Raw genomic sequence first — 144,179 nt, forward strand, 5'->3', positions numbered from 1 at the left:
GTTCCACACCCTGTCCAGAAGTTTGGCTACGTCTCCCATATGTACAGCTCCTGCAGCGTTGCTTTATTTGTTAGTTTTCAAAACATGTTGAAGGTTTGAAGCAAAAAGCTTAGGATTGAGAGTTTATGCCTTTGACGAGGAGTTGATCCATTTCTCTTTGTTCAGATCGTTCATCTTCTAGTGTAAAGGAGGTAAGTGAAGATCTTGAACATGTTTTTATGTTTGACAGAGGTTTTGTTGGGTAGAGATGCATGCTTAGGGAAAAAAGGGTGTTTTTGATGGTTTATGCATGTAAGCATGATTATGTGTTCTCTTTGATGTGTTTGTTGGGGTGTTTAGGTAGGTTTGGACCCCTTTGTACATATACATGAGTATATGTGTGTTGAGGAGTTGACGTGTGCATGTTTTGAGAGGTTGAAGGGATGGAGGAGCTTGTTTGCCGTCGGGGCTGAGTTCTGGATGAACTCAGGTTCGGCAGCCGAAGGTTCATTCGGCCGCCGAACCTCTTGCATGGTGGCTTTGGCTGCCACAGCTTGCCCCCGAGAGTTTTGCATGTTCGGCTCTGTTTAGGGGGTTCGGCCGCCGAAGGTGCCGCCGAAGGTTAGAGACTTTCGTCTCTGGAGAGGACTTTCGGCCGCCGAACCTGCCGCTGAAAGTGTCCTATCTAGCTTTTCTTTTGCATGTTTTGCTTGAATTGTAGAGTGAGTTTAAGGAGATTCTTGGGGAGTTTCTAGAGGTATGCTTATGATAGTTTGGTCCCTTTATACAGACCAGAGGAACCAGAGAGAGCAGCAGTGAGTACTGCTCCAGAGTGTACAGAACCTGCAGAGTCAGTCCAGAGCCAGAGGTGGGTGGAACTAAACTGATTACTTGAAATACAGACAATAACTGCTTTTAGCATATTTCATGCATCATATTTATGCCATAGGGTGATTGCATTAGAATGCACAAAGATGTTGCATTGCATAGCTTCATTGTTGGTGTGGGTAAATGCTGAATGATCCAGTAGTTCCAGACAGGAAGACCAGGACCCCATTCTACGGCCTGGCAGGTAAAGGAAGACCAGGACCCCATTCTACGGCCTGGCGGGTATAGGCAAATGGTCTATTCTGGCAAAGGGTAAGTACAGGTGTTATATACACATATACATATATGGTACAGGAAGTCCAGGACCCCAGTCTACGGCCTGGCACGGTTTACTGGGACTATGTGGTGACAGGTTTACTCGTGATGTGGACTGTCTGTGTTATGATGCATTCCATCAGATCATATGTTATTGAAATGTTTTCGTATTCTACTCACTGGGCTATAGAGCTCATCCCACTCCCTTAACCCCAGTCTTGCAGGTTCAGTGTACAGTGTACAGGGGATGGTCAAAGAGTTCAGAAAAAAAGAAGAGACTTGTAATAGCTTAGAGTGGACATGTAATATTAAAGAGATGTGCTTATTGTGTATTTAGTTAGATATGTGCTTGACTTATTGGTTTGTGTTGTAAATCTTTTGTTGTGTACAGGATCTGTATATGTATATGTTTTTCAGAGTATGTGAAAAACCAGGCTTAACAGGTATGATACAACCCATCTAGAGCAAGCTCTAGTCAGGGGTACAGAGTACAGGGTACAGAGATAGTGCATGCACAAGTTAAGCCCTGGTACAGAGAAACGAAGTGTTATTTTCACAGTTTATGTTTGATCATGTATGAGATTTACAGGTACACAGAAAGTCTAGCAGGCTTGCTACGGATTCTGGCGGCCTTAAGCCGACCTGACTCCTAGCGCCGGTGACGGTCCATTTTGGGGTCGTTACAGATTGGTATCAGAGCCCTAGGTTCACATGATCGGACCTATAGAGAGAGTGTCGGGCTCATAGAAAATTCAGTTGGTCAAGCACAATAGGGAATCATGTCCACCAGGATAGGATGTGGAGTCCTGTTTATTTGATGCTATGAAATGCATATGCATGTGTAATATGATTGAGCTATATGTTTATGTGCTGATAAGCTATAGTATGTGTTGTTTTTCAGAGTTAAGATGCGAGGAACTCGTCGATCAGCTCGATTGACTGGAGTCCCATCAGATAGTGAGGGATTAGCTGCTCGTCCTCCTGCATTGCCAAGGGCAAGGTCTCAGAGATCTAGCAGGGAAGGCATGTCAATAGACCCTAGAAGGTCTGTAGACGAGAGCAGAAGAGGGATAGTTAGAGGAGGTAGATCAGAGGAAGAGAGGGAGGCCATGGAGACTGATCCGTCTATGGATGAAGGTATGGGAGAATCTCTGGGAGGTGTTCAGGTCTCAGGTTTTGATTATCCAGCTGTTTCCCAGGTTCCAGAGTATCCGATGGAAGGTATGTCGGAGTACTCTCGATTTGACCCATATCCTACATCTATGCCATATATGCCATATCCATACTATTACCCATCATATCCACCATATCCTATGTATCCACCCTCCCCTATCCATCCAAGTGCAGCACACCCAGAAATAAATGAACCAGTACCTCCACCACCACAAACAGAACCAGCAGTCCCTGTTGTACAAATACCTCCACCTAGTTCATCTGGGAGTAAGGTGCAGATGACTGAGTACCTTAAATTGGATGCTCCTAAGTTTAATACAGGAGATGATCCATTTGAGTATCTGAGATGTGTGAAAATGATTACTGATGAGTTGGGTGCGGATGGTAGTAGAGCCATTGAGATGGCAGGGTTTACACTAAAGTGTAGGAAGGCTCGGGAATGGTTCAGACACTATATCGAGCCTAGAATGAACAGTATGTCGTGGGGAGAGTTTGCTAATGAGTTTGCAGGATGGGCTTTTCCTGATAGCTCCAGGGAGATGAAGCTAATAGAGTTTGAGCAGTTAAGACAAACAGATGAGATGACGGTTGATGAGTTTACGGATAAGTTTCTAGATTTGCTTCAGTACGTGGGTCAGGCCTATGATACTGATCAGAAGAAAGCTAGAAGATATACCATGAGACTTCATCCCAGGTATTCTTCTTTGATCCTTCCAGCAGAAAAGGAGAGTTTCCACTCTATTGTGGATGCAGCTAGAAAGATGGAAGCTAGTGCCAAAATTCAAAAACAGTCTCAGGCACAGGCTTCGGGTTCTAAGACCCCCAGTTCAGGCACCTCAGGCAGCAAAAAGTGGGATAAGGCAAAAGGAACAAAGAATAGGTTCTGGAATAAAGTCAAGTCTGGTTTGGGAATGGGTAGTGGCTCAAGCTCTGGCACAACTATTCCAGCATGTAGGAGATGTGGAAGACCACACAGAGGAGCTTGTCAGTTGGGATCTTCAGCCTGTTTTAGATGTGGACAGGTGGGGCATTTTGCTCGAGAGTGTCCTCAGGTGACTTTTGTGGCACCTTCCCAGCAGATGAGTTCAGGTAGTGTAGCACAGCCAGTAGGGCAGCCAGTGGCTCCAGCCATGCCTCAGAGTAGTGGCAGAGGTAGAGGGAGAGGGGCAGCCTCTACTTCAGCAGCAGGTTCCCGAGGTGGAAATCCTGTAGCCCCAGCACGGATTTTCACTATGACTCAGGAGGAGGCGAATACATCGAACACAGTGGTGTCAGGTAACCTCATCATTGGGTGTTCAGATGTGTATGCTTTGATGGACCCCGGTGCTTCTCATTCCTTTATTGCTTCGAGAGCCATAGAGAGATTGGGTTTGATCAGTTCTGAGTTAGAGTATCCTCTCTGGGTCAGTGGACCCAAATGTGACCCATCAGTGGCAGTGTCAGTCTGTCGTTTCAGTCCAGTGTTCATAGAGGGTAGATACCTTCCAGCTGACCTTGTGGTTCTAGACTTGACAGATTTTGACGTCATTCTAGGGATGGATTGGTTATCTACATATGGTGCTACGTTGGACTGTAGAGACAAGGTAGTTAGTCTCAGAGACCAGGATGGGTCAGAGTGTGTCTTCAGAGGAGATAGGAGAGGTACACCCAGAGGTCTGATTTCAGCCCTTCAGGCTCGTCGTTTGCTTAGGAGAGGTTGTCAGGGGTTTCTAGCTCATGTGAGAGAGCTAGACAGTCAGGTTAGGGAACCAGCTTCGCTACCAGTAGTTCGAGAGTTTCCCGATGTGTTCCCAGACGACTTGTCAGGACTACCGCCTGGTAGGGACATAGAGTTTGAAATTGAATTGTTGCCTGGTACTAGACCTATCTCTATTCCTCCCTACAGGATGGCACCAGCAGAGTTAAAAGAGTTAAAAGAGCAGTTGCAGGACTTGGTAGATAAGGGTTTCATCCGCCCTAGTACCTCACCTTGGGGTGCTCCAGTGCTCTTTGTCAGAAAGAAGGATGGATCCCTCAGACTTTGTATCGACTACAGACAGTTGAACAAGGTCACTATCAAGAATAGGTATCCTCTACCTAGGATTGATGATCTATTTGACCAACTAGCTGGAGCAGGTTGTTTCTCTAAAATAGATCTGAGATCCGGATATCATCAGTTGAGAGTCAGAGAGGCAGATGTGCCTAAAACAGCTTTCAGAACCAGATATGGGCATTATGAGTTCTTAGTGATGCCGTTCGGGTTAACGAACGCCCCTGCAGCATTCATGGATCTCATAAATAGAGTTTTTAGCGAGTATCTGGATCACTTTGTGATTGTCTTTATTGATGACATCTTAGTGTATTCCAGAGATGCAGAGGAGCATGCCCAGCATCTGAGGATAGTTCTGCAGACACTGAGAGAGCATGGGTTGTATGCCAAGTTCTCAAAGTGTGAGTTTTGGTTGAGGAGCATTTCCTTCTTGGGACATGTAGTATCAGCAGATGGGATTGAGGTAGACCCCAAGAAGATAGAGGCTGTAGCTAACTGGCCCAGACCCACTACAGTGACTGAAATTAAAAGCTTTCTGGGACTGGCAGGTTACTACAGGAGGTTCGTACAGAACTTCTCAAAGATAGCAGCTCCTATGACCAAACTGACTCAGAAGAACCAGAAGTTTTTCTGGTCAGACCAGTGTGACGAGAGCTTTGAGGAGCTCAAAAGGAGATTGACGACAGCACCAGTGCTAGCTCTGCCTGTTAGTGATGAGGATTTCACAGTGTTCTGTGATGCATCTCGAGTGGGATTGGGTTGTGTTTTGATGCAGAGAGATAGGGTGATTGCTTATACTTCGAGACAGTTGAAGAAGCACGAGTTGAATTACCCCACCCATGACCTAGAGATGGCAGCAGTTATCTTTGCACTTAAGATGTGGCGGCATTACCTCTATGGGGTTAAATGCGAGATCTTTACTGATCACAAGAGTTTACAGTACATCTTGAGCCAAAGAGACCTGAATTTAAGGCAGAGAAGATGGGTCGAATTGCTTAGTGATTATGATTGTAAGATCCAGTATCATCCGGGTAAGGCAAATGTTGTGGCAGACGCCCTAAGCCGAAAATCACTAGGCAGTTTATCTCATATAGCAGCAGAGCGGAGACCAGGAGTAATGGAGCTTTATCAGCTCATTGAGGAGGGGTTACAGCTAGAGTTATCTGGTACAGGTGTGTTGATTGCACAGATGAGAGTGACACCAGTGTTTCTGGAACAGATGGTTCAGAGACAGCATGAGGACCCTGTATTGATGAAAATTGCCAAGACTGTTCAGTCAGGCAACAGTGCAGAGTTCAGATTTGATAGTAAAGGGATCCTTCGTTTTGGGAGTCGACTTTGTGTACCAGATAGTAGCAAGCTGAAGGAAGACATTATGAGGGAAGCTCATAATGCGAGATATAGTATCCATCCAGGAGCCACCAAGATGTATCGGGATCTGAAGAGAGTGTATTGGTGGCCAGCCATGAAGAAGGAAGTGGCGCAGTTTGTAACAGCCTGTGAGATTTGCCAGCGGGTAAAATTAGAACACCAGAAGCCGGCTGGAATGCTTAACCCACTGCCGATTCCAGAATGGAAATGGGAGAACATAGCTATGGATTTTGTAGTGGGCTTACCAGCAGCATCCAACAGAATAGACTCTATATGGGTGATTGTGGACAGACTCACGAAATCTGCTCATTTCATTCCAGTTAGGAGTAACTATTCTGTGGATAAGTTGGCACAAGTATATCTGGATGAAATAGTGAGATTGCATGGAGTCCCAGTGTCTATAGTGTCAGACAGAGGGCCTCAGTTCACCTCCAGATTTTGGCGAAGTCTGCAGAGTGCAATGGGCACAAGATTAGATTTTAGTACTGCTTTCCACCCACAGACTGATGGGCAGTCAGAGAGGACCATCCAGACCATAGAGGATATGCTCAGAATGTGTGTGTTAGACTTTGGCGGTTCTTGGAGGCAGCATCTACCCTTAGTGGAGTTTGCCTACAATAACAGTCATCATGCTAGCATTGGGATGGCTCCGTATGAGGCGTTATATGGGAGGAAATGCAGATCACCTGTTTGCTGGGAAGAGGTAGGAGAGAAAGCTCTTGCAGGGCCAGAGTTGGTCGAGATTACCAGTAGAACAGTGCCCGTGATCAGAGAGAGGATCAGAACAGCACAAAGTAGACAGAAAAGTTATGCAGACATTCGCAGGAAACAATTAGAATTTCAGGAAGGTAGTTGGGTATTGCTGAAAGTGTCTCCACTAAAAGGAGTGGTTCGGTTTGGAAAGAAGGGTAAGTTAGCTCCACGGTACATTGGACCCTTTGAGATCTTGCAGAGGATCGGGAATGTGTCGTATAAGCTGGCTTTACCTGCTTCTATGGAGAGAATTCACCCGGTATTTCATGTTTCTATGCTACGACAGTTTGTGTCAGATCCGAATCAGGTTCTGAGGGAGCCTGAGGTGGAGATTCTTCCAGATCTCACCTATAGAGAGCAGCCAGTGCGGATTTTGGACACACAGATCAGACAGCTAAGGAACAAGGAGATCCCGATGGTGAAAGTTTTATGGAACCACCATAATATAGAAGAGTGCACCTGGGAAACGCGAGAGTCTATACTCCAGCAGTATCCACATCTGTTTTGAGGTTAGTTTCCTCCTCTTTGTTGTGTTGTTTTGGTTGTTTTAAGAACATCCGAGGATGAATGTTCTTAAGGGGGAAAGAATGTAATACCCGGCTAGAATCCGTCACCGGAATTCCTGTCGTCTGGTGGAATCCGGAGTGTTGGAATTCATAGGAAGGTAGGAGTTAAGGTATCTTACATGTTATATGTTGTTTTAAGGGTTTTCCAAGTTTAAATGATTTGTGGTTTGAAGAGAAAAGTCTATGGGGACTTTTGCCAAGTTCGGCCGCCGAAGGTAAGTTCGGCCGTCGAAAGTGCCCAATGTTTGGCTTCCGAAGGTCAGATTCGGCCCCCGAATGTTGCATGGTTTTGCATGCGATTCGGCTGCCGAAGCTGAGTTGGCCAGCCAGCTCTTGTGCCTTCCTTAGTCAGCATTTTGGACAGGTGTTAGTTCCACACCCTGTCCAGAAGTTTGGCTACGTCTCCCATATGTACAGCTCCTGCAGAGTTGCTTTATTTGTTAGTTTTCAAAACATGTTGAAGGTTTGAAGCAAAAAGCTTAGGATTGAGAGTTTATGCCTTTGACGAGGAGTTGATCCATTTCTCTTTGTTCAGATCGTTCATCTTCTAGTGTACAGGAGGTAAGTGAAGATCTTGAACATGTTTTTATGTTTGACAGAGGTTTTGTTGGGTAGAGATGCATGCTTAGGGAAAAAAGGGTGTTTTTGATGGTTTATGCATGTAAGCATGATTATGTGTTCTCTTTGAAGTGTTTGTTGGGGTGTTTAGGTAGGTTTGGACCCCTTTGTACATATACATGAGTATATGTGTGTTGAGGAGTTGACGTGTGCATGTTTTGAGAGGTTGAAGGGATGGAGGAGCTTGTTTGCCGTCGGGGCTGAGTTCTGGATGAACTCAGGTTCGGCAGCCGAAGGTTCATTCGGCCGCCGAACCTCTTGCATGGTGGCTTTGGCTGCCACAGCTTCCCCCCGAGAGTTTTGCATGTTCGGCTCTGTTTAGGGGGTTCGGCCGCCGAAGGTGCCGCCGAAGGTTAGAGACTTTCGTCTCTGGAGAGGACTTTCGGCCGCCGAACCTGCCGCCGAAAGTGTCCTGTCCAGCTTTTCTTTTGCATGTTTTGCTTGAATTGTAGAGTGAGTTTAAGGAGATTCATGGGGAGTTTCTAGAGGTATGCTTATGATAGTTTGGTCCCTTTATACAGACCAGAGGAACCAGAGAGAGCAGCAGTGAGTACTGCTCCAGAGTGTACAGAACCTGCAGAGTCAGTCCAGAGCCAGAGGTGAGTGGAACTAAACTGATTACTTGAAATACAGACAATAACTGCTTTTAGCATATTTCATGCATCATATTTATGCCATAGGGTGATTGCATTAGAATGCACAAAGATGTTGCATTGCATAGCTTCATTGTTGGTGTGGGTAAATGCTGAATGATCCAGTAGTTCCAGACAGGAAGACCAGGACCCCATTCTACGGCCTGGCAGGTAAAGGAAGACCAGGACCCCATTCTACGGCCTGGCGGGTATAGGCAAATGGTCTATTCTGGCAAAGGGTAAGTACAGGTGTTATATACACATATACATATATGGTACAGGAAGTCCAGGACCCCAGTCTACAGCCTGGCACGGTTTACTGGGACTATGTGGTGACAGGTTTACTCGTGATGTGGACTGTCTGTGTTATGATGCATTCCATCAGATCATATGTTATTGAAATATTTTCGTATTCTACTCACTGGGCTATAGAGCTCATCCCACTCCCTTAACCCCAGTCTTGCAGGTTCAGTGTACAGTGTACAGGGGATGGTCAAAGAGTTCAGAAAAAAAGAAGAGACTTGTAATAGCTTAGAGTGGACATGTAATATTAAAGAGATGTGCTTATTGTGTATTCAGTTAGATATGTGCTTGACTTAGTGGTTTGTGTTGTAAATCTTTTGTTGTGTACAGGATCTGTATATGTATATGTTTTTCAGAGTATGTGAAAAACCAGGCTTAACAAGTATGATACAACCCATCTAGAGCAAGCTCTAGTCAGGGGTACAGAGTACAGGGTACAGAGATAGTGCATGCACAGGTTAAGCCCTGGTACAGAGAAACGAAGTGTTATTTTCACAGTTTATGTTTGATCATGTATGAGATTTACAGGTACACAGAAAGTCTAGCAGGCTTGCTACGGATTCTGGCGGCCTTAAGCCGACCTGACTCCTAGCGCCGGTGACGGTCCATTTTGGGGTCGTTACACTGGCAGCAATTCAATTTCAAACCCTATCTCCCTATCAGGTGGTAGTCCTGGCAAATCGTCTGGGAACACATCGAGAAACTCTCGGACGACTGGTACTGTGGCTGGTTCCCTAACCTGACTCTCTAGCTCTCTCACATGAGCTAGAAACCCCTGACAACCCCTCCTAAGCAAACGACGAGCCTGAAGGGCTGAAATCATACCTCTGGGTGTACCTCTCTTGTCTCCTCTGAAGACACACTCTGACCCATCCTGGTCTCTGAGACTCACTAGCTTCTCTCTACAGTCCAAAGTAGCACTATATGCAGATAACCAATCCATCTCTAGAATGACATCAAAATCCGTCAACTCTAGAACCACAAGGTCAGCTGGAAGGTATCTACCGTCTATAAACACTGGATTGAAACGACAGACTGACACTGCCACTGATGGGTCACATTTAGGTCCACTGACCCAGAGAGGATACTCTAACTCAGAACTGATCAAACCCAATCTCTCTATGGCTCTCGAAGCAATAAAGGAATGAGAAGCATCGGGGTCCATCAAAGCATACACATCTGAACACCCAATGATGAGATTACCTGACACCACTGTGTTCGACATGTTAGCCTCCTCCTGTGTCACAGTGAAAATCCGTGCTGGAGCTACCGGATTTCCACCTCGGGAACCTGCTGCTGAAGTAGAGGCTGCCCCTCTCCCTCTACCTCTGCCACTATTCTGAGGCATGACTGGAGCTGCTGGCCGTACAACTGGCTGTACCACACTACCTGAACTCATTTGCTGGGATGGTGCAAATGTCACCTGCGGACAATCCCGAGCAATATGCCCTTCCTGTCCACATCTAAAACAATCTGTAGATCCCAACCGACAAACTCCTCCATGTGGTTTTCCGCATCTTCTGCAGACTGGAGCTGTGCCAGAGCTTGAGCCACTGCCTATTCCCAGACCTGACTTCACTTTACTCCAGAACTTATTCTTTGTTCCTTTTGCTCTGTCCCATCTCTTGCTGCCTGAAGTGCCTGCACTGGGGGCCTTAGAACCTGAAGCTTGTGCCTTTGACTGTTTCTGAATATTGGCACTAGTTTCCATTTTCCTGGCTGCGTCCACTATGGTGTGGAAACTCTCCTTTTCTGCTGGAAGAATCAAGGAAGAATACCTGGGATGCAATCTCATAGTATATCTCCTTGCCTTCTTCTGATCAGTATCATAGGCTTGACCCACGTACTGAAGCAAATCCAGGAACTTATCTGTGAATTCATCAACACTCATCTCATCTGTCTGTCTCAACTGTTCGAACTCTATGACTTTCATCTCCCTGGAACTGTCAGGAAAAGCCCACCCTGCAAACTCATTGGCGAACTCTCCCCATGACATGTTGTCCATTCTAGGTTCCACATAATTCTTGAACCATTCTCTGGCTTTCTTGCATTTTAATGTGAAACCTGCCATCTCAATGGCTCTCCTATCGTCTGCTCCCAATTCACTGGTTATCATCCTAACTGCTCTGAGGTACTCAAATGGATCATCTCCCGTGTTGTATTTAGGAGCATCCAATTTCAAGTACTCCGTCATTTGCACTTTACCTCCAGATGAGCTAGGTTGATGTCTGTCAACAACAGGGGCTACTGGTTCTGGTGGTGGTACTGGGTCATTTGGCTCTGGGTATGCTGCACTTGGATGGGTAGGGGAGGATGGATACATAGGATATGGTGGGTAATAAGGATAAGGCATATAAGGCATATAAGGAGGATATGGAACAAAACTATAGTACTCCGACATACCTCCCATCGGATACTCTGGATAGCCAAAACCTGAGGTCTGAGCGCCTCCCTGTGACTCTCCCATACCTTCCTCAAATCTGCCTACACCCATGCTATCATCTCTAGACTGGTCAATCTCCATAGCTTCCTCTGATCTTTCTCCCCTAGCTGTACCTCTTCTGCTCTCGTCGACAGACCTTCTAGGGTCTATTGATGTACCTTCCCTGCTAGATCTCTGAGACCTTGCCCTTGGCAATGCAGGAGGACGAGCAGCTGGTCCTTCACTATCTGGTGGAACTCCAGTCAATCGAGCTGATCGACGAGTTCCTCTCATCTTTCCTCTCTGGAAAACAACACATAACATAGCACTTTAGCCCATAAACAACACATAGCAATAAGGCACATGCATAACTCATGGCATATCACAGATAGGACGCAAGACCCTATCCTAGTGGACATAAATTCCTATTGTGCTTGACCACTTCTAACCGTCTATGAGCCCAACACTGTCTCTATAGGTCCGATCATGTAAACCAAGGGCTCTGATACCAATCTGTAACGACCCCAAAATGGACCGTCACCGGCGCTAGGATTCAGGTCGGCTTAAGGCCGCCAGAACCCGTAGCAAGCCTGCTATACTCTCTGTGTACCTATAAAACTCATACATGATCATACATTTTCTGTGAAAATAAAAACTCTTTTCTGACCCAAGGCTTAACCTGTGCATGCACTATCTCTGTACTCTGTACTCTGTCCTATGTACTCTGTACTCTGTACCCCTGACTAGAGCTTGCTCTAGATGGGTTAACTCATACCAGTTAAGCCTGGTTTTTCACATACAGTAAAAACATATATACATATCTAGATCATGTATAAAACATACAGCACTAAGTCAAGCACATTTCTAACTTTATACACAACTATTACATGTCTTAAATATTACATGTCCACTCTAAGCTATTACAAATCCCTTTACTCTTTCTGTACTCTGCTGGACTGTCCCTGTACACTGTACACTGAACCTGCAAAACTGGGGTTAAGGGAGTGGGATGAGCTCTATAGCCCAGTGAGTAGAACAGTAAAACAATCCAGTAAAATATGATCTCATGGAATGCGTCATAACACAGACAAACCACATCAAGAGTAAACCTGTCACCACATAGTCCCAGTAACTCTGTGCCAGGGCGTAGAATCGAGCACCTGGTCTTCCTGTCATATAGATATATGTGTATATAACACCTCTGTACTTACCATTGCCAGGGCGTAGTCAAAGGCTCCTGGACTTCTCTATACCTGCCAGGGCGTAGTCAAAGGCTCCTGGACTTCCTGTCTGAGACTATTGGATCATTCAGCATTCACTCACATCATCAAATAACGATGCAATGCAACATATTCGTGGATACGAATGCAATCAACCTATGGCATAGTCATGATGCATGAGATATGCTAAAACATTCCATTGTGCAAGCAAAAGAGTTAAGTTTAGTTCCACTCACCTCTGGCTAACTGGACTGACTCTGCAGGCTCGGAAAACTCTGGAGCAGTACTCACTGCTGCTCTCTCTGGTTCCTCTGGTCTGTACAGATACAGATAAATGCAAATGAGGGACCAAACTAGCTTCTAACCAACTCTATTAAACTTTCCTAGAATCCCCTTAAACTCACTTTAACATCTATGCAAAGCATGCAAAGGAAAGCTGGACAGAACACTTTCGGCGGCAGGTTCGGCGGTCGAAAGTCCTCTCCAGAGACGAAACTCAAGCACCTTCGGCGGCCGAACTTCCACTTTCGGCTGCCGAACCCTTTCGGGGGCAAGTTTCGGGGGCCAAAAGGCCCTCTAGAGACGAAAGTCTCTACCCTTCGGCGGCACCTTCGGCGGCCGAATCCCCCAAACAGAGCCGAACATCAAAACTCTCGGGGGCAAGCTGTGACGGCCAAAGCCATCATGCAAGAGGTTCGGCGGCCGAATGCACTTTCGGCTGCCGAACCTGAGTTCATCCAGAACTCAGCCCCGATGGCAAACAAGCTCCTCCATCCCTTCAACCTCTCAAAACATGCATACTTCAACTCCTCTCCACACATATACTCAAGTATATGTACAAAGGGATCCAAAACTACCTAAAACCCCAACTAACACATCAAACAGAACACACAATAATGCTGTCATGCATAACCCATCAAAAACGTCCCTTTTTACCCTAAGCATGCATCATCTCTAACCAAACCTCTCTAAAACTTCTATAAACCATTAAAACAAATTCAAGATCTTCACGTACCTTCTGTAAACAAGAAGAGGAATGATCTGAACAAAGCAAATGGATCAACTCTTCTTCAACCTCACTAAACTCAAAACACTTAACTTTTTAACTTCACAACCGTCACAACCTTAGAAAAACAACAAACCTCTGCATGAGCTACTAAAAAGCTTGCAGATGTGTCATGGGGGACGTGGCCAAGCTTCTGGCAACAATTTGGAGATAACACCTGTCCAACATGCTGACTAAGGAATGCACAATAGCTAGCTGAGCAACTCAGCTTCGGCTGCCGAATCACATGCAAAGCCATGCAACATTCGGGGGCCGAACCTGAATTTCGGAAGCCGAACATTGGGCACTTTTGGCGGCCGAACTTACCTTCGGCGGCCGAACGTGGCAAAAGTCCCCATGGACTTTTCTCTTCAAAACGCAAATCCATTTAACTTAAAAACCTGAAAACATATCATAAGACTTAAGAGAAAAAACATAAATCCTACCCTTCTATAGATTTCCAACACCCCGGATTCCACCGGACGACGGGCATTCCGGTGTCGGATTCTAGCCGGGTATTACACTCCCAACCCCCCAAAACAAGCATCCAACCTCTTAAAACATGCATAAACTTCTCAAAACCAAGCATTAACCCTTAACCATGCATAAAGGAGCTTAACAACTAGATCAAACTCCAAAAACAACATTCAAAGCATACATAGATAGCTTATGACCCACATAGGCCAAAACTATCAAAACAACCCATAATCTCACTTACTCTTTCCCAATCATGCATACACTCTCCCACATGCATAAACTAGCTTAAACCTTCAACATAACATCCCATAAACAAACATTGAGCATAAAACCCACATAAACCCTAACATGCATATCTACCCATACTCAACCATCAAAACATCATTAAACTTACTAAAACTTCATTAAAACAGTAGGGAAGCAAGGATCTACACTTACCTCTTGAAGATCGAGGGGTGGTGCGATCCCTAACTCGGAGGTGTGGAGGATCCAAGCTCCAAAAGCCTCCAAACTCCTAAAACTCCCTTTTAAGCTTCAAAACTTCAAAACCAGGGTAGATCTCATGAAAACTTGAAGGATGGGTAGAGAAAAATATGAAAACGACCAAAGGAGGACCAAAACTCACCTGAGCTCGAGAATGGGGAGAAAACTCGCCCATTTCCGATCTGAGGGCTCTTTATAGGTGGCCTGCTGAACCACCTTCGGCAGCCTAACGTGCCCCCTAAACTCATGCATGTTTGGCGGCCGAACCTGGCAAATACCTCCTTGGTCTTTTCTTTTCAAAACTCAATTCTTTTTTTTTTTAAAAAAAAACCATGAAATCAGTAAAAACATTTTAGAAACCACATTTTACCCCTCAAGAAGACTCTGGCATCATCAAAATTCCAGATTCCAACGGAGATTCCGCCGGAAGGTAGGGATTCCGATGTCGGAATCTAGCCGGATATTACATACATGATCTCAAATGTTTAATGATGATTATTGTAAACCAAACTTAATTTATGTTATGTCACCCCATTGGAGTATTGATGAGGACTCCAAGGTGGGGTTAATGTTTATGATTATGTATAGTGCATGTACAGGTTGAGTTTGGTGAATGAATGAAAGAAAAGTTCAAAATTTTTATGTATGTTGTTGATCATGTATGGGATTAAACAGGTTCACAGAATGAATGTTTGGCTTGCTACGGGTCCCGGCGGCCTTAAGCCGATCTGGATCCTAGCGCCGATAGAGGTCCGATTTTCGAGCCGTTACAGTTATATACAAGGGCAGGACTAAATTGTTGTTAAAATGTTAACGATATTAATATCCTCGTGAGCAAATGTTTCCCAAGGCTTATAAAGTTTCCCCCTTTTTCGGTAATTTATCATCCGTCTATGTCTCGCTAGCCCCCTTTTGTTATCACATGTATGACTCCTACGGGTTCCCTATCAGGAATTGTCTCGGGGTTATTTCCTCAAGCTCAGACTTTCGCCATTTTTTTTTCTTTCTCATGAATTTTCGGAGGGTACCGTCGCTTATAAGTCTCTCGATTTCATCCTTCAATTATCAACATTCTTTCGTTGTGTGGCCATGATCTTCGTAGAAGCGACAATACTTGGTCCTGTCCCGTTTTTTCACCTTTTTCGGGATTGAGCTTGGGCAGTTATCTAATTTCTTTATCATTTTTTCTGATCCACATCATAATACGAGTTCGTGAGTCATTTAGCGGGGTGTAATTTTTATACTTACTCTATTCGCCCTTTTTTCGCGAGATGGGGTAGCTCTTGTAATCCCCTTCATGGGTTCGTCTCTCGAGCTTTTGACTTGCCTTTTTGTCTTCTTTTAATAATTGAATCTCATCATCCAACTCGTTATACTTCTAGACCCTGTCTATCAACTGTTGGTATATCGCGGCTGGATTTTTTATTAAGAAATCCATAAACTTGACGTTACGATTTTTTTTTCAACGCCTCACACGCTATCTCATGGTTCAATTTTTTTACCTGTATGGCCTCGACATTGAAACGGAAAATAAAACTCCTTAAAGGCTCACTCTCTCCCTGGCGAATCTTTCGTAGGTCTGAGGAAAACTTTTTAGGAGGTATGCAAGTGATAAAACTGGATTTGAATATCGTGGCAAATTGTATAAAGTTTTAGATTAGACCTGGACTTAGGTGTTGATATCATTTCTGAGCCAAACCCGTAAGTGTGAATGGGAGCACTCCTCAAAATACCAAATCATTTATATCTTGAAGCTGCATAGTCATCCTGAAAATGGCTAGATGACTTCGGAGGTTTGCTGTTCCATTATATTTGTCTAAGCTAGGCAGTTTGAACTTAGCGGGAAAGATTTCTACTAGTATTTCTTCTGAAAGAGGCGAGACACCATTTAAACTGAAGTCCTCTTCTTGTTCTCTTTAGTATCTTTGTACGGCCCGTACTAGTTTTCAATCCACTCCTTTTGGAGCCCATCCGATTCATCTTTAGATTCTGACTTATCTTTATGTCGTAATTTGGCTGCTTCCATCTGGACCCTCGGGGTGTCTATGGAGGCTTCATCTCTTCTTCTCATGTCCATGTTAGACGCCTCTTTCCGAGCTTTATACTGCTTGAGAGTGGTCTACAACCTTTGGATATAGTAGAGTATTTGCTCGTTGTTTAAATTATTAAGGTCTGCTTTATTGGTCACTGGGAGCGTGTTCTCCCGGTTATCTGGGACGGAAGAAACAATGACTCCTTTATTGGTTGTGATATTGTCAGCAGTGGTAGGGCTTCTAGCCATCTTGAGCGAAATAAGATAATAAGAAACCGGTCGTGATCCAAAAAAGGGGTTGAAAGGATTTTCTGGCAGCGAAACCAAATGATGTGGCTAAAAAAAGATTGATGATGTGGCCGGAATAATACTGTGATGTGATTGGCTAGAACCTGTAAGAGAAGAAATGTAAAATGGTAGTGGGTGTTCACGGCAGCTACTCTAACGCTCAAGTCAGTATCGTGAATAATAGGAAGAAAGCAATGAATTTCTGAGAGCTTGAGTGACATTAGAAACAACATACTTTTGCCTTTAGAGTCATTCTCCTTTTATATTATAAAAAGATGGAGATAAATATAATGTTTTTTAAAAATTCGATTATGATATAGCTGACTGCTCAATAATGAATATCGCCAGCTAATAAATTGATAATTCTGTGATCTCTGGCGAAATGGGAATGTGCTTGATAATGATAACTTTGTCAAGATGCGGCCTATCGGACAAGGGTGAACCTTAATGATAGTCCGGGTGTTAAAGCGTCCAAATCTCCCTTTCCTATAGTGAGACTGGGCTTATCATATGTCCAATTATTGCCATATGACCCCTTTATTGTGGTGATAACTCATAATTTATTTTGATTGATTGTTATATAACACTAATACTACTAGTTTTACAATTAAAAAATATATGCTATTTTAAAAAATTAAAGTGAATCATTCGAATATATTTAATCAGTCAAATCAATTTGAATTAATAACAATTATATCTAATTTTGCTTTAAATTTCAGTCTACACTAGTTTATTGTTTAAATTTTAAATGGATAAATACATAAGTTAACTTTTAATTTTACATAAAAAAATTAATACTATTTTTTTATTAACTCTTAATATTTAAATTTTATAAAAAAATTAACTATTTAATCCTAAATTTTATAAAATATAACTATTAAACACTTATAATTTATGAAAAATTAGCTATTTAACTCTTAAATATTAATATTTGAAGTATGTATAACTCACATCCACATTTAAAAATTAAATAAAAGTAAATAATTATATTTTTATAAAATTAAATGTCAAAAATAACAAAAAAAAATTAGAGTGCCATATTCAATTTTATCTTAAATATTATGTTTAAATTTTTTTAGGTTTCTTTTTCTTTTTTAATAATCATACTTATTTTTATTCACATATATAAATAAGAATGATTTTTTATGATAGTTTTTTTATTTATTTTAATCATTCTGTACTTTAGAAACCATTGGCCATTTAAAAGGCTTTGAAGTTTTTAAAAGGAGAAATGTCCATACAAATTTTAAATTTTGTATTTTTATAATTATATTTTTAATTTTGTTTTGATAAAAATAATTTACATCAACAATGTTTTAACTATAAAAAATTTTAGATTAACAAATAAAAACCTTAAATAGAGTTGTCACACTCATTTAAATGTCTGGTACTTGTTTTAGATTGGGTGTTAGAAAAGTTAATCATAAAAAAAATATTTTTTTTTTATTTTTATATTTATTTTTAAGTTTAATATTATAGTAATTAAATCTTTTTTATTAATTAAAGGATTTTTTATTCTAAAAAATTGATTTTTTTAATTAATTTTTAATGAGAATATAGACAAAAAATTTAATTGTGAAAATATTATTAATATAATATATTTTTATAAAAAATATAATTATAAAAAATATATAATTTGAGATTTTTATAAACACTTTTTTTTAAGATTTACTTTTTAATTTTTATATTATAAATAAATTTATTAATTATTTTTTTATTTTAAAAAATATAATAAAATATTTTTAAAAATTTAAAAAATTATTAATTAGTCATTTTATTAATTTTATTTATTAAATATTTACTGTTAAATTTTTATAATATAAAAAACTCATTAATTAATTTTTTAATTTTATATTATTTATTTCATTAATACTGAAAATATTTTAAATTTTTACACAATATTCAACAGTAATAAATAAAATAATTAATAAAATTTTTAAAATATTATATATATTTTTTAAAATTAAAAATAGCTAAAAAAATTTTTATAACATATAAACTATACAGTAATAATTTTTATCTAAATTTTAAATGTATTTTGTATACTATTGAAACTCAAAGTCATTTATTAAGAGATAAAGGTTTTGTTATCCATAAGTTACATGGATGAAAATGACGTATGGGTTAGTAACGGAATGGTCCTGTTTTAATAACGCAACCAAATTCGGTTGGTCAGCAAAGTTGCAGATTACCCAAGGAAATAGTAACTCTGTGTTTGGAGGGAAGCAGAGAGAAGATCCCCTCAGCAAGTTGGCTAAAATGTTCACATGCAATTTGCAGTACGGTTTGGCTTCCACCTACCCCCTCTAAATAATATTTTCAATTGTTGTTATTTAAAATTTTTTTTGAATATATACAAATTAAAAGAAAAAGATAATAATTATTTTTTTAATTTATATTTTCGTAGCTCTATTATTATATACTTATTTTTTTCAATTAAGATAAATATTTAATCAATTCAATTTAAAATTAAATTGAATTAAATAATTAAAATTTTAATATTTATAAAAAAATAGCTTATAATTAAGAAAAGTTAAAAAAAAGAATGAGGAAAGTGGCTTATAAAAAGAAAATATAAAATTTCAATATTTAATAAATAAATTAACATTTAAAAAGGAAAGTGGCTTATAATTGAAACAAGTTAAAAATTAATAATAATAATAAGTCTATCCTTACATGGAGTAAATCTTGATTCCCATAAGAGAATTCAAAAATAAAAGAAAAATAAATAATAAAAGCGGCTCAAGCGGTAGATATCAATCCAGAAATTACCCATTCTTGAAAGCATTTAAAAAATAAATATTTTAATAAAAAAGGTGGTGTCATATGATAGGATCCAATATAATGGGGACACGTGCCTTTTCAGTGCCTTTCACTATTTTTTTGAAAAAGTTTTATGGCATTTCTTGCATGCAAAAAAATTAATATTTTTAAACTTGAAAAATGCTAACAATAATTATTTTTCAAAATAATTATTCAATACTGTTTATCGATTGAAATGTATTTACTATATTGTTTTTTATTTTTTAATTAATAATTAATTATTATATTATTTAAATAATAGAATGGAAAATGTTCTCACTTAAAAAACATTGTTGCTAGTATTTCTTTTAATAATAATTTTTTTAAAAAATTAAACATAAATTCTCTCATTAAAAACATAATTAATAAATTTTTAAAATATTAAATTTTTTAAATTAAAATTTTTTTTATATTATAAAAATTAAATAATAATTTTCTTTTCTAATAATAAATAGTATTTTGTTTTTTTTAATCCCCTTCCTATAAAAGCACTGAAACCTGTATTTGTGTATTTTTTAAATCGGAGCACACAACCGACGTGGAAAAGCTAGCGCAAAACTCAACGTCAAAATAAATCGGAGCTGTCTCTCAAAGACTCAGACCAACGAGAATCTCTTTTTTCTCTCTCTCTCTCTCTCTCTCTGCCCCTCTTCTCCGCGCCCGAGGACTTCCTCCTCGGAATCTGTCGTCCTTTTTGTTTCTGCTCCTCTACAATACAGCGCCCACATCTATCTTCCACGCTGCAATACAGCGCCCATATTAGAATTCTTGCCATCATAATCATCATCATCCTTGTAATAGCTTTGGCTTTCCTTTGAGAGATCCTCTGAAACCTCAGGTGGTGATTTCTTCAAACAATTCTTTTATTATTATTATTATTATTGTTAACATTTTTTTGTCTTGCATATCTTAAGATTTAATCGATTATCTTTTACAATTTTTCATGCCAATAATTGTTCTTTAATGATGATTATTTTGATAAAGCTTTTTCTTTTTCAGTTTTCAGCAAAAAGTATATGATTTTCTTTCTAATTAGGATTGGATTGTGTTATTGTTCCGTATTGAATAAAGTAATTAATGGTTCTATTGAATTTGATGTTTATTTGACTTGTCTCTGTCAAAATTAATCGTATTTAATAGTATAAATTGTATTCTAGTATGATTTTTTTTTAATTATTGTTTTGGATATTCCGGTTCTGTCTAAAGTTATGCTAATTATCAATTATGCGTTCAGTAGTTTTTTAGTTTGAATTATTGTGGATTCTATGATTTTACGCTAATGAAGTTTTATCGATTCCTTTTTTTTCTAATTTCTTCTCCTTATGGGTGAATGTTTAGGACTCTTGGCTTTTTGTGCGAGCCTGAGGAACTCGTAGAAGGCTCTGCTTTTTATGTGGAAAAAGCTGCTTCCGAATTAAAAAATGAGAAGAAGTGTTCCATCTGCACGCAAACTTCTATCGGCTTTTCAATACCATGAAAACAATTGCTCTGTTAATTTGGTGAAAATGCAAGAGACCCTTTTGGTAGATGCCAATTGCACCAGTTCTGTTTGTAAACCTATCAATACTGTTGATACTTATAGATACCTATGCCACAACCTTCTCATCTCAAGAGCTCTGTCGACAGAAGCTGCTAAACTTTTTAAAGGAGGTTGTATTCCTCCCCTTTTTTTCTGGTTGGGCTGGGGGGTGGGGGATGATTTGTGTTGAGGATTGGTGAAATTATAGTGAGAAACACAATCTTTTTAAAGCATTTCTAATTGTTTCTAGTATTGTGTTCAATTGCAGATGTGAACAGAGCAGGGCCACTTGTAGAGTATGACAGAAGAATTGTTGCTGGTGAGCTTGTAGATGGTGATACCTGCCAGGTATGATGGTCTAGATTTAAAACTTTATTCATAATTTTATATAAATTTAGTCTGGAGGATAATATATTCCTTTTATTTTGTGGAAAGTGTGAATAAAATGATTTGTTAAATATACTGAAACGAGACCTTATGTGAACAAATATGTGAACTAATATGGGCACTTGTATTTTGTGAACTAATCAAGTATTTACTTGTGACATGAAACGAAAGTTGCCTATGATTTTGTTGAAGATATTTGGAAACTAGCGTCTTATTTAAGGAGGTTTTCTGTACTTTAGTTTTCAGGGCAATTAGTGTATACTGACCATGATTTCTGCAGGTAGGCACCTTAAGGGAGCTTCAAAGACTTTATGATGAGCTTGTTGAGTCAGCTGATGCCTGTAAGTTGGATCGCTATTCTTCTTCTGACAAATCTGGAAGGTAAATATTTCATTTTTCCACATCGTATTTCCATTTCCAAATTACATTCTCATATGGGAGATCAAACTCTTGTTACTTATCTTTTGAAATTTGTTTTGAATTGTAGAATGTCATTTTAATTCACATTCTATGTCTCCAATTATGACTCATCTTCTTTATTCATCCTCAGGAGTAGATGGTTGTGGTCTCGTTTCATGCCACAATCTTCACATTCACCAGTAAAAGGACTATATCTTTATGGAGGAGTGGGAACTGGGAAGACTATGTTGATGGACTTATTCTTTGATCAATTGTAAGTTTTCAATTGTTACATGACTCTGGCTTTATGGAGAAGCAAAAGGAGCAAATGTAAAATAGAAGCTCAATATGGCAGGAATAATATAAGTTCATATTCTGGTTGTTTTATCAAGTGATTTTTTTATCAGGCCCTGCAATTGGAGGAAAAAGAGGATCCATTTTCATGACTTCATGTTGAATGTCCATAGCCGATTGCAGGTAACATAGCTAGCTCACTGTGAAGAAGTTAAGGTTCATGTTCATGCTAGGCTTTTTTTTGGAAAAGTAATTGTAGTCTTATCCTTTTCACTAGATTGTCAATATTCGTAGGCTTTCTTGACAAATATTCATATACATCAGGCTGCGGATTAATATTCATAGTTTTCTTCTCTGGTTTTCAGCCAGCCCTTTTTTCAGTTAAAGTTGTCACAGGCACAACCACATATATGTTGTGAATTTACATGCAAGGGAAAGAAAAGAAAGAAAATAAAAGCTTTTCTGTTAGGAATAGGCTTTGAATTTCACTCTCATTCTTGCACAATATTCTCCTGTTAATGTTGCTTTTGATTGAAAATTGGTCTTTTGCAGATACTAAACTAAGATAGTGTCAAAAATATTGAATTCTTGCAGAAGCACAAGGGTGTGGCTGATCCTCTTGAAGTTGTTGCGGGAGAAATATCTGATGAGGCAATATTATTGTGTCTAGATGAATTCATGGTATATTAGTTACAGCACTAGATCCTTAGCATCATCATCTCATTATTATTATTAAATGTGTCCTATATTTCTGTTGTAATATGCTCATGTAGGTTGACTGACCTTTTACAGGTGAATGATGTTGCTGATGCATTAATATTGAATCGTTTATTCAGACATCTATTCAACAATGGTGTTGTAAGTCAAATTTGTGTTCTCAACAAGTCATTGCAATATGATTACATATCTATGGTTTCAGATGTAAATTAACTGGGAAAATGGAACTCATTTGTGCATTATGCAACAACTGTAGATTCTTGTGGCTACCTCAAATCGTGCTCCAGATAATCTGTATGAAGGTGGATTGCAGAGAGATCTTTTTCTGCCCTTTATTGCAACTTTGAAGGTATGTGCATGCATATAGTCTTAGGAATTGGATGCTTTTCTGATATTATGGGCAAATAAATTTAATATCTGGATTGTATTGTTGCAGGAAAGATGTGTGGTTCATGAAATTGGTTCATTGGTAGACTATAGGAAAATGACTTCGGTAAATTTTCTGATAATTTGTGTAGATTGGTGAAAAGTTCCCTTCTCACTTGTACCATAATTTCTTTGACATCAATGCGTACACTTGGCCTGCAGGCTGAACAAGGTTTCTACTTTGTTGGTAAAGATTTATCAGGCATTCTCAAGCAAAAGTTTCAAGAATTGATTGGGGATGAAACAGCTGGTCCCCAAGAGGTGGAAGTAGTAATGGGAAGGACATTGCAGGTTTGTGCAGCTTTGTTTCGTGCTTAGGTATATGAAACGGTCTACTAATTTAGTTTTAAAATTCTCTCTAAATTTGTTCAGGTTCCACTGTGTGCTAATGGGTGTGCATATTTTTCCTTTGAGGAATTGTGTGATAAACCTCTTGGAGCTGCCGACTATTTTGGCTTATTCAGTGAGTGTCCAAGTAATACCCATCTAAATGGACTTTTACATGTACATTAGTTTGACTTTGATATTCAGACAAGGAAAATGGATTGAAATGATTTGACTATAGACTTGACATATTCCTTCTAACAAGGAGCAGCAGATCGTGAACAATTCTTCTGTTTCCTCGTGAACATGATTTTGTTTTCTCATGCACTTTGATCTTCTTTCTCTATCTTCTTTTACTTTCTCCCTTTGAAGATCTTATTTCTCTTTATACCATCATAATTAGTATCTGCCCAAATGATGAGCTGCTTTCATCTTTAGTGCCTCATGTCTAAAGTGTTTCATTTGATAGATACCTTAAAAATTGTTATGCAGTGTTTCTAGGGTGGAATTCTTATATTAATGTATTTTCTTTTGTTTTATTCTATTCAGAGAACTTCCATAGCCTGGCACTGGAAGGTGTCCCAATCTTTGGACTTCACAATCGGACAGCTGCCTATCGGTTTGTCACTTTAGTTGATGTGCGTCCATTATTTCCTAATTGGTTTTCCTGCCTTGAATAAAATCACTAAGTCTGGGTTTTGCTTTTGGAGCTAAGATTAACTTGTATCTACATGGTCGTCCTCCTTAAGCTGCATTGAAAATTTCACAATGATTTTTCTTTTAGGAATTGCCCTTTTGTTGCCTCTGGAATAAAAAGATATTCTCCTTTCTTTTGGAACCAGGCAAATATGGTCTCCTTATAGCGTGTAATTTTGTGACTTAATGGTTAGGGTAAAACCCATTATTCTTCTGCTCAGTCCAACCACAAATTAAATGCATCTAAAGTAGAAATTGAACTGGTCAGACAATCAAAGATTGATCTAATTGTTTATGAAGTCATTTACTGAGTTTGTTACAAGAATATCATGATGCATGAATCCAATTGTCCTATGTCTAAACTATCCACAAATTAGAAAAGAATCAAGAGTCTACAGCACATTGATGTGGGTTTACTTGGATCTCAAATATATAATATTTACTTGAAAAGATTATTTATTCTTTAATATGTTATCTTTATTGTTGTTGCTGCTGCTGCCACCACTGCATAATAATTGCTCGTAAAATTTAGGAGATGCTGACTCGTGTCTACCACCAGCATGATAATGTTTTTATGTTTCGGTTTTCTGCATCCTGAGGTCTCAGAGGGATGAAGAAATTGGTATTTCCTGAAGGAAGGCTGTAGAGAACTGTTAAATTCTTCACTAAATTATCTAGCATTTGAAGGCCATAACCTGATAATGAAATATAAAAACTTGTACAGGCTTGGTCTTTGTGCATCCGATGGTGGATGCAGAATTGTTGTTTTCTGTACTTTGTGATTTGAACTTCATAATAATTTCATATAGTTTTTATCCCTAAATGGTTATGCTGTTATGGTTACAGGTGATGTATGAGAACAGGGCCAGGCTATTGTGTACAGCAGAGGGTAGTCCTCTAGAACTTTTTAGAAGGGTAGTTACAGTGTCTGATGCCCAGCATATAGCACCTAGAACCTCAACGAGATCAAGGAGAAATGATGATTTGGATCTCTGTGTAGACAATGAACTGGGATTTGCAAAAGATCGTACCATTAGCAGGTAAATATGCATATTATGCCACAATTTGATTTAGTTTCTTTCCCCTTATGACTGAACATTAATGGTTTTAATCAAGGTATTCCATGTCCAAGACTACTTTCTAGTTTCTACTACTACTGCTTACATTATGCACTATGGATGAGTGCATGCCTAACTTGCACAATCAACTATAATTCTATGGGAAAATAGTTTTTGTGAGTTAGAACATCGAGATTTTATCGCTCTACTTTGGTGTTGGAGGGCATCAAAAAGTGTATGGTTTTGCTGTGGTCCTAAAAAAATTATGAAACAGTATTTCTTGTTTAGAATTTTTTTTTTTTTGCAAATTTCATTTTTTGTGAAGTTGATGAATGTGATTGAAATGCCAGAGTATTTCAGTCTCTAAAATACTGTAATTATGAAAAATAGCTCAGTAAGATTATTCATAAAAAAATGTAACTGTATTCCAATGTCATAATTTATTTTTAGGATTACCTAAACAGGATCTTCAGTCCTCCTTTGTTTGCTGAAATAGTTGAAGGATTTGATAGAATGGATAGAACCCAATTCAAATTAATGGATTATAGAATAGAGCAGAAGAACAGAGCAAAATGTAACTGAAGAATTAAAAAGTTCTCTATTTCCACAATTTGCAGTAGAATCATATTTGAGGTTTATCTCAAATGGCTTTACTACTTTGATGTAGTTTCTCACTGTAATGATTATCTTTGACCAAATGCATATTTACATCCTTCTACTATTTGAGATTAATCCATTAAACAACTGAACTAAATTTATAATCTATTAAACACCTAAACTTAATAATAATAATAATAATAATAATAATAATAATAATAATAATATAGTTAATTTGTGTTAAATTATTTTTATTTTTGTAAGTTCAAGTATCCAAAAGGTTAAGGTTTTAGTTCAGGTATATAAAATCGCAACCGTTACAAGGGTGTAAGAATATATATAGCTATTTTCTTTTTCTCTATGTTTGTCAAAAGTTATTTCCATTATTTCTTAAATTTGAGATTCTCTTTATCCTGCCTTCTCGCCTTCTATTCGGCCCTGTTCGGAAGCAGTTTTTAAGGTATTGGTTAATGTTTTTACTTGGATCAAATCAGTTTGTTTTGATGTCATGAATTTTTGCCTCTCAACTTTTGACTAACAGTTAATAGCTACTAAACTAACCAACAACCCAGAATTGCAGAACATGCATTTTTTCTTATATTGGTAGTTAATAAACTTTTTCTTGGTAGATGTGAAGAATTTCATTTTGTTCTGTAAGAGCAAATAATTTATTTCTATTTTAACTCTGGATTTTGAAACCTACCAATCACTGCAGATTGACAGAGATGAACAGCAAAGAATATTTAGAGCACCACGCTGCTATGCTAGTTGAGAAGCAACTCTCTACAGGAAGATAATGCAAATGCTGTGCCAGTATGAGACAGAAGAGATCCAATATCATGGGAAATTCTAGAATATTCCAATAAACTGCTGTCATTGGTTATCCCATTTTTTGTGTCAGGTAACCTGATCACAGCTTTCGTGCCAAATTGGGATATGTATTTCTTTATAATCTTCAGTTAGTTAATAAAAAATTAACTTATCATCTGTACAATAAAATTCTAGCAGTAAGTTCAAGGAAAATTACATGCTGTCAGTCTTCCTTTTCATTAGTAATACTATTTCAATGTAATCTTTTTAGCTGCTATTTTATCAGTAATACCTATTGTAACAATGGCTAAAGGTTCAATTTTGCCCCTGTACTTGGTTCAATCGAGCACTTCTAATTTTTCATCCAAATTAATTCAGAAGTTTTAGTTTGACCTCAATTTATCTAAAATTTTTTCATCATTTTTTTTTAATTTCTTGATTTAGATGAAAAATAAAGAAGTTTAATTACTTGATTTAGATTAAAAAAAAAATAGAGTAGCTTAATTTCTTGACTTTTATGTTTTATTTTATACTTAGCTAAAAATTACGGACATCAATTCTTTGATTTTTTTTTCTCTTTTAAATTTTGGTTAAGTTGAGTTTTAATTGAAATTAAATTAAATTGTACTTTTTAAATAGAAAAAATTATTAATTAGTCGTTATAGCATGGAGGAATTTACTAATTGATCCTTTAATTTTAAAAAATGTATTAAAATATTTTTAATTTTTAAAAGTCTATTAATCAATTTTCCTGTTAGTTTTAACGGTTAAATATTATATAAAATTTTAAAATATATTTAACATGAAAGAATTAATTAGTAAATTTTTAGAAATTTGAGAGATAAATTAATAAGTTCTTTAAAATTATAAGAATTAAATAATAAAATACTTAATAGAAAAATTAAAAAAAAAACTAATTAATAGATTTCTTAAAATATTAAGAAGGTGATTATCTAATAAATTTTTTTATATTATAAAAATTAAATAATAATTTTTGTTTTAAATAAATATAGGAATAGAACAGAAGATTTATGTCGTACAACAATTATATAATTCAGTCATTTGCTCCTTTCTCTTGTTTTTTAAGGTGCAATATCCTAGTATTTTTTATTTTTATTTCATGATTGATAAAAGATATCAGTCAAAAAAATTATATAATTCAGTCTTTTACTCCTTTCTCTGATTTTTTTAGGTGCAATATCCGAGTATTTTTTATTTTTATTTCATGATTGATAAAAAATATCAGTAAAAAAATTAAATTTGTCCGTAAAAGATATTAAAAAAAATTTTTAATCAAAAAATTATTTTTAAATTATTATAAAATATTGAGGCCCTGCTTAATCTGCCAACGCTATAATATGATTGAAGATTTTTTGTTATAAGAATCTTATGCATTAGCTAATATATTTTACAATAATTTCTTTTACCTTCAACTTCTCTCTCTCTTTTTTTTTTTTCTTTGCTTTTCAACTGCAGATAATATGAACATTGTTAAGGATGATAATGAGATTCCTAGCAGCCTTGGTTTGGATCTTTATTCTGGTTTCCTTTTCCAAAAATATGACTACAAATAGGATTAATTATAAAAACATTCCAAACTTTTTCCCATTTTAATAATCTAAAGATGTATAAATCTTGATGTAATGAACCAATTTTTTTAAATTTAGTTAACATATTATTCTAATTAAATCTTAAACTTTATTTTTTGATTTATTTACAACTACCATTAAAATTTAATTTTACCACGTCCATCAATTTTTTAAAGATAGAAAAATAATTAATATTTTAAAAAAATTAATTAATGTATTTTTTAAATAATTAAACTAATTAGTTTTATGAAATTAAAATAATTAAATAATAATTTTTTCAAATTTAAAAATAAAAAAGATGATGTGTTGTAGATAGAGGTCGCTGGTATTTGGTTTAAATAAAAAAAAAATTAACCGAATCGAATTAATTTAAAAATTATATTCGATTTTTTATTTATTTCGCTTCGGTTAAAATTTTAATTTTAAAATTTTTATTTATTTCAGTTCGGTTCGATTTTAAACAGAAAAAATTTAAAAATAAATCGAATTGATTAGTAATAATAATATATTATTTTCAATAATATGAAAAGATTAGATCATATTAAGATTAAAATATTTCAATTAAATTTTAAAATACAGTATAAAAAATAAAAAATTTATTAAAAGTTCAAACTGATCAAATCGAACTGAATCGAACCGAATCAAACTGATTCAATTTGATTTGATTTCTGATTAAAATTAGTTCTGTTTGGTTTTTATAAATATTAAAATTTTAATTTTCGATTTATTCGATTCCATTCGATTTTCAACTAAACCGATTGAATGTTGACTCCTAATTGTAGGTATTATTTTTAGCGTAATGATGCACTTGAGTTTATAAAATAAAAATTCATAACTTAAATTATTTATTATTAAAAAAATTAAATTATAGATTTTATTAAATTTTAATAATTATATAAATTATTTAAAAATATTTTTTAAGGTTAAATAGTTAAATTAAATTATTATAACACTCATACACTTAGTCTAATGTTAAGTGTATAAATCTGAAAGGTATCATATTTTACTCTGCCAATCTCCATTTAAAAAAAAATTCAAATTACTATAAGACGGTGGTAAGTGCATCTAAATAAATGTGAGAGATTTCAAACTTTACTATTTTAATCTCTATTTTTTTTATTCTAAAAATAAAAAATTAAATTATTATAAGATCTCAGGTTCTATTCTTCGATCTCTATTTAAAAAAAAAAAATCTAATTACTATAAGATCTCTGGTAGAGCGATCATAGTCCATGTTAGTGGGTAAGGCCAAATTGCAGAAAAGAAAAGGTGGGAGTGATTAAGAGGAAGCTTAGCCAACATATACAAGTCATGATAAGGGCAGACAGCATTGACTCATCATAAGGAAAGACCGCAGACAGCATTGACTCATCATAAGGAAAGACCACATTTCCACTAGTGTGTGGAAATCACAACACAATTACAACATTCCACATATATTTTTACTTTTAAATTTTATTAAAAATGAAAAAATAAATCTTGAGAATACACCTACTTATTAAATAAGACTGATCATTCAGTGAATTTAATTTTAAATTAAATTAAAAATTAAAATTTTAGAGTTATAAAAATCAAATTCAACTGATTTTAAATAAAAATTAATTTAATTGAATTATTAATTTATACTAAAGGATTGTTTTAACTTTTTTTTGTTTTTTATACTTGACACAATCCTAATAGAAATTGTTATTATGTTAATGGAGAGACTTCGAATTTAAAAATATTTTAATATCTTTTATAACTAATATTTACAATTTTAATTCATTAATAATATAATTAATTTGTATTTAAATTAAAATAATTAATAATTTTAAAAAATATTTTTTTAAAACTAAAATAATTAGTATTTTGAAAAATGTGTTTTTAAAGAAATTAATTAATTTTATTAAATTAACATAATTTAATAATAATTTTTCTAATTTAAAAATAAAAAATAATATATTATTATTATTAAATTATAAATTAAATTATTTTTAAAATATAAATAAGTAAATTATACTTTAATATTTTTTAAATTCATATTAAACTGGATCCAGTTAAGAATTTTGTCTTAAATATAGATGTAGTTCTTAGTAGGAGTGAGCAGTATTCGTTTCAAATTGAAAAAATTAACTGAATTGAACCGATTTGAAAATTTAGTTCGGTTTTTTATATATTTCAATTCGGTTCGATTTTTAATTTCAGAAATTTTGATTATTTCGGTTCGGTTTGGTTTTGATCAGAAAAAAACCGAACCGAACCGATTAGTGATAATAATATATTTTTTCAATAATATAGAGAAATTAAATCATATTAAGATTAAAATATTTTAATTAAATTTTAAAATATTAAAAATAAAGTGTAAAGAATAAAAAGATTATTAAAAATCAAAACCGATCAAACCGAACCGAATCGAACCGAATCAGACCGGTTCGGTTCGATTCGGTTTCTGACCGAAATCGATTCGGTTCGATTTTCATAAATACTAAAATTTCGATTTTCAGTTTATTCGGTTCGGTTCGGTTTTAAACCGAACCGACCGAATGCTCACCCCTAGTTCTTAGCATAACGCGGAATTGACTTCAAAGCTTACTTTCACCGCAAATCATGACTTCCGCAGAAAAGTTGAAGCAACCACGCCGCTTCCATCCAAAATACTCAATGTACATGCTTGCATGTGATAATTCCACTATTCCTTCACTGTTTCTCAAATTTCCAAATGCTACTTAAAGTGTGTGCATATACACATATATAATTTTTATAAAATAAATTTAAATTTATCTTAGTAGACTAAATAATTTTAATTTTAATTTTTTTACAATATAAATCTACGATTTTATATTAAAAACCAAATAAATCTATATATTAAGATGTTAATTATTTTAATAATACAATGTTATTTCTATAGTTTTCAACAATAAAATACATAATTTCTGAATTTTTAATTTTTTCAGAAAAATAATATTTAATTTTAAATTATATAAATAATATTTTATTATAAAAATTAATATTTTAATATATTTTTTTTCTTATACATTCTCGTTAAGAATAAAGTCAGATAGAAATTTAAATCTAAGGTTATGAAAAAAAAAAGATATAAAATATCATCTAAGCTCATAAAGAAAATTTGTACAAGTCCAACAAGCAAAAAATTCTAGCTATATGGGTAACTAGACTCCAAGAAGTCCAACTTTGTTATTTAATTAAAGGGAGATTTACAAATTTAACCTCTAAATATTATTATTATTAATAAATTAATTTTTTTATTTTAAAAAATTTATTAAAATATTTTTTTTTATCAATAAAATAATTCTTTTATCTATTTTTATAATTAAAAATATAACAAAAGATCAAATTAATCTTTTCTTTTCTTTCTCCTCATTTTTCTTTATTGATTCTTCCTCCTCTTCTTCTTCTTTCTTCTTTTTTTTTTCTTTTTTTTTATTTTTTTTTATTCTTTTTCTCCTTCATCATCATATTTTTATTTATTTTTTTTAGAAGGAGGATGGACTATTTTATTAACGAAAAAAATGATAAAAATATTTTAATAAATATGAGAAAAGATAAGAACATTTTAATAAATTTTTTAAAATATAAAGACTGATTTATTAATAATAGTAATATTCAAAAACTAAATAAATAATTTTATTTAATGGCAAAATTAAATTTTAAAAATTTTTTCTCATCTTTTATTTATTTTTAACAAAAAAAATAACAGAAAGATTATTTCATTGATGGAAAAAAAAGTTAAAAATATTTTAATACATTTCTGAAAATGCAAGAACTGATTTATTAATAATGATAATATATATGGACTAAAATATAAATCTCTCTTAGTCCAACTTTTTTTCTTATTAAAGAACAGAACAAATTTCTTATTCCTACTCCATGAAGTCCAACTTTGCGAACTCATAGCTAAATAAAAAATATATACACCCACACCCACTCAAAGGGAAGAAGGGGCAAATCATGGCTCTGGATAGCAAGAAGAGTTGTCCACCGATTGAATGGAGCAAGAGATGACCGACGAAATTCAATAGGATAGGAAAAATGACGAAACCTCACAAATTACTTCCGAAAAGAAGAGGAAAATTCTCTCTGGACTAACTGCAGAAAGACTAAGCTAATAATATTTTAATATATTAAGACTTATTTAGTTTTTAAAGCAATGACTAAAAAATAAAAATTAAATTTATTTGACTGTAAAGGCGGATTTGGTGCTGGATGAAAAAATATAAAGCCAAAGATTCTTCAACTCCCTCCAATATTTTTCGATAATCATTTAGGTTCTATGAAAATGAGGCTTTCCAACAAGAATTTCTCATCATCTCTGTCCATCTTCATATTTTCTTTTCTCCTGTGCTTCAGCTCAACTACCTCTTCAGGTAATGAGACTGATCTCCAAGCTTTGCTTGAATTCAGGTCCAAAATAACTCATGACCCTTTTATGATTTTGAGCTCATGGAACGTTTCCAGTCATTTCTGTCAATGGCAAGGTGTCACCTGCGGCCGTCGGCACCGGAGAGTCACTGTGTTAAATCTGCAGTCCCTGAAACTTGCAGGCTATATATCACCCTACATTGGCAACTTGAGCTTTCTAAGGGAACTAAATCTTCAAAACAATAGCTTCAGTCGAGAAATCCCACAAGAAATTGGCTATCTGAGAAGATTGAAAGAACTCAAGTTAAGCAACAATTCAATTAGTGGGAGAATTCCTACCAATTTATCCAGTTGTTCAAATTTAATTGATATCCTCCTGGGTGGTAACAAGTTGGAAAGAGATGTTCCTGCAGAGCTTGGTGGCCTGTCGAAACTTCGAATTCTTTCCATATTTGAGAACAAATTAACAGGCAGGATACCCATTTCTCTTGGAAACTTGTCGCAGCTTCAGAAACTTTCTCTGTCTAACAATCGCTTGGCGGGCACTGTACCTGAATCTCTAGGCCAATTGAGGAATCTTGCATTCGTGGGTTTTCGTTCGAATAAGCTGTCAGGTAACATCCCCCCATCAATCTTCAATCTATCTTCCATCAGAGAGATAGACATGGGAGAGAATCATTTCCATGGCAATCTTCCTTCGGACATAGGCTTTTCACTTCCAAACATCAGATGGTTTGGCATTAGCTACAATGAGTTCACTGGGAAAATTCCTTCTTCTTTCTCTAACGCCTCTAACCTTGAGGTCCTTCTGTTGATCGGCAACCAGCTCGCCGGAGATGTGCCATCTCTAGCAAAGTTACAGAGGCTTCGGGCCCTTTCGCTAACCTCTAATTACTTGGGAACTGGGAAGAATGATGATTTGAACTTCATTTACTCTATAACAAATGCCACAGGGTTAAAAGAACTGACCATCAATGGAAACAATTTTGGAGGTGTGATACCTGAGATCATTGGGAATCTTTCAACTTCTTTAACTATTCTTTTACTAGACAACAATCGACTAATTGGAAGAATCCCACCTGGGATTGGAAATCTTGTCGGCTTGCAAGATCTTGAGATGTGGAATAACCAGCTTTCAGGTTTCATTCCACATACTATTGGGAAGCTTCAAAATCTCGTGGTTTTGGCTTTGAACAACAACACGTTTTCAGGGAGAATTCCATCCTCCATTGGGAACTTAACGAATTTGATTCAACTCCTTTTGGAACAAAACAATCTTTCAGGGAGTATCCCATCAACTCTTGGAAGATGTGGAAGCTTAATTGGAATGGATCTTTCTCAAAACAATCTTAGCGGTTCCATATCCACACAGATTCTGAGTCTCTCTTCACTGTCAATCTATCTTGATCTTTCTCTAAACAATTTGACAGGAGAGTTATCAATGGAAGTTGGAAATCTGAAAGGCCTGAGTGAATTTGATGTTTCTGGGAACAAATTATCCGGTGAGATTCCAAACTCTCTTGGTAGTTGCATAAGCCTGGAAATATTACACCTGAATGACAACAATTTCCAAGGTTCCATACCTTCATCTTTGAGTTCACTGAAAGCTCTTCAAGTTCTGGATTTATCTGACAATCATTTATCTGGTGAAATTCCAGAATTTTTATCACACTTCAGCTTGCTGGAGCTTTTGAATCTCTCTTATAATAATTTGACAGGCATGGTGCCCAGTAAAGGTATTTTTAAGAATGCAAGTGCTACTTCAGTTGAGGGAAACAATATGCTTTGTGGGGGCATACCCAAGTTTCATTTACCTAAATGCAGATCTGTAAGGGATAACAAGAGTGGATCGGTTCTTAAATTGAAGCTGGCAATTGCTATTATTTCTGGGATTTTAGGAGTCACATTGGTACTGTTGTTTCTTTTCCTTTTCTTCAAGCAGAAGAAAAGAAATGAACCCACTCCAGATCTTTCAGAGAAGAAAATTTTGGAGCTATCATATCAAAATCTGTATAATGCTACTGATGGATTCTCTTCTGAAAATATGATTGGTAAAGGTAGTTTTGGTTCTGTCTACAAGGGAACACTTGACGAAAGGGCAACTTTAATTGCCATCAAAGTGTTTGATCTTATGCGCCATGGAGCTTTCAAGAGTTTCCAAGCTGAGTGTGAAGCCTTAAGAAACATCAGACATAGGAACCTTGTAAAGGTTCTAACAGTTTGCTCAAGTGTTGATTATCAGGGAAATGATTTCAAGGCTCTGGTTTATGAGTTCATGATCAATGGAAGCCTAGAAGAGTGGCTGCATCTACCTACTGCCGAAAACGAGGCAGATGTGGTGGCTCCAAGGAACTTAAAGATTCTGCAAAGGTTAAATATTTTGATTGATGTTGCTCATGCAATTGACTACCTTCACCATCACTGTGAAACCCAAATTGTTCATTGTGATCTCAAACCGAGCAATATTCTTCTCGATGAAGAATTCACAGGACATGTGGGTGACTTTGGGTTAGCTAAATTCCTCCTTAATCCAACTGATATGGATAATAGGGCTAATCAATCAAGTTCTATTGGAGTAAGAGGAACAATGGGTTATGCTCCCCCAGGTAGCTTTGATCTTTTTTTTTTTTCCTTCAAGTACATAGGCCTCTAATTGAGATCTCCTGACTATAGAGACGACTCTAATAACACTAAGCTAGAACTCGTTATAAATTACCTGTTTTTTATTGAATCTGTATGCTTATCAAATTATTTTGGCATTGATTTCTAATATTAACCAAAACTTCCTTCCCATGGATAGCAGAGTATGGAATGGGAAACGAGATTTCAACAAATGGGGATGTCTACAGTTATGGTATCCTCCTCCTGGAAATGTTCACAGGGAAGAGGCCTACAGATGAAAAGTTCAACAAAGGTTTTAATCTTCATGGCTTTGTCAAGGAAGCTTTGCCTGATAATGTGACAGAGATTTTGGATCCTATGCTTCTTAAGGAAATAGAAGAAGATGGTCCAACCATAGATACTGCTCAACGAAGAAGCAAAACTAGCAGAAACAGAGTAGTTGAGTGCTTGATTTCAATATTTCATATTGGAGTTAATTGTTCTGTTGAATCACCTAGAGAAAGAACGAACATTGTTGATGTTGCACAGAAGCTGATTTCAATCAGAAACAAGCTTGTTGGAGCTGAAATTCATGGACCGTGAAGAAGTTCAATCTCAAAGAAAGAGGTCTCAACTAATCTGGTAAGAATAACATAGACTTAAAAGAGCAATGAAAAGACATAATGATTCCTTTGGTCACTGCAATATTTGCCTTCTGTCATGTCTGAATTGTGAAGGAAATCAAATGTATTTTCATAAACTCATCATCTTTTGTGCTTGGGCTTTGTGTTTCATATAATATTATTTAATTAAATGTTCCTAATTATTCCTGAAATCAAAGAACTTTACTAGTAATTAGGCTACCAGTTTAGTGATCCAGTAGATTGTATTCTCTCTGAGGAATTCATATGTTAATACAGTACAATGGATTTTAAAATTTGAGATTTTTTAATAATTTTATAATTAATTTAGTTAATAAAATTACAATCCATTTTAAATTTAAATAAAATAATAAATAATTAAAAAATTAAGAATATTGAGATAGAATAAATATTGAATTATCAATTTCTTTGTTTTAAAAAAAATTATCTATTACAACAAAATTTTATCTCCATAACTCTGATCAATTAAGTAAATTTAAATATATTAAATTAATAATTTATTATTTTAACATTTATTATTTTTAAAATATTTAGCAAAATTAAGTAAGTAGTGTTTAACCAATTTAGATTTAATTAGGAAATTTATATTAAATAATAAAATTTTTAATCAATTAAATTAAAAGATAATTTTATAATTATTAAATAATTTTATGAATAATTTTTGACATTTTCATTATTTTCACATTCTTTATATTTTTATATGTAGCGTAGTATAGAATATATATTTTAAATTTGAGATTTTTAAATAACTCTATAGTTAGTTTATTTGATAAAATTATAATTCACTTTAAAATTTAAATATAATTATTAATAATTTAAAAAGTAAGAATAAAAAACTTAGGCAATTCTTGAATTACAGTTTATTTTATAAGATTGTGAAGATTTTATCTATTTCAAGAGAAACATCTTATTTCAATAATTCTTGTAAATTAATAAAATTTGAAATATATATTTTAATATAAAATTAAAATTTATTATTTTAAAATTTTTTATAATATTTTTTATATTTTATAATATTTGAATATATTATTCTAATAGTTCATATCTTCAAATTTAATATTGTTATAATTATACATATCTCAAAATTTGATATTTTTTAAGCTAACTATAAAATTTATTTAAATAATAAAATATATCAATGAATTTAAAATTTAAATAGAATTGTAAATAATTAATGGTAGAGTAGAGTTTAATTTAAATAAAAAATTAATGTAACCAACCAATTTAATTAAATTTTTTAATTAATAATAATTTCTAAACCAATTAAAATAACAAATGAGGTTAATTATTTTTTACATTCAATTTTATTTGATTTTAATTTTATTTGAAAATAAGTCACTTTAACCTTATCATGCTATAATAGATTTTCAAGTTGACAACCCTTCATCTCTTCTCTTCCTCTTTTAGATCATTTATGTTAATAAATTAATAATTATTTAAATTTAAAAATTAATAATTATTTATTAATAAAATTATTTTATTTTAATAAATTTATTATTAAATTCTACAATAAATTACATGATATTTTTGTATTCACATCTATAATTTAAAAAAAAATATATAAAATAAGAGTTTAAAAGATTGTAATAAGTTATAATTAAAGAATTAATAATTAAGTTAATTTATTATAAACTTTTAGATAATTAACTAGATAATAAAAAAATCAATTATAAAAGATAGATATATAATTAAGTAATTAAAAATGATTAATTATTTGATAAAAATAAAATTAATACATATTTTTATTACTAACAATTAAATTTTGTAAATAATACTATATTTTTTAAAAACTGTTATTTAGTTGCATAAGTATACCACATAAATAAAATTTTTTATTCAAGATAAAATAATTTTATTAAATCAATATTTTTTTTTAATTTCTTGGAATATAAAAATAGGAGCTATAGATGGAGCATCCAAATGATTATTTTAATCAAAAAAATTAATTTTTATTATTATTTAGCTAATTATTTAAAAAATACCTAATAAACAGGTTAATAATTAGCTCTTCATTTTAGCTAATTATACTTTTTAAAATTTATTTTGTAAAAAAATTAAAATTCTATATTCCAATTCAAAATTAAATAAAAAATATATCATCTGCCCTATATTTTACAGTTTTTATTATTTTTTTATTGTTTCAAAATTATTATCCAATTTCTCTTTTTGTACCGTAATAACATATAAATAGATTATTACAATTTATTTTATTTTATTTTATTTTTAAAAATATTTTAAAATATTTTTAATGTTTAATAAAATTTAATATATTTAAAATGAATATAATTAAAAATTTAATCAAAAAATTATATTTGTTAAAAAATAAAATGAACAAAAATTATAAAATAAAGACAGCATTTAATTATAAAAATTAATAATAAATTATTAACAATTTAATATTATTAATAAAATAATTATTAATTAAATAAATAAAAATAATTTATAAGAGAGGGTAGAGAATGGATAATACTGTTATTAACCTGCCAAAACATGTTAGAAGCGATTCCTTTTCCAATAAAATTAAATTTGAGTATTTTTTTTTTTAAAACAAATGAAAGTTAAGTGATAAATACTAAAACTTGAATAAAATTACTCACCACTTTTATGTTAATAAATATTTTAAAATAATTAATTCAACCTCCATTTGTTTTAGAAATTTAATAAATATAAATTATTATTCTAGTTAAACTGAAAATTAAGTCAAAGAAAGTTATTGTATAGAGTTTTAGAATCTTCTTAATATTATTATAAATAAATTTTATTAATATTTTTTTATTTTTTAATATTATATATAAATAATAAAAATTAAATTATTTTTTTAGAAAAATATTATTCATGAAAAATAATTTTCAAATATAATTTATTTTTATAAACAAAAGAAATCTGTTTTTAGGAGAATATATTTTTAATGTTTGGTGCAATTAAGAAATTTTATTTAATTAAAAATTATTTTTTTAATAAAAAAATTAAGTCAGTTTATTCATTTTAAAAATTTTATTAACACATTTATATATAAATTTATTGATATATTATATAAAATATTTTTTTAATAAATAACTTATTTACATGATTTAATTTTAATTTAAAAAATAAAATATATTAACAAATTTATATGTGGAGATTCTAATAAATTTTTAAAAAAACAGAAATTGAATTTTTTTAAAAAAAATAAATTCTTTTAAATAATTTAATTCTTTATTTAATTAAAAGATTATTTTCTATTAATTAATTTCCCTAAACAACTTGAAAAATATTTTCCGAAGCTCTAAACTCTTAAAGATTTTTATACTAGCAAAAGAATTTGAAAAATTTAATATCATTAGGTTCCATTTATTTCATAAAAAATTTTTTTAGAAATTATTTTCCTTTTTTTAATATTTAGACATTTATAAATATAAATAATAAAAAATATTTTTCAAATTATTTTCTATATTTCAAAATCTGATTAATGCTATTATGTATAAATTTATTAATATATTTTATTTTTCAATTATAATAGAAAATGAAAAATAAAGTTTTTATTAGAAATGTAACTTATTTTCTGTAAATAAATGAATGAATATTAAAAATCTATGTTTTATGAAAATATTAATGGATTTGATTTTTCTATTAAAATCGATATCTGCTCACTAAAAAAGAATGACACATGTGAGAAGCATGGTTTTATCTCAATTAATTTAATACTAAAAAATTTTATAATTTTTATCTAATTTTTTTGTACATATTAAGAATGGTAATTTTTTGATTATATTTATTTTAAAAAGATATTAATATTATTAAATACTAAAAAATATTTAATTTTTTTTTAAAAATAAATAATAATTTTAAAATAATTAAAAAATAAATAAAAATTATGGGATGATGAGAATTTTATTTTTTTAATATTATTATATTATTTAATATTATATCATTTAAATTGAAAAATAATTAGAATTATAATTTTTTTAAAAATATTATTTAGTTTTATATTATGCTTGAGAGGAACGATGTGTTTTAGAAATAGAGTAACATTTCTATTAATTATGATCAAAGTTTTTTTTTTCTTTCTCAATTGTTTAAAATCTTTATTTCCTTTTTTATTTTTATTTTACTATATTAGATTTCGCGGTAACCTAGCTTTACCTTGCTTAGCTGGTCTTCTTGCGTCCCCAACAGTCGGAGTTTCTGTATTTTGTAACTGCATACACACATCACCAGCAGCGGTCCTTCAGGCTAAGGCCAAGGGTGAGCATTGTTCGATTTGAATCGAAATAACTGATCGAATTGATTTAATTTAATAATTTGGTTTGATTTTAAAATAAAATCGATTCGATTCGATTTTAATTTTTAAAAATTTCGGATTGGTCGATTTGGTTCGGTTTTGGAGTCAAAATAGTTCAGTCGAACCGAACCGACCGAATTTAATCTTAAACAGGGTTATATCAATTCAGTTCACTTACCACCCATCCCACGTCTTTCTCGCGGCGCATACGATACCTTCATCTCTCTCAGACCAAATCCCTAATCTCCATCCTTCGCGTCTTCATCTCTCTTCAGTCCCGTAGCCACAGCCACCCACCCCAGTCGCCAGTCCCACAGCCACCCACCGGCCACCCACCCTGCCACCCACTCGCCCAAGCCAGTCTCTTCTCTCCATCCTTTGTCGCTTCAGTCCCGCAGCCACGGCCACCCACCCACCCAATCGCCAGTCCCACAGCCACCCACCGGCCACCTGCCCTGCCACCCACTCGCCAAAGCCAGAGTCTCTTCTCTCCATCCTTCGCGTGTCTCTCTCACGGCCATCGCTCGCGTCTCTCTCTCGTAGCCGTCGCTCGCGAGACTCTTTTCACTGTAAGTTTCATGAACTTAGCTTGTAAGTTTAGCTTGTAAGTTTCAGTGTTTCACAGCCAGTCTCTCTCTCAGGCTGAACATAGAAATAAAATCAGATATGGTACCAAGGCTATTGTTTATGAAATGTGGCAATTTATAAGCAATTGACGAAATTTCAATTGGGCATCATCTAAAGAACATCAAAGACCTAGAGTCTTTGAATTGAGAATTTTGGTTTTCATTCTTTATATTAGGAACAGGCTCAGTATAAGTTGGTTTCATGCATTATTATGGAATTCATAGATTAGAAGTTTTTTAGATGCAGAGAAATTGATTTCAGTTAAGTGAATGATCAATGCAAAAAGCTCAAAAACCGATTTCGAACCGAACCGAACCAGTTCGGTTCGATTCGATTCGGTTTTCTGTCTTATTTGGTTCGGTTCGGTTTACATTTTGAAATAATTCGGTTAAATCAATTTTGGCTGGTTTGATTCGGTACCGAACTGAACTGACCGATGCACACCCCTTCAGGCGCCTAAATGGAGAAGAAGCGAGCTAGACACCAAAACCCTAAACCCTTTATCCCAGAAGACAATGACTCCGTCGCCTCTGCTAAGAAACGATCGAAAGCAGCAAAACATCACCAAAAGCAAGAAACGGTATCCCTCTTATGCAACTATATAATTCAGATTGATAATTTCATTTGATAGTGATTGTTGTTATTCTTACATCGTTCTAGATGATATCTTCGGGGATGAGCTCGAAAATTTTGAAAGAGGCGCTGATACAGCAAAAAGAGATTCAAGAGGAGGCTGAGCAGGCTAATCCTACTAGCAATGCCTTTGTTGTGGCAGAGGAAGAAGCTGCTAGGCATCAACAAGAAGATGAGGATGATGATTTTGATGATTTTAGTGGATTCTCTGAGACTCAAACCCATTTTGGTGATGTGAGTTCTTTTTACAATTCTGCTTGGCTTCACTTGGTTTAAAAGGAATAAATTGGCTGGATTGAAATTGCATTGTGTTAGGTACCAAATTACTATATTAGAACCAGGTGAAGTGTGTAGGCTGGAGTGGATGACTTTGTTGTTTCATAATAAGTGAAGACAAGTTATACTCTACTAATATTAAATTAGTGATAACTCACAGAGGTAACATGTTATAGCTTGGTTCCTTTAGTGCCCTATGTTGATTTAATTTGTTGATCACACAGCTCTATTTCTTGCTTGGGTTGTTAATCATTTAATTATTAAATTATAAATTTATGTGTATAAATGAAAAGTTTCTTTCTTTTTAGGTCCTTTAGTTTGAGAGAGGATATTTCCCTCACAGTGAGGGCTTGCTTGGTTGTGACTCATGTCTCTTCTATAGATACAGATACATGAGCTGGGTGATATAATCACCTAGAAATTGAAAATTTTAGATGCTATTCTATTGGATGCTTGATCTGAAGTTTTATGGCATTGATTCCTAAATCATCTCATAATAGGTTTTTTTTGGCAAAATCTCATAAACATTATGTCAAAACAATATCATAAACATTTTTATGTGCACCCTGTAATGTTTGCTGGCTGTAATTCTTTCCCTCTGCTATTTCTTTATTTTTTGCTTTTATTTATCTAATGTGCACATGCCATGTGTCTTTCATCATTTCTTTGATGATGACTATACTATTATTACTAAACACTGTTGCAAGAAATTTCAATTTATGTTGCAATAAAATACCTTAAGTCGCTTTGTTCGCTTGGTTAGTTTCAGAATTGAATTGGTACAAGAAGTGGGGAGTGTGTGTTTTTTTTTTTCTTAAATTTAATTACTAGGAGACAGGAGCATCTGTAGAGTGAGTTTTTTCTTCCCCTTCCCAACAGTTCAACATTCTAGCAAGCTAAATTTACAGTGTGCATGGACAGTGCTTATTGTTGACTTTTATTATTATTTTAATCATTAATCCTCTTTATTTGTTTTGGGTGTGGTAGGAGGAGATTGATGAGGATGAGGAGAAATTACTGGAGGCTTTCTTATCAAAGGAAGCTGGTCCACAGCGTACACTTGCAGACCTCATAATTGAAAAAATTAAGCAGGAGAATGCAAATTTTTCTTCAGGTTAATAACATTTCCTAAATGTCTGTCATGAATTATGATTTTTAGCTGTCTTCAACTGGAGGTTTTTGCTTATCCTATTTAATATATGTTCAGTGATTCTTATCTGTTAATGGAAAATTGGTCTGGTTGATTGCAGATACACAACCCATGCCAAAATTGGATCCATCTATATTAGATTTATACAAGGGGTAAATTCTCCGTCATCCTTCAATTGCTATGCAACATAAATTTGCAGTAATCTAAGTTTTAAATATTGAGGATATTTTGTTTCTCTTTCACTTGTTGGGCTTGCTTTGAAAGGTGTACTGAATTTTCTTTTAGCAAACCTTTTCAAGATGCTAATTGTTAAGTATTTTTTAATGTGATAGTTTATTTTTAATAATTACAGGCTTGGTGAGTTTCTGAGTAGATATACAGCTGGAAAAATGCCTAAAGCATTTAAGCATATCCCTTCAATGCAACTATGGGAGGATGTCTTGTACCTGACTAAACCTGAGAGTTGGTCGCCAAATGCAATGTATCAAGCGACAAGAATCTTTGCTTCCAATTTGGGTGTGAAGAAAGCAGAGCTTTTCTATAGGCTTGTATTGCTTCCTCGAATCAGAGATGATATTAAACAGAACAAGAGGCTGCATTTTGCTCTATATCAAGCTCTGAAAAAATCTCTTTACAAGCCTGCTGCATTCAACAAGGGAATATTGTTTCCACTATGTAAGGTATATGCAAGCATGAGAATCATCTAGATGTACTTCATATTTTGAGTTCACTTAGTTGCTAACATATGATTCTCCATTCTGTGACCATTATGGCAACACCTTCATTCCAATCAGGAGAGTTGTCAGTTGCAAGATGATTTTTTTGTTTCATGGAAAATTTTTCATTCCAAAAATGGCCCCAGCTTGTCTAGTGTCACCCTTGATATTTGGTAGTTTCGTTTCTCAGTGACCTGAGCAAGTATCTAAAGCATATGACAATGTGAGGCAATACAACAATTGAACCAACTACTACTGTATGATATATCAAACCAAGTGGCATGCTCAATCTTTTCACCCATGTCAAGACCTGAAATGCACTTTAGGTCAGATGCTGTCATGGCATCTGAAGTTTAAGTGTTTAACTTGGGGTGAATTAAAAACAGGATTTCAGTTCAAATAGATTTTGAGGGAGACTGTTGGTGGGATGTTTATACAGCATATGAAGTTTAAGGGTTTTAACTTTTAACTTCGGTTGAAATTGAGATTGAGATTTCAGTCCAAATGGAGTTTTGAGGATGATTTATCGGATAGGTTGAATGCTGAAATCTGTTGGGTATTAAGATCTGAAAATGATGAGAAGTCTAGGAGTCTTCCCAAGGGTTCTTAAGCAATTACACTACTCTAGGAACTAGAAACTAGAAAGCAACTCTTACCTCTGAAAGAGATTAATGGCTGCTCAAAGTCTCAATGTTTTAGGACATACTGGAAGATTGCTTCTCCTAGTATTTCTTAATTAGCCTTCTAACTCATATAAGAGTACAAATCTTGAATAGATTAGGAAAACTTATGTTACCTTCATTAGAAAAGATCAAATGAATAACACATAAGAATGACCATTAAACTCAACTTAAACTAAGGAAAACTCATTCAACTTCATGGCCCAGAACGTTTTGAAAAGAAGTAGAGGGAAACCAATTACTAGCCATCAAATTTAGAGAGACCTATGATTATATGATTGAATATGGACTAGGAAAGGACATTAGAAGGCTTGAAGTAGGCTCCAAATTGAACATGGTCAGCAAATTTAAACTCCTATATTTGCTTCTCTTACTTTTTCCTTTGACTCTTCATTTACCAAATTGACTATTGCATGCATAATTTCTCTTACTTGCTTTTATATGGATGAAATTGTATTAAGTTTACCTTGGTCTGTTTTCATTTTATAATTATATAAGCACTTTACATAGTTGATGTAGTGTTTCCTTCTCAATAATCTTGATGGAAATTGTTGAGACTTCTATTCTATGTGTATTGCCTTAACTAATTTCCAATATATCTATGTTTGATCTGACTTGCAGTCAGGGACTTGTAATCTTAGGGAGGCCGTCATTGTTGGAAGTATTATTCAAAAGGTTTCCATTCCCATGCTTCATTCAAGGTATGCGTAGGTTTTTATGGTGTAATATTGTATCTTCCAGCATAATCTTAATGTCCTGGCTAAATGATTTCTTCTGTGATTGTATCATATGATTCGATATGAATCTATTGTTTCTATTCATTCCTTTTCTAGAGTGTTGGACTGCTGTTCAAAATTTAAGATTTCATTTTTACTGTGAAAACTGAAAAGTGCACATAAAACTTTTTTTAGCCTTTTTTTTGCACTAGCCATTTTTTGTTGTCTCCCTCTTCTTTCTTTTTCTTTTTGTTTTTTTGCTTTTGTTAATTTTCTTCTCTAATTATAGTTGTCAAATTATGACGTTTTATATTAATGTATTCTGACCTCTTAATTTAATCCACCGTCACTTTTCTTATTATTTAATTATTTTATTAAACTTAAATGTGAGAATCAGCACATGCACAATGATAATTGTCTATGATTCAAAAGTTCATAGTTTATAACATAAAATCACATAATCATAAAGCATCATTCTCATTAGCTATATTTATCAAAATATTTATAACATAAAATCACATAACATAATGTGAAGTTATGTTCTATCATAAGGCATCATTCTCATTAGCTATATTTATCAAAATATACCATTGTGATGTAGTTTTTACTTATTTTTGTAATAGATTATCATTTTTAATTATTTGAGAATTTTTATATGATGCTGGTTGTGCTGCTGGAGTTGCACCTTTACTTGTAATTATTTTTTAATGCACAAGGAAGATGCCTAACACAAAAGTTCAAATGATATTGCAGTGCTGCATTATTGAAGCTTGCAGAGATGGAGTATTGTGGCACAACAAGGTATGTTTAGCATATGTCAAACTCCAACTCTATGGGAAAAAATGTTTACCATGTAATAGTTTAATTGTTCATCTTAACTATGTACATTAGTTTGCTTATGGGTGGAGTCTTTGCCTTCCTTTGCATGTGAGATTTGTGTAGAAAGTTTTTGAGTCTTGATGTGTTTGATGATATTTTAGGAAGTTAAATAATGATATTGCTTATGCCAATTCCAGCACTGTGAATGTTAATATTTTTGTCTTTGGCACGGTGTTTAGGCTCCGTTGTTGTTTTTTATGTTGGTTTTAATATAATACAAAAAGTTATTACTTGGTACTGATTTTTCTGCTCCTGATAAGATATTAAAGATAGTATTGTACATGCTTGGAATTAGATGTATGGAAGTTATATTGATGGCATAGGTGAAAACCACATAAAATTTTGGTACCATTGGTGTTTTTTTGGAAACAATGCATCATAAAGTTCAATTGACTAGAAATTTTGTAGGTTATGTTATAGTAATAGTATTTGTATACAAGTGCTTAAAAACAAAACATTTCCAAGAGGTTTGTGTTGAACAATGTCATGATTCAGATTGTAATTGATGACTACTAATAACACAAGATTTACCATATACTTAAGGCAGTATGCTGAAAATGTAAAATAGTGTGCTTTCAAAGGTTATGATTATAAGAGGAGTTGGCTTCATTTGAGTTGTTCTATGTAGTGATCTCATATTCCATGCATGCTGCTAGATGTTGCCTTCCCTTTTTCTTATCTGATGTTGATCCATGGGCTTATTTGTTATAACAAACACACTTGACAGAGAAACTCAAAGAAGACTTATATTTGATTATTGATAAAAACAAGAAAAAAATTATCAATTTATGAAGTTTAAACCTCTTCTGAGCTTTGAACCTGTATTGGTGAATCCACTTTTAGTTACAAAGTGATTAAAAAAATTATTTGACATTGCTTTGGTAAACAATTGCAGTTACTTTATCAAGCTTCTTTTGGAAAAGAAATATGCCTTGCCATATCGTGTACTTGATGCTGTTGTTGCTCATTTTATGAGATTTCTTGATGAGACAAGAATAATGCCTGTAATATGGCACCAGTCGCTTCTTGCTTTTGTGCAAAGGTGAGTGGATTTCCATTATTTCTTTTCTTGCCCCCTGTTTCGTCATATATAAGTGTTGAATATTCTCACATGGATGCATGTGTGCATGCTGGCACATGCATGGCACATTTGTGGTCAATGACTGATAGCATGAAAGATAGCTTGTGCTGTATGACCACATCTAGTTAGTCTTTTTCTACTGTAGCTTATCTTGTTTTTGTTCCTGAATCTTCTGTCCTGTCCAAGGAAACTTAAAGAATCAAGAGATTCAATGTTCTTCCAGTTACTGCACATTGATGTCTTGTATTCTTTCTAGCACTCATGCTCCAATGTAAATTACCTAGGGTGTGTGTTGCTCTGCTATGTGAAATGAAATTAGGAACATAAAATGTCTGTCTGAAAACATATTTCCTTAAAATTGCTGAGTGAACAAAATATATTGAAATAAGAATAACTAGAAAGAATTTCTATTATTCTATTTAAAATTCATAACATGAACTGATGACCATACAAACATTGTCTGAGATTTGTGTGCTTGGAGATTGTTTGATTCTCTACTTAATAGTTGTTTGCATTTCAAAATCTAATTTTCATATTGCAAGTCCATAATGATTCATAGCATTCCAGAATGCAAATCACTAGGGGGTGCAACGTTTTCTGGTAGTGTAGATCCTGACTTGAATGCAAAGGACCATTGTGGGAGAAGAAAAAGCCGAGAGGAAAGAATGGTAGAGTTAAGAATTTCAACGACCCAAACAAAAATAACAGGGTTTGACATAAGAATTAAGAAAAGAAAGACAGAATTTACATCAAGTACTCAGGAAACCAGTACCAAGCTATTATAATGACTCTACCACAATCCCCCTTCCCAGCAGAAGAACTGCCATACAAAAGTGTAACATCCCCCTAGGCTAACCTAAATTCTCTTTCCCAAAACCTCACATTCCTTGCCCTGCACCTTCCTCAGATACTTGTAGTTCTTCCACGTGTATCAGCTCCCTCACTTCCTGGATAAGAGAATTTTCTAGTGGCACAAGCTCCTTCCTTTTGTTTCTTCTGGAATATACTATCCATGAGCCTAGTTTGGGCCTTGATTCTCTTGTCAAGCATATAAAGTTTGCGTGTTCGATGATTGGAGTTGTTAAGAGCCTTTTTTGTATTCTTTTTTTTTTTTTTTAATTTGCTGTGCAAGAAATTGTATGTTGAAAAATGAGTTGATGAAACAAGTTATTACCACTTACTGGTTTTTCCTTGTAGCAAACTTTCCTTTTCCTTTTCTATTTTTTATATAGAACCCATGTAATAGAAACAAAATTTTAATAATATAAAATTTTTTAAATGTTGGACAGCAAAAACCCAAAATTACCAAAGAAGTTAGATGAATATTGTCCTTTTAGATATTAAAGTCTCTTTGAAAATTAAGATAAAGTGATGAAGTATAAGAATTCATTTAGTAGCCTGAGGGCAACCAAAAGTAGCAATAATTTTAGTAAAATAATCAAGTCCAACTCTATATTTCTAACTAACCATAATTAAGGCTCATGTTGATTGGTACACAGTGGATTCTGCAAATTGATGAATTTTTGGCATTTGCATTAATCTATGTCTGTCTCTTTTTTGAAGGCCAATGGCTGTGGAGGCAGGTTTGAGATTTATTTGAATAAAATTTTGTTTATACCTTTTTTTTAATCTTCATTTTCCTCCGTCTCATAAAAAATTGGAATTTTCTTATGCATGCGGCTCTGTGACCAATGCATAGATATCTTCCTGAAATAGCTCTTCCCCGATTAATCTTTCTTAGTTGTATGCTATTTAGAGCTTCGTTTGATTTTTGGAAATGCGTATACAATTCTGCATTTCCTAAAATTTGCTCTGTACATGTGAGACAAGGGTTCCTACACCATGCTAATGGAGCTGAATGGCAACAGAGGATCCATGTAGCTGACCTCATATAATTTGGGATTAAAACTTAGTTGATGTTGTTGTTGCTGTGTACATGTTCTCTTAGTCAGGGAAACTCTATCCCAGTCAAAGAAAACCAAAGCCATTTTCAAAGAAATCATGTCCAATTGCATAGGACATTGCTGCATACCCTGTTTTCCTAGTTTCTTGCATAACATTTTCATCTATCTCTCGGCACAAAGAAGTACCCAAGTTTGTGCTTGACAATTAGAAATTTAAGGACAAATGTTCTAATGTTGTTAGTTATGTTTATGTCGCAGTGTGCAATCAATAACGTAAACTATTTTTTTATAATTAGAATGTTGTTGGTTTATTGTTTTTAAATTTAATTTTATATATGGGATCCAAGCAAATTAAACGTATTATTTTATCAGCACGGCCCTGTCAGCATGATTGATGATGTAATAGCATGTAATTGAGGGTTCATAAGTGATGAAAGTATGATACTTTTTGTTAAAAATTGAATCATAGATCTCTAACTGTTAAAATGCTGAACCTCATGGTACTTCTTTCATACTCCTTTTAAAACTAAATATTCTATGATAGAATCTTCATAGATTCAAAATTTCAAGGTCTTGTACATCAAGGAAATACATTAATTCCAATGCATATCAACCTGTTCGTGATGTAATTCAGTGGAGTAGGATGACAAGATGTCCTTTCCTTTTCTTTGTATTTATCTTGACCAGAACCCCCCCCCCCCTTCCCCCCTCTATTTCCCTTTTTTCCCCCTTTTCTAACTGTGCCCAAGCTGCATATAATATAGTTGCTGTGTTATGAACCTGCAGGTACAAGAATGAATTGACGAAAGAAGATAAGCAGAATCTTAGAACACTAGTCGGAAAGCAAAAACATAAATTAGTAAGATCACCATCCCAACTTGTAAGATTATTATTGGATATTTTGTAAACATTAGTCCTTATGTGCCTAGTTTGGTATTATGGCTTAGTGGTTGTGGTTGTGTTATTTCTGATGCCTCTTTTGATTGTAGGTAACTCCTGAAATTATTCGAGAGCTAGACAGTAGCCGTAATCGTGGTGAAAAGGAGGATCCAATGTCAATGAATATCCTTTGCAAAAAAGATTAATATTTCCTTTAATAATAATATTAATGATAATAATAACAATAATAACAGAAGTAAACAAACTATTGTGTTAAGAGGATATGGGCCATGCACTCTTCTAATGAACACACTAAAGCTCCTTTTTTGGTAAAATCTATGTTCTTTTGCATCTTTTATCCAAAATGTCTTCACAAGTCATTAATGTAAGCATAGATTGGTTTAACTGCTTTCCAGAATTTGTCAAGTTTTTCAATCTCAAATGCATTGCTTGTTCTATTGAAATTGCAGGAAAATTTAAAGTGTAGTTTCTCTTTCATTGGCTTCCCTTGTCCCTCTAGTCCTCCCCCCCCCCCCCCCCCCCCCCTTCCCTTCTTTTTCTTTTTTTCTTGTTGTTTTTCCTCCCCCCTTTTTTCCTTTGCTTTTGGTCAGTTATTAGATAAGGTCATGATTCCTTGACTTCCAATCACCATCTCCTATTTCTGTGATAAATAAAGTGATCGAGGAAGACAGGTTTGATATTCCACAAGTGCCCATGGAGGAGGATTGAATGTTTTGCCCTTGGTACGTTATCAATCATGTTCCTTTTCAGCCTATTTTCATGCTAGCATTGTTTGGTCATGAACGTGGCATCCAGATGGTGTAGTTTGATCTTATCCGTGTATTTCTCAAAGCGGCTGTGTTAGATGCTGTTGAAATTTATTTATGCTAATTGAAGTGTGTATTATCGTTGCAGATTCAGAGAGGGAGCTTTGAATACCTGTTAGTGGGGTTACCAAAATTTTGACAGAAAGCAGATTGAGTACGTGTTTGTGGGTTGGCAAAATTTTGAGAGCAAGCAGATCCAATTTTGATGTGTGTGAAATGAAATAGATAGTCTTTTGAAATGAATGATTTGGAGGTAACTGCTTGGTTTGTGTTGATAATATATATGTTTTATTTGATTAGGTAGGTTCGTTGAACAGAGAAGTTTCATTTTTAACTTCCTTGTAAGAGAGTATGCATTTGATTTACGTATTACAAAGGTATAATTTCAAAACTACACTCTACACCATCATTTATATATTTCATGTCTTTTTTCAGTTGACATGTTTTCTTCTAAAAACTCGAATAAATATTGGGTTTCAAATATCTATTCAATGTAGTTGATGATAAAAGGTTTTGAAGTCCATGTTGGACAGATATTTCAAGTCTTCAATCTTTATAAGCCCAATTGCCCAATTTTGGTGATTTGTGCTCCATGAATTTTTTAACTAGTAAAAGATTTTTATTTAAAAGGTTAAATTTTCTTCATCTTTACGTCAAAAGTGATCTTAAAATTATTATTGAAAAATCAAATAAAACCGTCATATATTAGGACTTTTAAATGTCGAGTTATGTTTTTATTAATTTTTTAATTGTATTTATTTTAAAAGTATTAAGTTTTATTAAATATTAAAAAATATTTTAAATATCTATTTATAAAAGTAACCATTAATGGAGGGTGGTTTTAAAAATAAAATAAAGTTATAATAGTTAATTTATATATTATATGATATAGAAAAGTAAAATAGAAAATAATTTTAAGATATAAAAATGATGTGATGGAGAAAATAATATATTAAAGTTAAAAAAAAGGTAATTTGGTCACTCTTTTGTTAAATATATTTTATGATATTAAATAAAATGTTTTCTTAGAAAAATAAAAGTGTAAATTAAAAAGTAATTTCATCATTTCGGAAGGAAAAAAAAGTCATCTATTAAACTTTAAAAATTTTATTAAATTTATAAAATTTTACATATGAATTTGCTAACCTTGTTTATTTTTCTCATTACAATAAAAATTTTGATATATAATTTTTTTTATATAAAAAATAAATAGAGGTTCAGTTAATTATAGTGTAAATCGTCTAAACTGTTTAGTCAGGTAACAAGATATAAAGTAAAATACATTCAAGTTCTGTATTTTATACCTAACTCTCTCGCCTCTGTCCCTTGATAAAAAAATAATTAGTGTTAATCTCCTCCCACCACTCTAATAGATGAAATTGGCTGCTGCCTTCACGAGACTGGAAGTATTCTCCTTTTTTTAATATACTTCACCTTATATCATCTGGGTTGTCGGGTTTGTTTCAATTTTCTTAGGTGTGTTTGGATAGAGAGTAAACAGGTTTATAAAGTAAATAAATGGGTTTTTAGTTTTTTAGTATAAAAAAAAATTTAAAAATGAATTGTAGAATAAAAAAATTTATCAAATAAGAATTTGGACGCTCAGACTCCAACATGGTATATTTTTTAAGCACACCACGAGGAGTGTTTACACGAACTAAATTATTTGTGAGCTATTCGAGACTCAACTCGATAAAAACTTGATCGGACTCGACTCGTTTTCTAAATTAACTGAGCTCGAGCTCACTTTTTAGATTCGTTTAATAAATGAGCCGAGTTTGAGCTTAGCAGTATTCGACTCGTTTAAACTCACAAGCTCTGACTCGTTTAGACTCATGAGCTCGACTCGTTTTCAAACTCGTGAACAGGCTCGCAAACAAGCTCGTGAGTTCGGCAACACCAATCCCACGTCGAAAGTTTTATGAAATATAGAAGATTGTGATTTCTATGTAAGAAACCACCTTTCTACATGTTTTTTAGTTTTGAATTTGAGAGAATTTAACTAAATTAAAAAAAAATTAATTTAAAAGTCTCTTAACGATCTTATAATTAAAATTTTATTTTTAATTTAAATTTATTTATAATTTAAATGAATTTAAATTATATTGAGCTTATTTATAATATAATCAAGCTTAAATTCGAGTTTAAATGAGCTCAAATTTGAATTTTTTGAATAAAGTTTGAATTGGCTCGTTAATGTGATAAACAAACTTATTACGAATCGAGTTCGAACCGAACTCGAATTTAATATTTTTTTATGAATCGAGCTCGATCTTATAAATGAAACTCGAGTCGAGCTCGAACTTTTAAATTTATTTTCTAATCGAGTCTGAATTTATTAAAATTCGGCACGTTTCTTTTAAAAAAAATTACTTTTTACGCTTTAAAAACACAACTTATTTTATTGATAATAATATTTGATTCTTTTTTTTTCAGAAGATATTTTTAATTTAAGTAGAATTCTCTTCATCCTCAATTTATTTTTTCAATTTATCAATTTTATCATATGTTTAGCATAGTAGTAAAATATCAATTCTCTCATAACTCTCCAATATCACTTTTAAATTCATTAAATATTTATAATCAATTAAAAGTAATCAAAATAATAACAATAGATAATATTTCATTTTTTTTATAAATAACTTAATTATATTTATTAATTATTATTAAAAATTATTTAATTTTAATTTAATTATATAACTAAATTAAATTACATAAAATTTTTGTACGTAATATTTATCTCTTAATTCTTTTATTCTGTTCTGCAACATTCTTTTTGTGGGAGGGAAAAATTATTTTGTAAATACCTTCAAAGTTCATAATATAAATTTTAATATATATAAAAATAAATAATTACTAAATAAAAATAATTATTTACTTTGAATTTTGCTTAAATACTACTTAAAATTTAAAAATAATTAAATGCAACAGTTTCTATCAAAACATTAATTTTTTTATTTTAATATTATAATGAGAATAAATTTTTTTTTGCAAATAATAGTTTTACTATATAAAGTGTTCACATTCTATTTTTAGTTCGTACACTTTTTTTTTTTATATTTTTTTAATTTTCTTTGCAAATTTGTCTATTAATATTTTTGGTACGTATACCGTCTATTAATATTTTGATAAACAAATATCAAAATAAATAAAAAATAAAAAATATAAAAATTTATATATATTAACATAAAAATTAACTATTTTTAGATAAATAAATAAATTTTAAAAAAAATTAAGAATATAATGAGAGGAGAAATGAGAGAGAGTAAAAAAATCAAATATAATTTAGCTAGAAAAACATACTTTAGCAAATTTAATATAAAATTTATAAGATTGAGAGGAAATAGATGGTTACGATTACATTATTAATTTTAATTATTTATAATTATTTTTATTTTATATAAACATATTAATCATATTAACAAATAACAATAACGCATATATATTAATCACCATTACTAATTTGATCAGTAATTATTTGATCATATCAAATAATCATTGACTATACAGAAAACAATACCATCATTTATTAATCATATTAACAAACAGTAGTAACGCATATGTGTTAATCACCATTAATATCTTTCTGAAACCCTTAATTGAAAACCTGTTAATCATATTAACACTTATAATCAAAATAATATTTTGTTAATCAAATTAACAGAAAAATGTATGTGTACTGTATGAAAACGATGTTCACATAAAATCTACAGATATCATCGATTCATATCATATATAAATATATCATTTTTAACATCAAAATGAATTGAACAATTCAATTATCATGTCATTCTAATAAAAATATATAATATATAGCACATTAATCATGGCATATTCGACTTAAATGAAAAGTACAAATTACCTCTGATACCACACTACAACACACTATAGCAATAGAGACATCAAATGAAGCATCCACCTTGATTTTAATCATATATATATTAAGAGACAACCACATAGTCCCATAAAACTCAAGATATGAGAGGCACTAAAAAAAATGGTGTTTACAAGATAACCAAACTAGAAACTCCTCAATAACATTTCGAGTATCAATGTTCGAGTATCGAGTTTTTACGGATATTTAATCTGATTGAATCCTAATAAGAGAAATTTAATTAATATATAATCAGATTTACTCATTAGTTAAGCTACCCAACCTTGATTTCTTCTTCGGTTAACATACCCAACCTTAATTTCTTCTTAGTTACAAGCTTGCATAATTCCTCATTCATTAATTCTATCATCAACAACCAAAAAAATAACATTCAACACTTCATTGGAAACATGAAGATGATCAGCTTTTGAAAAAGATTATTGATAAAAGGTTTATTAAATAAAAAAAGAAAAAATTACTTTTTAGTCCTTCATATTTAACGTAATTAATATTTTTGTTCCTCTATTTTGACGATCCAACACTTAAGTCCTTCAATTTCTCTTTTATCCGAATTCATAGTCCTTTCGTCCAAAATAGCCGTTTGGGACATGTTAATTGACAAAATTGACCTTCACCAAAAGTCTCTCTATTTCAAAATCACGAAACCCCATCTCTCTTTCCTCTCCCTCTTTCTTCTCCCTCTCTCTCTCTCTCTCTCTATCTTTGTCTAAACTTCTCTCTCGTTTTCCCTTTCTCTCGCTCTCTCTCTATCTCTCTCTGTGTCGAAACTAAACCCCTCTATCTCTATCGAAACTTGTCCCTCTCTCTCGTGCTCTCTCTGTCTCTGTCAAAGCCTTGTCTCTCTCTCTTGCGTTCTCTCTGTCTCTCTCTCTCTCGAAACTTCTCTCTCTGTGGTCCCATTGTACCTCATTTTCTTAATCTTCTCGAAAAACACTAAACCCACCATATTCCGAAGGTGGAGTCAGTGTTCATATACGCAAAAGAAATCGAAGGTACGAAAATCTCTTTTGTTTTACAGTGAAGACAAATTTATTGCTTTATTGTTTAGATTTTTTGAGTTACAATAAATAATTTTTTATTTATTGATTTTTCTAGGGTTTACTGTTAAGATTAGGGGTTTAATGATTTGGGAATTAATTTTGTAATTTCCTTTTTATTTTTGCAGATAGCAATGGATAAATTTGAGAAGTGTGCAGGTTGTGAGTTTTTTATTAGATATATTAGATGTGCAACATATATTTTTGAACAGATTTTGTGAGTTTTAATTTAATCCAAATTGGATGAAATTGTGATTTTTTTGGACATAATTAGTGTGCAGCTTTTGATTTTTGTTTTTTTTTTTTTTACAGATTTCATTTGCAGGTTTTGAACATGTATTGGTTTTCTTGAGATCTTTTGATATGCAACTATTTTGGATATATATTGGTCATTTCAGATATGCACATATTGTAAAGCTATTTTGGACAATTTTAGAGAATTTAGATAGGTTTTTTGTATATATTTTGTGATGTAATAGAAAAAAATTTCATTTATAATGTAATGGACTTGATCAGTGGAATAATAAGGCTGATGTTGTCATTCAAATGATCAAACTTTTATATGAATGAATATTCAATTTTTTTCACATCCTGTATATGCGTTTGCATTTTTTGTTGGCTACTTTTTTATAATATATTTATATGTGAATAAGGATAAAATACTTTATAACAAAATAATACATCTGTGAAGGACATTGTCACTTAATTAACTAAAAGTTCACAACACAATAGTCCCCATATATTTAAATATTCAAACACTATAATCCTCATATTTTTAAATTTGCAAACACTTTAGTCCTCATACGTTTAGTTTTTTAAACACTTTAGTCTATCGTACTACTATAAATTTAAAATATATATTCACAACACAAAAAAAAGTAGTTTCTATTATCTAAATTCCTAGTAAATATTATTTCAAATCACTTTCATTGCTACTTCAACTACAACAAAAATCAAAACAATATAAATTATTCTCAATTGGCACATAATCCCCTCAATATTTGCAATCTCATCTCTAGTAGTTCTTTGTTTTTCCTTTATCTTCTTCAAATCATTCTTCATCTTTGCAATATCTTCTATTACCTTTTCTTCATCTTCGCAATATATTTTATTACATTCTCTAGCATGTGAGGGAGAAGAAAGATATGAGAGAGTAGAAAAATAGAGAAGAAAGATGGAAATGAGAAAAAAAAAAAAAGAGAATCAACAATGACCGAAAGGAAATAGAAAAGATATGAGGGAGAAGAAAGATATGAGGGAGAAGAAAGATATGAGAGAGTAGAAAGATATGAGTGAGAAAAAAGATGGAAACGAGAAAAAAAAGGAAGAATCAACAATGGCCAAAAAGAAATAGAGAAGATACGAGGGAAAAGAAGGATTGAGGAATTTCATATTGAGATGGATTTTAACAAGGTTATTAAGGGCATTTTTGGTAAAACATCTCACCTCTCACCTTAGACTCTGACCAAACGGCTATGTTGGACGGAAGGACTACGAATTTAAACGGAAGAAAAAATGAGAGACTTAAGTGTTGGGTCATCAAAATAGAGAGACAGAAGTGTTAATTACGTTAAATCTCAGGGATTAAAAAATAATTTTCCTATAAAAAAATCTAAACGTTAATCACTTTTTTCACATTTATATTTTAACCTTATTATTCAAATTTCAACCTTAAAATCTTGGACAATGAAATCAATTAGTTTACATTTACTTCAATTTTAGTCATTTGCCTTAATCAATTTTGATAACAAAATTTTTTTTTAATTCAAGTGTTTTTTATAAAATTTAGATATATTAATTACGTGTCTTATAAATTATTTAAGATATTCAATATTTTTATTTTGAACACCTATGTAATAAGTAAACTTGTGATATATATTAATTTATTAGTTGATCTCACAAAAAATTATATTTCATATCAATAATACTAAATAAATAAAATATTATATATTTTATACTATAATTTTTTCCATTTTAAATATTTGTTCAATGTGTATAAAAATGAGAATGAAAAGTAAATAATGAAATTAATAAAAAAGATATTATTAAAATAAAAATATATATTTTAAAGAATATTATATTAATTAAATAAAATTTTAGGGATTATATTATAATTTTTTAATAACTTTTCAGATTCAATTTAATTTTCTTATTTATAATTGAGACAAAATAAAAGATTTTAGTTTTATTATTTAAAATTTAAAATATAAATATGAATTACGGTAAATATTTTAATTTTTTTATTTAATAAATTTTTTTAAATGGCATAACATATGCATTAAAATTTTTATCAAAATTGACTAAGGCAAATGGGCAAATGGCTAAAATGAAATAAGATATATTGATTAATTAACTAATATATTTTTTGGGTTTGAGGATTAGTTTAATTTATGGATTAGACAAGCTCTAAGGTTTGTTTCTCATTCTGTCTGTTCAGCTTTTAATGCAATTTATTTTGTATAGTAAAAAAAAAAAAGGTAACTATTATGTTTAGAGACAACCAAAATATGGATTCCGGGTAATCTAAATCATCAAACTATAAATTAAAAATATTTTTAGACTACAATAAATTTATTAATTTTAATTATTTATAATACACAAATAATTAAAAAATATAATGTATTATAAATATATATTTTCTCCGAACAAACTTTTATTTATTGTTTTGCATGGTGATTGAGAAAGCAATTAAATCACTTAAATTATAATATATATTTTAATTTATTTGACTAAATTATCATTTATTTCATCTAATTGTGTTAATTTTAATTTTTTATTTTTTTAAATGGGGATCAGAATTTTTTTTTTTTTTGAAATAGGGGACCGGAAATTAAGAGAGTAAAACCTGATACCTCTCATATTTACTCAGATTTACTTTATCACCGGACTAAGTTTGTGAGTGTAATTGCGCTAATTTTAATTAATCTGTTATTCTAAAAGTGATAAAATTAAGAAATAGAAATAAAAATGTTATAAAGGGGTTTTGAAAATTTATAAAAATACTTATCATATTTAACTAAGGTAGACTTGGAAAAGAAAAACTAATACTTTGGTGACTTCTTTTTAAAATGATAAAAATTTTAAGGAGAATAATTCTAAAAGGTGACAAATAAAAGTGAATGAGAAAAAGTATACACTCTCATTTCCATTTAATTTAATTTGATATCATTCTTAATTTGATTAAATTCTAAAAAAAATAGTGCATACCCTAATTAAAGATTCTGAATATTGATTAAACAATATATATAAAGAATGCGAGTAGGAAATTTATAGAAAATGCATGCTTAAAAGAAAAAATAATGTTTTTATTTTTATCAGAAAAAAAAACCATGAAAATGGGAATTCATGATTTTTTTTGGTACTACATGACGTAAATCCTGGGAATAAATCTTTATTTTTTAACTATGACCTTCAGACAACTGATAACAGAGACCTTCACTGTACAATAATAATAAAATCCTGGCTCTACGTACATGAAATAAATTTATTAAGAAAACAATCCTTGGCTTGGCATTCTCAACCATGTTCATAACTCCCAACGTCTACATCTCTAAAAGCAACTTGGGTGCAAGCGAGAAGTCAAAACAAGTCTCTTTCAACCTCCCTCCTCTATAATATTAACTGTCCTCTCAAGCTTCGCCTCAGGCGTCACAACCATATTATTATTATCGAAGATCAACACACCTTCACCATTACAGAGTTCAATGGGGAGCAAGTCCAATGAAGGATTTGGATATGGATTTTTGAAGGAATCAGGATGATGTTATTAGGTAGATATAAGCATGGTCTCTACAGCTTGATGAACACTCTTAAGGAGCTGACCTTTGTCAGCAATGAAAAGAAAACAGTTCTAGAACACCATGAATTTTGAGGAAATGGTTAATGTAAGAAGAGTGACAAATGATAAAGTAGAACATAAAGTTTTGCACTAGTATAAAATATTGGCAGATTGAGTCTCCACAACATGATTGAGTCTCCACAACATGTCCGATTTTGAAATAGCTAAAAAAATAGAATTACATTACATGGGGTGAAAATAACCATCAAATAAAATTTCTATGTACTGCATGTGAGTTTGAGTTCTTTATGAAAATCTTGACAATAGTGTTTGCTGTGCATTAATCAATGGCAATGATGAGGAAACCAACAGATACATACATGAGAAAAACAGGGTAAAGAGCAAGAGCCTTTCTTCTTGGGTTGACGGCTGAACTCATGAATGGATAGGCAGCCCATGAGCTCCAAAACAAGGTCACACACACCACCACCATTTTTACTATCACATTGTCCTTCAACATACAGATTAGGGCTCCAACGTCCAGAGGGAAGAGACAATAACCTAGAAGGCTCAGACTTTGGAAGAAAATTATGTGTCCACCCTGAAAACAACAAATATGATTATTACGTGTGAATGCTTTTATAATTCCCAAGATATCAAACATTATGGTAAAAAATACCTTCTTTTTATGCAACAAAAATGTTTTAACATCTAGAAACAATCATCACACGTTTAAAGGGAACATACCACCTAAAATTTTAGAAGTCTGTCCACCTAAAAAACTTACAGATAGAGCACGTGCACATGTGCTTGCATAAGAGAGAGAAAGAGAGAGAGAGAGAGACTATTTACCAGTAGCAGGACATTCAGAGTCAAGATTACAGCCCCAGCTGCAAGCAGCGCAAATGCAACAGCGAAAACCTCAGACTGGAAAATAACATGGAAACTGTTAGAGAACCTAGGCAGACTCCATCACTTTAGAGAACCTATCCTTTTCTCAGAAAACAAAGGCAAAGCAGAGGAAGTGCAAGTATGAAAAGATTATAAGAGAATAACCTAGCCAGCTTCAACCATGTTAGTTGCATTCCCACCAAAAATGAAGTGTTAGAAAGTATGCCTATAGGCACAAAATGGATGGGGACAAGATTACAAGCAAAACAAAGATAGACAGAAGCAATTCAATTCAACTTTATTTGACATATTCTGCATCACATAGATGTTTTATAGAGCATATAAATGTGAAAGAAATGTTATTCATGACACAAGATCAAGCTTAAAGACCTAATTGTTTTGAAACATTATTCAACTCAGATGTAGGTCTTGGAAACTTCAGAAGTCTTGTTCAATTGCATAAATTCCCTTTTTTTTCCCTTTCTTTATTTTTATCATGCAACAGGGTATATTTTAAATTTTTACTTCTTCTATTCATTTTACGAGTCGCTGATGGTTAGGCCACTGTTTTTATTTTATAGAAGTGACTGATAGCCAAATAAAGGTTTATCCATACATTTCTAACTTTTGCTATTTTCAACCATGAACCCTTGTGAATTTGTGATTTTACCTTTCAATAATGCTATAAAATCAGTTTTGAAATTAGTATATAATGGTAATAAAATAATCTATGTTTTATATATTTAATATTTTACAACAATAGCAATATATATTGAAAAATGAATATTTGCTAAAAATCATTATTAAGAGCCATTGATGAATTTCCAGTTTAAATAAATTAACAGAGTATACTAAGCAAGCTCAGTTTCATGAAAGATAATTTCATCAAACAAAACTAAAATATATGATGAACCTATCTGGCAAATATGATAACACTGTTTAGATGCTTGTCTATTAACCAATGTCCACAGTTCAATTTGCAAAAAACTTCACGGGGTGGAAAAAAAAAATATAGCCAATCACCCATAGTGATGAGACAATTTACCATATAAGCCTACTTGTATATGCATAAATAATCTACTGTTTAACTGATTATTATGTCTGATTTAACCCAGAAATGAAAATGCAAATGTAGTTTAAAAATACAAGTCGAGATAAAAAACAAGCAGCTCAGATCTAACCAAAACCATCAATTTAAGCCTAGATGAGAAGCTAAAGCAAACTTAGAAAACATAATGTTTACTACAATATGGTGACTTAACATTAACAGCAATAGCAAGCAAAAAAAAAAAAAAGAAAAAAGACAATGCTTAACTATCAAGTTTTGCTAACTTAGATCAGAGAGGCCATGATAATTGAGCTTGGCATGAAGAGCTCTAAGCTGCTCAAAAAATAATCTCAGCAAGTTATTGAGACAATTGAGTATAACTGAAACATATTGCTAACAAGATTGTATGCATTCATACAGAAGTGGGAAACTATTGGCTTAACAGGAATAAGGGATTTAAAACTACACAATGAAAAGAGAGAAATACCCAGCAATAGCAAAGATAGGAAATTTAATAAAGGGCCAGTTCGAAGCTCGAAATTGAGCTGAAGCAGGCAACCAGAGGTGGCCATCAGTGGAGAGTACAAAACAAACAAACACATATGCACGCAAAGAGAAGGCCAATCTAATGTTTTTCTAATCATAAGAATGTAAAAAAGCAGAAACAGATTTTGTAAACAGAAACAAACAAATCAAAGTCAGTCACCTTTTTCACCGAAGCAGACCATGAAAGAACAAGCCCCAGAAACACAATGAAGAAAAACGGGCCCCAAAGATCCCAATCCCTTAAAGCCTTCCCAGGATCTTCTCTATACGGGTTAGGAAACACTACCAGCTTCAAATTACTCACGATCCTCGACAGATCTCTCTTCACCGTGTCCCAAACAGGCTCCGTCAACGTATTCGTAGCCGACCCAAATCCGGAAGCACCAATACCCGAATGAGAGTTGGCTGGCGGTGGAGGCGGAGCCGCGGGTACAGATGGTGCAGGTGACGGTTTCTGGTTTGTCGATGGCAATGGAGGGAGTTTCGACTGAATGAATGGAGAGGAAGAGACAGGGATACGTGGTGGGCTAGGCGGGCGGGCCGGTAGGACAGTTGCCGGGCCGGATTGAACGCTGGCGTTGATTAGGTTCTCGATCTCGTCGATGTCGGATTGGGAGGAAGCATGGAGAGGAATTGTGTCGCTGTGCGACATTTTTTTGTCGTTCTGGTGAGAGCTTGCCCAATCTTTTTCCCGCGAAAGTGATGGAAAATTAATGGATCTTTAAGAAGTGGAGTCGGGTACCTGAAGAAAGAAGAGCGAAATCCCGGAGAAAAGAGGGTTTAAGTTGATTTCTTTTCTAATAGGGGTGCGAAGGCTTCTTGAGCAATTAAAACGTCGCCGTCGAGGAAATCGACAAATGAAATCATAATTTGGTGGTAATATAAATGAAAGTCCCTAAATTTTGACTAAATCCATAAATTAGTCCCTCGCTATAGTTTCAATAACAAATAAATCCTTAAATTTAACTTCCATTTAACAATTTGGTCCTTCTGTTAATCATAGTAATAATTTACCATTAGGCTTTCCTTAACTTATTTGAATGACAAAAATGCACCTATTAACATATTTCATGAGTTTTATTTTTTCTTTAGTGATAAGAATGCCTCAATTAACATGTTATATCATTCGATCGATTCGGTTTTAATTCAGTTTAAAACCGAATCGAGTAGAATAAATTAAAAATTAAAATTTTAGTATTTATTAAAATTAAATCGAATTGATTTTAATAAGAAATTGAATCGAAATGAATCTATTTGATTCGATTTGATTCAGTTCGATTTGATAATTTGAATTTTTAATAAATTTTTTATTTTTTACACTTTATTTTTAATATTTTAAAATTTAATTGAAATATTTTAACTTTAATATGATCTAATCTGTCTCTATTATTAAAAATAATATACTATTATCACTAATCGGTTCGATTTAATTTTTTCAATTTTTTTCTGATCAAAACTGAATCGAACTAAAATAATTAAAATTTTTAAAATTAAAAATTAAATCAAACCAAAACAAATAAAAAATCGAATTAAAATTTTAAATTAATTCGATTCGATCAAATTTTTCTGTTTGAACCGAATATTGCTTACCTTGATAATAGGAGTTATATTTTCATCATCTCTAACTATTTAAAAAGTTTATAACTTTCTCCTATTCGTTTTTTTATTTTGATTCTCTGTTATCTGTTTCTTTTGTTCCTTCTTTCGTATTCCTCGGATTTATACTTTGCTTCCTTTTTTTGCCAACATGGAGCCTTTGCACATTTTGAAACCCAATTTGATTGTACTAGTTGACGATAATACATTACAAGCTGAAATGGACTTAAAAATGTGCAATGCATGACACATGGACCAATTAAAGCCATCGATTCTAATCTTGTGTATGTTCTATTTTCAGAGCAAGAAAAGGGTAAGTGGAGGTTGCATCTGTATATAGCAATTTGGTATTCTTGTGCGAACCCACTGCAAAATCTAGATTAGGATTGAACGGTAGCTTTCAATTGGGTATCAAAAATGGGCAAAGCATGGGCAATCGAAAGAATCTGGGAACACAACCTCGCCATTAGAAGTCTGCAAGCAAAGAAATCAATAAATCTCCTAATTAGAGAAGATGAGAAAAACTAGACTAACTTTTTTTATATAAAGAAAATATAGGTTAAATTTGCTACTCAAAGACAATAAAAAAAAATCTAGACTAAATTTTTTTTGTTAAAAATTCATCCAAAATGATTCAAAATTGAAAATCACCATGATAAAAAAAAATATGGGCCAATATAAAAAAACGTAGTTTCAGACTATTGGCTACCACAGTTGATTTTAATGCATTTTGTTGAATCATGGTGCAAATATCCTTTCATGGTTGCTCCTACGTTTTCTAAATATAATTTTATTCTTTTAACACCTTGAATCAATCGAAGATAACTTGATTTCTCATGATTTGAAATTTTTTAGATTGTATCTTTAAAGAGTGCAAAATTTTTATGAATAACTTGTTGTTAAAGAATTTTATCATTCCCATACTCACATCATTCATTTCTTTTTTGAAAAGATTCGTTTTGAAATTTTCAGCTCTAGATAAAGGAGCATCAATCATAGATATATTCGTGTTTGTTGTCTTAAGCAATAACTTCAGAGGAAATTTAGATTTCATTGGTTTTTAAATTTTGTATAGGCTTATCATCCTTAATCTCTTCTACTGTGCAACTTTATAATTAGATCCAAAACTAATATTAAGGTCATGTTGAATAATATCACCATCAAAATCATCATATTGAGACTCAACATGTTCTCGATTAATGATCTCCTCTTTAAAATAGTTCTCCTCAAATATGATTTCAATCTCAACATGATCATATTGTTGTAGTAGCAGTTGAGATTACTATTCTTGCTACAGTAGAAGTTTCTCTAGGACTTTTCCTTGTTCATAGAATCATATGATCCATGCCTTCATGAGAACAAAATCTTTACGTAAGAATTTGAAGATGTCTAATTGATCCATTGATTGGAACTCTCTTGGATTTTCTTCTCCATGTCATTTTTTTCTTTTTTCTTTAATAGAAAGATAAATAAAATTTTTCTTTTTTTAAAAAATAAACTACAAAACAAATGGAGATAATGAAATAATGGGACAAACTAAAATTAAATAAAAAATTATAAAACGTAACTAACAATTAAATATAGATAAATAGAAATTTTTTATCACCATACTTGATATCAAACTGATGCGGAATCTAAGATCAATTTATAATTAAGAATCCTGTCATACAACTTAATAATAAATGAGGCAAAGATAATTTCTAATAGTTACTCTACCACACTCTTAATCAATTAATGTGATGAGAAAGGAATATTATGGAACAATAAAATTCAAATTAGAAACACTATAATGAAAAATTATTGATAATTAAATATGGAGGCATAAAGAAATTAAATACATAAACACAAAAAATTAATCATTTTTGCAATAATAAAAGAAGAAAGTTCAACTAAGAATTCTCGTTCCGTTTGAAAAAAAAAAATTTAAGAATTCTCATTATTCAGAAAATATCAATTTTAACTTATTTTATATATATATAATAAATTTTATTTATTGTAAAAAATTTTTTAATCATAGTATTAAAAGAAAAATAAAATAAATTTTAATTAAAATAAAAATTAAAATAAATTTTAATTGAAATAGAAAAATATAAAATAATTTTATTTAAAAATAAATAAATATAATCCTACTAAAAAGAATTTATTGAAATATGGATTGTCAAAAAATTTTCAAATTAGAAAAGGAGGAGAAATTTTAATTTAATAGAAAAGATATAGACTAAATTTTCTCAATTAAACGTTTATCTAAAATAATTCAAAATTTAAAATTATTATAATAGGTTAATATAAGAAAATATATATTCAAACTATTAGTTGCGACAATTGATTTTAATATATTTTGTCGAATCATATTGCAAATATTTTTTTATAATTGATCTATATTTTTCAAATATAATTTTTATTTCAAACACTTTGAACTAATCAAAAATATTTTAAGCTTTCATGCTTTACAACTTTTCGAATTAAATTTTTAAAGAGTGCGAAAACTTCTACAAAACAACTCATAAAATGTTATCATTTCCGTATTCGCATTACATTATTTATAATTTTTATTTCATTAATATTTTAATATCAATTAATTAAAATTAAATTTAGTATTTTTAATTTATATTTAAAGAATGTAAAATTATTATTTTACTAATCTTTCTAATATTTAAACATATTACTTTAATAATTTTTATTTTGAAATTTAATATTATTGTGTTTTTAGATGTTATTTTACATTTTCTTAGCAAAACCTAAAATTAATTTAAACAATAAAATTACCATCTAATTTATATATTTATTTAAAAAATTTTAATCTTATATATTTTATATTTCCTTTGTGATTTTCTTAACTAACTATAAAATTAATTTAAATAACAAAATTATCATCTATTTTAAAAAATTAAATTTTATTTATTATCAACTATTTTAAAATTTAAATACTATTATAAATAATTTAAAAGTCTAAGGGCATTTTAGACAATTTCTATTTCCTCCCTCTTTCCCTTTTGTGTTATTTTACACGTTAATGAAAATTTACGAGATTTAGAGTATAATTGATTAAAATTTAAAAATTTATAGTTTACTTAGTGATTTTTCAAAGTTTATGGTGCATTTTTTAATTTTTTTAAAAATTGAAGTTTTTTATTATTTCTTTCAAAATTAAAATTTATATATATTAAAAAATAATTTAGATTATTATTATTATAATTTTTTAGTTTTACAAATGATTTAGCATATGAATTTATTTTAATTTAATCTTGAATTAATCCACTACCTATTATCTTTTTTCAAATTCACACTAATAATGATAGTTAAAAAAAAAAGTATGTGATTAACGATATAATTGTAAGTAAAAAAAAAATATTATTTAAAAAAATACATTAAAGAAATAATTATATTATTTTATTATTTTATATTCTCAGAAGTAAATTATATGTGAAATAGTTATAACTATTTTATTATATTTTCAGAAGTAACTCTTAAATTTTTTTAATATTTTATAATTAATACATATAAATCATATTTCATTATTTGAAATATAAAATTAATTAAAATTATATTTCACATAATTTATTTTAAGAATATAAAATAATAAAATCGTTATAACTATATATATATATATAATTCAACTACATTGCTAATTATATATTTTTAAATTATTGGATTTAAAATATAAGGAAATAGATTAATTTGGAATTAAATTGAGATAAATTGGTATATAAAATTATTGGTAAAAATAAAATAATAATAATAATAATATAAATTTTAATTTTAAGAGAAATTACCAAAATTCTAATATTTAAAAAAAAATTATAGTTAAATCTAAAATTTAAAATTTAGTGATTAAAACAGAAACTTCTAAATTTGAACTAATTGTACCAAACTTAACTAACATGGAATAATAATGTAGCAATGATTTGTCAAATGGTATGAAAATTTTATTAATTTCTAACGAAAAATTTGATGTCAAAATTTAATTAGAATAAATATAAGAGCGTGAGATTTAATTAGAAAAAAAAAATGGTTGCTACTAATAAATTGTGAAAAATGGGTTAAGCTTGAGATTTTTAATTGAATGAAATTAAAATCATAAAAGCATATCATTTTAGATTTTTTAAAAATTACTTTAATTGATATTGTTTGTTCAATTTGATTAATTAAAGAATTTTTTTTTTAAATTGAGAATTGAGAATTAAATAATTTTTTTTTTAAATTGAGAATTGAAAATTGAGAGAGTAAAATCTGAGATCTCTCAAATTTACTCAAATGCACTCACTAGTCAATTTCCATTTTTAGACAAGGTTGTCTAAAATTCAATGTATGTGTGAAATTCTTAGTTATATAAAACCAGTTAATCATTTTTAGAAAAAATATCTAACAAAAATAAGCTTAATATAGTTATATGCTAAAAATCAAATACTTTAAAAAAATTCCAGGCAGGCTTTTTTTTCTTTTCTTAGAAAAAAAAAAACTTCCATATATAGCTTGACTACATTTATATAATCTAAGTCCTATAAGAGAACCACAACTTCTTTTTTTTTCGTCGTGAAATTTTACCCTTTTTTTTTTCTTTCTTTCTTAAGTATTTTCCGGCAAAATATTAAAGAGAAAGATGGAAAAAACATTGGTAAGTTGTTTCATTTTGTGTATTTTGATTTTAGAGATAGCTCCTCAATTTTCTGAAGCTTTTGAGGATAAAAGTAAATGTTATATTCCTTGTATGGAGACTTGCCAACGAGCACAATTTTCAATTGTATGTGATTTTCAGTGTTCGAGTCGTTGCGGATATTTTCCACAACGAAATTAGTGGTATGTATTTTAATGCAAAAAATTATATTTATTTATTTATTTATTAAATTATTGATATATCACTTTAAAAAAATTAATAATATTAACTATTGCATTTTGATTTGTAATTTTGTAGGATAAAAAAGGAGTATCGCTGCAGCTGCCAACAACTTTAACCCATAATGGCAAAATGCAAAATAACGTTTTGTTTCTCTTTTTAGTTATTAATTTTCAATTAATTGTTGGTGCTGTATTTATTAATCTTTATTGATTAGAATTTTCTAATGAAAGTGATTTTATTTTTACTCAATCTCATTTATTTTCTTATTAATTTTTTTATATTGACAATAATAATATATTTTATTTTATCAATAATGTATGAAATTTAAGAATGAATTTAATATTGAGTTTTGATAAGTTTAATTTCTATTTTTCTTCTCCTTTTTTATTTTCTTTTATTTTTATTTTTTTTTGGACGTGCTCCTACCGTCTTATACATGTACCCGTCAGTTATATTCACGTGGGTAGTTTATATGTGTATACCGCGTTTTTACTTCTATCAGACACTTTTTATTTATGGTGTAATAGACTTAATCGTCTGAAGTCCGATAATCATTATAAGAGTACATTCATTATTATTATTAGGAGCCTATTTGGCATTATATTTGAAGCTGAAAAAGTGTTTTTTTTATTTATTTTAATACCAGTTAAGAAATGTTTTATTTTACTATTTTATAAGTACAATATATCAAACATAATTCTAAATTCATTTAAAATCACTTTTGAATCAATCGGTAAGTGACTCAAAATCTAATTGGACAAAGCATATGTTGATCGAGCACTTGCAAGATGATGATTAACCTATGTAAGAAATCTAAGTTTTGAAAGCATATATATCCTTATCCAATGAACGCAACAAATGGTTTTTAAAAAATAGTAAAAATATCTAATTTTGATCCAGAATTATATAGTGAAGCTAAAAATGTTAAATTATATATTTAGTTTGAATTTTCACCTAAATTATATTAAAAGATTTAATAATCTTAAATAATGCCAACAGGTTAATAAATTCACACCTTTAAATTATATATAATTTTGATTTGCCGTAATCTGCCGATGTGATATAAAAGTAGCTGAATGTCACTGCTAAATTTGCGACGTTTTCATCGCAACTAAATCGGATTCAATTGCTAAATTAGAACCAAACCTTTGGGTATTGTGATTTACTAGTATCTCAAGCGGCTCTAACTCGTCTCGCACAGGTAGTCTTTTCCTCGCAGACCCACTAGTTCTGTACAATTTTTCTGATCTCGGTCTAAACTGATCAAAATAACTTTTAAACCTATTTTCCACATGATCCAAAATGTTAATTCACTAATTATTATATACGATTTCGAATTGCCGTAATTCGGCGATGTGGAAATGAAAGCAGCTGAATATCATATTAAGTCTGTGGTTTTATGCTTAATATAGTTTCATTTCAAATATATTTAATTTCTTTCAATTCATTAATCCATTGGCAAAGGAATAAAGAAAGAATGTAGATTATTTCTATCCTAGAGCACAAGTCTAGAAGCTGTTACCTTTTGTAGCACAGTTTCTTTTCTCTCAAATTCGAACCGATGTAGACCGTCATGTGTTAGTCCTCTGTTTAATCTACACGAGCTAATCTCCTTGCTAGAACACCCTTCTTTAGCCGAGAATCCTTCCTTTTCTTTCCATCTTGGTTGGCCAAACCACAAATTGGGGGAAGGTTGATCTTTGGCAAGATGAATGATGGATGGAAGTGCCTGTATCAATACTTGATACAAATTATTAACAATGGAGATAACTCTTAAGGAAGAAGGTTTATAATTTTTATAACTAATACTTCGTAATACATTTATAATAAATTTATACTTGTGTACTATATAATTTATTATTAACTATTAGTTAATTAATCTATATTTTCTTATAATATTTCATTGATTAAACTAAATATTTAAAATTATCAGTAGTTACTGACATGAGTATGAATTAAAAATTGGGTAATTTTAGAAGTTGTAGTTCTTTCAATTTCTTAAAAACCCATTTGATTAATATCCTAGAGAAAATATTTTATAGGTTTAGTAAATTTATGTATTTTATCGCCATTTTAATTTTTTATATTTCAATATAAATAGAATTAGTAATTTAAAATAAAATAAAAAGTAAATTACTTTTAGAATTTTAAATAGAAGTTTGATTAGGAAGAAATTGTGAATGAAAAGTCTCTGTTAAACTTATATTTTAACTATTAGTAGTCAATTATAAAAGACGAAGACAGACTAAATTGTGAGTGATTGAGCAATGAATAAGAGAGTAAAAATAATAATTAGTGATTGCAAATTATTTTTCTATTATTAATAGATTTATTATGGAGTAAGTTTATAATAAATCACATTGAATTTTGTGTTCTTTTATTATGTGTGGGTGATTATATAATAAATTGATATCAGAACTTGTTTCGTGATGTCAAAGATATAAGGTTGAGTCATTCAATAAAAAAAATAATTTTTAGCATGTAGCAAAATACTTTGAAAGATATGTGGCAAAATATTTTGAAAGATATCTTTGTATAATAAAGATTAATAAAAAATTTTGAATGAGAAATAACTAAGAACGATTAGGATAATGATCGAAAAGAATTTCAATAAAAGACTGTAAGTACGATTAAATTGATATTAGCTCATATGAAGTATAATATATTAGAAGAGAATTTGCCAATTATATTATAAAATAAATTAGAGAGTTTTTATATGTCAAAAGCACTCACTAACCGTTTATATTTAAAGAAAGAATTATGTTAACTTAGAGTGGAGGAAGCTATGGGTATTTGAAATCATGTTAATATTTTTAATAAATTAATCATCCAGTTAACTAGTGTAAGAGCAAAGATTGATGATAAACATAAAGTCCATTTATTTCTAAAATTAAAATCTATTTTGCCTAAAATTGAATCTAAATTTGACCCGACAGATAATAAGGATATACTTTTAACAGCGGTAAATATTCAGAATATATTTTAGCTGGCTGTAAATGTTATGAAATATTTAAATTAAGGATGAGGATGACCAAAAGAGAAGCATTTCTTGATTTTTTTTCTTTTGAATTTAAATTCTCCTATTTTCTATTGAGGAAAATAACCTATTTAAAGGATTATTTTAGGAGTGAAAAAATATCATGAGTTGAACATAATTTTTCTCTTTTTATTTTTCTCCATTCTATAATGTCTTTTTGAAGCTAATAATAAAAGAAATTTTTTAATATTATAAATTTTAATTTTTAGAAAAAATAACAGAAACACTAACCTTTAAAAAAAATTAATAATTACACTTTAAATTTAAAAAAATTATTAATTAAACCATGAATTTCTAAGTTTTAATTAATTATATCCCAACTTCATTATAATGATATGGTGATTATGTGGATTTAATTAGTAAAATAAAAAATAGGTATAATTAATAAATTGAAAAAATAATAATATTTTTTTTGGTGATTATCTTTATATATTATGAAGAGTACAATTGAGTTTAAGCTTGAGAATTTTTAATCATTATATCATTCAAGGTCAAATTTAGCCTTTTGACCTTTAAAAATTTGCCTCTATTTAAGTCTATGGCTTATGCTTAATATATTTTCATTTTAAATTTCTTTAAAATGACCATACAACCATCAACACATCCACTTTAATTTCTTTCAATGGATTTTGCCAATTCCACCGGCAAAGGAATAAAGATAAAATGTAGTTCTATACTAGCAGCGATGATTCGCCCGATTTAGTTTAAAATTAAACTAAATAAATTAAAAAAATTAAATTTAATTTAATCGATTAGACTTTTAATGAGTTTTTTTATTTTTACACCTTACTTTTAGTATTCTAAAATTTAATTAAAATATTTCAATTTTAATTATAATCTAATTTTTTTATATTATCAAAAATAATATATTATTATCACTACTCAATTCAGTGTATTTTTTAAAATTTTTTTTTTATCAAAATTAAAATAAAATCAAATAAATAAAATTTTTAAAATTAAAAATTAAATTAAATTAAATTAAAATAAATAAAAAATTAAATTAAAATTTTAAATTAATTCAATCGAATCGATTTTTCAATTTTAACCGCTTACCTCTAATTCTATATAGAATGACAATTTTATATTTATTGATATATAATTTTTTAGTAGTTTGTCATGTACAACGATAATTTTCTATAATTTTGCCCAAACTTTTCCGTATACAAAAATTTCAAGTTTGTCTTCCACAGGTATAATTGTCTTAAAAAAGTGGAAGACAAATTTGCCGCGTGTCGTGAGTTATCTTTGATTAATTAGTGTTAATCACAATTAACACTAATTTAATCAATTATTAACCATCTTATGGTCCATGGGCTAAATTTAACCATTTCAATAAGTCCAATTCTTTTATACATTAATGGGTTTTAGCCCTATCGGATAGGCTATGAGAAAATTTCTTCTTCCTTTAATTCACATCAATTGATTTATTACACAGGTTACAAAACATGAAAATGCATCACGCTTAATCTAATTTGATTTGGTTATTACTTGCAGAAATAAATTCAGATTCGAACCCTTATTTCCTTTAAATCCTTTTGAAAATAAAAACAAGAAATTCATTACATCTTTATAATTACCAAAGGCAAATTTATAATTACAATCACTAATGTATTGGTATAAAAATACAAATCCGTAATACTTGGGGAAAAAACACATACAGTTTGATACATTATTGAAGAACTAGAGAAAGTATATGAAGCAGCTCTCTAGCTAGCTAATTAAGCAAAAAGACTATTGAACTCAGAATCTCATAACATTGAAGATAATTTCAGTGCTATGGACAGAAGAAGAGCCAGGCTAGTATTTCAAATCTTCAAAATGCAATTGGCTTGCGTGCAAGAACAACCGAATTGATAACATCATTTGTTGGGTGAAAGATGGATAGAACCTCAAATCCAACCAAGTCAGGCTCTTCAACAACAGGATAAAGAAATGCTCTAGCCCCATTTGCACTTCTCACCAGCAAAATCCCTCCTTTCTTCATGTACTTTCTTATATGTCCAAGAATCTTCACTTTCTCTTCTTTGCTCATCCCTACCAATGCTGCTAAGAATATACAGTCATATTCTCCCAGCTTCTCCCTCATTTCCATTACATCACACGTCTCAAATTTCATTCTCTTCTCAAGTTCACCATCAGAAGCCACCATTTGGCGAGCCACATCATTAGCTGCCTCATCAAGATCAAAATTATCAAAGTGAGTGGCTTTTAAATGGTGGGTAGCCATTACAAGAGAGGTAAGAGGCATTGGACCAGATCCCACAAAGGCTACTTTCTTGGGTTGCACCACCCCATTCTCACTAAGAATCTTGTACTCCAAGTTGGCTAGCTTAACATAGTTTTCATAGTAAGGAAAAAGATTAAGGTTGTCTAAAGGTTGAGGTATTTTGTTCAAGAATATTGCAGATTCAAGCTCTAATAGACTTTCAGCTTTGCCACAGAGAACGATGAGGTTGTTTCGCATTTCTTGCACTTCTGGGGATAACAAGCGAATGTCTATGGAAGATGGGGAGATACATAATTTCACAAGGTGAGAGAAAAGGGTATTGACTTGCTTGGAAGGCCTTAAAGAATTGAGTTTAGATATGCTGTTGTGGATTTGAGTGATGCGAGCTATGAGTAGCTCAGCTGGGATTTGGGAGGAAGCCATTGTTGTCTGCTGATTTGGTGTTAATAAGGTTAATTTGAGCTTTGGAATTTGGAGGGTGCTGTGGAAAGAAATGCCTTGCTATGCGAGTATTTATAGGGTTAGCAAAGGAACATGAAGATCTATATATCCATTGGTTAAAACAAGAAGAGGGATGTTTCATGCCTTGGACTCCAATGTAATAACAATTCCTTTTTTTTTTTCTATGTTTAACAAAATATATAAAACAAGATATAAGAATGCAGATTTTTTATTTAATATATAATCTTCTTTTTTATATAAATATTATTTTGTTTTATTTATTAATTCGAATCTATCAAATGATATGGTGCAATATTAATTATATTTATAATAAATAAATAAAACTTAAAAGCTTCCTAAAATTAAAGTAAAAATTTTTTGTTTTCTTTATATATACATAAACCAAATAAGACTTGATTCCTTTCACACTAGATGTGTTTGTTTGCTAAGAAAATATTAAGAAGTAACCAAATAGCATAATCCCAGAAATAGTCCATGTTCACACCAACTTCATTATTGGGAGTCAAAGATCCTTAGGCATGGAGCATGCTTTATGTATACAGATATCATCAATCCTATTTTTGATGAGTTTCAGTAATTTGAATTAAATTTTAATCGAAACGCAGATTCAAATATTAAATATATTATATAAATTCAGATTCAGCTAATTTAATTTTACGGATGTCCTTATTACTGGTATCCTAAATAATTTACCTATCTTTATATATATATATATATATATATATATATATATATATATATATATTAAATTAATTATTTTAAACATGTATTAGTATTTTAATATTAAAAATAGTGATATCTGAGATTTAGAAAATAGGGTTTTACAAGGGTTCTGTAAAACTGGAAAGAGTTTAGACCGAGATGAGGATATTTCTCCTTTTATATATTTCCTTTTATCCGCTAGTGACGTGTAACAGAATGTGTGTCATTGGGCCACCTGTCTCTATCACGTTGATATGGACGTACGAAGAAATCAGATCGCTGTCCCACGCGTAACAGCCCCTGATTCTCCCTGAGCACGCATGCGGATGGTCCCACAAGGCCTTAGACTGAACTCCTTCCTGGTTCTGAACTGGATCAGAAGATAAGGTTAAGACTAGATCCAGAGGGGATCTGTTCATCGGATCGAAAGAGTTGGGCCGGTCTGATCGAAAAACCTGACTGGAGCCCGGTCTTTAAACTGGGCGGACTGGACCTGCCTCTTGGAGGAAACTTAGAAGTCTTCATATTATGGGTTGTCCTAATGGGTCTGGCCTTAATCCGGAGTGAAAAAATCCAGCGGTTATCAAATAGTATTGAGGTCATTGTCAAAAGAAAAAAAAAAGAAATTTTATGTTGTCTGCGACTCATACTAAAACTGAATCGAAACCGTATTAAATAATTATTTTTTTAATATATTTTTTTATTAATTTAAGTGATATTATGATTATATTATATAATATTAAAATTATAAAAATTTAAAATGACTAATTTTATTTTAATTTTTAAATTTATTTTAAAAATATTAACAATAAAATGATAATTTACTACGTATAAAATGAATTTGTTTATATATGTCCTCTCTGTATTTTCCTTCCCTCAATTCAAACATAGTGTGAAAGTCCAACCAATTATTTCAATGTAATAATATATGCATACAAAAAAACAAACTCAAGATGTAATAACACTTAAACTTGCTGCAATTGAATCGATCTATCTACTAAAATTATATAATATTTTTGCCGAATTCTTATTTAATTTAATTTAATTATTTTAATTTGATAATTTAAATTAATTAATTGATTGCAATTTTATACTCAATTAAGATTTTTATTATGTGTACTTGATCATCATAAATTTAATTTTGTCTAACTAGAAAAAATTGCATTAACATGCTAAAAATAGCAGTTAGATTTTTAAAACCATCAAGTTAAAATATAAACTTGTGGAACTACCGAATAGAAATAAGGGTTTTTATTTTTAATGTAAAACATCACTACTACTAAATATTAATATTATTAAACAATACATTCAAAAGATAGAATGGAGGAGCCCTCCATTCCATGAGACCGTATGCATAAACAATTGTCCATGCCATTGAATAAGCAATTTGATCCGTTTACCTTTTAACAAAAATTCAATAGCTTTTCATTTTGTTGAGATTAAATTGATGATGTGACTAGAATGGAGTTACACTGTGATTGGTTAGATCTTTTAATAAAAATTCAATAGCACCCAATGTTGCTAAAATTAAATTAATGATGTGGACAGAATGAAACTACGCTGTGATTGGTTAGACCTGCAAAGAAGAGAAAGTGAGGTGGTGGGTCCATAGCAGCCACTCCGATACTAAAGTTAGTATACTGAAAAAGAGAGTGAATGCAATAAATTTCTTAGAGATTTTATGTAAGAGAATAGTATATCTTTACCTCTATAATTCTTTTTCTTTTATATTGTAAGAAGGTGGTGATAAATATAGTATTTTTCGATAAACTAACGATAATGTGGCCCGCTACTTGATAAAGGATATTGCCAGCTAATAGGTTGATAATCCCGCAATTACAGGCATAACGAAATACATTGGACTGTCCCTATTTAACGATAACTTTGTATTGAGTCTTATTCCATCCAGGAGAGGGTGAATCTTGATGACGTATTGGGTGTTTGAGATGTCTAAGTCTTCCTTTCCTCAGGTGGGACCTATATTACTTATTTATCAGATTCTTACCACGTAGACCTGTCTCATGATGACAACTCATGGTCCACTTTGGACAATTGTTATGTAGTATCAAAGATCCCTCATGCGGGTATTCGATTCTTTAGGTTCGAAAGGGATGATTTGCCTTTCCGATTTGCGACATCTAGCATGATTGGTTGGTTCTCGCTGTCAGCGTCATTTTGCTTGCCTTTGTTTATGAAGGTTACCTTATTTCTTGAGCCATATTTAAAGTTTTTCTGATCATGCCGCTGTATAAGAACCCTCATTTCTCTTCTTTTGTCTATGATTGTCCTTTGTGGAAGAAATGAGTAGGGATACTTCATTTTCTGTTCTTTAAGATAATCAAATCTATGCAGAGGATAACATCATGGTCTTTGAAGAGCAATTGAAGGTGGACCTTCATGAAGGTACAAGCATACTGCTAACTCTGTCTATCGGCTGAAGACTGCGATCAATTCGACTATAATGGCTTTTCAGTGCTATGACCCCTAAGGAACTAGATTGTGCAAGATTGATTCTGAAGGTCAGGCCAGGAAAACGGTTGGAGAGACGACCCTCCTCATGTGGTTTTTCCTAGATAGATGACATTTTTCCGGAGGATGAGGTCGAGACGCTGAGAAAAACCTCACCAACTGGGTTTATACTAATAGATTTTTAGAAAATTCTGATGTAATAGAGACTTGCTAATGTCCACCTCATCCCCTTGTAATCTTGTGTAATGAAAATATATATTTTGTATTTATATTCTTAGGTATTTGTTTGTTCCTTTTGTTGCGACTAATGATTTAAGCAAGGAGTTATATCTCTACCAAATTATGAATCTAATGCCCACCATTTTTTGCCCCAAAGAAAGAGGATTAAAGTACATTTACTTTGCAGACTTAACGCCCGACTTAACAGATACAAAATAACTTGTAGAATTTCTGTAAAATAGGATTAATACCTGGGTCCGTGTCCTGGCAAATTCCTGCCTTTCCACAATAAAGTGCCTTAAGGAAATTTTGCAATAAGGGATTTTCACCTGGTCACTTATCTTGATTCTCGACCATAAGACTCGCCTTTTCGATATTAATCTTCGATTAACACATTCGTCTTTTGGGGATAGGTATACCCTCCTCATTGCTATCTAGCATAGATGACTTTGATTGGTGGGACCAATGTCTGGATTGTAGCCTAACAAAACCTGCCTTGTGACCTGACCTAGCAAAACCTACCTTGTGGCCTTGTTTAGTAGGATTAACGCTTGGATTGTGGTCTGCCGGAATCCGCCTTATGACTTGGCCTAGCGGAACCCGCCTTGTAGCCTTGTTTAGTGCGACCAACGCCCTGATTATGGTCTGGCGAAACCTGCCTTGTGACCTGACCTAGCAAAATCCGCCTTGTGATCTGGCCTGGCAAAACTCCCCTTGTGACCTGGTTTAATGGGAACAATGCTCGAATTGTGGTCTGGTGGAACTCGCATTGTAGTCTTGTTTAGTGGGACCAACGTCCGAATTGTGATTTGGCGGAACCCGTTTTGTGGCCTTCTTCTTGTCTCCTTAAATTTTTTGAGAAAGACAATCACATCATTCTTTATCACTAAAGAACACAACACGTGAAAAATTACTTTGTTAACTTATTATTGGTAAAATTTTCTCAAATTACAGGTATTTCAGGAATGAGAAATATGTAACATCCTGAAACCAATAGTTAGGAATAGTGACATCACTAGGTATGAGTTAGATTATTTCACTATTAGAACAAGTGGCATTAGAGCAAGTGACATTAGGAAAGATGCTAATTTACCCCAAGCTATTTAGGAGAACTGCTAGCACAATTTTAAATTGCTAATAATTAAATAATAGAAAATTCAAATAAAGAAATAGACATATTTAGAAATAAAGAAACTCAAATAAAGGGTAATGAAAAAATTAAAGATTAGTAAGATATAAAGTAAACATATTAGATAAAAATAAGGGTAAACTGTAATTTAGTCCCTCTGGTTTAGTGAAATGCAATCTTTTGTCTCTCTGTTTTAAAAAATCTTCAATTTAGTCACTGTGATTTTTAAAAACTATGACATTAGTCCCTCCCGTTAGATTTTCAGTTAAATCACCGTTAATTTTAGTTAAAAAGACTAAAATACCCATTCTCTCTCCTTCCTCTTCCTCCTCTTCTTCTTCTTCTTCTCTTTTCCGATCTCCTTCTTCTTCCTCTTCTTCTTCTTCTTCTTCTCCTTCCCGATCTCCTATACATTCTGATGACCACTGGATTTCTTTACCCCGGTCCTGGGCCTTGACCACAGCCAAAGGCCCAACTCATTCATCCTTCAAGGCCGGGCTCGATCAAGCTTCTTCACTCAGGTCGGTCCAGCCCACGCGAAGCAGGTCCTCTCCTCTTGGGCCCAGCGTCCGGCCCAACTCTCGGCCCAGCCCAGTGTCCAGAGCCCTACTCAGACAGCCTGGCAGATCCGCTCGAACGTACGCACGAGGAGAATCAGAGGCCGTTACGCATGGAGCAGGCGGCTGATACCTTCGTACACCCGAATCTGTATGTCAGAGACGCGTGTCCCAATCACGGAGAGGCCTTTACACGTCACCAGTAAGCAAAGCGAAATGGATAAAAGGGGAGCTTCCTCCCCAAGTAGCATAAGTTTTTTAAGTTTATTCTTCAATACAAAAACCCTTGTAAAACCCTATTCTATTGGATCTCAGATCATCAATTGGCGCCGTCTGTGGGAAACGAAGGAGATCTTTTCATCACCGGAGTTTTCACTTTCAAAACCCACTGAGATCCACGATGGCAAACCACCAAGAAAGTAACCTTAACACTCCAAATGACCTGAGCTCTGCCCAAGATGGGCAGCAGTTCTCTTTTTCTAGCCCTACAACGTTGAATAACCAAACGCCTATCCCTCTTAATCCCTCGCCAAGCTTGGCAGGGAATACTCCCACCATGATTCTGTCTAACCAGGACATTCAAACCATGGCTCTCCAGCTACAGACTACTGCTCACTGGTTGGGGCAGATAATGCAACAGAGGGGCCTTAGCACCCCAGTAAATACACTCCCAGTAGTGGAGGAACCCAGAACCAATGAGCCCCGACCTACCTCTGACCGCCTCCAAACTAACAGCCACGATGCCGGGGAAGAGGAAGAACCGGAGGCCCGAATCCATGGGAGAAGGGCAAGAGAGTTAATAGAAAATGAGGAGGCGGACAATTATTCTGCCGGAACAACCAGGGAAACGGGAACTGAAACAGAGGAGGAGGAATACAGCTTGGGCAAAGGATCCAGCCCGGAAGATGAGAAAATGAACCAAAAGCTGAAAAGGTTGAAAGAGCAGCTCTTAGCCGAGCTAGGTAAGAAAGATCAGAGCCAAACCTCCTTGCCCACCTCTTCTCCTTTCTCAAAGATAGTGCAGCAGGAGACCGTCCCCAAGAAGTTTATGATGCCGCTGATGGCGGCCTATAATGGAGCTGGTAACCCGAGAGAGCATGTCATGAACTATAAGACCTTCATGGAGTTGCAAACCCTGTCAGATGCCTTAATGTGTAAGGTGTTCCCAACAACGCTCTCGGGACCAGCGCGGGCGTGGTTCAACAGCTTGGAGGCCGGAAGCATCAAAAGTTGTGGAGATCTTGCCACCCGCTTCATCAGCCGGTTCATAGCCGGGGTGCCAGCAGATAGGAAGACAAGCTATCTAGAAACAGTGAAACAGAAAGAAGGTGAATCACTCCGAGAGTATGTCGCCCGTTTTAATACGGAGGCCCTGTAGATTCCCGAGCTAGATGAAGGAAGGGCGGTGGAGGCCATGCAAAAGGGAACAACCTCTGCCGAGTTCTTTGGTTCTTTGAGCAGGAAACCTCCGACCTCACTGGCTGAGTTGATGAAGAGGGCGGAGAAGTATATAAGGCAGGATGACACCTTAGTGACGAGTAGATTTGCCAAAGGGATGGCAGGAAAAGAGAAAGCCCCGGAGGAGAGGAGGACGGAGAGACACGAGAAGAAACATGGAAAGAGGCCTGAGCCGTACAAACAGGCCTGGGAAAGAAGGGATCAAAGGCCTCCTCCACCTCCTCGGGCTCTTGAACCAAGAGTGCTCCCTCCTTGGGTTCCCGAGAAACCAACCCCCCTCAACGCTTCCAGAGCCGAAGTGCTCATGGCAGTCCAGGATAAGGAATTCCTCCAGTGGCCCAAACCCATGAAGTCGGAAGCAGATCAAAGAAATCCTGACAAGTATTGTCAGTACCACCGGAGCCATGGGCACGATACGAATAACTGTTTTCAGCTAATCGCGGAGATTGAGAGGCTGATAAAAAGGGGGCACCTCAAAAATTTTGTGAAGAAACCAGAGGGACAGAGGCCTCAGCCTGGTCCGACAACTCAGACGCCTAGGAGAATAGGAGCTGGACCGGTGAATGACGGGTCCAGTGGGACCATCCACATGATCGTTGGAGGAACGGGAGGACGGATGCGCCGTCGAGGAAAGAAGAGAAACCGGGAAGGAGAGACCAGCAATAGTGAAGTCATGCAAATTGTTGACCACTCTCCCATGATCATCACTTTCTCCTCAGAAGATGCTCAGGGTATTCAAATGCCCCACGATGACGCGCTTGTCATTGAAGCCGTCATTCATAATTATCGGATAAAAAAGGTCTTAGTGGATGATGGGAGTAAAGTCAACTTGCTACCATACCGAGTGTCTCAGCAGATGGGAATTCCAGAGGAACAGCTGGTTCGGGACCAGTCACCAATTAAGGGGATCAGAGGAGCACCGGTACTTGTAGAAGGAAAGGTGAAGCTGGCTCTTACCTTGGGAGAAGCACCCAGAGCTCGCACCCATCATGAGGTGTTTTTGGTGGTCAAACTCCCACTGAGCTACAATGCGATTTTGGGGAGACCGGCGTTGTTCGACTTTGAAGCTGTCACTAGCATCAGGTATTTGGCACTCAAGTTCCCAACGGAAGAAGGAGTGGGAATGGTCCGGGGCAGCCAGGAAGAAGCAAGGGCGGTATACTTGGCCACAGTAACAGAGCCGAGCTCAACTGGAGAAGCACTCGACTCGGAAGTTCTGGAGGTCAGAGATGAAACAAAAGAAGCCCGGACAGAGCCAGTTGGAGAGTTGGAAACTTTCCCCTTATCTGAAGCAGATGCAAACAAGGTCTTCAGTCTTAATGCCAGCATCACCAAAGAACAAAAAGGTGAAGTCATGGCCCTGATTCGAAGTCACGCGCCGACCTTCGCATGGAAGCCTTCAGACATGCCGGGAATTGACCCCAAAGTGATGACACATCGATTGAATGTCCTCCCCGAGGCCAGACCAGTAAAGCAAAAGAAGAGAGTAGTGGGAAGAGAGAAGCGGCAGGCCACCCGGGAAGAAGTGCAGAAGCTAGAAGAGGCAGGCTTTATCAGGGAAGTCATGTACCCACAGTGGTTGGCAAATCCTGTGTTAGTCAAAAAAGCCAATGGCAAATACAGGATGTGTATAGATTTTACCGACATAAATAAGGCCTGCCCTAAAGATTGTTACCCCCTACCCGATATTAATAAAATGGTCGACTCAACGGCCGGTTTTGATTATATGTCTTCTTTGGATGCTATGTCGGGTTATCATCAAATCCCAATGGAAAGGTCGGATGAGGAAAAGACCTCATTTATAACTGAAGATGGAACTTATTGTTATAGGGCTATGCCCTTTGGATTGAGAAATGCCGGGGCAACGTATCAGAGGTTGATGAATAAAATCTTCAAACACCAGATCGGTAGAAACCTGGAAGTGTATGTGGACGATATGGTGGTCAAAAGTTCCACTTTCCAACAACACATAGCAGATTTGAGGGAGATATTTGGGGTGTTAGATCAGTACAGAATGAAGTTGAACCCAACGAAATGTGCCTTCTTCATTAGGGGAGGAAAATTTTTGGGGTACATGGTGAGTGGTAAAGGCATTGAGCCTAATCCGGAGAAAGTGGAAGCCATACTGAATATGCCAGAACCGACCTGTGTAAGAGATGTTCAGAGACTAACCGGGAGAGTAGTAGCGCTTAACCGATTCATGTCGAGGTCGGCAGAAAAGTGCTTGCCATTCTTCAAAAAGTTGAGAAAAGTACCGAATTTCGAATGGACAGAAGATTGTCAAAAGGCCTTCATGGAGCTTAAGAAGTATCTTAGCTCGCCTCACGTGCTCAGCAGTCCCATAAAAGGAGAAGAACTTCTGATATATCTGGCGGCCTCAGAACAAGCAGTCAGCGCAGTGCTAGTAAGGGTGGAAGAAGAAGAGCAGAAACCTGTTTTTTACGTTAGCAAGGTACTCAGAGACACTGAGGTCAGATATTCGAACATTGAAAAATTGGCTTACGCAGTATTGCTAGCAGTCCGGAAATTCAGAGTTTATCTAGAAGGCCACCAAGGAGTCGTGATGACAAACCAACCCTTAAAGAAGATTCTACATAGGCCGAAAACTTCAGGGCGGATGTTGGCATGGTCTGTAGAAATTAGCCCTTACTGTCTAGAGTACCGACCTCGAACAGCCATAAAATCCCAAGCTCTGGCTGACTTCATAGCGGAGTGCGCATTCAATGAGGAGAAAGGAGGATCATCCTCAGAGATATCAAGAAAGGGGGAAGAGAGAGAGCCCCCCCAAGAATTTAGCTGTATGTAGACGGAGCATCAGGTGCTGAGGGTAGTGGCGCTGGGATAATGCTTAAAGGACCAGAAGGTTTTAAAGTATGTTATGCCTTGCGTCTAGAATTTACGGCTTCTAACAATATGGCTGTAACGACCCGGAAACCGGACCGCTACCGGCGCTAGGATTCAGGTCGGCTTAAGACCGCCGGAACCCGTAGCAAGCCAAACATACATCCTGTGAACCTGTTTAATCCCATACATGATCAACAACATACATAAAAATTAAAACTTTTCTTTACCAAGCCTAACCTGTGCATACACATCATAACATAAACCCCTCATTGGAGTCCTCATCAAATACTCCAATGGGGTACATAACATATGGCAGGCTTTGGTTACATGAACATTATAAAAACATTATATCTCATAACGAAAAACCATGTATACGAGGGATTAAAACAACTATAGTCAAGCACATTTCTAAACTTTCATTACATTACATAACATACTTTTACATTACAAATAAACCATGTCCACCACTAGGCTATTACATAGACTTCTCTTACTCTGCTGACTTCTCTATCTACTCCGCACCTGCAAGACTGGGGTTAGGGGAGAGGGGTGAGCTATAAATCCCAGCGAGCAGAAAGATAAAAACATGTAATTTAGTTTCACCCTTTTTATGTTTATTATTATTCATTTTATTATTAAGAACATTTGTTTTAGTTCCTCCACTTTTAGGTATATTATTATTCATTTTATTATTATGATTATACTTTTTCTTTCTTTTTCTTATACATTCTTTCATGAAATGCATCACATCACAGCTAATCACATAAAGGATGGTATTGTCACCATTAGTCCTCAACATCTCCAAATGCCAGGGGCGTAGAATGGGCCTCACTGGACTTTCTCTTACATAACATAACATAACATTCCAAAGTGCCAGGGGCGTAGAATGGGCCTCACTGGACTTTCTCTTACATAGTACCAGGGGCGTAGAATGGGCCTCGCTGGTCGTCCATAACATATCATCATAACATAACATCAGAGGACTATGGATCATCCAACAACCATCCACATCAACATCAAATTATGCAATGCAACATATTCGTGAATTTCTAATGCAAACATCCTGGAATATTTCATGGCATTAATGATGCATGAGTATGCTATCAGATTCATTCATTTGTTCATTTATCCAAATACTTTACTTAGAAACTTAGGGAGTTATCCCACTCACCTGGTGACTGAAACTTTAACAACGGACTCTGAACGACTATCTCACAACCGGGGGTCTCGGTTTCTCGGGTCCGAACCTACACAGGTGGACTCAAATGAGGCACCAAACAACAAGAACATAACTCTAAACATACCCCCAAAAACCTCCTAAAAACACCTCAAAACAACCCTAGAAAACATGCAAGAAAAGGCTGGGAAGGGCACTTTCGGCGGCACCTTCGGCGGCCGAAAGTCCTTCCAGAGCCGAAAGTCAGGCAGGTTCGGCGGCACCTTCGGCGGCCGAAACTCCCAGACAGAGACGAAACTCATGCATGTTCGGCGGCACCTTCGGCGGCCGAAAGTCTCGGACAGAGCCGAAACTCCAACTTTCGGGGGCAAGCTTCGGCAGCCTAAAGCTGCCTCACAAGCCATGTTCGGCGGCCGAAACTCCCTTCGGCTGCCGAACCTGGTTTCTGCCAAGGGCAGAAACTTGGCTCCTCTTGCCTCCAAGTTTCCCAAACTTCCTAATCATGCATAAAACTCTTCTACAACACTCATACACAAGCATACAAGCTCCTAGGGGCCTCAAACTAACTTAAACCCCAACTACAACACACAAGCAAACCACATTGCTCAAGAACATGCACATCAAACCCATAAACATAACATAAACTTCCAAAAGCTTACTCATGCATTTCTACCTATAAAACAACTTAAAACTTACTTAAAACATGCAAGAGAGGTTGGATCTAAGCTTACCTCTTGAAGATCGAGAGGAAGAACGATCCTAGCTTGGAGGTAGGGAGAAATCCACTATTTGATTTCCAAGCTTCCAAACTTGCTCAAACTTCAAAACTCTTCAAAAACAAGATGTAACTTGTTAAAATCTGAAAGATTTGAGGGAAAACACCTAAAATGGCCATAGGAGGGCTAAAGCTTACCGTCGGCCGAAATGGGAGAGAAAACCTCGCCTGTTTCGGTCACGGGGTCCTTTATAGGGCTGGTTCTGTCACCTTTCGGCGGCCTAACGTGCCCCCACATCTCATGCATGTTCGGCGGCCGAACATGAGGTTCGGCGGCCGAACCTTGACTCACTCAAACAAGGCTTTCGGAGGCCTAAAGCGCTCCCAAAACCTTACCATGTTCGGCGGCCGAACTTAACTTTCGGCGGCCGAACCTGGCAAAGCCTCCTTGGTCTTTTTCATTCAACACTCAAATTTTCATTTTACTTTAGAAACATAAAATACCTTAAAAACATTTCATAAAACATGGTTTTTACCCTTCTAGAGGTTTCCGACAATCGAGATTCCACCGGACGGTAGGAATTCCGATACCGGAGTCTAGCCGGGTATTACAATGGCCGAATATGAAGCCCTGGTAAATGGAATGTTGGTAGCTTCGGAGGTAGGAGTAACCGACCTCGAGGTGAATAGCGACTCTCAGTTGGTGATCAACCAGGTGACGGGAGTATATCAGGCTAGGGACCCCATCATGCAAAACTATCTTGATAAAGTAAAAACTATAGAAGCCGAGCTCACGGGTCGGGGAGTTATCGTCAGATTTCAAAGAATACCTCGGGATGAAAATGAGGAAGCAGACCTGCTTAGTCGGTTGACCACAGAGGAGTTAGAACAGCTTCCCGATGAAGTATATATACAGCATGTCCGTACACCTGCTTTTAAAAAGACAAACACGGTACTGCAGGTAGAACAGAGCCCAACTTGGATGACCCCATACCTGAGATACTTGGAGGAGGGTGAGCTCCCTGAAGATAAAGATGAAGCCAGAAAGATAGTAGCTCGTGCTGCCAACTACCAAGCAGTAAGGGGAACCTTATACAGAAAGGGGAAGTCCAGCCCATGGCTCCGGTGTGTGAGTCCGGAAGAAGCTGCAAAGGTAATGGAGGAAATACATAGAGGCCTATGTGGGGCTCACGAGGGAGCAGGGACATTAGCCAACAAAATATTCAGGCAAGGGTACTACTGGCCCACTGTTAAAAAAGAAGCAGAAGAGTTTGTCCGAAGGTGCGACGTATGTCAGAGATTTGCTAACGCCATCAGAACCCCTGCCACTCCTCAAGCGAGCATATCCAGTCCATGGCCTTTCTCACAATGGGGAATCGACATCCTGGGACCTTTCCCCAAGACTATGGGGCAAAGGAAATTCGTGGTGGTGGCTGTGGAATACTTCTCGAAATGGCCAGAAGCAGAAGCAATAGCCACAATCACAGCTCGCAAGATGATAGATTTCGTATGGGGACATATCATCTGCAGATTTGGCATACCTAGAGTACTTATCTCAGACAACGGCAGACAATTTGACTGTAGCATTTTCAGAGCCTTCACGACGAACATGGGCATATGGCATAAGTTCTCCTCCGTGGCTCATCCTCAGACTAATGGCCAAACAGAAGTCACTAACAGAGCTATCCTTCAAGGATTAAAGAAACGGCTGGATGGCGCAAAGGAGAATTGGGCAGAAGAACTCAATAGCATACTATGGGCACTTCGAACCACTCCCAGAGCGCCCACTAAAGAAACACCGTTTGCACTTGCTTATGGCACAGAAGCCGTAGTCCCAGTTGAATTGCAGATCCCCACTCATCGAGTCCAATTCGTTAGTGAGAATACCAATGAGGATAAGTTAAGAAGCAACCTGGATGCTCTTGAGGAAGTCAGGGAAGAAGCCCAAGTCCGAACTGCCGCTTATCAACAACGAGTAGCGAGATATTACAACCAAAAGGTCAGAGAGAGAAGCTTAAAAGTGGGAGATCTGACCTTAAGAAACCTAGAAGCTACAGGAAAAAGAGCGGCCGCGGGCAAGTTAGCACCGACCTGGGAAGGTCCTTTCAAGGTGACAAAAGTGGTCAAGCCAGGGGTATACCGAATCGAAGATATGCAAGGAAACCCCGAGCCCCACGCTTGGAACATCCAGCACCTAAAAAGGTATTTCCCTTGAAATATTTGTAAAGAAAAACATTGTATTTTGACAAATATGAGTAAATAAAAATTGTTTATACAATATGAATTATCTTTATGAATAACATTCCTCCATGAAAAAGAATAATATTCCTCCATGAAAAAGAAAGAACAGGGCTCAGAAAGATCCCTTGAAACAAGACCTCAGTTAGGCACAAAACCAGCTGAGATGACGAAGCGATAGTAAGGCCAATGAGCCTGAATCTTGTGCAAACACCTCAAGAAGACACAAAAAACTGCCGGCGGGGCCTCGAGGTCACCCCGGAACGGCCGGTGAGGATCTTAAAGATGCCTCCCGGAGCATGAAGACCGGGATCCCCTAGAACTCCCGGGAAAACAAAACAAAAAACTACCGGCGGGGCCCCGAGGTCACCCCGGAACGGCCGGTGAGGATCATAAAGATGCCTCCCGGAGCATGAAGACCGGGATCCCCTAGAACTCCCGGGTAAACAAAGAAGACCGGGATCCCCTAGAACTCCCGGGAAAACAAAACAAAAAACTGGCGGCGGGGCCCCGAGGTCACCCCGGAACGGCCGGTGAGGATCATAAAGATGCCTCCCGGAGCATGAAGACCGGGATCCCCTAGAACTCCCGGGTAAACAAAGAAGACCGGGATCCCCTAGAACTCCCGGCAAAACAAAACAAAAAACTGCCGGCGGGGCCCCGAGGTCACCCCGGAACGGCCGGTGAGGATCATAAAGATGCCTCCCGGAGCATGAAGACCGGGATCCCCTAGAACTCCCGGGAAAATCAAAACAAGAACTGCCGGCGGGGCCCTGAGGTCACCCCGGAACAAAACAGTCAGGATCTCGTAAGATCTCCTGAAAACAAGAAATGGTCGGTGAAGGACTTAAGAGCTTCCCGAAATGAAAATTCCCCATATCATATGAAGGGACAACTTAACACACAGTTCCGACCTCACAAAAAGAGAGGAGCCCGGTGCTACCAAAGAAGAATCAGGTTTCGACCTCCTGAAGAGGCACGATAGCTAAAGAAGCGTCGACCTCAAAACAGATGCTAACGTTAAAAGTATGGCTATAGAACAAAAAGCCGAGCTCCTAGCTCGGACGGACCTATATTCTCAAAAGCTCAAAGCCGGGCTCCCAGCTCGGACGGACCTATATTCTCAAAAGCTCAAAGCCGGGCTCCCAGCTCGGATAGACTTATATCCTCAAAAGCTCAAAGATATGAAGGCCAAAGAAAAAGGCCGAGCTCCCTCTCTAAAAGGGCTCATAAATGAAGAAATCTTCAGAAGGATAAGTAAGGGAGAAAAAGGGGCTATACTCAAAGCCCAGATCAGTTTATCCGGAACAAACATCCAAATTTACAACCAAGAAGAAGGGGCTAAAAGCAAAAAGCAGACATGCTAGTCACCATTAAAAGGTATGAGATTTGATCTCTCAGACTATTAGCTAAGAGCTGAGCTTGCAACTCAAGAGCAAATCAGAGCTTATGAATGAGAATACATAGTGTACAAATATGAGAAAAAAGATATTAGAGTACTTTGAGGAAAAAGAAAACTGATATTTCATTACAAATAACTATTACAAATTATCCTTCTGACGAGGTGGGGGGATAAATAGTCCTTAAAGGACTTACATCAGTAAGAACACCCTCGCCTACATTATTTATACTTGCAGTCACATCTGAAGGAAGCTCGGAATCCCTTAGATCAGAGCCCTCAACGTTTACAACAGGAGCTATCTTTGACTCAAGGTGGAGATCCTCCTTCTCAGAGTTAGGGTCATCCTTCCCTGACTCAAGGACTTCCACGTCCTCCCCCTCTAGCTCGAACTCTTCCGAAGAAGACTCAGCTGGCCGGCATATGTTCCTCCGGCAATCTCCTCGGGGCATAGGGAAATCATCCTCCCCATACAACACTGGCTCGCCATTTAAGTCCGCTTCGTACTTGCGAAGGTCGGCCAAAGGAGTATCAGGAGCGTGTCTGGCTTCTCTTAAACCGCGATTATAGCCGGTCACATACATACGGAAGGCTTTCTTAAGAATAGCCGCTTTCATTTCACCAGAAGCCTTATATTCATCAAGATGTGCTTCACAGGCCTCAGCTACAAATTCCTTAAGCTCAGAAGAGTCCTTGTAGTCCTGGAGGTGAGCCTCACAGGCCTGCTCGATCTTCCCTTTCAGCTCATCAGACTCCTGATATTCCGCTATGCATTGCTCACGCACCAGCTGAGATTTGTCTTCAAAATGCTTTACTACCTTAAGCAGGGCTGAACACTTACGCTCCAAGGTCCTGACTTCATGGTTGAGCTGCTGGTGGCGAAGGTTGAACTCTTCAGCCGATGAAGCCAGGTCTCTGATACGATCAGAGCTCGTACTCAACTCCTGCTCAAGGACCTCCATCCGAGCTAGGGCCTCTTCCTTCTGAGCTTTCACTTCATTCAGATGAGCCTGAAGTCCTTCAAAATCGGCCTTTAAAGCATCACATTGACGCTGGACCTCAGCTTTCTGGCTCACAGCCTCATTTCTCTCTTGAAGAGCCTGTGTCATAGAGGACAGCTGCTTCAAAACTTCTTCACAACGAACCTCCATCGCAGCTGCCCTCTCATCAGACACTTTGAGAACCTTACGAGTCTGAGACAGCTCTGCTTCTAAAGACTCGGTATGCTTTGCTGTCTCAGCCGCCTTCTCATCAGCCTTTTTAAGGGCCTCCAGCGCAGAGTGCAACTTCGCCTGGAGGGACTGGATTTGCTCCCAAGCGGCTACCAGATTACCCCTCGCGTCATTGGTTGCAGATAAGTTCTCCTCCAGACGCGCCTCTTCAATCCGGCAGTCTACAGACTCTTGGAGGGAGCGATCATGGATGTCCACCTCCATAAAGAGTCCCGTCACCTAGTACGGAAGAACAACTGTCAAGAAAAGGAAACAAAGCAAACTGAAAAGAAGTGAAAAAACAACTTACCATCAGAAGCATTTCCCTAATTGAAGATCCGAGCTCCTCACGAGAACGAGATCGGAAGGACACTTGCTCCTTGGTAGAACTGGCTAAAAGACCAGTCAGGGCAAGAAGACGAGGATCCGAAGCCTCTGTAATTCCGTCGAACATTCGCTCTCTGAGAAGTTCGGCGACAACACTGGCCGGAGACTCAGAGGTAATGTCCGATGTGTTCAGAACGTTGCCAGAAGGAGACAACGAAGGCACAACAGGAACACCTTTCTCCTTCCCAAGGGGAGGAAGAGCTGGAGAAGGTCCTGTGGCAGCCCTGGACTTCTTCCGAGCAGGAGATGGAGCAGATGTTCTAGGAGGGGCTGGGCGCTTGTCCCCGGTCTTTGATGGAATGCCCTCAGAACCCTCAGGTTCAGTCCTCACAGGGGCAGAGGCATCCTGGGTAGAAACCTCTGGAATTGGGTTCTCTATAAGGACGATCTCCAGCCCTGTCCCAGAGGCCTCCTTGTCTTTAGTAACAGGGGACTTAGATTTTCCCCCTAACACCCCTCCAGGAGAATGGGTAATACCCTGCTCCACTTGTTCAACAGTAGGGGTCTGCTCCACAATAGGAAGAGAAGTTCCTCTCACGCCCTCTGAGGAGGCTGGGGTAGACCTAGACCCTTCAGCAGGCCTAAGAGTTGAGCTCGACCCACCACGACTAGATGGCTTGGTGCTGCGGGAGCTCGGCTTCGAAGCTCTAGAAGAAGCTTTGGCGGGAGGTCGGCTAACCTTCTTGGAGGAAGCAACTTGAACCATCTCCGCAGCAATCTCAGTCACTGAACGCCCATCCCCAAAAGCGTCAAAAATCGCATGCATATTGTCCCGAGATAGGACAAAGTTCTTGGGAAACTTGATGTCATCCATTTTTACTTCAGAAGCTACAAAAAACACGAAAGTACAAAGAGTCAGCATATTTTCTGATATTACGGGCAAAGAAGAAACAGAATAGTTGGACAAGGCACTATACCCGTGTCCCGGATATCCCTAAGATTGGACACGAACATACACTTCTCGACGTCATACTTCTTCTCAACAGAAGTCAGTCGAAGCAGCCCCACCTGCTCAATAAGACTCAATTGGGGCAACTCGTTGCACCCCGGAAAGACCTCCCCCCAACTTAGATCCACCTCCCACGTTCTAGCGGACTCTAATTTCAGCTCCGCCACAAGGAAATTCTCTACCCATCCCTTTATAGAATCCTTGTAGCCTGTGAGAAAAGATAACCCCCTACGGGGGGAAAAGTAATAGAAGTTTTGAACCGCCTTAACCAGGCGGAAAAAGGTAACGAACAGACAGGCCGTGGGTGTAAAACCCCAACCCAGGCAGATAGACTCAAAACAGGACATGAACAAAATGGAGTTTTGGGATAACATCCGAGGAGTCACCCCGAAATATTCAAAGACCTCAATAAAGAAAGGGGTAAACGGAAACGGTAGACCGAATTCTCTCTGCTTCAAGAAAAACACTATACGACGACCCTCTTGGGGGACCCTCTTGGGGATCCACCAAACCCGAAGGGGGAGGGTAAGGAAGGACTATCCTTTCATTTGGAAGAGGCGCTCGAATCAGATACAGAGGAGTATCTAAGAGCCTCCGGGAAATGTACTTAGTTATGTTGGAAGGAGTAATATGCGACTCAATGTTAACAACATCAGGAAGCTCTGAAAGGGCCATGGAAGAACAAGGAAGCGTACCTGAAAATGCAATAAGGTGAAAAAAGCAGAAGGAGTTGCAGGGAGACAGAGAGCAGAAAAGAGCTAGTTTCTTCAGAAGACAGAAGGAATTCGAAATGAAAGGCAATAATGAGATGAAACGTTGATCTGAACAGTTTTGTCTTGGAGCTGCGCGATCATTAATTACTCTCGAAGTTTACCCTCTCAACGGTTATATAATAACCAGCGAGAAGGTAAAGGGGCAAAAGGATGATCGCTGGGCTTCTCCACATCCGTCAAGGGCCAAGTTCACAATAACAGCCCATCTACATAAGCCCATTTGCCATCTACATAATACAAGCCCAACTCGTCAGTCACAGTAACTCAACCTGCAAGATTCACCACTTCACCACTTCCACGGTAAATACCAAGGAAATAGAGGGGCAAGTCATGAAAAGACTCAAAAGTACAAACAGGTGGAAGCATGATAAAGGTCAGACCTGCTTATCACTTAAAAAGTTATAAGATTTGATTCGATTGTTATTGAACAAATGCTGCGAGATCGGAGGCAACAAGGGCACCTCGAAAACATACAGAGCTAAGGGCTCAGAGTTTAACTTATGAAATAAAAGTAGAGCTCACAGGTCGGCATTCTAGCTCGGAAAAAGTAAACCGAAATAGAGCTCACAGGTCGGTCAGTCCAGTTCGAAAAACGTAACTTAAGAGCTCAGCTGACTAAAGAGATTCAAAGCTCAACCCATCGAGTAAAGACAGAGCTCACAGGTCTGTAAGTCCAGCTCGGAAAGAGTAACGCGAAAGCTCAGTTGGCTAAGTAGATCCGGAGTTCAGATCATTGATCAAAAGCAAAAGCTCACGAATACGGTCAGTTCAGCTCGGAAAAAACAAAATTTAGTTGGTTAAGGCTATGAAGAAAGCAGTATCAGTACTCCATCCACAACAAAGAAAAGAACAAGCTCAAGTATGAACGAAAAACAAGAATTTCATTAAAAGAAAAGTACATTACAGAATGGAAGACTATCCTTAAAGGATTTACATGTCCGGGCCTACAGAATGGAAGACTATCCTTAAAGGATTTACATGTCCGGATACTTCACCATCTACGATTACATCGTCATCACCTACCTCACTACTCTAATCTTCAGCTCGGAGGAACTCTCGCAGCTCGGAATGTGAGTTTGGCAGAAAAGGCCAAGATCTGTCTCGCTATTATAGGGGAATTGAACAAGTTGATTCCCATAAGTATTTCTCACTGTTCCCCTATAATAGGTCGACACCCTGATTGCCCAGATGTGATTCACGATACATACGGACAGGATATAATATCCGAGCTTGTCCGTATGTACCATGAAAACACAGGCTTTCTAGTTACGGCTCCAAGGAGATCGCTGAGCATACATTCGAAGGTATCGCCAGAAGCTTGACTGAGTGTAGCAGATCTCAGCCTCGCATAATACTGGTACTTCACACCAAAGGGAACAATAAGTTGAGCATTTTCGCCACTTCCATTTATATCAAAAGCCGATAACAGGGGCATCGGGGAAATTTCCTTGTCTCTCCCGAAGAAAGGTAAAATTAGAGCAAACCCCTCAACACCCCAGAACCTCTTCGGAATCCGAACAACAAGCAAAGGAGGAGGCCGGCCAGACGACCTGGGTGAAATAGTTCCCGCGACTTGCCGAATGGTCTCAACCGTCGACCTCCCTACCAGAAGGACCTCCAAAACAACGCTCAGACTCCTTAGAGGTAACCTCAAATTTTCAAAAATTTTGAGCTGACCCATTTTTATCTCAGGTACTGCAAAAAGTTTCAAAACAGAGACAAGTCAGAACAATTTTCTATCAAGATGATAAAGGCAAGATTAAAGCAAATCTATGGAGTAACAAAGCAATACAAACTCAAGCTCACCTCCAGCCATTTGAAGAAGGCGTCAAATGGATCCTTCGCAGATAAAACAGGACAATCTCGTCGGAAGAAGGAAGCAGACAGAAAACTGGAAACGGAAGAATCCCTTACTCCAACAGAGGGTTCGAGAATGAAGAAAAGCTGGCGTTGATATATACCCGGAAGTCTGAGGCCCTAGCACAAGATAGAGTTATATTAGACTCTAAGCTAGCAATGACAGATGTTCATGGGAAAGGAAAGAAAGGACATGTCCAGATAATGACGACAAGAAAGCAAAGGTAACAGAGGACACGGAGAATAGAGAAAAGCCAGAAAGGGGAAAAAGCAGATAAGATTCAAAAACTGCGCAACGACAGAAAGATGAAAGGATGTTATGAAGGCATCTGAACACGAACAGACGCGGTCATAATGGTTCTTGATATTCCCCCCCTCGGCAGTTGAAAGCAATAACTACCGAGAAGGTGAAGGGGCAATTGATGACCACTGGATTTCTTTACCCCGGTCCTGGGCCTTGACCACAGCCAAAGGCCCAACTCATTCATCCTTCAAGGCCGGGCTCGATCAAGCTTCTTCACTCAGGTCGGTCCAGCCCACGCGAAGCAGGTCCTCTCCTCTTGGGCCCAGCGTCCGGCCCAACTCTCGGCCCAGCCCAGTGTCCAGAGCCCTACTCAGACAGCCTGGCAGATCCGCTCGAACGTACGCACGAGGAGAATCAGAGGCCGTTACGCATGGAGCAGGCGGCTGATACCCTCGTACACCCGAATCTGTATGTCAGAGACGCGTGTCCCAATCACGGAGAGGCCTTTACATGTCACCAGTAAGCAAAGCGAAATGGATAAAAGGGGAGCTTCCTCCCCAAGTAGCATAAGTTTTTTAAGTTTATTCTTCAATACAAAAACCCTTATAAAACCCTATTCTATTGGATCTCAGATCATCACATTCAACCTATACAACCTATACATTCTTTTAACTCCTTAATTTTACAAGCACAAAATTCATCAATTCTGGGCTCTTCCATCACCTTTAGTAATAGCATCCTTAAAAGAAAGACCACTTGGGATCATTGGCAAGACATGTTCCTGATGTGGGACAATCACATCAAGCAAATAAGGTCCTGGAATCTCCAACATTTTCTTCATAGCCTCTCTAAGCTCACATCTCTTTGTCACTCTCGCAGCTGGAATATCGCATGCCTCAGCAAACTTCAACATGTCTGGGAAAATCTCTTCTTCTTTTGATGGGTTCCCTAAATATGTATGTGCTCTGTTGGAATGATAGAATCTGTCCTCCCATTGAACAACCATACCCAGATGTTGATTGTTCAGTAACAAGATCTTCACAGGCAGGTTCTCTGTTCTTATCGTCGCCAATTCTTGGACATTCATGATGAAGGTTCCATCGCCGTCGATGTCTACCACTAGAGCATTTGGTCTTGCAATTGCAGCCCCCATAGCAGCAGGCAAGCCAAAACCCATAGCTCCTAGACCACCAGATGTTAGCCACTGACGAGACTTTTTGTACTTGTAAAATTGTGCAGACCACATTTGGTGTTGCCCAACACCTATGCTTATAACAGCATTACCATCAGTTAATTCATCCAGAACTTGAATTGCATATTGTGGAGGAATTGCTTCTCCTAAATTTTTATAGCTTAATGGGTATTTTGCTTTCTGTTCATTGATTTCGTCTCTCCAAGCAGAGAAATCGAGCAGGGACTTAGCTCCCTTCTTCTCCAGCAACCTATTCAAACCTTTCAGAGCAATCTTCAGATCAGCACAGAGTGCAACGTGTGGCTGCTTGTTCTTCCCCAAGGCTTCAATAAGGACATCAAAGAGAAGAAGAAGAAGAAGAAGAAGAAGAAGAAGATCGGAGGGGGAAGGAGAGAGAATGGGTATTTTAGTCTTTTTAACTAAAATTAACAGTGATTTAACTGAAAATCTAACGGGAGGGACTAATGTCATAGTTTTTAAAAATCACAGAGACTAAATTGAAGATTTTTTAAAACAGAGGGACAAAAGGTTGCATTTCACTAAATCAGAGGGACTAAATTACAGTTTACCCTAAAAATAAATAATCTAAATTAATAAATTTAAAATTTTTAAAAGAAATAAAATCACATAAAAATTAAAAATAAGTAAAATATAAAGTAAACATATCATAAAAAATAAATAATCTAAATTAATAAATCTAAAATTTGTGAGGGAAATAAGATTATTTATTTTTTTAATAGTTATACATATATAAATAATATAATTTTTTTAAATTTGAATAGAGAGAAAATTAATATAAAATTATATGATATTTTGTTATGACATTGAGTTTCATTAAATTTTAAAAATAAATTATCAATTGAATTTTCATTTATAAATATAAAAATTTCAAAATAATATTTAGATAAACTTTTGTATTGATTTGGTAACAAACAATTATTTTTATGCTTCAATTTTAAAAATTTAAGGGATTAATTAATGAAAATTTAAAATTTATTATATTTATTAAAAATATTTTATAAGTTGTTGAAGGAGCTAGGAGACTAATTATTAAAAAAATAAATTATCATATATAATTAAAAAATTATGAAAACCTCCTTGCCCCTTGATTACTCCTCTGATTACACGATGCAATGAGTTTCTGAACCCTAAGGTAACAGGAAAAGTGTCGAACAAGCCAGCTCAACCTCACCCATCTACATAGAATGGATATTGTATTCAGACCCACCATCTTCTGACACTATGAACGTCGACCAGAGCGTTTAATAATCATAATATCAAAGAGGTGTTTGACTCACCTTGTTCCGAAAATAATTTTTTCCTCTCCCTCAATTCTAAATAATTTATATCAAATACCTTAAATCTTAAAATTTCTCAAATTCTTAATCTCCTACTGTAAATAAAAATGCATTCCATAAGTTTATAATTATCAAATTTAAATTTATAATTAGCATTAAAATGTAATACTAGTAATATAAAAATACAAATATAGAAAAGAAAACACATTATTCGGCATATTATTTAAAAACTAGAGAATGTATGGAGAAACTCTCTAGTTAGCCAGTTATTATACAGTGGCAGTGGCAGGAAGAAATTTAAGTAGAAATACAATTTTTTTTTTAGTATAATTGACTCTAAGTAAGATCCAACTTAAAAACTCATAGTTTTAAAAACAACTTCAGTACCATTGATCTAATAGAAGAGCTAGGCTCCATTCCAAATCTTCAAAATGCAATTGGCTTACGAGCAAGTACAATAGAGTTGATCACATCATTAGTTGGATGAAAGATGGATAGAACCTCAAATCCAACCAAGTCATGCTCTTCAACCACAGGGTAAAGAAATGCTCTAGCCCCATTCGCACTTCTCACCAGTAAAATCCCTCCTTCCTTCATTTACTTTCTTATATGTCCAAGAATCTTCACTTTCTCTTCTTTGCTCATCCCTACCAAAGCTGCCAAGAATATACAATCATATTCTCCTAGTTTTTCCCTCATTTCCATTATATCACACTTTCAAATTTCATTCTTTTCTCAAGTTCACCATCAGACGCCACCATTCGGCGAGCCACATCATTAGCCATCTCATCAAGGTCAAAATTATCAAAGTGAGTAGATTTCAAATGATGGGTAGCCATTACAAGAGAGGTAAGAGGCATTGGACCAGATCCCACAAAGGCTACCTTCTTGGGTTGCACCATCCCATTCTCACTAAGAATCATATACTCCAAGTTGGCTAGCTTGACATAGTTTCCATAATAAGGAAAGAGATCAAGGTTGTTTAAAGGTTGAGGTATTTTGTTCAAGAATGTTGCAAATTCAAGCTCTAACAAACCTTCAGCTTTGCCACAGAGAACGATGAGGTTGTTTCGCATTTCTTGGACTTCTGGGGATAACGAGCGAATGTCTATGGAATATGGAGGGATACATAGTTTCACAAGGTGAGAGAAAAGGGTATTGACTTGCTTGGAAGGCCTTAAAGAGTCGAGTTTTGATATGCGGCAATGGATTTCAGTGATGCGAGCTATGAGTAGCTCTGTTGAAATTTGGGCTTCGAAGTTTGAGTTTTGGAGAGAAGCCATTGTTGTCTGCTGATTTGGTGGTGAGGTTAAGTTGTGCTTTGGAATTGGAGGGTGCTGTTGAAAGAAAGGCCTTGCTATACAAGTATTTATAGGGTTTGCGAAGGAACACGAAGATCCATATATCCATTGTTTAAAATAAAAAGAGGGATGTTTCATGCTTTGGACTCCAATGTAATAGCAATTCTTTTTTTTTTTTATATATATTTATAATAAATAAATAAAAATTAAAAGCTTCCTAAAATTAAAGAAAAAAAAAGGTTTTTTCTTTATATATATATATATATATAAATGAAATAACACTTGATTCCTTTCATACTAGATGTGGTGTATTTAATTACTAAGGAAATATTAAGAAGTAACCAAATAGCATAATCCCAGAAATGGTCCATGTTCACACAAACTTCATTATTGATAGTCAAAGATCCTTAGGCATGGAGCATGCCATTTGTATACAATCTAATAATCAATTCTTTTTTTTTTTTTTATGATTTTTAGTAACTTGAATTAATTTTTAATCGATTTTAAGATGAATTTGAGTATTAAATATATTATACTGGTTGGGATTCAGATAGAATATTTGTATAACTTTCGCAGGTATCCTCACTATTACTCCAAATTTTTTACCTACTTTCAAAATCTTTTTTTTTTTGAATTGGACTTTCAAAATCTTTATATGTTAAATTAATTATTTTCAATATATATTACTATTTTAACATTAGAAATAGTACTGAGGTCATTGTATAAAAAAAATAATAACAAGAGCACTAAAAAAATTGAGAGAAAATATTTAACCTACATATATAGGTGATACGGAGCAATTATCTTTAAAATTTACAATAGACTTGGATTGGGTCTAATTTTTATTGTTAATGTTTGATAAAAATGCACAATAGCTTTTCAGAATGAAAATTTCGAGACGCATGACTTTTAAAAGTATTATGAAGGCCGTAGGACTATCACAAGTTTGAGACAAAAATTTCACCGTTTAAGGATTAATTTTGTATTTTAATTTTTTTTATAATTTTTTATATTAGGATTTTCTATTATAAATAGTATTTTCTTAACTGTTTTGAAAATACTTTTCAATTTTTCAAAAATTTCAATAAGAGTTTTCGATTTTTAACTTTTCGTTTCTATTGTTTCATCTTAACCAAACATTATTAGGTACGGTTACTGATGTAGTCTAATCAGTTTTATATCGATAGATATATTTGGATATCAATGAACTAAATTTATTATAAAAAATATCTATTTTATAGTCGAAGGTAACTAAAATTAAATAAAAATATAAGGTTAATTACATATTTGTAAGTTATTAGGGAAATTTTGTGGTGTCCTCATCTTTTAATCGTCTCATTTCATATTTTAATTTATAAAAAATGAAATTAAGTGAATTTTATCAGCAAGCAAAAACGTGTGAATTCACGCATCAAAGAGAGAGCGAAACCTTAAAAAATAATGATGTGGAAATAAAAAATTAAATATAAAATGAATTAAAAAAATACATATTTTTTAATTCCTGAAGAAACCAGTATGCTAATAGGTGACTCGAAAAAAGCAACCAGAGTTTGAAGCAACAGAGAGTTAAATAAAAGTTGGAACAAGGAGATGGCGAATAATGGATATTAATTGGCAAAGGTGGATCGGTGAGATGAAAAAGTATGCTAGTTTTGAATCGTAGGTATTTTTACAGAGCTTTTGTGAGGTCTGGTGTTTGGCTCCATTTTTAACATCTAAATATTTTTTAAGTTTTTGAGTGCATATTTTGAAGGGTTTCAATCAGGAGATGAGGAAATTAAGAGAAAATGATAGGGATTTGAAGAGATACTATGTAGGGATGTAGATGGGGAATTTCTTGAAAGAGAAAGAACAATGGAGGTAGCAGAAAGTATTGCAAAGAGAAAGAAGAAAACACTTCAATTTTGTAAAAATTCACAATTTTATCATTATATTTACATTTTTACTATTTTTGCTTCAAAAAATTACTGACAATATACATACACCAAAATTATTGGATAATAAATTCATATTTGCACATTTTTAACACGTCACTGCACATTTTTAACATGTCACCATCAGAAGCCACGATTCCACGAGCCATATCATTAGCCGTCTTATCAATATCAAAATTATCAAAGTGTGTAGATTTCAAATGACGGGTAGCCATTACAAGACAGGTAAGAGGCATTGGACTGGATCCTACAAAGGCTACCTTCTTCGGTTGCACCACTCCATTCTCACTAAGAATCCTGTACACCAAGTTGGCTAGCTTAACATAGTTTCCATAGTAAGGAAAAAGATTAAGGTTGTCTAAAGGTTGACGTATTTTGTTCAACAATATTGCAAATTGAAGCTCTAACAGACCTTCAGCTCTGCCACACAGAACGATGAGGCTGTTTCGCATTTCTTGCACTTCTGGGGATAATGAGCGAATGTCTATGGGAGATGTAGACATACATAATATTACAAGGTGAGAGAAAAGAGTATTGACTTGTTTGGAAGGTCTTAAAGAGTCGAGTTTGGATATGCTGTTATGGATTTGGGTGATGCGAGCTACGAGTAGCTCCGTTGAGATTTGGACTTCAACGTTGGAGTTTTGGAAGGAAGCAGTTTGGTGAGTTGGTGGTGAGGTGAATTTGAGCTTTGGAATTGGAGGGTATTGTGGAAGGAAAGGCCTCTCCATACAAGTATTTATAGAGTTGGCAAAGGAATATGAAAATCTATATATCCATTGGTTAAAACAAGAAGAGGGATGTTCCATGCCTAACTCTCATATGATAGCAATTTTTTTTTTTATTTTTGACTGATGATTGCGCAATCTTGTTGTGATATATATGATAGCAATTCTTTTAGCTATATTTAACAAAATATATAAAACAAAACACTATTATATGAATTTTTCTTTTCAATGGAAGCCCTATATATAAATATATTATATTGTGTTTATAAAAAAAGTCTTAGAGTACCTTACCCATTTATTTTCATTTTAGATCTTCAAAACTTTTGTAGTCGTGCAATTAGCAAAACAATGATAATTATGAGAGGCTATAAAAAAAAATTGACGATATGAATAAAAATATAATTATTAATAACTATTTTTCTTAATATTTTTTATATGTGGTTTTACTTTTTTTCAGTTCAATTTATACTAAAATAGTAATTCGTAATATGATTTCATGCTAGTATTTTCTACAATATTTGAAAATTATTGTTATTTATTAATAGTGCGATACTAATAAAATCACAAAAGTGCGATATTACCTATAACTATTTTGATACAAATTAAATCACAAAATTTGAAGTGAAAAACTAATAAAATCACAATGTATTTTTTTTATTTCTTCCTTTCTTAAGAAGATTTATACTCGTTTCAGAGTGTATATATAAACACCTAATCAATAGTAAACCATCAATATATTTTTATAAGCTGAACCTATCATAATTTATAACATATATTTTGACTGATTAGATATATATATTCATGTGTCGGTAGATATTTTAATTTTTTTAATCGTTGAATAAGTTATTAATACTTTGTAAATTAGTAAACTTGAGTTCAATATAATATACTTGTAATAAACAAATCTCAAAAACCTTCATAAATAATACCGTCCCCAAAGAACATTTCATTCCTTTCACATTAGATGTCTTTTGTTTAATGTTGAGTAACCAAATAACATTTGATTCCAGAAAATAGTTTAAGTCCTTACTATTGATCTTCATTATTGGGAGTCAAAGATTATGGAAGGAGGCATGGAGCATGCTATACATATACAGTCTAATGATTAATTATTGCATGCTTTTTTGTTTTGTAGTATTAAATATGGCTACATCATTTTCATTATAGTAATAATAATCATATTTAAGATGATAATTCAAAATAAAATTAATTAAATTTAGAATAATTTTGATATCGAATATATTAAATAAGTTTAGTTGTATACAGTGTGATTTTCGGGGATATTCAGTTGCTGTTGTCTCAAAATTTCAGAATGTTTTCGGCCATGTAAAATAATATTAATATTTTTCTTTTTATTTTTGCAAATTTTTCATAAATATTAATATATTTTGAATCTCATATCGATTGGGATAGAGTAATGTGTCTAGAATTATATGAAGAAAAGTATCTTTCATTTTCTTGCTTTCTGTGTAATAGGATACAAGGATTATATAGTACAAAATATGATTAATTATGCCTATAATTATGCTATCAATCATCACCTAAAATCATGTTAGGATTATGCTAACTATGGTAACGTTAATTATTCACTAATTACAATTATGACAGAATATTCTTTCCAACACTCCCTCTCAAGTTGGTTCATGTGGATCCAACATGCTCAACTTGCCCAAAACATCATGGAATATTCGTTAAGAACTGCTTTGTTAGCAATAACAGAAATAAAGAACAAGCAAAGACTAAGAACAAGCAAAGACTCTCAATATTTTCAATCTTTTTGTGGTGTGTTACACCAATGCAACTGACACCGTTTTCTTTATATAATAGAAAAACAAAACAGGTTCTGCTATAATTCAGCTATCACTACTTCTACTAATTCCACTTCCTAAAAACTAGTTCAACCTCATAACAAACTAATCCTAACATTATGGAGAAATAATAAACAAATAAAACTAAATGCTTACTGCTGTAATTTTTTAGCAGAAGCTTATGACAACAAATAAAATAAACAAAACAAGTTTAATAACTAACATTCACTCCCCTAAACTTGTTGGCTATACTGTCTCAATCTTCTTCAAACTAATTTTCTCCCTCAACTCCAAGAACCGTTGTCTTGCTAACGGCTTGGTCAGAATGTCTGCCAACTGTTCATTTGTATTTACATACTCCAGCTCAATAACTTCAGATTGAACACATTGACGGATAAAATGGAACTTGGTATCGATGTGCTTACTTCGATCGTGATAGACTGGATTTTTAGCCAACGCTATTGCCGATTTATTATCTACATTAAGCTTCGGTTTCACCTGTTGTTGACTAATATCTCTTAAAATTATGCTCAACCAAACTCCTTGACAAGTACCAGCCGTGGCAGCTATGTATTCAGCCTCACAAGATGACAAGGCTACCACTTCTGCTTCTGTGACACCCAGGTTATAGGATTTTCACCCAAATAAAACAATACACCAGTTGTACTTTTCCGATCATCAATATCTCCGGCTATATCACTGTCACTAAATCCTACTAACTCCAAATTTGACAGTTTCTTGCTATAGATACAACCAAAATTCAGAGTACCTTTAATATACCTCAAAATCTGCTTTACTGCTGCAAGATGTGAGGTTGTAGGTGCCTCCATGTATCTACTCACAACTCCAACAGAGTAGGCTATATCAGGCCGTGTATTAACCAGATAGCGTAGACTTCCAATCACACTTCTATAGAGAGTTTTATCAACTTCAGGTTCTCCATTCCCATGCTTGCTCATCTTCACTTTCGGCTCCATGGGAATTGAACAAGAATTACACTCCCCCAATCCTAGCTTCTCCAGTATTTTCTTTGCATAACCAGCCTGACATAGAGTGATTGAATCACTATTCTGACGTACTTTTATGCCCAAATAATAGCTCAATAATCCGAGGTCACTCATCTCGAATTGCTTCTGCATTTCCTTCTTAAATTGAGTTATAACTTTTTTATTTGAGCCAGTTATAATTAGATCATTCACATATGTACCAACCATCAATATTTCATCTCTATTTACTCTTTTATAAAGTGCATGTTCCTATGGACATCTAATAAAACCAAGAAACTGCAAACTCTGATCAAGTTTAAAATTCCAGGCTCTAGGAGCCTATTTTAATCCATACAAGGTTTTATAGAGTTTTAATACCTTGTTTGGATTTTCCTTATCAACGAACCCTTCTGGCTGAACAACATACACCTCCTCTTTTAAATCGCCATTCAGAAAGGCTGTCTTTACATCCATGTGATGTACCTCCCAGTTCTTCATTGCTGCAAATGCCAAAATTAGACGTACTGTTTCTAATTTGGCCACTGGTGCAAAGACTTCGCCATAATCTACACCAAACTGCTGTGCATATCCCTTCGCCACAAGTCTCGCCTTGTGCTTCACAATCTTCCCTTCTGGATTTCTTTTTAACTTAAAAACCCATTTCATTCCAATTGCCTTTTGTTTCTTCGGCAAATCTGCAAGCTCCCAAGTACCATTCTTTTCAATTGAAAAAATTTCTGATTTCATTGCATCTACCCAGTTTTCGTTCTTAGAAGCTTCCTCATATGAGGTTGGTTCTTCTATAGAAAGAAAACAAAGACCAACGGCTACCTCTTCTGCTTCGTTCAGCTCTCTATAAATATCTTCTATAGATCTGAACTTTTTCGGTGTTGATGAGCTTGAGGATGAAGCTGATGTAGTGATTTCTGGCGTTGCCGAAGTTGACGATGATGACTCTGTTTGTCTTTCACCTTGATCAACTTCGATTTGTTCGCTGTTTTCCTCCTCTATTCTACTCTGTTTTTCTGAAAAATGAACAGTGAACATTCCACTTTCTTTTTCAACGCCAGTTGAGTCTTTATTCCAAGACCACTGCTTCTCCTCTTCAAACACCACGTCTTTGCTCACCATTATTATGTTCTTCAATGGATCTAGCAGTCTATAGGCTTTGCTACCCTCTTCATATCCCAACATGACTGTCTTTATACTCCTATCAGCAAGTTTAGGAAGATGTGTAGTGATATTCTTGACATGAGCAAGACAACCAAAGATTTTAAAGTGATAAACCTTTGGTGTCTTGTCATACCAAGCTTGATATGGAGTACCTGTTTCAACAGCTTTCGTTGTTGATCTGTTCAAGATGTAGACTGCAGTTTTAACAGCTTCTCCCCAAAATTTTGCGGGCATCTCCTTGCTCTTTAGCATGCACCTGGCCATTTCCACAACTGTCTGATTTCGCCTTTCCACCACACCGTTTTGTTGCGGCGAGTATGGTGCTGTAAGGAACCTCTTCAAGCCTTCCTTTTCACAAAATTCTTTGAAGGCAGTGGACACAAATTATCCTCCTCGATCTGTCCTGAAACTTTTAATCTTCTTGCCCTTTTCTACCTCAACACTGGTTTTAAACTTTTTGAACACAACCAGCGTTTCACTCTTATACTTCAAAAAGAACACCCACATGAAACGAGAAAAATCATCCACCAATAATAAAAAATATCTGTTACCTCCAAATGTTACTGGCAAAATTGGTCCACACAAATCTCCATGAATGAGGTCCAGCGGTTCCTTTGCACGATAATTTGCTGTTCGTGGAAAAGGAATTTTGTGCAACTTCCCAATTAAACATCCATCACAGAACTGATTAACTTGGGTTATTTTCGGCAACCCCTCTACCAATCTTCTGTTAGTCAATTGTCTCAATGAGTGGAAATTCAGATGGCCATATCGAGCATGCCAGAGCCATCCTTCATCTTCAATTTTCGCCATTAAACACACCTGCTCTACAAGACTCAGCTTCACTACATACAATCTGTTAGATTGCCTGTTCACCATGATAATTAAGCTCCGGGCTTTATCATAAACTTTCATTATACCATTTTCAATAACTACCTTATTTCCACTCTCATCCAGCTGACCCAAACTTATTATATTGCTTTTAAGTTTGGGTATGTAATAGACTTGTGACAAGATCAAGTGCTCATTAGTTTTACATTTAAAGAGCACTATCCCTCGACCACAGATTTCTATTACAGAATTATCTCCAAAGCGTACCTTTCCCACAATCGATGTGTCGAGCTCATGAAACATCTTCCTTTCTCCAGACATATGATTGCTCGCTCTTGTATCCAAAAACCAGGAATTTTCGGCTCCAGTATTTGAAGGTGGAGGTACGATCGTTTCATTCAACATCACAAACTCAGCTTGTCCATCATATGTGTTTTGCACTTCACACGTTTCTATCATCAGCAGTGAAGACTCCTCATCCTTCTGTTTTTCCGCTAGGTTCAGTTGTTCAGTCTTGTTAGAACACTCCGATGCGAAGTGCCCCATTTGTTTACAACTGTAGCATTTGATTTTACTTTTATCAAACTTTTTCTTCTGAGTTTGTGACCCTCCTTCAGCTCCTTGGTATGACTCACTTCTTCCTCAGCCTCTTCCTCTTCCACGACCCCTACCCCTGCCACCTCGCAAACTGCCTTGATCCCTCACTTCTTTCTTCGAGGAATTTGAGTTCTCTCGTGCCTTCCATTCTGCACGAGTGAAAAGAACAGTCTCATCCTTATCTCCAAAACCTTGGAACCTTTCTTCATGTGCTTTGAGGGATCTAATGATCTCATCGACAGTTTTCGAATTGAGATCACTAAACTCCTCAATTGTAGAGGTAATTTGAAGAAATTTTGCAAAGGTAGATCGCAGAAGTTTTTTTACCACTTTAACGTCCTCCACAGTATTTCCGAGGCCACTTAATTTGTTAACAATGATAGTGAGTTTCCTAGAATACTCATCAACACTTTCTGAGTCACCCATTTTGAGATCATCAAATTCACGCCAGAGAGTCTGCGTTCGAACCTCCTTCACCTTTTCTGCACCGAGATTCATGTTTTTCAACATGTTCCATGCCTCCTTGGCAGTTTTCCTGGCTCCCAGCTGTAGCAGTACATCTTCACTTATGCTTTGATAAATGGCTGCCAAAGCCATCTTATCTCTGCGGCTATCTACAATTTCAGGTGTTTCGATTGCTTCCCAAACACCTTGTGCCATCATGAAAACTTCCATCTTAATTGCCCAAGCTGCATAATTACTTCTGGTCAGCATTGGGTATTTAAGCGTGACTGACCCTTCCTTCTCTTGAATCCTCACACTTACTTCATTCGAGGTACCACCTCCAGTATCACTCATTTCCTCTTTTTGTTTTTGTTCTCTTTCTCTTTGCTCTCTTCTTGACCGCTCAATTTCTAAATGAGACATTAACGAAAATCAGGCCTTGATCTTGTGGCTCTGATACTAACTGTTAGCAATAACAGAAATAAAGAACAAGCAAAGACTAAGAACAAGCAAAGACTCTCAATATTTTTAATCTTTTTGTGGTGTGTTACACCAATGCAACTGACACCATTTTATTTATATAATAGAAAAACAAAACAGGTTCTGCTATAATTCAGCTATCACTATTTCCACTAATTCCACTTCCTAAAAACTAGTTCAACCTCATAACAAACTAATCCTAACATTATGGAGAAATAACAAACAAATAAAACTAAATGCTTACTGCTGTAATTTTTTAGCAGAAGCTTATGACAGCAAATAAAATAAACAAAACAAGTTTAATAACTAACATGCTTTAGTTAGGACGTCTGCCCATTGATCTTCCGATCGAACAAATGGTAATGATATCAAACCATTGTCCAACTTTTCCTTGATGAAATGTCGGTCTATTTTAACATATATTGTTCAATCATGTTGAACAGGATTTTCAGAAATGTTGATTGCTGCCTTGTTGTCACAACGAAGTTCAGCTACGTCCCCTGATAGAAATCCAAGTTCAAACATCAACTTTCTGATCCATAGTAGCTCTGCAAGTCCTTTTGCTATTCTCCTGAATTCTGTTTCAGCACTCGACAGTGCCACCACCTTTTACTTCTTACTTTTCCATGTCACCAAATTACCTCCAACGAAGGTAAAATATCTTGAAGTGGATCGTCTGTCGGTACGGTCTCCTGCCCAATCAGCATTCGTATATCCACTGATACTGAGATGACCATTCTTCTTGAACAACATGCCCATCCCATCTATTCATTTTAGATATCGAACGATCCTCAATACTGCCTCCATATGGTCTTGTTTTGGATCGTGCATGAACTGACTTACTAAACTCATAGCATACGCCACGTCTGGTCTGGTGTGTGATAAGTAAATCAGCTTTCCTACCAATCTCTGGTACCTCCCCCTATCTGCTGGTCCTTCTTCTAAATCTTTGCTCAACTCATGATTAACCATTACTGGAGTATCAACCGGCTTGCAGTCTATCATTCCTGTTTTGGCTAACAGATCAAGGATGTATTTTCTCTGTGATATCAGGATTCCATGGTCTGACCTGAGAACTTCAATTCCAAGGAAGCATTTTAACCCCCCAAGTCTTTCATCTCAAATTCTTGGAATAAGTTGTTCCTCAGCCGTTTAATCTTGTCCACATCGTCTCCTGTTATAATCATGTTGTCCACGTATATAATCAAACATGTGATTTTTCTTCCTCGTCTCTTCAAGAACAGGGTGTGATCGGAGTTGCTCTGCTGATATCCATATTTCTTTATTGCTTAGGTAAATCTCCCAAACCATGCTCTAGGAGACTATTTCAACCCATACAAGGCTCGCCTTAATCGACACACTTCTCCCCGTTTATATCCGCTTGTGAACCCTGGTGGAGTATCCATGTAAACTTCCTCTTTCAGGTTACTGTGTAGGAAAGCATTCTTCACATCAAATTGGTGAAGTGGCCAGTCTAGGTTTGCAGCAAGAGAGAATAGGACCCATATTGTATCAATTTTTGGTACTGGAGAGAACGTTTTGGAGTAGTCGAATCCATAGGCCTGAGTGTATCCTTTTGCTACCAGTCGTGCTTTATATCTATCCACCGTTCCATTCGGTTTATACTTTATAGTAAACACCCATTTGCATCCCACTGGTCGTTTTCCCTTGGGTAGCCAGCATTTCTCCCAGATTTTATTTTTCTCCAAGGCATCCATCTCGATATCCATTGCTTCAATCCATCTTTTGTCCTTCTGGGCCTTTATGGCATCCTTTGGTATCCATTCTAAGCAAATATTTTTCTGTAGTGTGATAAACTAAGGTGATAGATTCTCTCCTCTAGTAATATTTGCCATATGATACTTAGATCTGGCTGTCTCGAATTCTGGATCATATCTCCTGGGTGAAACTCCTCTATTACTCCAAGGGGATAGTACATAGTGGCCTGTTTCAGGAGACTCAAGGGAGATGGGTTCAGTGGTAAAGTTATTAGAGGAAGGAGAGGGTTTAGATTCATATACCTCAGTGGTGTATTTCTCAGGATATTCTACGGTTGCAGGCTCTGGTTGTGGCGTTGAGATTGAGGACTGTACTAGATGATCAATGTCTCCAAGTTCTGGTGTAGACTCAGGAAGGAAAAGTGGATGGACAGTCTCTGACTCCCTTGAGGATTTTCTTACTCTCCCTGAGGATAGCTAAGCCAACTTGAAAGTGGTGGTTCTGTTGTATTCTCCCCCTCATTGCCAATTGGTGAGGAGAAAAAATATTCGTCTTCAAGAAAAGTGCAGTCCATAGTGACCAGAAGAGCTGTCCCATCCGATGTTGGGCCTCTTATAAGTATGCCACCCACCAGTAAAATTATGGACGTGGGGGTGTGTTGAATCCCACATCGATTGTGGAAAGGGGTAATGTGCCCCTTATATGAGCCATAGGCAATTCTCCCCCGTGAGCTAGCTTTTAGGGTGAGTTAGGCCTGACCCAAATTTAACAATGTGCCCCTTAAAAGATCTTAGATACTGCTCCCTTTTGAACTATCTTGTAGGTTGAATTAGATCTGACCCAAATTTAATATAGTATTAGAGTCTCCCATCGACATTAGGCCCTCTGTAAATATTTCATGCTCTAGAGTAGTCCTACGCGTGAGGGGTTTATTGAATCTCACATCGGTTTGGAATAAGAATAATGTGTTACTTATAAGAGTTTTAGGCTCTCCTCTCATTTAAATTAGCATTTGAGATGAATTAAATCTGACCCTAATTTAACAAAATATCAAATAATTTGACCATACTATTAGTAATAATATAGATTTTCTTTAAAAAAAATCTAAATTTATTTACCGCAACAACAAAAATTATTGCTAATATTTTTTAAAATATAAAATAAATATAATTTTTTTAAAAGTAAAAAGATATTTTTATTCTATAAATCTATGAATTATAATTTTCACATAATAAATTTTATAATTTTATATTTTTTTATCTTATCACCAGTTAAAATTATTATTTGCTTATCAACTACTATCGCTATGTTATTTTTATATAACTTTCTAAAATACCATTTGATGTTGCTGAAAATAAATTGATGACGTGGCTGGAATGGAGCTGTATTGTGATTGGTCCAATGGAACTGTGTTGTGACTGGTCCACCTGCAAGACAGAAAACGTGAGGTGGTTAGCACCTACGGTAGCCACTCTGACGCCCAAGTAAGGATTTAAGTTCAAGGTTTGCTTGTTTGGGCGAATTCTTAATTTTGTTAATGTATGTTGAAATTTATTATGGTTTTGTGTGGTCTTAAGTTTTCTGAGATGATAAAATATGAAATCCAGCTTTTGCTTGCATAGTTAGGTGAGGTTTGGGCTGTGGCAGAAAGCAAAATCGGATTCTGTATTTGTAGAAGAATTCAAGTTCGGCCGTTGAACTTGCCCGTAAAGGCCGCTGAACTTGCCCGTAAAGGCTACCACTTTAGGCAGCCTAACCTGCTTATGAAAATTAAGACTTTTGGGTCTATGAGGGACTTTAGGCCATCGAACCTGTCACCTAAAGTCTCATGTTTAGCCGTTTCAAGACTATTTTATACGTGTTTTCTTATACGCTTTTAGGGATATCTTGGAATAGTTTTAAAAACTGTAAAAGTTATGTTTGATCCATCATATAAGTCCATCTATTTAGGATCAAACTTGAGAGACCGTAGAGCCAGCAGTGAGATGACTACTTTAAAGAGAGATTGGTATCCACCATAAGTGAATAAAACTAAATTAAACTCTTATTTTAATTGAATCAAACGTTTTAAGTATACTCATGTATCACAAATGCATGTATATCTGAATAGGTTGTTCTGTATTAAATTCACGAATATGATGCATTGTATATCTAACTGTTGTTATGGATGGATGTTGGATGACCCACTAGCTCTCGAGCATGATATGATATGTTATGTATGACGGATATGAAAGTCTAGGTCGAGACACATTCTACGCCCCTAACATTATATAAGAGAAAAACCAGGGTACCTATTCTATGCCTTAGCAGTATGGGTATACTATATTAAATACGAAATTCTGGGGAGCACCCTTTGTGGGCCGAGCAATATTGAAATTTTATAGAGTGTTACTAGTGACAAGTCCATCTTGTTGCGATTTATCTGTGTTATATATGACGCATACATAGAGCATATATTTTATTAAACTACTTTATACCTTGTTTCTACTCCACTAGGCTTCAATAGCTTATCTCTCTCTTCTAATCCAAGGTTTGAGAATCAGAGTTAGTGTGGACATGAATTAACGTTATAGACTGGTATTGTGCTTTGACCAAATTTTCTTTTATGATCTCCTTTGATAATGATCTTAATATGTAAAAGTTTTAAATTTCATGTTTATATCGAATCAAACTATGGTATATAATTATAATTATATTGGAGTATTTTATGAGGTTCTAGTATAAGTTTATATTTTATACTATGGATGTATTCACATCACAAATTTGGTTTATGTTATGATAATATAGTATGTATGTTTTTTAAAATCATGTAGGGATTGTATCAGATATAATAGAATGTATAATAGACTTGCTATATGTTCCGACAACCTTAAATCGATTTGAACTTTAGCACCGATAACAATATGGTTTTTGAGTCATTACATTTACTGATAGCCATGGTGACATAACATTGACATGGTAAGTGATATAATAATTCCGTTAGTTTCTAATACTATAAATAATAGTTAAATACATTTAGAGCAATTTTAAAATGTTATGTTTTAATTAATAAAAAATTACTGTGCATAATGTAAACAAATCAAAAGTAGATTATTTTAACTCTATAGAAATTTATCAAAAATTTAAAATAATGATAGAAATTAACCAACTAAATAAGAAAAAAATCATAAGAATTAAATTTAAAAATTTACTACAACACTAAATCACAATTATTAATTTTTTTATTTAAATAACAATAAATATTTTCTTACTACAATAAGTGATTTATACAAAAATTTATGAAAAATAATAATAATAATAATAATAATAATTAACCAACCGAATAAAAAACTAAACAAAATTTAATTTAAAATTTACTGCTATATTAAATCATAATTATTAAATTTTTTCTATCTAAATTATATTAAACGTTTTATTGTTACACTAAATGACTTATATAAAAATTTGTCTAAAAATAAAGATAAAATTAACATACATATTTGTACACATCTAAAATAAAAATAAAAAATATAAGTATAAATAAAATAATAAATATAAACATACATGTTTCAAAGAATGGGAAACCACATAAATTTGAAGCAGAAGGAAAATGAGAAAGTTAATCCACAAAAATTTGAAGTAGATGAAGAAGGGAAATGAGAAATAAGTTTTAATGAGAAATAAGTTTTTTTTTTAATTTTTTTTTTATCCGTTGGGTGGATTGCTTTGCCTTTTAAGCCATGGTGGTGTAGGATTTATAAGGGAGGTAGGGTATAGGCGTTGCATGCAAACTAAGACACCTACATGCAAGAGTCCAAGAGTCCGACTATGTTCGACAGTATTACTATCGATCCCCCATCGATCGACTCCACACCTCAACAACTATACACCTCAAGATGACACCTCATGATGACAGGCTTTGTTCTTGTCGTCTTGTTCGATTTTTTTAATGTTGAACAAGTTAGCTTAACTCCACCAATCTACGTGAGGTGAGGTGGGTTGTGCGTTGGATTCAATATCTTCAACACTATGAATATCGAATAGAGCGTTTGATAGTTACAGTGTCAAGAAGTATTTAACTCAATCTTATTCCAAAAATAATTTTCCCCGCTTCCTCAAAATAATTTATACTATTTGAATCTTAAAATTTCTCAAATTCTTCCTTAATCTCCTGCTCAAAATAAAAATGCATTTCATAGCTTTATAATTACCAAATTCAAATTCATAATCAGCATTACTTAATGTACTACAACTGGTATAAAAATACAAATATCCAATACTCTGATAAAAGAAAACACATAATTCTGCATATTATTGAACAACTAGAGAAAGTATGAAGAAGCCCTCTAGCCTAGTTATTATAAAAGTGGCAGAAGGAAATTCAAGCAGAAAAATATTTCTTTTTTTGGTATAATTGGCTCTAAGTAGGATCAAATTTAAAAACTCACAATCTTGAAAACAACCCCAGTATCATGGATTTAATATAAGAGCTAGGCTCCTATTCTAAATCTTCAAAATGCAATTGGCTTACGCGCAAGAACAATAGAGTTAATGACATCATTAGTTGGGTGAAAGATGGATAGCACCTCAAATCCAACCAAGTCATGCTCTTCAACTACAGGGTAAAGAAATGCTCTAGCCCCATTTGCACTTCTCACCAGCAAAATCCCTCCTTCCTTCATGTACTTTCTTATATGTCCAATAATCTTCACTTTCTCTTCTTTGCTCATCCCTACCAAAGCTGCCAAGAATATACAATCATATTCTCCCAGCTTCTCCCTCAGTTCCATTACATCACACATTTCAAATTTCATTCTCTTCTCAAGTTCACCATCAGAAGCCACGATTCCACGAGCCATATCATTAGCCGTCTTATCAATATCAAAATTATCAAAGTGTGTAGATTTCAAATGATGGGTAGCCATTACAAGAGAGGTAAGAGGCATTGGACCAGATCCCACAAAGGCTACCTTCTTCGGTTGCACCACTCCATTCTCACCAAGAATCCTATACTCCAAGTTGGCTAGCTTAACATAGTTTTCATAGTAAGGAAAAAGATCAAGGTTGTCTAAAGGCTGAGGTATTTTGTTCAAGAATATTGCAAATTCAAGCTCTAACAGACCTTCAGCTCTGCCACACAGAACGATGAGACTGTTTCTCATTTCTTGCACTTCTGGGGACAACGAGCGAATGTCTATGGAAGATGAGGGGATACATAGTTTCACAAGGCGAGAGAAAAGGGTATTGACTTGCTTGGAAGGCCTTAAAGAGTCGAGTTTGGATATGCTGCAATGGATTTGAGTGATGCGAGCTATGAGCTGTAGCTCTGTTGAGATTTGGGCTTCGACGTTGGAGTTTTGGAGGGAAGCCATTGTTGTTTGGTAATTTGGTGGTGAGGTGAATTTTGAGCTGTGGAATTGGAGGGTGTTGTAGTAGGAAAGGTCTCGCTATACAAGTATTTATAGAGTTAGCAAAGGAATATGAGGAAGTAATCTCCATTGTCTAAAAAAGAAGAGGGATGTTCCATGCCTTAACTCTAATATGATAGCAATTCTTTTAGCTATATTTAACAAAATATACAAAACAAATTATATGAAAGTTTTTTTTATGGAGGCTGTGTTAGAAAAAAATCTTCAAAATGATTTGACTTGGAAAGAAAATAGATGAGAAAGGATGACACCAGCTAAAATTAGTATTTCTTTTGAAAGGAATAAAAAAGTTCCATTTATTTTTATTTCGATCTAGATGTTTAACTCTTACTAAAATAGTAGTTATTAGCAACGAAAATTTTTATATGATAACAAAAAATACTAATGCTAAAAATAAAATATAGTTATTAAATAATATTTTTAAAAAATTATATAAAAAATATAATGTGATTTCCCTTCTTTTTTATTTTAAAATTTATAATTTAATTTATTTCAAATACCATATTTATATTAATTTATTTCAAATACCATATTTATATTTATATTTATTAACGGTATCCGAAAATTATTATTATTTATTAATACTATAATATTACAAATAACTATTTTAATATAAATTGAATTATAAATATTGAAGTAAAAATTAATAAAATTATAAGATATTTTTTTATATTTATTTTTTTTAATAAAATTCATAAATAATCAACTAATTGATTAAAGGCAAGTTTGGGATAGAGTTTTTGAATATCATATATTTGTAATAAATAAATCTGAAATAGCATTTGATCCCTTTCACACTAGATGTCTTGTGTTTAATGTCCACAACATTGATCTTCATTATTGGGAGTCAAAGATTATGGAAAGAGGCATGGAGCATGCTATACATATACAGTCTAATGATTAATTCTTGCATGCTTTTTTGTTTTGTACTATTAAATATGGCTACATCATTTTCATTATAGTAATAATAATCATATTTAAGACGATAATTCAAAATAAAATTAATTAAATTTAGAATAATTTTGATATTTAATATATTAAATAAGTTTAGTTTTATACTCTGTGATTTTCCGGATGCTCAGTTGCTATCTCAAATTTCAGAATGTTTTCGCCCATATAAAATAATATTTATAATTTTTTTTTTTATTTTTACAAAATTTGTGGTTAGGATATAAGCTTATTATATATTAATAAAATATATAACTTCTTGAGATCTTTAACTTATGACATACGGACATGTATTAGAGATGAGAATTTAGTCGGTTTAATTCTAAATATTTTAAATATTAAAAAAATAATAATCGAGTTAATTTTTGAGTAAAATGATTTTCATAGATGCTGTATTATGTCTTGAATTTTATAATTATGTCTTATCAAATGGATCAATAGAATTAATTCTTTAATATAATTTCACATATCAATTATAATTTATAGCTTCTCAAATTATAGAATTTAGAATTACTATCGTACCCTATATCACATCATATAGTCATGACAATCGAAATTAAAAAGAAAATCTAATTAGGTAATTATCTATATTTCAGTATTAGTAAAATTACTTATTTTACTACCTTTTACTTAAAGAAAAAAATTCACAAACGTAAATTTCTTGTTTGTAAACAATGAAACTTTATTTATAATTAAATTTACAAACGGATCTTATTCGTTGTTATAAACTTTATTTATAATTTTATTATAAACGGATTAAAGATTTATTTATATTAAAACCGAATTTTCAAATAGAAAAGTTATTCGTATTACAAACACTTGTTTATAATTTTAATAATAATTTACAAATGGATTTTAGATTACAAACAGAAAATTTATTTGTATAAATTATTTGCAATTCATTTGTAAATATTTGAGTTCAGCAGGATATGTGCTTCCAGCAGAAAGACAAAAGTCTATTTAACTATTTTGTCAGTACAAAGGTTAGCTGATTGCCAAAATACTCTGAGAGAATTTTTTTAGAGTGAATTTTTTTCCATTTAACATGTCAATTATCGTGTTGTTGTCGCTCTCCAAAATAAACTTGTGCACGTTCATCTCTTCCATGAACTTTATACCCTCGTAGACAGCTCGCGACTCAGCTCCCAAAATGCTAGTAATTCCAAAATGAGCAGTAAATCTCTTCAACCATTCTCCCTTATGGTTTCAAATAAGACCACCTCCTGCTGTACCATTAGATCCCTTTTTCCAAAATATATCTACATTGACTTTAAAAACAGTTTCATCTCATAGCATATCTTTAATCAACTCATTTCACTAAGAAATTGCCAATTACTAATCAATTTTACCAATAAATTTTAATTCATTAATAATTTTAATGAATTTATTAACAGATTTAAAAATTTATTAATAATTTTTAATATAAAAAATTTTATGTAAAAATTTATCAACGAATTTGAAATTCGTTAATAATTTATAAATATATAAAATAATTGGTATTGAACTTCATGAACAGACTTAAAAGTCCATTAATAAATTTATTAGTAATTCATTAATGAAATTAAATTATTAATAAAATTTAAATTCATTAGTTATTTATCTAAAAAATTACGAATGGATTTAAAAATTCATTACTAAATTTTATTATAAGATTAATAAATTAAAAAAATATTAAATTTTTCAATAGATATCATTGTTAATAGATAAATCTGTTGATAAATTTAAAAGGAAATTTCGTTTAAAATTTTTGTTTTCATTTTTTAAAATCCACATGGCAATGAATTTACTAACAAATTATAAATCTATTGATAATTTTTTATAAAAAAAAAATCTTATTTTTTTTAATTTAATAACAAATTTCAAAAATCAACATATTAATGGATTTACTAACAAATATAAATTCATTATAATTTTTATGAAAAATTCTATTTTTTTAATTTAATAATGAATTTCAAATCTATTATTAAATTTATTTGTAATTCGCATTTATAAATATAATACATTCTTTCATTTATCATTCATTTATTTTATTATTTTTCTTTTTTTTTATTTTCTTTCTCTTTCTCTCATTCTCATTTTTTTTATATAACTTTCTTTCATTTCATTTTCTTATTTCATAATATATTTTTCTTTCATCTCTTATTCTTTTTTCTCTAATTTTCTTTTCTCTTTTATTATTTTCTTTATTTTTCTTTATAATTTTCCATTCACTTCTTTCATTTCCTTTTATATCATTTTCTTCCCTTTCCTCTCATTTTTTTAATTTTCTCTATAATTTTTATTCATATTAATTTCTTTCATATTATTTTCTTCTATTATTTTTTTCTATTTATATTTTTTTCTATTATTCTTTCTTCATTTATTTTTTTTCTATTATTCTTCCTTCATTTATTTTTTCTCTAATCATTTATTTTTTTCTTTCCATTTCTCTAATCATTTTTTTACTCTACTCTCCTTCTTTCTTCTTTTTTATAATTTTTATTTTTTTTTTCTTTTATCTTTCTTTTTTTATTATTTTCTCTCATTTTATATCATTTATTTTTCTCTTATTTCTAATATCTATGTATTTCTAATAAATACTAAACATAAATTAAAATTTTAATAACAATAATAATATAATTTTAAATTTTATTAAATTAATAAAAAATAATATTAATAATAAAATTTATTATTTAATCAAAATAATTACTTTTTAAATTATTTAAATTTCCAATAGATTTATTAATGGATTGCAATATATTAATAATTTACCGATGAATTTACAATAAATTTTATATTTGTTAGTAAATTATTCTTCTCTAAATCTACTAATAAATAATAATAAAAGAAATTCTATTGATAAATTCATTAGTATTATTAACATATTTAAAAGTTGTTAGTAAAAATTTACCAAAATATTTCAACAATTGATCGTAGTATGTTAGTAATCTGTTTTTTATTAGATTATCAACGGATTTCTAAAGATTTCTTGTAGTGTTTATATCTTTAAAGCTTTTGAATACTACTACATCATTGTGTTGTTTCAAGAAAAAACTAAAGCAGGAGAATTTCATATTTATTAGTCCAATTTAGATTCTAGATTATGCTAATAAGTCCAAAACGTATGAAACAAGAAGGTTTCACATATTTGGGAAGGATTCTCCTACCAACATTGAAGTTTAGAGATCTACCAATGAAATCAATTGAATAAAAACTAATATACTGTTAAGGACAAAAACTAGTTGAGAAAAGGTTCACTCATCAATTATGTTATTAGTGTCATTCAAGAAGTTCACAGCTTGTCAAAAAGTTTTAAAAACATTTGAAGGTGTTGCAACCTATGAACATGAAAGAACCTAGCATCAGGTTAGTGAAAGCTCTATTTTCAAGAAAGTGAAACCAAATGAAAAAAAAGAAAAGAGAATATATATATATAAGTAGAGAAAGGGGAAAAGGAGAAAAAAAATGACAAGGCAAAGCATAGGCATGGAAATATGAAGACATTTTGCCAATCATACTGAGATCTTGCACACAAGTGGCAGATACCAGTAAGCGCTAAAAATAACAACAATCAAGGAAACAAAAATCCTAGACTAGAGAATTCCAGAAGCAAAGTCTTAAAAAATACAGGTGTCTGCAACTTGAGCCAAATTGAATTCCAGACACACTTTTCTTGCTTTGTCACCCCACTTTTATTATAAAAGAAAATACTTGGGCATAGTTGGACATATTGAAAGCAAGACATATCTTGGAAAAGAAAAGTGCCAATAGAATTCAAGTTTGCCAAGGCTTTCATGGCTATACCTTATCGTGTAGCTCTAAAAGTGAAAGCTTGATATTTTATTTCCCTCTAGAGCCTCTGCAAGCTCAATTTCTATAGCAAGCACCCTACCCAACACATTGCCATTCCCTGGTAATTCATTAAACATCGGAACATGCTTCCTAGTTCTTCATTAGCCTGATAAAACAACAGAAAGTTAAGAGTCTAGATGAAAGGAAATACTCCTTCCGTCCCATAATTTTTGTTCCCTTAACTTTTTTACACATATTAAAAAATACAATTCTTTTTATTAATTTTTCAATTATATTCATCTTAAACGCATTAAATTTTATTAAATATTAAAAGCTCTTTTCCTATAACCATTCCGTGACGCAATCCATAACTCGGAATCGTAACACTGTATTAGAGTGGATCAAAAGTTGTGATATTTGTGGTCGATGCAAGCCTGAGCATTGTGCATCACCTGGATTGCTGCAACCTCTACCTGTGCCCTCTCAAGCATGGCAGCACATCATTAGATTTTATTGAGTGGTTACCTAAATCTGGGGGGAAGATATACTATATTGGTGGTCATTTGCAAATTCTCCAAGTATGCCCATTTCCTCTCTTTAACCCACCATTTCTCTGCTGTTAAGGTTGCTAAGATTTTCCTAGACGCCATTATTAAGTTGCATGGAATCCCTCTCTCTCTATAGTTATGGACAAAAACAAAGTCTTTACTAGCATTTTCTAGAAGGAAATTATTTAAATTGCTGGGCACTTCTGTCTGTTATAGCTCTGGTTCTCACCCACATAGTGATGGTCAATCTAAAAGGCTGAATCAGTGTTTGCCTTGGAGACTTACTTATGGAGCATGACTTTAACAGCTCTATCTAAATGGAGTAAATGGTTGTCCCAGGCAGAATGGTGGTATAACACCAACCACCACAGTACAATAGACATGTCTCCCTTTGAGGTTCTTTATAACTACTCACCAGCCCCATTGACATTTTTGCCTACTACTAAAACATCGATGGCTGCTGTTTCTGAGTTTTTCTAGAAGAGACAGCATATGTCACGGTTGCTTAAAAAGCATTTATAGGCTGCTCAAGTCAGAATGAAGCAGCATGGAGGTAGACAAAGATCAGAGAGATCATTTGAGATTGGAGACTGAGTGTTTCTTAAACTGCAACCTTATAGGCAAACCTCCTTAGCTGTCACGAGTCCTTAAAACTTTTAGCGAAGTACTATGGGCCATTTCAAATTATTGCCAAGATTGGGCAGGTTGCTTATCAGTTGCAACTACCTCCTACTACTCACATGCATCTAGTTTTTCATGTCTCTCTCTTGAAGAAGACAACGGGAGATAATATTTCACCTATGCCAGATTTGCCTATTATGTCTACTGATAATTTTGTGTAGCTCCAGAAAGTATCCTCCAAACCAAAACTATCTTGAGGAATGGCCAGAGCCTTCAATAAGGCATTGTCAAATGGGTCAACCTTCCTCTTGAAGATGCCACTTGGGATGACTGAACTTTTATCTCAACTCAATTCCCTGATTTTACACCTTCTTGAGGATAAGAAGGTTTTTAGGAGGGGATATTGTTACATATTGTAGGAGAAGAACGAGAAATGTAAAGGAATGAAATATGTAATTAGACTTAAGAGTAAATTGGATATAGAATCATAAAGTAGTTAGACAGCTGGATAGTTGTTATACAGCTGAGTTTTCTATTAGAAGAAACAGTATATATGTGTGTAACTCCTTATAGAGAGGCTATCCAAACACATTAATGCAAAAGGTTATTCTCCTTGCCTCTCTAATTTCTCTTTCTCACCTATTTCTTCTCCTTTTCTACTCTTTATTCTTCTTCTTTCTCTCCTTAATTCCTTCTTCAGTACTGTTTGGCAAACTGCTACAATATAGAAAGTTTTATCAACTTTTTGTAACTGCATAAAATTCTCTTTGCAAAGTAGGAAATTTTTGGTAAAAAATAAAGATCATCTAGCTCTTTATTGGGTGGTTCCATAATTACTAGGGAAGATTACATAATACAGTTAATTAAAACCACTAATGAGATTACTTGAGATGAACCAGGACTTAATCAAATAAAAACTAATGATTAGTCCCAATCAGATGGATGAGAAATACATTTAATGAATTTAAGCACATAAATCATTCATTTGGTTTGTCATTTCTCTTTCTAATATTGCTCAAAGGATGAAAATAAATAAATAAAAATTAAACAGTAGGAAGCTTCATAGGAACTTTCCTTGCTCACCATCTTCATATATGCATCATGTATATGTGTATATATATAAAAGCTTTGTTAACCAGTACAATCGGCAGGTGCACCAACCCTGCAGATTCTTGGTATTTAGTTTAATAATACCACTTAAATAAACATGAAAAATTATTAATGGATATAGATTCATGGTAAACACACCTGTAGATCAGCTAAAATTATATACTTTTGGTTAACACTTAATGCCTTGATCATACATTACTCAAACAACTATTGAAAAATAAGCTACCGTGGCAACTAAACGATTAGTTGGCTACAATATCTACATCTAAGAATTTTCATGGATCAATTTGCAATTGTTGTTAATTCACATATTTGTTTTATCAAAGTAAAGCATGAAATGATACAGTACTTAGCTACTTCATCACAAGAAGAGAGGTGCTATCGTGTTAGTTGAATACAAATCAGTACATACTACATACTTATATAAGGACTGACATCAGTGGTGGATATACCACAAACAACATCAGACATAATTTATTTTCATTTATATGAAAATTATATGCTGCAGTATATAGCTGATCTAATGGTAGTCCGGTATAGTATATGAAAACTAACAACTATTTCACATGAACCACTGCATATTTCTACCTCTGTTCCCTACTAACAAAATGCTTCATGCTTAAAAGTGTTAGCACATTTAAGAAACCATTTTTCCTAAATCCAAGATAGGAACAAATAGACAAATAAGTTGCAGAAGGTGTCTCTCTACTATAAGCCATATATAAAATAGTTCCATTATTTGGTAATCATAATTTGCCAAGAACATAATGTCGTAATTCATCAGTACTCTTCTAATGCAATCAGCTCGCATTCATCAAGGAGAAAAGAAGGAAATGAGAAATAAATTGAAAGCATTAGAATCAAACTATAAAGCAAATAAAAGTGAAACTAGGCAGTAGGTACACAAATGAAGAAGGAACAAACAAGTGAAAATCACATATTCCAATAACTTTTGATGATAGAAACAAGTTGTAATTGATAAAACAGAACAATAAAGTGCCATTGGCAACAATAGTCACCTGATTGTGCTTATATATATGAGTGTGTCTTCTTATAATATATTCTGAAGGAGAATTTTTTTCTGATTTTGGTATAAATTACAGGATCTATAATAGTCACAATTAATTCATATTGGGTACTCTGAATTTGCAAACTGTGGGGTTCACATCAAATGAAAAGAACAGGTGAGAATTTCTACAGCAACTATTTATTCCTAAAAAATAAAAAAGATGAATAGGAACAGAATCTAAGTGCCGAACAAGCCTTGCGCTGTGCCAAATGGCTTCAACCTCAATTTTTCGAAACAAGCCTCTGATGAAACAGAAATCTGACCTGTCGGCTGTTCAATGCAAGTCGGGGCAGAGAGATAGTTGACGGAGATTGCGGAAATGGCGGCAATAGTGTTTGACGGCGAAGATTTCTCCTGTTAATATGAACTGACCGAGCAACGAAGGAGAGAAGGTAGTCAGGTGAGAGATGGAGGAACGAGGCAGCCTAACGTGCCCCTAAATTCATGCATGTTTGGCGGCCGAACTTAGTTCGTTCAAACAAAGCTTTCGGAGGCCAAAAACGCTCTCCAAACCTTCCCATGTTCGGCGGCCGAACTTCACTTTCGGCGGCCGAACCTGGCAAATGCCTCATTGGTCTTTTCTTTTCAAAACTCAATTCTTTTTCATTTAAAACCATGAAATCAGTAAAAACATTTTACAAAACACATTCTACCCCTCTAGAAGACTCTGGCATCATCAAAATTTCAGATCCCAACGGAGATTCTGCTGGAAGGTAGGGATTTCAATGCCGGAATCTAGCTGGGTATTACAAACTACAGATGGCTTATAGCCACAAGGACTAAGAAACCACTTAGCTAAATCATGTGGGCACTAGAATAAAGCATGTTTAAGTGTCTCTAGTCCACAGTGACACAAAACATAATGTGAGGACAAAGTCATTCCCCTATGCACCAAATTGCTCAAAATAGGAAGAGCATTATGAAGCAAGCGCCAAAGAAAGAATTTAACCTTGCGAGGGATGGGTAACAACTAAGTACGTTTCCACTTGGAAGGGAAAAGAGATTGTGAAGTAGAGGGAACTGAAGAAGAACTAACAGACAGAGAGAAGAACTAACAGACAGAGAGTCTTGCACCAAAAGATGATAACTAGATCGAACAGTATAGTTTTCATGGTGCTCAAAGTGCCAAACAAGTGAGTCAGGAGTACCTGTAGGCGCAATTAGGACAACAAGGATGGCTTTTGCTTGAGCTAGTGAAAAGAACTGAGAAATAAGAGAATGATTCTACTATGAAGTAGTTCGATCAAAAAGATCAGCCACTAGATGAAGATGAAGAGGGCAATTGCTCCAAGACAACTGAAAACCAACCACACTTGGAACCTATGGTTCATCCCATAGAGGGGTGTTACGACCATCTTTAATGTTAAAACAAACCCCTTTTATCAAAACTGCACGACCGGCTAATAACCCTTGCCAAATCCAAGAACTACGAGAGCATTGAAAGGCTTTCCAAAAAGAAGATCGGGGAAAATAAAGTCCTCTAATGACCTATGCCCAAAGGCTAAAAGCATCAGTCACAAGATACTAGTTCTGTTTGGCCAAACAAGCAAGATTAAACTTTTGAAAGTCTTTAAAAGCAAGACCACCATGAAACTTTGATTTACATAGGCCACCCCAACTAGTCCAGCTAATTTTCCTTTGATGAGTATCCCTCCCCACTAAAATCATGATAATAAACTATTTATCCAAGCACAAAAAGTCTTTAGGTATTGAAAAATAGACACATAATAAGTAGGGACTGCTTGTAAAACCGATTGGAGAAGGGTAGCCCTGCCAGCATGGGAAAGAAGCTTGTGTCTCCAAGATTGCGTCTTTGCCATAAGATAATCTTCTATCTATTAGATAGCCTGTCGCTTAGACCAACCAAGGAATGCTAAAAGTTCCAAATATTTATGAGAAGGTTGCATCTCTTGCATATGAAATAAAGAAAGACGCTCTCAACGTAGTGCTATAGGAGTATGTTGGCTAAACAAAACTTGAGACTTATGAAAATTAATGCTTTGACCCATGATGACAGTATACTGTTGTAAAACCTGAAGAAGCTTACTAGCCTCGTGACGAGTGGCTTTAGAAAAAAGTAAAGTATCATCAGCAAACAATACAATGGTAATAGCCGAAGAAAAATGCGAGAGCTTGATGCCTTAAAGCCAACTGTTTGACAAAGGATCTTCTTGATGCCATGAAGCCAACTATTTGACAAACGCAAAAACTTAACTTAGCAACAGCCACTAAGTAAGAAAGAACCCGAGAAACAAACAAAAATAAATAAGGGGACAAAGGATCTTCTTGATGAAGCCCATGTGAAGGAGAAAAAGGAGTAGTAGAACTGCCATTGACCAAGATGGAAAAACTAAAGGAGTAGTAGAACTGCCATTGACCAAGATGGAAAAACTAACAGTCGAAATACTCTGCATAACTAACTGAACCCAAGCTTCAGCAAAACCCATTTATAACAGTACAAAACACAAGAAACCCCAATCAACTTGATCATAGGCTTTGAACATATCCCATTTAACCGCTAGGGAATGATGTTTCCGATTTGAAGTTTTCAAAGAGTGAAAAGTTTCACAAACTAACATGAGAAGGGATAAGAGCTGCTTGATCAGAAGGAATAAGGAAGTCCATAAAAGGTTTAAGACGGTGCACCATCGTTTTAGAAATGACTTTATAAACAAAGTTACACAAACTAATCGGACGATATTGCTGGAAAGTCTCTGGACAATGACACTTTGGCACCAAAATAAGATTTGTATGATTTAATTCCTTCAATAAATAATCCAAAGTGTAAAACATGTGCACGGCTTGACTCAACTCTTGACCAATAACGTTCCAGTGATGCTGAAAAAATGAACCTGAAAAACCATAAGGACCTGGAGCCTTATCTCTACTCAGATCAAAAACCGTATATCTCACTTTATCATATGTAATCGGCACCAAAAGCTAGTCATTCATATTAGTAGTAAAAAGCAACGGAATCAGAGATAAAACAACAAAAGGGTCTGCTAACAAAGTAGATGTATATAACCATTGAAAAAAAATTTATGATATCCCGATGAATGAGATCTTGACTGTCAACCTAGACTCCAGCTTCATTTTAGAGCCGAATAATGGAATTTCTCTGATGCTGTTGGATGGTAGATATATGAAAAAATTTGGAGTTATGATTGCCAGCTTCCAACCACTGAATACAAGATCATTGTCACCAATGAAGTTCATCTTGCTGTCACAAATCATGAATGTCCTTAGTTAATTTAGCTGCCATACCAGAATTAGCAAGACCAAAAGGGCGAGAATACACCTCCTCTAATTGTTGTTATAGGAAACGTAAGAGAGCTCGATGACCTTTAAAGGTAGCACCATTCCAATAAGTAAAGGAGATCTGACAATTATGCAATTTCTACACTAGTGAAAACATAGATGAATCCTGATGAGGAGCACACCAGGCCTATTAAAAAATACTCCTATATTGTGGATACAACAACTATTTTACTTCAAAATGAAATAAAAAGGATCACTTATGAGAGAGGAAATGGCAAAGCAAGACAAGCGGACGATGATCAAATTCAAGTAAAGACTCATGAAGTAATTGAGTATGAGGAAAACTCTCCTACCACTCCATAGAAACCAAGGCCCAATCTAATCGTTGTTGAATGGCGGAAGTACCAAAATGCTTATTAAACCAAGTGAAAGGAGATCATTTACCAGAAATTTTCATTAACTCACAAGAGAGAATAAAATCATTAAATAAATGCACCAGAGAAGAACTCACTGCCCTACCGCCAGATTTATCCACTTGGGAACGAAGGGCATAAAAATCCCCAATATAGTACCACGGAGAAGATGTAGGACGAAGTCGAAACAAAGATTCCAAAAAAGAGTGATATAGCTGATGATCAGAGTAACCATAAATAAAAGTAAAATAAGCCAAAGGAATAGACAGTATATTAGATACTATACAATGTACAAAATTTTAATACCATTGAACTGCTGTTAACTGTACAGAATTATCGCACCATAAAGGTAAACCACCATCACAACCCACAGGATCAACAAAAAGAGCATGAGGGTACCCACATTGCCCCTAGAGTTTTTTCATAAAACTCTGTTTATTCTTAGTCTCCATAAGAAAAACTATAGACATGCGATATTTATATAGAAGCTCCCAAAGAGCCCGAATTGCCAGAGAATGCCCAATTCCCTGACAATTACAAACCAAGGTCGTCATGGCATCTGAGGTGGCTATTGGCCAACCACCGAAACCTCATAAGACAAACCAACAACAAGATGATCCCCAAAAGGAGAACACAGGTGATGCCAAATGCCAGAGAAATTGTCATATCAAGAGAAGACAAAACACCCTTATCACGAGCATGATGCTTCCATTTTGCCTTGCTAACGAAAGGATGAGCTAAAAGTGAATAAGTCTCAGAAGCCGACACATCCAACAAACTAGAACTAGCTAGTTCTTGCATCGAAGAAGAGCAATGAGCTAACCAAGAGTATAATAGAGAAGATGGTGTAATACCAAGAATCTCCTAAACTGCAGAACTAGATGGACCAACAATTACCTTTTATGGTTGAAACAATCCACACGCCAAATGAATAAGACAATTTGAAGGCTTCGAATCAAGAGACTACAAGTCCAACAGAGCAGATAAAGCAAGAGACAAAGGGCGTAGCTTGCATGCACGTTTATGATGTTGTGAAAGAGAATCAATAGATGATGCAATAGGAGAATCCAAGCTTACTAAGTTTTAGATGTCACATTTGCGGCCTATGTTCAAACAACCAGAAGAAAGAATAGCCAAAGGAGCACCAACAATAGAGCCCAAAAGTGAAAAAGTCATGGTACCAACAAAGGATGATGACAAATGAGCATAAGGACCACTCACATAATGCATGAAAAATGAGCATCAGGACCACTCACATCCATGCTAGTACATGGAGACAAAATACCTGTACCTACCCATGTAGTTCCAGAGAGAGAATCAGGCAAGGACAAATACATGACAAAAGGTAGAGAGCCCACCTCAAGGTCTCGATTTGTTCTCCAAGAAGGCCCACAGTCGCTGGACAAATTAAATTCATGAGAATAAAATCATGTCACATGGAGAGAGCCAAAAGATGAAATATTGCCCACAAGACATGTTGTGTAAATGGGACCTACAACCACTGTAGCAAAAGAAACAACTATCTTGTGATGCACGGATGTACCATGCAAAGGAGGAAGCAACAAGAAATGGTGCAATCTAGACCTTGTCGACGATGATGATGACACCGATAGAGACAATTCCCCCATCGTTAATTGAGATGAGGAAGCAAGAGGCGGACGAGCAACTAGCCACATTCCATAATGAAAATTAACTTGACTTTCAAAATCAAATCCTATAAATTTAGAGTATCTAGAGCAGTTGCAAAAAACATATCCTAACTTGCCACCCAAAAGCTAAAAAATGGTAGCTTTTCATACTTAAAATAGATCCAGAGTCATCGTCTAAAACCATTTTTGAGAAAGAAACCAGAAAGCAATGGTTTAAAAACATTAAGCAAGACCTTGATATGGAAGCCCTAACCCACCTGTGCATCTGAAGAAAAATTATCATCAATAGAAATAAGACCCTCAAATAGCAGATCAATCCTACGAGCATTTTTATATGTCCAACCACTTGGAGGAAGGCCATAGACATTAATTCAAAAACTTTCAGTGTCAAAAGAAAACCTCATGAAGAGGGAGATTAGGCCAACCACATTTTAAAAATCATCAAACTATTATCAATCGAACAAAGACCATGATTCAACACCCATGTCACAAGGTCTGTGGAAGGCAAGTCCATCACGAAAACATTACCATAATCACGATGGACAGAAGGTGGATATGAAAGCTGCCAAACCTTGGCAAGAGTGGTTTTAGTAACCTATGAAAAATACCAACGAGAGCCTAAAATCTGTAAAAGAAACTTACTATCAGTAGCTAATTGCCCAGCTTCAAGAGATAGAGATAACTTCACCTCTAGTTCAGTACAACTGAGAGATTCAGTTTGTGAGATCAATTTTACTAGAGATGATTCAAAAAAATACATCACATCATTAACAAGAGAGAACAAAAACGAATTAGAGTAAAAGGAGATCGAGAAACATCATTCCGCAAACCACTATAAACTCCACAAAAGGAGAGCACCCTAAACCTCTATTTCTTTATTATATATTCTATTTGTGATATAAACAAATTTTAAATAAATAAACTTTTAGTTTGTCGTTTATAAAGGATGTGCGAGTTTGTTTAAAAATAAATCGATTTATTAGATAAAAGAATCCAAATATTTACCACTTTTCACATTTACATGTTAAAGTTAATTTTTTCACATCTATCTCAATTTTAGCCATTTATTTCAATCAATCTTGATCAAAACTTTTAATGCAAGTGTCATATCACATAGAATTATTCTTTTTTTATCCATTTATCTTAATTAATTTTAATAAAAAAAACTTTTAATCTATGTATTATGTCATGTAGGATTATTCTTTTAAAAAACCTATTGAATAAAAAAATTCAAATGTTTATAATAATTTATATTAATATTCAAAAATTTTAAATTTTGGATAATAAAACTAAACTTTTTTTATTTTATCTCGTTTGTAATTAAGAGGGCTAAATTAAATTTAAAAACCTAATGATAAATTATAATATACTCCCTAAATTTTTATATTAATAAATATTATAGTTCTTTAATTTAAATTTTATATTTATATATATAATATTAAATAAATAAGTATTACAAATAAATTTTCACTATATAAAATATCACATATAAATATTATATATTAAAGTATTTCATTAAAAATTTATACTCACCATTATAAATTATATATATATTTTTAATATATAAAAAATTATATTTTATATTAATAATATTAAACAAAATAAAATTTACATGTTTTAGTATTTAAAGTCATCCCTTTATAATTTTTATAAAAATTTATATATGTAAACCACGTTTATTATAAATTATTAAAAATATTTAATATTTTTAATTTGCTCACCTATATAATACGTAAACTTGTGATGTATATTAATTTAATGACTGATCCGACAAAAATTTTATTTCAAATCAATAATATTAAATAAAATATTATATATTTTATACCTTAATTTGTTTACATTTGAAATATTTATAAGTATAAAAATGAGAAAGAGAAATAAATAATGAAATTAATAAAAAAGACATTATTGAAATAAAAATATATATTTTAAGGAGTATTTTATTAGTCAAATAAAATTTTAGGGACTATATTATAATTTACTATTAACATTTTAGATTTAATTTAATTCTCTTGGTTTTAAGTGAGATAAAATGAAAAAAAATTAATTTTATTATCTAAAATTTAATATTTTAGATATAAATATGAATTATTATAAATATTTAAATTTTTTTATTGATAGATGTTTTAAGAAATAATTTTACAGTGAACTAAAAGTTTTTTAATTATTTTATGTGATATAATAAGTAAATTAAAAGTTTTTTAGTTAAAATTAATTAAGATAAATATCTAAAATTAAGATACACGTGAAAGATTTGATTTTATTATCTAAAATTTTAAAATTAAAATATAAATATTTATATTTTTTTATCCAATAAACTTTAAAAATGTATCCTTTTACAAACTAATTTATAAACGGACTTTGAATCCGTTTGTGAATTGCACATACTACTACATCTGCATTTCATCCATTTGAGAATGTGTTGGTGATATAAACTGAATGGAGTCCTTTTGCAACATCAGTTTATATTTTGTAAATTTCTTGTAGTGTAATTTAATTACTTTTAATAGAATTTGCCACTTTCAAATCTAATTCATGTTATACACGTTACACTTTAATATAAATTTAATTAAATTTTTATATTTTTATTTAAAGATTAAATAAATTCGATTTAAATTTTTGAGCGGATTAAATTCATATATTATTATTTAAGAAATAAATAAACTTTTATTTAATATAGTATTATTTTTAATAATATTTTATTATTTTTTAATTATAAAATGCGTAAAACCTCATTTTTATAATTTTAAAATTTATTTGTTATTAAAAAAATAATATTTTATCATTAAAAATAATATTTTATTATATTAATTTTTTTCTTAACAAAAATATAAGAGTTTAATTGATTCAAAATTTTAAATTGCACTTATTAAGCGGTTGAGTAAGAGTCTTTGATTAGATTTATATTTAAATTAAATATATAAAAATTTAAAAAAATGAAAATGTTCATATTGTTTTGAGATGAAAACTATTAAAATATATGAACAGCAACATATAATAATTTCAAAAATTAAGTAAAATTGATTAATATAAGATATATTTTAATAATTTAAAGAAAATAACTTTCAATTTTTTAAAAATTTTATTAATATTATTATATATAAATTTATTTTTCTTAAATTAATGAAGTATAAATCATATATTTTAAATTAATTGTGGGCTAACAGTGAGATCCAAATTCGATTAAGGCCAATTGGGTCGGATCCGAACCAAAACTCGACGATGCAACGCAGCACGTTAACCCAAAAACCCTGCTCCAGTTAGACAACGCTACTCAGAGCTCTCCACATCAAATCAATGGCGACCCTAGACCAAACTCTGCAAATCAAAACGAAACCAGTGCCGAAACGTTTCGTGAAAAACCAAATCCCAGACACTATCCTCAACGACCCATCTCTGAACGCCGCCATCTCCCTGTTGCCCTCCAACTACAACTTGGAGATCCACAAGTGTGTCTGGCGCATCCGCTCCACCGGAGCCAAGCGTCTCGCCCTTCAGCTCCCTGAGGGCCTGCTTATGTATTCGCTTATTCTCGCTGATATATTCACCGCTTTCGCCGGCGTCACCCACTGTTTCGTCCTCGGTGATGTCACCTACGGCGCCTGTTGTGTGGACGACCTCTCGGCCCTGGCTTTAGGTGCGGATCTTCTAATTCACTATGGCCATAGCTGCTTGGTTCCCATCGACGCTACGAAAGTTCCTTGCCTTTACGTTTTTGTTGATATTAAAATCGACGTTGAGCGTTTGATTAGCACAATCAAACTCAACTTGAATGATAAAAAAAGCATTGTTCTCGCCGGAACTATTCAGTTCGCATCTGCGATTCGAGAAGCAAAGCCTGAGTTGGAAAGGCTGGGACTTTCGGTTTTGATCCCTCAATCGAAACCATTGTCTGCTGGTGAAGTTTTGGGTTGCACGGCACCAAGAATATCATCGAAATCTATAATTGGTACTTTCAGCGATATGGCTGTTGTATTTGTGGCGGATGGGAGGTTTCATTTGGAGGCGTTTATGATAGCTAATCCTGAGATTAGTGCGTTTAGGTATGACCCATATATGGGGAAGCTGTTTCTTGAGGAATATGATCATCAGGGAATGAAGGAGACGAGGAAGAGGGCAATAGAGAGGACTAGAGAAGCCAAGAGTTGGGGGATTGTGTTGGGCACATTGGGAAGGCAAGGCAATCCAAGGATTTTAGATAGGTTGGAGAAGAAGATGAGAGAAAAACAATTTTCTTACATGGTTGTTTTGATGTCAGAGATTAGTCCTGCTAGAATTGCATTCTTTGAGGAATCTGTGGATGCTTGGATTCAGATTGCATGTCCTCGGCTCTCCATTGATTGGGGAGAGGCGTTTGAGAAGCCTCTTTTGACACCTTTTGAGGCAGAGATTGCTCTTGGGGATTTACCAGGTTGGTGGGAGAAGGATAAGAGTGTAGTGGCAAACTCAGGGTGTTGCAATGGTCTTGGATGTCGGAACAGCAATGGATTGTGTTCTGGATGTGGCAATGAAACTGTAAATGATGTAAACGGTGTAGGGGATTGTTTTAATGGTGATTATCCCATGGATTACTATGCTCAGGATGGTGGGGAGTGGAATTCTTCTTATTTGAAGAAAGCAACTCGCCCAATAAGAAGAAATGTGGTGCCGTCTGCCGGTGATGGTGCTGCTTTGTAGCATCACTAGCTCATAAGGATTGTATAGCATCATTAGCCATAGAGATTGTACTACAAGTAAGTATCTCGAACTTTGCTTATATGTTTAATGTTGATGTTTTAGACTATGAAGTCTATTTTTGCATTTGTTTCCCTCTATATGTTATAATTTGATGTTTTGGACTATGAAAGTAATTTTTCATATGTTTTTCCCTGGGTTCTACTTGGGTGTTGGAAGAAGTATGGAATATTTTGAATTATCTAGCTTAACATTCCCTAACTGTCCAACCACAAAGTAATTTGTTACTTTACATAAAGTAATGACCAAAAAATAGCAATTGTGTAGAATGTACAGACTGAAGTTCTGTTACTTAAAACCCAGCAAAGTTGGTTTTGGTATAGTGAAGATGATGTTGTTGTCAATCACCATTCAACTCTACTAGGAGCATTCGAGGATCATTTATCTTGAATGTCTTCAGATCGACAAGAATGGGAATTAGTTTTGGACTTTTGGTGCAGGAAAGCTGGACCAGGGATACATCTGAACATAAGTTTATATATATACTCCCTCAGTCCCATAATATTTGTCCACTCTACTTTTTCATGCATATTAAAAAATATAATTTTTTTATTAGCTTTCCGAGTTTTATTAAATAACAAGGATGTTTTCAGAGATTTTTTGGAGATAAAATAAAATTAAATAGAGTTATAACAGTCAATTTATAAGCTATTATAGTCTAAAAAAGGAGAGTGGACAATAATTTTGGACAACCAGAAAAGGAAAGATGAAAAAAAATTATGGGATGGAGGGAGGATTATATATATATATGTATGGATGTATGTATATATGTATGTATGTAGAACTCTTAAAATGAGTGTCATGCTCACTTAGTACAACTGCACGTCGAAAGAATCTTTGTAAAATACTAGGATGTTGCAGATACATTGGGAAAAAAAAAAAAAAAAACTCAAGTATAAACGTCTTGACATGGTATATTAAATAAATATTTGATGCAAGTGAAGGATGCTTTGTTAACCTCTGTGGATATTAAATACATATGCTTAACTGAGATAAACAATGAGAAGAAAAATGGTGCTAGAAATTATACTTAGATCTAGCTGAGGCAGAAAATGGGAAGGAACTTATCTCTGAGTGATCTGAGTATATAGGATATTCTATCCTGGAATGAACTTAGCTGCCCTTTGTTGATATCAACTAGTTTGTAGATAAAAAGAAATTTAACAGAGAAATCAATAAACATTCTCCAAAGTTTTAATCACATTAGTTATTTGCAGCAATAAAAATTTAGAATTTAAAACTCAAACAGCCACATCTAATCCAGATTTTTTTTCCCATGTGAATAGCGCTTATTAATCTGTCCAAATGAGGGATCCACCTTAACTGAATTTCCATGGTTGAAGCTTATTGAAGCCCTAGAAAAGATTAATCTATTAAGATTGACCAAAATATGTCAAAAACAATGAACAAGTAAAAGAAATTAATATCACAAAAAAACAATCTAAAATCTGTCATTTGCCACATTCAATCAAGATCTCAGTAGAAATAATGGATCAAAATGGATAGGTAGCCCATCATAATTGTTCTATTGCTCAAATCGAAGTCCTAATTCTAGATTGATCGTCTTCCAAAAATATCTATCGAAATAGGAACCTGCTAACCCAGTATGGAAGGATCAAGCAACTATTTCTGGACCTTACCAACACAGAAGATAGGAGGACTTCGTCTAGCTCTTCATTGTACAGTATAACATTTAGTCAGTTCAATTTAGTTTGAAATTCAATAAAATTGAAGATAACCTATTAAGTAGTTGAATCAAATCAAATCAAACCGAAACAGAGGTAATTCGATTTGGTTTGTTGGTTTTAACTAAAAATATATATTCACTATATATGATACTTATAGAGAAATTTAATTACAAGTGATTTCAATTGATTCTGTTAATTGATTTATTTATTTTACTTTAAAAAGAAAACCTTACTGAATTAACATAATTACTTGACAATTAAACCAAACTGAAAAAAAGAAAAACCAAATTCAGTTTGGTTTCCAGCTTTGAACTGAACGACACTCATCCCTTCTTTAATGGCAGAATTTTAATTGTTAGCGCCTGGAGATGATTTCATTTGGCAGAGAATGCAGTTGTATCTAGAAAATTCAAGTGAAATTGGCAGTGCCCATCTCATGTTCCCAACTTAATTCACTTATTTGCTTGGTAAACTCGAGTACCAACAATGTTACTAGAGATTATCCCACTTTTTTAATCATCTCGATGCATCTATCAAGTCTTCTTAGCACTTCAACATGATTTAGAACATTTTGGATTACAGGAAACTGGCAATCAAATGCGTGACTTAAACTAAGTTATCAAGGGAGATGAGGGAGGCTCTTGTCTCTGCTTACCACACAAAAGACTGAGCCTTAAATGCCTAACCAGTCTCGAGTAAATGAATGAGAAATCAAAGATTATTTGCTCAGTAACAAAATCATCTGTTGTGATGAATGCATTGTTCCCTTATCTTTATTTCTTTATCTCTTATAATCATAAATGGTAGTAATCAAGGATATCTATAATCAAAATTATATAAACAGATGGTGTGTGTTTGCATATGAACAATTTTTAATATTTCTTTCGTCTGAATCACAATGAATATCTGAATTTGAATTGGACATCTGAATCGCACTTCCAACAGAGTCCCTGAATTGTTTCTTCTTGTTTCTCTTATTCAATTTTTATGAAAATATCTTCTCATCAGTTGCAGAAGACTACTTGAATATGGAAAAGAATGCTTTCATCATGTAAAATGAGAAGCTATAGAGAAGACGAGGCAAGTGTATCTCCTCCAAGGAAACTCACTTCATAGCCACACAGAATCAGAAGATATTTAAGTTTCTCTGCCGGTGGTGAAATTTGCAGTGTATAAAATGTCCCCAGCATCTGCAAATGTGGTTCAACTATTATTGCTGATCCAATCTCCTCTTAAACTTAGCTGCAACGCATCCTGTTTCTCAAGCTACTTCCGGATGCATGCCCCAGCATATACTAGCAAGTTTGCTTGACTAGGTCATTAGTGCTCATGATACAATTATAAACTTAATCTAGAATTTTGTGATGCTTGAGATTGGTTGTCAACATCTAACATATGACATTATGGAACAGATCACAAGAAATTGGTAAATAACATATTAGAGAAAGAAACCAACAATAGAGTTTGTTTATATATGAATGAATCATATTACATTCTGAATCATGATGAAGCCAGATCAATATACATTACAGGAATATTAAAGGAAATAAAAAAAGAAATCTAAATATCCAAAAATTGATAATTTATAATATTTTAATCTGTAATAAAAAAAAGAAGAAGAAAGTGAATAAAAATAAAGAAACTAATCACCTAAGGTATATGATACAATTTAGAAGGTTTAAGATTATTAGTAACATTGAAATACTTCAATGTTTGAATCCACTTCTCTTGAGTCTTTAGAAGATGAACTGCAATTGTGTCTGGCCAAAGCTCATGTGTACACCCTGTGGGTGGCTCAGGGAAATTGTACATAGACCACTTAGCATTATATCTATTCTTTGCTTTGTGCCCTTCTCTAATCCAATCCCCAAAAACTTTGTCCTCTGGCCCTTCCATGTGATTCTTTGGGACTTCAGAATCCCTAATCCACTCCACAATATCCCATGAAACCATGTATCCCATCCCAGACATGTAATGCACAAAAGGGTCCATGCTAGGGCATGGAATTACATAACCATAGTATAAATCTTCTCTAGGCAACGGCTTTAGTGACTCTACTAGGTTATTTAACCTAAAATATGTATCATCGTCAGCTTTCATTACATAATGGTAAGGAGGGTAAGTCTTATTTGTGTCGTTAAATATTTCTGGCAAGCTTGAAAAGTAGGTATAGGTCTTACCCTTGTTCATATTCTCTTTGCAATTGAGGATGATAATATCGTCATAAAGCATTATCTCTAGTGCAACAAGTACTTTCTGATCTTCCTTTGTTAGGTTGCAGAATACGAACTTTACATCAACTTGTGCACCCACTGGAGATTGAGTTCCGTATATTAGACGAAGAAAATGTCTGCGTTGATATTGATCTGGAAGTGTCAGAATGCCAATGAGTATTCGAATATCGTTTGAAGAAGAATTTGTAGCGAGAAAATTTGTAGACGATAAATTAGACAACATTTGAGAAGGAAATCTCTTAAAAGCACATCTACCGAACTTTAATAAACCATCAAAACGAACTTCATTGATAGAAGCCAACACACAAAGGAAGAAGATGAAGATCAAAGAGGAGAATACAAATCGTTTTCGATCCGGCCTCGAACTTTTCATCATTATCATGTTCTTGAATCCTTTAGGTGAATGAAGAACGTTATGATCCAAAGCTAGCATATGCATATGAAGATGGTTTTTGAATGTAAAGGGATATAAATAATTTCCCAAACTTTCTTAGATACAAAGTATAAGTTGGCAATTTCGTACTATTTAGACAATCATCACTTAGACTTTTACTTCTCTAAGGAAGCTAAATGGAAAAATATAACATGGGAAGAACGGATACATTACCATTATGCCCTTGAAATGGAGGAAATAACATGATATATATATATATATATCAAGGAGTTTTTAGTCTTTTTCATAGATTGCCCTCTTCTTTTCCTTTGATTAGGGCGTGCAGTTGAAGTTTGTATTTCAAATCCAAGTGCATGGAAGGAGGCTGGCCAGTGGGATTGTGCCTAAAGTTGAAGTCATATTGAGAATTATAGAGGTCAACTTTTCGTAATTAGGTATCTTTCCATGAACGTAGAGTCGACATGAAGACCTTTTCATCAAGTGCAGCCGAACCTACTTGAATACCAAGCAATGATACCATTGACCCACAAATCTTGTTTGAAGTTCATGATCAAAGTGACACAATTGAAAATAATTTGTAGTGATCCAAGAAACATTTAAACTTTAATCGTTGTAATTATGCTTAGATTGATTAACACCCTTGAAAATTACCTTAAATTTATTTATTTTTTTAATTTTAAGAATTTTATTTTTAAAAAATAAAAATTTTACTGTTAGGGGTGCAATATTCAATTTAAATAAAAAAAATCGATCGAATTAAATTAATTTAAAAATTTAATTTAATTTTTTATTCATTTCGGTTCGATTTTAATTTTTAATTTAAAAAATTTTAGTTATTTCAATTCAGTTCAGTTTTGATAAAAAAATGAAAAAATCAAAGCGAACCGATTAATGATAATAGTATATTATTTTTAATAATATGGAGAAAATGTTGAAATATTTTAATTAAATTTTAAAATACTAAAAATAAAATATAAAAAATAATAAATTTATTAAAAATTTACTCTAATCAAACCGATTGAAATTGAATTAGACTGATTCGATTCAGTTTAATTTTTATCTAAAATCAATTTAATTTCTGTCTAAAATCAATTCAATTTTATTTTTATAAATACTAAAATTTTAATTTTTAATTTAATTTTAAACTGAATTAAACAAATATTCATCGGATGTTTTTTTTTTTCATTTTTTGAAATTATAAGCCACAATTTCTTTTGAGATGGTAATTTATTTTACTAATTTTAAGGATATCTATTATAAGTATTTAGTTTTGAATGGAAAAAAAATTTTGATTTATAAATATAAGCTATGCTTTTTCAACAGATTGTCATGTGACTTTTAAAGGGAATATAATTGTCACATGGAATGTTTAAGGCTTAGCTCTTTCTTATAAACTACTTAAAAGCTTATTCCCTTTTTATATATTTTTAATAATGTTTAATTAAGTTTCCATTTATTAGGTCTAAAATATTTTTTTTAAAAATATTATTTTCATATTTTCTGAAGAAAATTTGTAATAAAAACGATTTCTTTGGTGAGAGCAAAATTAAGTAATATTTTAGAAAAAATGACTTTCTTTTCTCAATAGAAAATTTATTTTAATAATATTAATAATATTACTAATTTTTTTTATATATAAATTCATTAAAATGTTTTAGTTTTTAATATGTTTACTAAACACTGGAAAATAATTAATTTATTTTCTTAAAAAAATTTTCATAAAAATATTTTTCACACAAATTATTTTCGTGAAATATACACAACCTTAATTTAAAGTTATTTTATTTTTAAGTTTTATTTATAATATATATTTAACAGAGAATTATTATATAAAAAATTAATATTAAAGAAATAATAAGAAGAGAGAATAATAATTATAAAAAACATAAATTTGATTAAGAATAAATGGTAAAATTGAAAAAAATATATTTTTTAAAAAAATGAAAATCATGTGTAATTCTGTAATTATTTATTTAAAATTTTGTTTAAAAAAAAATGAATGATTTCAAATAGAGAGAATAAAATATGAGAAAATATAAAATCTGAGAAATTGGTTGCCCTTCCTTTTCCCTTTCTCTCGTTTGGTTTTTATTTTTATTTTTATTTTTTTTATATTATTAGAATAGTGTAACATACCCTTTATAAAAGCAGTAAACAGCGATGAATTAGACTAATCCAAATTTAATTGTTAGTTTCACTATTCTTTTTTAATATCATCCTCAAACATAAAAATTTAGTATAATTTATTTTTGTATTATTATTCATAAGAAAAACTATTTACGGAATTATTATTTTTATTTCTTAAAATGTCAATATTTTTTTTTATGTCATTAAATTTTATTGCTGGTCTATAAAAATCGAGTCCCTCCTCTAAATTATTCGTAATATTTGAAGTTTTAATATTATTAAGGCCAGAGTTAGCAGTATTCGGTTCAAACAAAAAAAATTGATTGAAACGAATTAATTTAAAATTTTAATTCAGTTTTTATTTATTTCGATTTGGTTCGATTTTTAATTTCGAAATTTTCAATTATTTCGATTCGATTCGATTTTGAATTAAAAAATCAAAAAAATTAACCAAATCAATTAGTGATAATAGTATATTATTTTCAATAATTTAGAGAGATTAGATCATATTAAAATTAAAATATTTCAATTAAATTTTAAAATATAAAAATAAAATATAAAAAATAAAAAGTTTATTAAAAATTCAAATCGATCAAACCGAATCGGATTAATTCAATTTAATTCAATTTTTGATCAAAATCAATTCGATTTAATTTTCATAAATACTAAAATTTTAATTTTTAATTTATTCAGTTCGATTCGATTTTAAACTGAACCGACCAAATGTTGACATCTACTTAAAGTCCTTTTAGTTTTCCGTTTTAAATAAAAATTTAATCCTAGCTAAGTTCATTGTTAGAAGTATTTTTTTTCAAAAAAAAAAAATTGTGTTTTGTATTAATGATGAGAATATTTTTAATGGAATGTATAATTAAAACTGTATTTTTAAATTATGGATAAAATTAAAAAAATATATTATAACAATAATACAAACTGTTTAGAATTTCATTATTTGCATTGTCCCTCCCTCTCCGATTCATCTTCGCGCACAGCGGTGCGTGCAATTGCTCCATTTGGTTTCGGCATCCTGTCGTGCTTTCGCTCGTCGGGGGCAATTCGTCGCGTGGGGTTGCTGCTCAGTGTACGTGGTGGCGCATGAGCGGTGCTCTTCGAGCCGCTGGACTCTATCTCCGACTGAGTTATTTCCAGGGTGGGCGGGCTGTTAAACAGAAAAGATAACTCTTCCCGAGGCCCCGCCGACATCTTCGGACTCCCTAACATCGCCGTCAGCCGCCACGTCCCAGTTCGGGAATTTTAATCCGGAACGTTCGATTCTGACGACAAAGCAATTACTTCAGCCAAACGGAATCACCCTACGTACCACCACCGTACCTCAGCTGCTCGCACGATGGATTCAGCACGGCACGAGGTGCCATGCCTTCCCCAACACTTGCGTTGCCTCAACAAAACAGTGAAAACCGAGAAAAAAAAAATACAAACTTTTAATTTTAGTTAAAATGGCAAAAAGACTCTAAATTTAAAAATAATTTATAATTATACCTTAATCTTTTAAATTTTTATTAATTATACTCTGAAATTTATTAAACATAGTACAAGACGACGAAAACATAATAGATGCATAGCAATTTTGTTAAACACTAACGGTAAAAAAATAATTATGACATATATTTGAAATAATATATAACGTTCAGAGTTTAATTGATAATTAAATTAATATAAAATGTAATTGTAAAATTTTTAAAAAATATAATTTTTTTTGTAATTAACTCTATATATCTATATATATTAAAATAAAATTTATATTTTCTTTACTAAAAAATATTCTTAATTAATTAAATTTTTTAATATTCTAAATACAAAATAAAATATTTTCAATAATAAAAAGAAAAAAAAATTCTTGATTAGAAATTAAATTATAATTTTTAATCATATTTGATAATATTAAACTCCACATAAAGAATATTACAGAGGAAGATATTTGAATTTGAAACATGTAAATCAAACATAATACTCTTAGTCCTTGTTTAGCGGATAATTCAACAATTAAACTTTAAGTTCTCTTCATTTAGTTGATATTTTTACTTAATTTTATGAAAAATTAAAAATATATTTTTTTATTTTTTTTAATAAAAAAATAAGTCATTCAATTAAATTAGCTATTAAAAAATAATCAATTTAAACTAAAGAAGACTTTATAGGAGGCGGATAGCAAATATTATAGTTTTAGTTGTTAGACAAGGATTAGACAAGGAATCTCCAGCTAAGTTAATACATTTGTTTTCTTTTTTTTTTTTTTTTTCAAATTAAATATTTCTACATCTACTTTTGAGACAAAGCCACAAATAGTGAAGAGATTGAAGAAAAAGCTAAAAGGAAAGATTAAAAAAAATGAAAATAAAGGTTGTTTTTTTCCAAAGGTGGAAGAGTTGACAAAAACAAAAAACCAGCGATCCAATCCACCAACTTGGACTAATATTTATTTATATATTTTATTATAATGATTAATAAATGAAAATTTGTATATTCCTTTCATTTCATAACTATTCAAAAAATTATACTCACATCTTTCAAAATATAACATATATAGACTCGTAAGCACATTAACTATTTCAATTTTCTTCAAAATAATAGAAAAAATACAACGTTTGACATATAAAAAAACGTTAATAAAAAATTTTTTTTTCTTTTAAATGGAGGATCAAATATTAAAATAATAAAATTTAAAATATTTTAAATTTATTCAAATACACGTATCAATTAAATTTACTGTACTCTCCGTTTCATTTAAAAATAAATTCTTTAATCATATAAGGGTAAATAATATAATGATTCTAATCATTTGCAGTCTTTGTCTCTTCCACTTTTTATCTATATCTCTATCTCTTTTGTTTTCATTTTTTTTTTTTTTTTATCTCTTTCTAATAACTCTTTTCAACGGAATAACTTACTTTTTATTATCATTTTAATTAAAAAAATAAAATATATTAAATAAATTTATATAATAACATTTATACATTTTTAAAATTTAAAAAATTAAAAAATCATTTTACTTATAAAATAAACTTAATCTTTCATTTAACTTAAAAAATATTTTCTATTCATTAATTTTTTAATAGTGATTAATTAAATATAATTTTTTATAATTTATTATTTTAATTTTTAATTATTAATGTTTTGATTAATTCAAAATATTGAGCATTATCTTCTATTGACTTCAATATACCACAATATTAAAAATAAAAATAAAAATCCAAGCTTTTGATTTTCTTTTATTTTGAAAAAAAAAAAAGATTTTACACTTTAACACATAATAGAAAACAACTTTAATTTTTATAATTTTTTTTAAATAAAAATTAAAAATTTTATAAATTTATTCAAATAAATTTATTATCAAGTGTTTAATTTAATCAGAATAAGTGTTTAATTTAATGCTCCATATAGTACAAACTATTAGCTTGAGGGATGCTTCTCTCTCGGAGATTTTCTTCGATCTTTCTCTAGGAGTTCTTCTCCTCATCTCTGCCGCATTTCGGTCAGGCGTCCTCTGCTCCATTTTGAACTTTTTAGATTTTAGGTGTTAAAAAGAAATATATTGATGAAGAGGATAGAAAGAAATTATTTAGCAGATAAGAATTCTCACTGTCGTATTAACAATGAAAGAGTAATTTGGAGTATGTCTAACAAGCGCTGGGTCACAACATGAAATATATTTTAAATTTTAATTTTAAAAAAATAAAAATAGTGCATGCTGCACATGTGATGCGCGACAAGCACTTTTATTTTTAATTTGAAACCTGCCACGTGGCAGACTTGCAATTAAAACCTACCGCGTGGCAAGCTTTGTTATATTAAAAAAGATAAATAAACAAAAGGCTTGTCGAGGAATCTTTAAGTTTTTTTTTTATTTTATTTTTTTATTTTTTTAATTTTTTTAATTTTTTAATAATAATATTAATATTATTCATAATTTTTTTTCATTTTTTTTATTTCAAAATTATTAGTCATTTTCTCTTTCTAAATTATAATAATATATAAATTAATCATTATAATTTTATTTTATTTTATTTTATTTTTTAAAAATTATTTTAAATATTTAATAAAATTTAATATATTTAAAATAATATAATTAAAAAATTAATTAATTTTTTTTATTTTTTTAATATATATATATATATAATTAAAATAAATAAAAATTATAAGACCTGAAAATATTATTGTTATTATTAAAGTGATAATATTTATAATAAATAATATTTTATTTTTTAAATATTAATGTTTTTAACATTGAAATTAAGTAATATTAATGATATTTTTATTAATAAATAATTAAATATTTTTTTATAGCACTATAGTTTCTGCATTAATGTTTATAAATTATAAGATAATTAAATATTATTATAAAATATTATTTAAAATTATAAAAATTAAATAATATAAATATTTAAATTGATGTGATATAATCTAAACTTTAAATTATGAATGAAGTGAGCCAAGATTTGAATTTAGTTATAATTTTAATTCATTTTTAAAATTAAAATTAAAAATAAACAATTCAATTATTAAATATATGTCCATGCAATTCTAATCTTAAAAGATAGCTATGACGGATAGAAAAAAATATTTAAATTAATAAGATGTATTATAAAAAATATTTAATTATTTATTAGTAAGCATTATCTCATTTCAGTTATAAAATTAATATATAAAAAATAATAAAATATTATTTATAATTGAGTATAAAATTTGAGTGAAATTAAATGGCTGTCAAATGTGTATGACTGTAAGAGAGAATATTGTAAAAAATTATTCACTAAACTTGTAAGTAATACTTTTTAATTTCAGAACTATAAATTTATTATAATATAATATAAAGTAAATTAGTTTTAACATAATTAATATTTTGATGCTCTAATTTTTATAATCGAATATTTAAATTTTTTAATTTTACAATCTTTAAATTGAAAATCTTTCCTTTAAAATTATAATTAATAAACTCTAAAATGACTATACTGCCCTTAATTAACTTCAAAAATCTCTAAAAACCCTGCCACTCTCACACAACAAATATACTCACTCAACAATTTTTTTAGACATTTTATCAAATAAGATATATACATTTCTTTAATCTTGTTTTTCTTCTTTTTTACCTATTGATTTCACCACCATTAAAATTCTAAATACCACCCAATCAAATTCTTATAGATTTTAAGCATAAAGGGTTTTTGATAAGCAAATCAAAATAGATTTGTCAGTGAAAAAAATTAAAATAGAAAGGATATTAAATCATCACACTATTAATTTTCAAATCTCCATACATTATCACAAAAATAGTCTCGTCCTTTAACTTTTGAAGATCCATTTGCTAAATCTTACCGATATTCACGATGGGGCAGTAGCTTATAGAAGTAATGCATAATTAACTTTCCCAAAAATACTTGGGATGACTCTGTCAAAAGGGATCTTATGTGCCCATGCTTTTTTGTTTGTCAATATTACCGTGGCTCATGCAGTCATGCTTATTCTTCTTGAAGTAATTGGTCATTTGGAGTACAAGTATGGATTTATGAAGTTTTGGTTGGGTTTGAGCAACGAGGCAATATCACTAAGCAGGTATCTTGTTCCCAATTAAACAAAAACCCATTAAAATTCATTTTTCAAAAGTTGGTGAGT

General features: G+C 33.3%; 10 protein-coding genes and 1 pseudogene across 11 annotated transcripts; 4 read left to right on the forward strand and 7 right to left on the reverse strand.

The window, feature by feature from the left end:
- Positions 1 to 19,864: 19,864 nt before the first annotated feature.
- Positions 19,865 to 26,932, forward strand: LOC110600401 (AFG1-like ATPase). 2 transcript variants are annotated; one of them, XM_021737246.2, is made up of 15 exons: positions 19,865 to 20,174; positions 20,675 to 20,986; positions 21,124 to 21,203; positions 21,523 to 21,623; positions 21,793 to 21,915; positions 22,049 to 22,118; positions 22,530 to 22,616; positions 22,728 to 22,793; positions 22,909 to 23,001; positions 23,089 to 23,145; positions 23,241 to 23,369; positions 23,451 to 23,553; positions 23,952 to 24,040; positions 24,945 to 25,138; positions 26,469 to 26,932. In XM_021737246.2, exons 2-15 carry the CDS (start codon positions 20,758 to 20,760, stop codon positions 26,548 to 26,550), a joined length of 1,503 nt encoding a protein of 500 aa, XP_021592938.1. In that variant the 5' UTR covers positions 19,865 to 20,174; positions 20,675 to 20,757; the 3' UTR covers positions 26,551 to 26,932. The 2 variants fall into 2 exon arrangements, with proteins under 2 accessions (XP_021592938.1, XP_021592939.1); XM_021737247.2 differs by having other exon boundaries at positions 23,451 to 23,541.
- A 5,428-nt stretch (positions 26,933 to 32,360) lies between these two features.
- On the forward strand, positions 32,361 to 36,049 carry LOC110631265 (probable LRR receptor-like serine/threonine-protein kinase At3g47570). The gene is made up of 2 exons (XM_021779032.2): positions 32,361 to 35,117; positions 35,315 to 36,049. Exons 1-2 carry the CDS (start codon positions 32,423 to 32,425, stop codon positions 35,713 to 35,715), a joined length of 3,096 nt encoding a protein of 1,031 aa, XP_021634724.1. The 5' UTR covers positions 32,361 to 32,422; the 3' UTR covers positions 35,716 to 36,049.
- Positions 36,050 to 40,216: 4,167 nt separating this feature from the next.
- LOC110600539 (bystin) lies at positions 40,217 to 50,842 on the forward strand. Its single transcript, XM_043950537.1, has 13 exons — positions 40,217 to 40,604; positions 41,115 to 41,242; positions 41,323 to 41,529; positions 42,559 to 42,685; positions 42,822 to 42,873; positions 43,074 to 43,401; positions 44,739 to 44,818; positions 45,587 to 45,634; positions 46,608 to 46,754; positions 49,484 to 49,556; positions 49,687 to 49,759; positions 50,226 to 50,319; positions 50,492 to 50,842. Exons 2-12 carry the CDS (start codon positions 41,123 to 41,125, stop codon positions 50,303 to 50,305), a joined length of 1,335 nt encoding a protein of 444 aa, XP_043806472.1. The 5' UTR covers positions 40,217 to 40,604; positions 41,115 to 41,122; the 3' UTR covers positions 50,306 to 50,319; positions 50,492 to 50,842.
- An 8,402-nt stretch (positions 50,843 to 59,244) lies between these two features.
- On the reverse strand, positions 59,245 to 62,383 carry LOC110630642 (protein YIP4b). The gene is made up of 3 exons (XM_021778154.2): positions 61,759 to 62,383; positions 59,966 to 60,040; positions 59,245 to 59,714 (listed from the first exon to the last, which is right to left on the reverse strand). Exons 1-3 carry the CDS (start codon positions 62,248 to 62,250, stop codon positions 59,454 to 59,456), a joined length of 828 nt encoding a protein of 275 aa, XP_021633846.1. The 5' UTR covers positions 62,251 to 62,383; the 3' UTR covers positions 59,245 to 59,453.
- Positions 62,384 to 72,715: 10,332 nt separating this feature from the next.
- Positions 72,716 to 73,751, reverse strand: LOC110630877 (nicotianamine synthase). The gene has a single exon (XM_021778509.2). It carries the CDS (start codon positions 73,716 to 73,718, stop codon positions 72,882 to 72,884), a length of 837 nt encoding a protein of 278 aa, XP_021634201.1. The 5' UTR covers positions 73,719 to 73,751; the 3' UTR covers positions 72,716 to 72,881.
- A 21,034-nt stretch (positions 73,752 to 94,785) lies between these two features.
- Positions 94,786 to 97,172, reverse strand: LOC122721796 (acetolactate synthase 1, chloroplastic-like). The gene is made up of 2 exons (XM_043950718.1): positions 97,022 to 97,172; positions 94,786 to 95,600 (listed from the first exon to the last, which is right to left on the reverse strand). The coding sequence occupies exons 1-2, from the start codon at positions 97,170 to 97,172 to the stop codon at positions 94,786 to 94,788; spliced, it is 966 nt and encodes a 321-aa protein (XP_043806653.1).
- On the reverse strand, positions 96,971 to 97,888 carry LOC110630884 (annotated as a pseudogene).
- A 1,978-nt stretch (positions 97,889 to 99,866) lies between these two features.
- Positions 99,867 to 100,541, reverse strand: LOC110600540 (nicotianamine synthase). Its single transcript, XM_021737400.1, has one exon. The coding sequence runs from the start codon at positions 100,539 to 100,541 to the stop codon at positions 99,867 to 99,869; it is 675 nt and encodes a 224-aa protein (XP_021593092.1).
- A 12,381-nt stretch (positions 100,542 to 112,922) lies between these two features.
- Positions 112,923 to 113,957, reverse strand: LOC110630864 (nicotianamine synthase). Its single transcript, XM_021778489.2, has one exon. The coding sequence runs from the start codon at positions 113,925 to 113,927 to the stop codon at positions 113,067 to 113,069; it is 861 nt and encodes a 286-aa protein (XP_021634181.1). The 5' UTR covers positions 113,928 to 113,957; the 3' UTR covers positions 112,923 to 113,066.
- A 16,643-nt stretch (positions 113,958 to 130,600) lies between these two features.
- Positions 130,601 to 135,251, forward strand: LOC110600059 (2-(3-amino-3-carboxypropyl)histidine synthase subunit 1). The gene is made up of 2 exons (XM_021736758.2): positions 130,601 to 132,104; positions 134,802 to 135,251. The coding sequence occupies exon 1, from the start codon at positions 130,669 to 130,671 to the stop codon at positions 132,046 to 132,048; it is 1,380 nt and encodes a 459-aa protein (XP_021592450.1). The 5' UTR covers positions 130,601 to 130,668; the 3' UTR covers positions 132,049 to 132,104; positions 134,802 to 135,251.
- A 42-nt stretch (positions 135,252 to 135,293) lies between these two features.
- On the reverse strand, positions 135,294 to 136,513 carry LOC110600060. The gene has a single exon (XM_021736760.2). It carries the CDS (start codon positions 136,464 to 136,466, stop codon positions 135,444 to 135,446), a length of 1,023 nt encoding a protein of 340 aa, XP_021592452.1. The 5' UTR covers positions 136,467 to 136,513; the 3' UTR covers positions 135,294 to 135,443.
- Between the last annotated feature and the right edge of the window lie 7,666 nt (positions 136,514 to 144,179).

The sequence above is a fragment of the Manihot esculenta genome, chromosome 14 (assembly GCF_001659605.2).
Source record: "Manihot esculenta cultivar AM560-2 chromosome 14, M.esculenta_v8, whole genome shotgun sequence".
NCBI lineage: Eukaryota > Viridiplantae > Streptophyta > Magnoliopsida > Malpighiales > Euphorbiaceae > Manihot > Manihot esculenta.

What these genes read in the sequence shown, in the direction of transcription:
- LOC110630877 (XM_021778509.2), bottom strand. Translation starts at nt 73,718, where the DNA reads ATGGCTTCCTCCCAAATCCCAGCTGAGCTACTCATAGCTCGCATCACT.
- LOC110600540 (XM_021737400.1), bottom strand. Translation starts at nt 100,541, where the DNA reads ATGGAGAGGCCTTTCCTTCCACAATACCCTCCAATTCCAAAGCTCAAA.
- LOC110630864 (XM_021778489.2), bottom strand. Translation starts at nt 113,927, where the DNA reads ATGGCTTCCCTCCAAAACTCCAACGTCGAAGCCCAAATCTCAACAGAG.
- LOC110600539 (XM_043950537.1), top strand. Translation starts at nt 41,123, where the DNA reads ATGGAGAAGAAGCGAGCTAGACACCAAAACCCTAAACCCTTTATCCCA. An exon ending in ATCACCAAAAGCAAGAAACG is followed by an intron (nt 41,243 to 41,322) that starts GTATCCCTCTTA and finishes ACATCGTTCTAG; the next exon opens with ATGATATCTTCGGGGATGAG. An exon ending in GAGTATTGTGGCACAACAAG is followed by an intron (nt 45,635 to 46,607) that starts GTATGTTTAGCA and finishes AAACAATTGCAG; the next exon opens with TTACTTTATCAAGCTTCTTT.
- LOC110600059 (XM_021736758.2), top strand. Translation starts at nt 130,669, where the DNA reads ATGGCGACCCTAGACCAAACTCTGCAAATCAAAACGAAACCAGTGCCG.
- LOC110631265 (XM_021779032.2), top strand. Translation starts at nt 32,423, where the DNA reads ATGAAAATGAGGCTTTCCAACAAGAATTTCTCATCATCTCTGTCCATC. An exon ending in AATGGGTTATGCTCCCCCAG is followed by an intron (nt 35,118 to 35,314) that starts GTAGCTTTGATC and finishes CATGGATAGCAG; the next exon opens with AGTATGGAATGGGAAACGAG.
- LOC110600401 (XM_021737246.2), top strand. Translation starts at nt 20,758, where the DNA reads ATGAGAAGAAGTGTTCCATCTGCACGCAAACTTCTATCGGCTTTTCAA. An exon ending in TAGATGGTGATACCTGCCAG is followed by an intron (nt 21,204 to 21,522) that starts GTATGATGGTCT and finishes TGATTTCTGCAG; the next exon opens with GTAGGCACCTTAAGGGAGCT. An exon ending in GGTTTGTCACTTTAGTTGAT is followed by an intron (nt 24,041 to 24,944) that starts GTGCGTCCATTA and finishes TTATGGTTACAG; the next exon opens with GTGATGTATGAGAACAGGGC.
- LOC122721796 (XM_043950718.1), bottom strand. Translation starts at nt 97,172, where the DNA reads ATGAAGGAAGGAGGGATTTTACTGGTGAGAAGTGCGAATGGGGCTAGA. An exon ending in CAACTCTATTGTACTTGCTC is followed by an intron (nt 95,601 to 97,021) that starts GTAAGCCAATTG and finishes TCCTTATTGAAG; the next exon opens with CCTTGGGGAAGAACAAGCAG.
- LOC110600060 (XM_021736760.2), bottom strand. Translation starts at nt 136,466, where the DNA reads ATGCATATGCTAGCTTTGGATCATAACGTTCTTCATTCACCTAAAGGA.
- LOC110630642 (XM_021778154.2), bottom strand. Translation starts at nt 62,250, where the DNA reads ATGTCGCACAGCGACACAATTCCTCTCCATGCTTCCTCCCAATCCGAC. An exon ending in GGTCTGCTTCGGTGAAAAAG is followed by an intron (nt 60,041 to 61,758) that starts GTGACTGACTTT and finishes GTTATTTTCCAG; the next exon opens with TCTGAGGTTTTCGCTGTTGC. An exon ending in CTCTGAATGTCCTGCTACTG is followed by an intron (nt 59,715 to 59,965) that starts GTAAATAGTCTC and finishes TGTTGTTTTCAG; the next exon opens with GGTGGACACATAATTTTCTT.